This window comes from Peromyscus maniculatus, chromosome 5, assembly GCF_049852395.1.
Source record: "Peromyscus maniculatus bairdii isolate BWxNUB_F1_BW_parent chromosome 5, HU_Pman_BW_mat_3.1, whole genome shotgun sequence".
Lineage (NCBI taxonomy): Eukaryota > Metazoa > Chordata > Mammalia > Rodentia > Cricetidae > Peromyscus > Peromyscus maniculatus.
Window position 1 is genome coordinate 54,495,825 of NC_134856.1, and position 141,150 is coordinate 54,636,974.

Consider the following 141,150-nt stretch of genomic DNA (forward strand, 5'->3'; position numbering starts at 1 on the left):
TCCCAAATGCTGGGATTATAGGCAGGCTACCACACCTACCCAGCTTTTACATGTAGGATTTGATCCAAACTCCAATCCTCAGGCCTGCTTGCCAAGTGTTTACCTGCTGAGCCATTTCCCTGGTTTCAGCTTGCATCTCTCAGCATGAGATGAGGTTTACTGTCTGCATCTTTGACTGTAGGATGCCTTTGGCAGGGGGAACCCACCATGGCCAGCTTTTGCACACCCCTGGGCTATCTTACAGCTCTTCTTCCCAAGAGTTTTTGCTCTACAGCAGAGACTTGGCTCTGGTGGCTGGGATGAGGATAGAGAGCATACAATTTCAAGGCATGGTTCCTCAGAGGTAAATGGAAATGACTGCTGGGGTGTGAGCCTGTGTTTATCTAATGCCAGAATCCATACTGAACCCAGAGTGCCCCCCACCAACCCTCCTACACTGTAGGCACCAGATGTTTGGTGTGGGGTAACCACATCTGCTTGCTGAGCTGAGTATTCCAGTTGTCAGTCTCTTAAGAGACCCATTACACCTCACACTCCCGACAGGGAAAGCCAACCTCACGGGAGCCAGGTCTTGTTTATCCTGGGACACAGATCAGTCTAGAAAAGACTACATCCAGGTGGTAACAGGCCTGCTGAGCCATGGTGTCCATGGTCATATCATACACCCTTCCCCCACTGAGTGGGGACTTTGAGTGACAGTATTAAAGGGTCTCCCGCTATGAGTGTAGGCTTTGAATGACAGTATTAAAGGGTCAGTCTGACACGTGATCAAAACAAGCCAGGCACAGAGGGAGCGGCGCAGAGCTGGCCAGAGCTGCACATGGTTTCCTAACGTGGCCTGAGCAGCGAGGACGGGATTTCACAGACCTGCTTTACGGCTCCCCTAAGTAACATTATCTTGTTAAAGACATTAACCTCAGGCCTTGGCTGTTACATATTTAGTTTTATTGTTTTTTCATCCTGGGGAGAGACCTGTAGGAGACACTCCTCGGTGAGAAAAGGGTCGAGGGTCAAGAAAACATTGAATGTCAAGGTGGCCAAACGGCTGCTTGGGGAACGCTGGCCAATTACAAAGAACAGACAGTGCTGCTCTTCACGGTCTGTTTTATGATCTAAAAAAAAATCTATGAAATACCACACGTTAATAACCCTTTCATAGTTTGGCCCAACGTGACACAGCTGGGAGAGAACGCTCCTGAGCTCGAGCGTGGACAAGGCAGGGAACGGCTGTCATCCCGCTCCACGGGGCTGAGGCCACCCCGGCTGGGCCAGGTCTTCGGAGCGAGGCAACCCATCTGCCTTGGCACCCCACAATGCCCACGAAACAGCCGCAGGCCCCGCCGCCGCCGCTCCAACCAGCCAGGAAATGACTTTCATTCTGACTGGGTCTATGGGGGTGGGGACGGGGACACCTCTGCTGACAGAGCCTGCAGGGGCGTACGGTCTCAGCTTGTCTGAGATTTGGGATTTCCTCATCTGGAGAGAGAACTCCGGGTAACTGAGCCAAGCAGTTGGATTCCCTGGAGCTGGAGTTACAGATGTCTCTGAATCACCCGACATGGGTGCTGGGATCCGAACCCTGGCTCTTGAGCTCCTAGCTCCTGACCATCTCTCCAGTCCCCGAATCTCATTCTTTCTGAGCTCATCCATTCCTTGCTTGATAAGAATCATCACCAAGTAGGACGTAGGAACACCCACCCATGCTTCCTGTGCCCACTTCCCTCTGCCCAATGGCATGGGTGTCAGGATCGACACAAGGAAACTGGGCTGGCCAGGAACCCTGGATGTCAGTACTATACCAGACCCATGTTCTTTCCACAGACCACACTGCTTTGCCGCAGACTCTGGGACCAGAAGTGAGTGACAGAAGGGAGGTGTGGTTAACAGTGGACCCAGGACTCAAGATGTCTGAGGTTCCTGACTGGATGATCCTGTGCCTGCCTTGCTCTGGCTAAGCAGGAATGTTTTTTGAGTTCATGGCCAGTCACCTGACTATCCTGCATAACGTCATCTTTTGAACTTGGCATAGGTCTTGTGGTGCCCTTGGATGTTAGAACATCAACTAGCCTGCTTCCTTCCTACCCCATGCACAAGTAATTTGGAAGCCCAAACATGTAGCAAGATGATCCTGGGGAAGAGGCTTTTCTGAGAGGTCTGCACAAAATTCCACTTCTCCATCTTTTCCCCTCCTCCGCCTTCCTTCCTTTACAGGCACAGTGGACCACTGGCTCAGCTTCCCAGAGTAACCAGAATATTCCAGCTTGGAATATCATCTGAGTTTTAGTGGCCAAAAAGCCTCTGAAATACTGGAGTTTTAATTCAGAAAGTCTTTTCAAAACCCCGTCTACCCTGAACCCTGTTCTTCAAAGTATAGATTTGCTCAAAGAGCTTTTCTGGAAGTCTACGTAGTAATATCTACCAAGTTTGAATAAACAGCAACTTGGCTTCCCCGAGGTTCGGGATTACAGAGAGGAAATAATTAAGGATGTGTGTGGACTTGACGATGAGATGTTCACTGTGGTGATGTTTATCTAGATGTCGGTCCGTAAGCGATGCCAGCAGCTCTGAGGAAGGGCCCTAAACTGCAGGGGGATTCCATTCAGAGAATGAAAATGCAGCCAGATCATGTGCATCTGGGAAAGGGTGGGGGCTTGGAGTGGAGCTCAGCAGCAAGGCTTTGGTTCAGTTCAATCCCAGTGTCACAGTAGGGGAGGGAGGGAGAGAGGGAGGGAGGAGAGGAGGGAGGGAGAAGAGGAGGGAGGGAGGGAGGAGAGGAGGGAGGGGAAGAAGGAAGGGAGGGAGGAAAGGAGGAGGGAGAGAGGGAGGAGAAGGGGGAAGGAGGGAGGGAGGAGAGGAGGGAGGGAGAAGAAGAGGGAGGGAGGGAGAAGAGGGAGGGAGGGAGGGAGGGAGGGAGGGAGGAGAGGAGGGAGGGGAAGAAAGGGAGGGAGGGAGGAGAGGAGGGAGGGGAAGAAGGAAGGGAGGGAGGAAAGGAGGAGGGAGAGAGGGAGGAGAAGGAGGAAGGAGGGAGGGAGAGGAAGGAGGGAAGGAGGAAAGGAAGAAGAAAAGGAGGGAGGGAAGGGAAGGAGGAAGGAGGGAGAACTGAAAGGAGGAAGGATGAAGGGAGGGAGGGAAGGCACACAGACACTAAATAAACAAACAAACAAATAAATAAATAATGTTTAAAAGAATGGGCTGATGAGGTGTGTTAGTGGCTCCTGCCACACACCCCTGGCCACCTGAGTCTGATCCCCAGAACCCATGTAACGGTGGAAGGCGAGAACAAACTCCGCAAAACTGTCTTCTGACCTCCACACATGTGTTACAGGGCATACACTCACACACACACACACACACACACACACACACAATGACAAACATTTTACATGTGTATGGCACAACCAAGGTTGTCTTTGCCCCCACCACCACCACCACATACCTACTTACTCCTGTATAACACACACACACACACACACACACACACACACACACACACACACACACAAAGCAGCGAGATATGAATGTTGGTCCTCAACTTTCCTCTTTTTTTAATTCAGTCTGGGACCTCAGCTCAGGGACTGTGCTTCTCATATCTGAGAGGGGTCTTCCCGCTTTGCTTAGCCTCACAGGCACACCCAGAGGTTTTGTGTCTTCTAGGTGATTTTAAATTGAGTTGACAACTGAGATTAGCCAGCTCAAGTCCACCCACTGCCAACGTGACACCTAGATCCAACGATTTTAAATCATAACATTCCATACCTCCAAACCTGATCCTCAGAGGCTCATGGCCATCTCATAATGCAAGATACAGTCAGTCCAGCTTCCAAAGTCCCCACAGTCCTAACAGTTTCAACACTGTTTAAGAGTCCAATGTCTCTTCTACTATTCACAGTAATCTCTCAGCAGTGAGGCCCTATGAAATGAAAAACAATTTCCAATAAATAGTGGCACAGAGAGCAATCACTCCCATCCCGTGAGGAATGGGGGCAGAGCAGAGAAAGACCAGACCAAAGCACCATCAGAGCCCAGGAAGGCAAACACCAAACCCTGCTGTTCCATGTCCGGTACCTAAGTCATATGAGCTCCAACCGCTTAAGTAGCTCCACCCATCCAGTCTGCCACCTGCAGCCCAGGCCAGCTCCAGTTGGTGACTGAAGCTTTGCTTGATGGATGTCCATGGTCCTGGCATCTCCAGCATCCTCCTCGGGGTACCTCTTCTACTGTCCAACTGAAGAGCGGGAGGCTTCCCTTCCTGGGCACTAATCTCTTTAACAATTACTGCTGCTCTCTCCACAACCACCTTGTCTGAGGCTTGAAGCTTGCTCACCCTTTTCCTAGACAAATTGCCTTTGTTGTTTACTTGTTTTCTTTGTTTGTTGTTGGCTTTGTTGTTTATCTTTCTGCTCTGTCTCTCGCTGTGCTGTCAACTAAGAGCGGTGAGCACTAACCATGCCACACCCTGGATGCCCCCACCCCCAGCACTAAAGAAATTAGCTCATTGCTTCTAAAATGCAGGCTTGGCCAGGCGGTGGTGGCGCACGCCTTCAATCCCAGCACTCGGGAGGCAGAGGCAGGCGGATCTTTGTGAGTTCGAGGCCAGCCTGGTCTACAGAGCCAGATCCAGGAAAGTCGCAAAAACTACACAGAGAAACCCTGTCTGGAAAAAAACATAAATAAATAAATAAATAAATAAATAAATAAATAAATAAATAAATAAATAAACGCAGGCTTGATCAAATGTTGAAGACACAGGCAGAATGTAGCCAGGCTCTATGCCAAAATGTGACCTACATGACCTCTAGCTCAGTTCCCAGGAAAGTCCTTGTTTTGCTCAGAAACCTTACCAGGCAGGTCTCTACTGCCCACATTACTGTCTTCCAAGATCCCACCAGAACGGTCCAAGAGGCTCTGCTGGGTTCCTTTAACACTCCAGACCCTGCAACACTCCCCCAGCATGCCCTCTGCAGACCCTGCAACACTCCCCCAGCATGTTCTCTGCAGACCCTGCGACACTCCCCCAGCATGCCCTCTGCAGACCCTGCAACACTCCCCCAGCATGCCCTCTACAGACCCTGCAACACTCCCCCAGCATGTTCTCTGCAGACCCTGCAACACTCCCCCAGCATGCTCTCTCCAGACCCTGCAACACTCCTCCAGCATGCCCTCTGCAGACCCTGCAACACTCCTCCAGCATGCTCTCTCCAGACCCTGCAACACTCCCCCAGCATGCCCTCTACAGACCCTGCAACACTCCCCCAGCATGCCCTCTGCAGACCCTGCAACACTCCCCCAGCATGCCCTCTACAGACCCTGCAACACTCCCCCAGCATGTTCTCTGCAGACCCTGCAACACTCCCCCAGCATGCTCTCTCCAGACCCTGCAACACTCCTCCAGCATGCCCTCTGCAGACCCTGCAACACTCCTCCAGCATGCTCTCTCCAGACCCTGCAACACTCCCCCAGCATGCCCTCTCCAGACCCTGCAACACTCCCCCAGCATGCTCTCTCCAGACCCTGCAACACTCCCCCAGCATGCCCTCTCCAGACCCTGCAACACTCCCCCAGCATGCCCTCTGCAGACCCTGCAACACTCCCCCAGCATGCCCTCTGCAGACCCTGCAACACTCCCCCAGCATGCCCTCTCCAGACCCTGCAACACTCCCCCAGCATGTTCTCTGCAGACCCTGCAACACTCCCCCAGCATGTTCTCTGCAGACCCTGCAACACTCCCCCAGCATGCTCTCTCCAGACCCTGCAACACTCCCCCAGCATGTTCTCTGCAGACCCTGCAACACTCCCCCAGCATGCCCTCTGCAGACCCTGCAACACTCCCCCAGCATGCCCTCTGCAGACCCTGCAACACTCCCCCAGCATGTTCTCTGCAGACCCTGCGACACTCCCCCAGCATGTTCTCTCCAGACCCTGCGACACTCCCCCAGCATGCTCTCTCCAGACCCTGCAACACTCCCCCAGCATGTTCTCTGCAGACCCTGCAACACTCCCCCAGCATGTTCTCTGCAGACCCTGCAACACTCCCCCAGCATGCCCTCTCCAGACCCTGCAACACTCCCCCAGCATGTTCTCTGCAGACCCTGCAACACTCCCCCAGCATGCCCTCTGCAGACCCTGCAACACTCCCCCAGCATGCCCTCTGCAGACCCTGCAACACTCCCCCAGCATGCTCTCTCCAGACCCTGCAACACTCCCCCAGCATGCCCTCTGCAGACCCTGCAACACTCCCCCAGCATGCCCTCTCCAGACCCTGCAACACTCCTCCAGCATGCCCTCTGCAGACCCTGCAACACTCCCCCAGCATGCCCTCTGCAGACCCTGCAACACTCCCCCAGCATGCCCTCTGCAGACCCTGCAACACTCCCCCAGCATGCCCTCTCCAGACCCTGCAACACTCCCCCAGCATGCCCTCTCCAGACCCTGCAACACTCCTCCAGCATGCCCTCTCCAAAGGCCTAAGAACCCAGACTCAGGTTATAGTGGCGACAGCCCACACCTCGGTGCCAGTTAGTTTTCTAGTTGCTTTGACAAATGCCATGTAAGGAAAGGGGACTTCTATCTTGACTCACTGTTGAGAGTGGGATCCATCCTGTGGCAGGTATGGTGGCCGGGGCACGAGGCAGCTGCTTACATCGTCTGCGGTCAGGAAGCAGAGGGGTCACTGATCGATGCTCAGCTCACTTTCTTCTTATTTTTTAACCAAGTCTGGGCACCAGCCCGTAAGATTGTGCCACTCACTCAGGGTGGGTCCCTCTTCCCCAGGTAAGCTTCTGTGGCAATACCTCAGCTGACAGTGAAGACGATCCTCACATATACATTTCCTTACACACACATGTATTTCCTTACCGTATTCTAGACAGTGCCGAGTCCTAACAGTGGTCACCAACAGGACAATACACAGGGGCTGAATCAAGGGAAATGGCGTGAGTGGATAGATGGATGGTTTTGTGGGTTCTTTATTCGTATTTTTATTTTCTTAGGAGCAGGCAAAGCTCCTATGAGGGATTCAAGGTGGGTGGGGTCCCCGACCACGTCTTCACATGGATTATGTGTGTTTCCCTGCAGTCACTCTGGCTTGTCAGAAAGCACCAGGTTTCTGCACTGCGTGACTTCCAGCACCACCGTCCTCTGCGGTCCCTGGTCCTCATCTAGACAGGTAGCCACCTCTGCCCTCGGCAGGGAAGGAGACAGAGCATGAACTGCAGACGGGCGGGGTCGGGAGGGTTCTGACTCCAGATACAGCAGAGGAGTCAGCCACAGGCAAATTCTATCACCACCACCCGCTCCCTGCCTTGGACTCGGGACCCAGAACACACAGGGACTCCTGTGGGAGTTGTAGCTCCAAGTGGCCTTCTGAACAGGCAGGTGGAGATGGCACAGGCTTCCATGTCCTGGGCTTCAGCTGGCCAGCAAAGGCCTGCAGTTCAGAGCTATATCAGGGCATTTGAACTTGCAGAGATGGCAGAGGGGTCAGGACCAGTGACAGAAGCACTCAGAGGTAAGAGGTACAAGGGTTCAAGCCTCTAGGCCACCTGTCAACCTTCCTTCCCCCGGAGGGTAGGTGTGCACTCACAGCTGAGGGGTTCCCGACGGCGGGACTTGACTCTAGAAAGTTCCACAGATGTGTTTCTCTTTTTCCAGTTGACTGGGAAAGCTGACTCAGCAGCCCGACCAGTTCCCTGGCTTCCTGCACGCAACCCTCCTCCACCACAGGCAGCTGATGTCAGGGTTGATTTTTCTGTACACAGCTGTGAGAGAAGATGCTCTCTCGCACAGGTGAGAGCCTCCGTGGGCACCTGGGGACCAGGCTCCCTGAGTGAGACACAGCAGGAGCAGGGTGGGTAAGTCAGGAAGATTCCAGAGAGGACCATCTGAGCCAATCCATGATGGAGCCAGGGGTCAGCCAGGTACCTCAGAGGGACATGAAAACTCACAGTATCAGGCCAATAAGAGAGACTGTGAGCACTTAACCCATCAGGTTAACACTGGCTCTGGTTTGGCTAGACAGGTTGTTCCAGCCTCTTACCCATCCCATGCTGCTGAGGTTCCCTGGTGCTAGCTCCTGGCAGTGACTCACCACCACTACCACCCACTCCACGTCTGCTGTACCAGTTCTAGAGTAGAGGGATGAGGCGGTTTCCTAAACGGACAGAGGCATTGTTAGCCAGGCCAGCAAGGTCGGCGTAAGGACTAGAGTAGGGAGGGTGATAGTATTAACGCCAAAGCCACCATGACAGGGTGACTCAGGTCAGGCCTGGCTTCCGGCTGAGCAGCCCTGGGCAAGGTCCTAAGGTCCCAAGCCTCTGAGGACCCCAGCAGATGAAGGACACCCAGCACAACACTATGAATAAGGAGCAGTGCGGGGTGACAGAAAGTCCCCAAGAAACAGTGGCTTCAATGATCTAGAACCTTCTCCCTGTGTCATAACTGGAGATGGGCATCTGGGGCCAGTTGCTCTGCTCCACAAAGCCCCTGGGGACCTGGACTCCTTCCTGCCTTGCACTCTGTGCTCTACCATGGGCTTCTCTTTTCCCCACAGTGATAACTTAGTCACCATCCCATACACACAGTTGAAGCAGGAGGAAGGCAGAGACTGTGACAGAGAAATGCATGAGGGGATGTGTCCGGAACCTGGCATTAGACCCCACTCACGGGAGGACTGTGGAGATGGTCTAGAGAGGAGAAGGAGCACCAGATATGACTGCAGCTGGGGCGTCCGCTATCCTCAGGCATCTGTGGAGTGGGGCTGTCTCCGGGTCATCCTGAATTGAGCCCAGTGGGTGCCTGTGTCACATGGTTCTACCTAGACTCAGTGTAGGCAGGCCTCCAGTTCAGGGCACTCTCCTAAAAGGATCCTAGGTGACCAATCCATCACCCATCAGCTGCCCTGGAACTCAGTCACCCATCCTGGATGACGGTCCTGAAAGTCTTCTCAGGACACTCACAAAGCCGTACCTCACTGGCAGAGAAGCTGGACCATTGTCAGCTTTATTCTTGTGTGTCATAGAACCTAGGGAGTGGGAAAGGGGTCCCGCTGCAAAGAAAGGTGTAGAGAACAGACAGCCGGGGCCACCAGCAGTCTGCCCATGGCAATCGGTGTGAGCAGGCATGGCCAACACTGAGGCACAGTCATACAGCTCAATTCTGCTGTCAACAGAAGGAATAAAGAACTCTCAGGGCCCAGGGCCCCAAAGAGACACAGGCCAGGTAGAGAGGAGACCAATGACACCTGGTGGGCCCTTGGGCAATTAAAATCAGAGCTGGTCACACACAGGACACCATCTGGAGTCCTCTCCCATCCTACAGCTCTGGGAGAAGTTACCCACCCTCAGCACCAAGAGGTGCATAGAAAACCTGTTGACCTGTGGCCTGCATAATGGGCCTCATTGGATCAGTGGTTTTTGTGAAGCCTGAGGATGCCGCAGAATTGGGAGGTCAGTGGCAGGCTGAGCAGTCCCAGGGTTTTTCTCAGGGTGATGGTTCCTCTTCCCTGTACACTTGACTGGATTTAGAATTATCTGGGGGATGCATCGTGTCTTCAAGGGTGCTTCCAGGGAGATTTAAGTGATAAAGGAAGACCCATCCGAAACGTGGGTGGCTCCATCCCCGACTAAATACAAAGCAATTTAAGGAGGGATTTGCTCTGGCTCACAGTTCGAGGCTACTGTCCAGCATGGTGGGGAAGGTGTGGTGGGAGGAGTCGGGGGGGGGGGGGGGGGAGCTGGCCACATGGCATCCACAGTCAGGAAGCTCAGATCGTTTTCCTTTTTACTCAGTCAAGCACCTACCTCTCTTTAGAATGGTTCCTCTCGTCTAATTAACATAATCAAGATAATCCCTCCCAGGCCTGGCCAGAGGCTAAGCTAATCTAAATAATCCCTTACAGATGTGCCTGAAGGCCTGCCTCCTGGGCGATTCCAGATCTGGTCATGTTGACAATCTATGCTGCCCATCACCATAACCCTGAAGTCACTGTTCTGTGGCTGGTTACAGACCCAGCTCCTCCACTCCCTAGTCACATGCCTTGAGACAAAATGGACTAGGGTTTTGGAGCCCTGGCTTCCACCCTGTGTAAGACAGAGGACAGCAGTGCCTGCCCTAGGGGGGTGTGAGGTGTTGAGGAGACCCTGCAGGCCAAGCTCCGGTCACCATGATAGGTAGGACAGTGCTCCCTGATTGACAGCTCCTTTCATATGAAGTGGTTACATGGAGTGTAACAAGCCTCCCCCAGCTCGGTGGGTACCACATCAACCATTTAAATACACATAAAAATACAGTATTAATGCCTGAGAGGGACTCTATCTAAATTGGGTATTGGTTTAAATATTAAGGCAACTCCACGTAGTTAAAAGGGAGGTTTATTTTGTGGGGTAACTTACAAGTGAAGGGATAGGTTACAGGGTCTGGGAAAGGTGTAGCGCAGTCTGGCGTTGTTCTCTGGAGAACTCTGCTTGGTCTACCTCCAGCGTCCAGGATCCAGGAACCAAGAGAGCCAGCCCATCTGGATCTTGGGTCTTCAGGGGTCCTCTCTTGGCTCTACCTTGCAGGCGTGATAGTTACTGAAGCCTCAAAGGGGGTGGTACTTCCAGGTCAAAGCTGGAACGGCTACCCACTACAATTGGGGGAGGGGGTGCTTGAAGGTGTCCTCCCTTCTTTCTGGCCTGGTGTTGTCTAGGCCAGCATTCCCGATCACTGTCAGCTGGGCTCCTGTGGGTGAATGGTGGAGACAGAACCACATGCCCACCTCTACCAAGTGGAGCTAAGCCACACACCAATTCATTTGTGGGTTCGGCTTGCCGATCCAACAGACCATCTGGACACATAGTGTTGTGATTTAGCGTATCCCCCAAACTCACATTTGGCCACGTGACAGTATGAAGAGGTGGGGCCCTCTTCATATGAGGCTTCATAGGCCCCTCTTCATAGGAGACTAGGTCATAAGAGAGGTGTCCTTGTGGGTGGGACTAGGGCTTGAGAGGGAGTCCAGTCTATTCCTGTCATTCCTCCTGCCCCCCGAGGACGTAGCACGTAAGGTGCCATTTTGGAATCAAAGACCAGGTCCCCACTAGACAGAACCAGCTAGGAACTTCCCAGAATCCAGAACAATGAGAGAAAGAGAAACAATCTTTATTGTTTATAGATTACTCAGCTCGTGATGTCATGTGGTAGCAACTCAGGAGACTCACATGGGGTGCTCACCTTGGGGCACCACAGTGACTTATCTTATAAGGCAGTCGCGGCAAACCCCGAGACAGAAGACCAGTCTGCAAGGAAACGCCCCCGGAGGCCAACGTGTCCGCCAGAGTCGCCAGGGCTTGTGAAAAGCTCTAGGAAGCTCAGAAGGGCTGGCTGTCTCCACCCTGTGTTCTGACTGAACCTCTTCCTTTCCTGGCCACTGTGTTCAGAAACATGATGTCCCGTTTGCTCTGGGCAAGGCAAACACAAGCTTGTAACGAGTCATCTTGGGTAAATTTTGAAAGATAAGCTAGCTACAGGAGGTTGGGAGAGGGCTCTGTCTGTACAAACACGAGGACCTGAATTTTATACCCAGCGCCCACATGAACAGCTCAACATGGGGCACCCACGTTAACAGCCCAGCATGGCAGCATGCATCTGTAATCCCAACACTGGGAGAGCAGCGACAGGCAGGCGGATCTGTCCGGATCTCACTGTCCTGTCAGTCTAGCTGAATGGGTCAGCTTCGGGCTTAGTGAGAAACTGTCTCAAAAGTAAGAAGAGTGACTGAAGGAGAGAGTGGATGTGGACCTCTGGCCTCCGTGTAGGGCCATATGCGTGCGCACATGCACGTACGCACGCTGCTGACAGACATTCATCTGAGGCATCCAAGGCTGAGTTCTGATTTTGTCCTGTGTAGGGCTCAGGACAGGGTGCGGTGGGTCCCGGCCGCTTCACAGCAGCCCCATCTAAGCCCCAGGAAGAGTCACTGCCCTTCCCAGCCACTTCCTGGCTGAAGAGCAGCTTCACCATCATGAACTTGATCATGAGTCAACGAGGGGGCACCGTCTCTCCTGGGCCCCCTCCGTTGGGCCCCTTGGAGCAGGTGTTCCCCGGGCGAGGTCTCAATGCTTACATAACCCTGGTTCCATTTGGAAGGATGAAAAATCACCCTGCGGTTCACTGTAAACAGGCTTAGGCTCACCCAAACACACCGAGGAAAGGTCAGCAGATTATTCATGAGCCCCTCTTGCCCCTTTGTCCCTCCACCTCCCCCCACCCCCAGCTGCAGACATCCTGGTACCCACCCTCTCCACCTGGCCATCCAGGGGCTGGCGATGGGGGTCTCCTCAGCAGCACTGAGGACCCTGTCTTGGCAACCATTCCCCTAAGAAGAGGCCAGCGGGAGGGGGTACAGGAAGTTACTAGAGAGGCTGCTGTGAGTGGAAGCTTGCTCAAGGGAAGGCCATCTTTCACCATGACAGAAATGGAGCTAGGAACCGCGAGGGAGGGGCCAGAGAGGTTTGTTCAGAGGAACAAGGTCTTGACTGTACACCAGCTAACGGAGCCCCATAAAACCTCTGCACCGCACTTGGAGTATCTACAGGTATCTCACTCAGGGTTGAGACAGTGTCTCAGGCCTGTTTTACAGATGGGAAACTGAGCTAGGAGGCGTGTGCTCTCTGGGTTCTGTGTGGGTGCATGGTGCAGCTGGATCCCCATCCAAGAAGGCACAAGAAAGATGGCTTCAGCTATAACCAACCAGGTGAAACCTGAGACTCACTGAAGGTCTCAAGAAGGACATTCGAGTGTCCCATTTGGAAATGTAAATGTGGGGTTTGTTGTAATGACTACAGGCCCACGGTTAGGAATACTTTCTGCTAACACACAGAAGTGCCCTGTTGACAGGATCCCAGATAAGACAGTAGCAGGGTCATCTGGGGACTTGATGGAATTCATTTGGGTGTCACCCAGCCCTCCTGAAATGCCAGGGAAGGTGCACAGGGCAGACTCTGTCCGTGTTCTTGTGTTTGCTGGTTTGTTTTTGTTTTGCTTTGTGTGGTGTGTGTGCCAGGTGGGTGCACATTTGTGTGCCAGTGCATGTATACATGGGTTCACATGTGTGAGACAACCAGAGACAGAACTTGGGTGTTACTTTTTCAGCTTTTCACCTCGTTTTTTTTTTTTAGAAAGGGTCTCTTATGGGCCTGGAGCTTGGTGCGTAGGCTAGGCTTACTGGCCAGCAAGCTGCAGGGGTGCCCTGTCTCTGTCTCTTAGATTTGGGGTTATAGGTGTGAGAATCTATATTTAGATTCTTGGGAACGGAACTCAGGTCCTAATGCTTTCGTGACAAGCACATACTGACTGAGCCATCCATGTTCCTTAATGCTATCTAGTGCTGCTGATATTCCATCAACTCTGCCATCTGATGCTTTTACCAGGGTCTACGGGGCCTGACCCAAGGTATAAGATTGACAGACTATGTATGAGGAGGTCGGGCCAGTTTTTCATGCACCAGTTGTATCAACTCCAGTAAGAAACAGAGGGAGGGCTAGACAAAGGACTCCCCTGCACACTGTGAACCTTGCCCAGAGAGTCATCGGGCCATGTGCTGAGGCTTCCCGTGGATGCTGGCTGAAGCAGGGGGCAGGTGAGTGGGGCTCAGGATGGCATGTGAGTGCCCAGAGAGCACAGGGCTGGCTGCGAGCTCATGCTTGGACAGCAGGTTTTTATGGGAATGTGTACTCTGGGGAGAACCAAACACGGAGGGTGGTTTGTGGGAGGCGGGGTGTGCTCGGAGGTCTGGATCATGAAGAGAACTTGGGGAGCATAAGTAGGGCAGAGGCCGCTTGGGGTGAGTAAAGCATCCTGAGTCAAAGAGTCCCAAGCACAGAACAGGTGGAGTAGCATGTGGGTCCAAGAGTGTGATGGATCCCACGTGCCCAGAGTGTCTATAGTCACATCTGTCCTTATTGCTTCACCTTTGGTGGTAAGACACTCTGACATTTCATTGGCTTTGGAAAACAACAGCAAAAAGTGCAACCCACCTGGAATGGGTTAGCAGTGGTCCAGGTTGTTACCATGGAGATGGGTCCAGGGGGAGCCTGGTGTGATGGAGGCTGTGATGAAGGTAGGGACAGGAGGCACAGCTGTGTCAGGGCACCCTCTGTGTGCGCACCTTTATGCTCATCTTCATTGTATATGCTACAGAGCTGATGGCCACACGTCTCAGACTTGCCCAGATGAGGCTGGACACCACCAACTGGGGGACTTGTTTAGGGGCCCAAAGTTCACTGGCACCAGCTTTAGCTTGCACAGTCCACTGAAGGCAGAAGAGAAGAATGCTGGTCATGGACGGGTCCCCGCTGAAGAAAGCACAGGGAGGTGGCTTAGGGCAGTGTCTTAGCTCTTCCTCTCTGGGAAGAAGGAAAGGGGAGCAAGAAGCCATCCACATGGACGAGCAAGCCTTTGCCACCTACTCAAACATGGCTGTCCAGACTATACCCTCCTCAGCCTTAGTTAGCAAGCCCTAGAATAGGAACACAGCTGACATGTTTAAATTCAGATGTGTAGGATTTGTTTACATCCCGTTTTACACCCTAGTTTACGTCCTGACTTGGCTCTTCAACATCTGTGTGACTGAGGGAAAGCTATTCATTTCTGTAAGTCTTTTTTCCTGTCCATACAGTGGGCATGGTAGGACATGGCTTCAGAGAGATTGGAATCATGGCCTCCAAAAGTTACACCAACAATAGCATCTGCTATTGTTTCCAATGATGGTGGTGATGGTGGTGTTAGTAATGGTGATGATAGTGGTGGTGGTGATGGTGGTGTGGTGATGGTGGAAGTGTTAGTGATGGTGATGATGGTGAAGGTGGTAGTGATGGTGGTGTTGGAGATGGTGGTGTTGGTGATGGTAGTGATGGTGATGATGGAAGTGTTGGTGATGATGGTGAAGGTAGTAGTGATGGTGATGATGGTGAAGGTGGTAGTGATGGTTATGATGGTAGTGATAGTGATGATGGTAGTGATGGTGGTGTGGTGATGATAATGGTGAACTCTAGCCTTGCACTTAATCCTACTGCAGGATCACCTCTTGGAAGAGGAGGAGGAGAAAAAAAGAGAAGAAGAGGAGTGGGAAGAAGAGGAGGGGCATCATGGCTCTTTCCCTACTTCTCATCTGACTTAGACACAATGGATCCAAGGATGTCTCCTACCTGGTTCCCACACCAACTTTACTGGATGCGTTTCAATGCCATTCCTGATTTACTTCCTGAGCAGCTGGATCCTTGCAATGTACCCTGGGTCATGGATGACCTGGGTCTTTTCTCATCCTACACAATGCTTCAGTAAATACAGGAAATGTGGATTTGTTTCCAGACATGATGGTACAAAACGCTGATGGATAGTGAATACTCCTTTTTTGTTTTGTTTTGTTTTTTTGTTTTTGTTTTTCAAGACAGGGTTTTTCTCTGTGTAGCAGTCCTAGCTGTTCTGGAAGTCACTCTGTAGTCCAGGCTGGCCTCATACTCACAGAGATCCATCTGTCTCTGCCTCCTGAGTGCTGGGATTAGAGGCGTGCATGTACCACCACCACCTGGCTGCATACTCCTTTTTTAACCACCCCAATCCAGTCTCAAAACTGACCTTTCCAAATTCTACACACAGATGCACTCCCTAGGCAATTCCAAATCCAAACTCCAGCTCTTTGAGAAGAAAAATTCCAGGCTGGCTGGGTAGGTCTGTAAAACACCTTGAATCAAATGGTGGTGTCACCCACCTCACCCCTAAGCAATTGTTGGTCCAAGGGGATAGCCCCAGGCACTGGCATAGAAAGGTCTGCAAGCCTGAGATCAGGTCCTAGCACTGATGGTTGGAGCTACATGGCTTTGAATAAGTCACTGTGCCTCAGTTTTCCAACATGTCCAAAGCAGTAGTAGTACTTGCCTGAGAGGGATGTAGGGACTAAATGAGAAGTTTCTGGTGTCTGCTAACAATGACACACTGAGAGAATGTTTTGTTGCAGATGAATGTGTACACAGAGAAGTGGATGGTGAATGATGGATGAATAAAGGTATGATTGGATGGGTGGATGGTAGACAGAATGGGTGAGTGGAGTAATGGTGGAGGATGAATAGAAGATGGGTGAATGGATGGTAGATGATAGGTGGATAGATGGATACATGGGTGAGTGAATGGGTAGGTTGATAGATGGATGGATGAGTGGATGGGTAAGCTGGTGAGTGACTGGGTGAATGAATGAATGGGTCAATGGGTGGGTACATGATGGATTGATGATGGATAAAGAGATGGTGGGGGAATCATCCTCTGTCCACCACATGCTCATGTGCAGCTCCCTCTTTCTTTATCCAGCTGAAAATTGCTAGATAGGCTCTGGGTCCTCACCATGCCACCAAGGGACACTTGCATTTCTGTGTGCCTTTTTTGTGCTGCAAACATGTTATTAAAACCTGAAGCAGAGACATTAAGTAAATTAGGCTTCAGAAGTGAATCAGAAAGCCTTTTAAATCAACAATGTTATGACCCAATCACAAAGAAAGCATGGACCTGAACAGAGAGTTTTCAGGAGAAGTACAAATGCCTGATGGATATTTTTTATGCTCAATATCCACAGCCACCACGTAAATGAAAACAAAAATTCCACCTAGTCATAATGGCTATTGTTAGTGACAATGAATGATGGCAAGGATGCGTGGAAGGGGACCCCCGTTGCAGAAGATTTAACTATGCAAAGATGTGTTGCATTTATTTAACTATATAAAGATGTAGTGTTGTTTCACCTTGCCTGCCTATGGTATCTGCTTGGTCTAATAAAAAAGCTGAATGTCCAATAGCTAGGCAGGAGAGGGACAGGCAGGGCTAGCGGGCAGAAAGAATGAGGAGGAGGAGGAGGAGGAATCTAGGCTCAGGGAAGGAGAAAGGAGAGAATGAGGGAGGAAGAAAGGGAGATGCCCAGGCCAGCCAGGCCAGCCAGCCAGGCAGCCGCCAGCCAGACACAAAGTAGAAAATACAGAATGAAATAAAGGTAAAAGGCCCCAAGGCAAAATGTAGACAGAGAAAAACAGGTTAATTCAAGTTATGAGAGCTAGTGGGACAAACAAAAGCTAAGGCTGAGCATTCATAACTAATAATAAGTCTCTGTGTCATGATTTGGGAGCTGGCTGATGGCCCAAAGAAAGCCTGCTACACACCCCTCCTAATAGTGCCACTCCCTATGAGCCTATGGGGGTCATTTTCATTCATACCACCTCAGTGTTTCATCACAGCAATAGAAACCTTAACTATGACAAGTTGGTGCCAGGATAGTGGGGTATTGCTGTGACAGATCGAACCATGTTGTTTTGGGAGGATTATTGAAGGACTTTGGAACTTCGGGTTAGAAAAGTCAATGAATGTTGAGACCTCAATGGGATGTTCTGTAGGAGCTTGGAAGATAAGAGTTCTGAAAGCCATGAAGATGTGAAGGCCTGGCTTGTGAAGTTTCAGAGGGAAGCAAAGACTCTTCCAGGCCATTTGTGCAAAGAATCTGTGATGTCTGGTCAGCTGGAGCTGAAGAGTCAGCCGTAATTAACAAGAGACCAGAACCACTAAAGAAAAACCTTCTCTTTGCTGGGACAATGGATGCTGGTCAGCTGGGGCTAGAGAATCAGCTGTGATTAAGAAGAGGCCAGCATCACTGAGGTGATGTCTTCTGGGAGGTGTTTCCTCAGGGTCAGCACAGAGAAGCTGTGTTCCAGAGGTGGTCAAGGTTGTGCCTCTTGCTGGCAGCCAAACTTGGTAGTATAAGAGTCAGCCAGATGTTACTGGTTTTACAGGTGTGAAGGGGTCATGGAGAGCAGCTGAGGCTGACACTGTGTGGCGGGGCTGCAGTCCCCGATGAGAGCCCAGGAGAAGCACTCAGTAGTAACAGTGCATCCTTTTTGCAGCAAAAGACCCCGGCATTTTGGAGCTGCCAGTACCATGGGATGACCACCAAGAACAGCAGCAGCGGTGGAGTGGAGCCAGCTTGAGCCTAGAGCTGTGTGTGCTGCAGAGGGCGGAGTTGGAGAACTGACCTAAGCCCTTTGGAGGAGCCCAGAAGATCATGAGTGGATCCCAGACACTGGACATTGAATTACTTACAATGTTGGAGTATGGTTTTGTTTTGTTTTTTAGATTGTGACTGTGCTCTGGTTCATTGCTCTTGAAGTAAGAAAGTATTTAACTTATTTTTTTATTTTACAGGAACCCACAGTTGAGAGACTGAATTTTTAAAGAGATTTTAGGGTGGTTTGTTTGTTTTGTTTTTCCCACAGGGTTTCTCTGTGTGCCCCTGGCTATTCTGGAACTCACTCTGTAGACCAGGCTGGCCTCTGACTTAGAGATCCACCTGCCTCTGCCTCCCAAGTGCTGGGATTAAAGGTGTGTGCCACCACTGCCTGGAGGGATTTTAGGTTTTAAAAGAGACTTTGGACTGAACTTTTAAAATGTTTGAATTGGTCAAGACTGTGGAACTTTTAAGTTTGTAATATGTTTTACATTTGTTATATTTACTAATCTTAGATCTTGGGGATGAACAAAAAAAATGGAAAAGTTATGGCTTAATGGTGACGTGTGTGTGTGTCAAGTTGACAAGGAGTCAATTGTGCTGGCTAGTTTTATGTCAACTTGACACAGGCTAGAGTCATCTGAGAGGAGGGAACCTCAACTGAGAAAATGCCTCATTAAGATCTTGCTGCAGAGCATTTTCTTAATTAATGATTGATGGGGGAGGGCCCAGCCCATTGTGGGTGGTGCCATCCCTAAGCTAGTGGTCCTGGGTTCTGTAAAAAAGCAGGCTGAGCAAGCCATGATGAACAATCCAGTAAGCAGCACCCCTCCATGGCCACTGGATCAGCTCCTGCCTCCAGGGTCTTGCTCTATTTGATTTACTGTCCTGACTTTCTTCAATGATATATTACAATGTGGAAGCGTAAGCCAAATAAGCCCTTTCCTCCCCAACTTGATTTTGGTCCTGGTGTTTAATCACAGCAGTAGAAACCCCAACTAAGACAAACTGGAACACATTAGACTATGAGATAATCCAGGCCCAGAGACACAAACACCATGTGTCTTCACTCTGTGGATCTTAACTTTGAGTTTTTAGATTTGTGTGTTTAACTGAGGGTTTCTGTAAAGGTAAGAAAGTCGGAAAGAGCCTGTGAGTGTGGCAGGAGATAGTAAAACATGATAATAAACTAAGTGGGGGACAGTAGGAGTTAAAGTGTTAATCCTAGATGGGTGCTGGCAGATGGGAGAGGAGGGGCAGTGTGGATAAGTTAACCAAAACCTAAGGGTGTATGGAAGGCCTTATGGAAAAACCACTGCTTGTAAAAAATATCATTTAAAAGGGGAGCCTGGAGATGGAGGCATCCTATATGGATGAACAATGCCACTCCCAGAAGACATGGGTTATTAAATGGAAATCTCAGTCTTAGGATGTGGGATACTTCTCTATGAGTTGCTGGTCAAGAACAACAGACTATTGCTATTGCTTAGTTGCCTACTATACTAGCTGGTGAGACCTTATTGCAGAAGGCACTTTGTTTACAAGATATGGAGAAATCAATCTGGAACTGACCAGGATATTCCCTCCTGCTAGGTGGCTTTTGTAGTTCCAGAAGGTGCTATGCAGTCAGTCTGCTGGGGGAGAAAAGAGATCAATGGTCTTACCCAGTGGTGGGGCCTGCATGCTACAACACCTAGATCAAGCAAGTTGTGTCTACTAATGCAATAGTGGCATGATAGTTATGGGGGTAACCAACTGCTTTGTTCTTGGATCTGAGGCCTGTTTAATGGGAGAGAATTGATGCCTAATGCTATAAATCTGGTCAACTATCCATTACTCAGGAGATCATAGGTACTAGGGCAGAAACCTACTATAGTTGTTTTGTTTAGTAGACACGTTGCCAAAATGCCTTGTAAATATTTCCATTTCTACCCATAGATTAGTGCTGCTCTCAACCTTGGTCAGAGGAACTTCTCTTTGCAAGGGGCAATAAATAGTTAATGCAAAGACTCAAAGAACTAAGAAAATGTAATATCAAGTGCTCAGCCATATACAGGACATCTGTATCAACCCTTTCCCTGCCTAAGGGGACATCATGGAAAAGGACATGGGAAGGAGGAAAGAGCCAGAGGATGGGAAGCAGTACTGTGAAATGCTGTCCTCTGAACACGATATGGCCATTGCACTCATGAGATGCACAAGATCAAGTCAGACAAAATCCCAGGATGGATATGGAGGTGCTCATGAAACTCCACCCCAGATGAGGAATTTTGACAGTTGATAGCTGCAGAGGGGAGGAGACTCACTTTTCTTTGGGGTGTGGGCACTGGTAGGTTGCCCATGGTCTGGTGGATGGCCCTACACCCATGCACATTTGGGCAGCACTAATAAAGGAGAGAAGGACATAAAATTGGGAAAGGGACATCTGGAGGAGGCAGTGGGAGACAGATATGATCAAAATACATTGTATAATGCCAGTGGCCATGTCAGAGGAGCAGCAGATGCCCGTTGATTTTGGGGTATCAGCTCACTAGGAGGCAAATCCTTGATGGGCGAGTCCCGGATAGGCAAGGCCCCGAGACCACAAGCTCCAGAATGTCTTTTGCTTCTGCTGTGCCTTCACTTGTTTGCTGCTGCTGTCTTTCTCTGGTATCTGGTATGGTATGAATGCATGTAGGGAGATCCCCACTGCCTGTAACGTAGTGTGTTTATCTCATGAAAATATCCTGTTCTACTGGACATTTTTACCTGTGGATTATTATGAAGATAATTTCTTCCTAAGCTGTGCTGTCTAAGTGATAATGATGATGATGATGATGATGATGATGATGATGTTAGTTTAAATAGAGTTTTGATGATTGAAAATTAAACAAGGAAATGTCACACAGCTAGAACACATGAGTTTCTATTGAGGAGCCACATAGACTGTGGCTTAGCTTAATGATTAAGAAAAACAATTGAGTCCCAGTAGGCCAGCTAGCTTAAATTCTTTTAACCTTAATGTTGAGAGATGTGTTCACAGGTTTCAGAATGCATCATAGCTGAAACAAAGAATAAGTCTGTTGTTGTTTGCTTTTTACTCTTTTGGGGGGGGGCTGCCACCCAGCTCCCAAATAACTCACACATGGAGGCTTATTATTACTTATGAATGCCTGGCCTTAGCTTGGCTTTGTTTCTAGTCAGCTTTCCTTATCTTAAATTATTCCATTTATCTTTTGCCTCTGGGCTTTTCCTATTCTCTAACTTCTTTAAATCTTGCTCTTACTCTGTGGCTTGCTATCTGGCTGGCCCCTGGAGTCCTCTTTCTGCTTTGGTTCCTAGATCTTAGCTCTCCTCCCAGATTTCTTCCTCTATATATTCTCTATGCCTGCCAGCCCTGTGTGGTGATATTGTGTTCCCCAAAATATAGTGCAACCTAATAAACTTATCTGGGGTCAGAGAACAGAACAGCCACTAGATATAGAGGCCAGAAAATGGTAGCACACATGCCTTTAATCCTAGCATTCCAGAGGCAGAGATCTGCTTGGATCTCTGTGAGTTCAAGGCCACACTGGAAACAGCCAGGCATGGTAACAAGAGCCTTTAATTTCAGGAAGTGATGGCAGGAAGCAGAAAAGTATTTAAGGCATGAGGACGAGGAACTAGAGGCTGGTTAAGCTTTTAGGCTTTTGAGCAGCAGTTCAGCTGAGATCCATTCAGATGAGGACTCAGAGGCTTCCAGTCTAAGAAAACGGGATCAGCTGAGGAATTGGTGAGGTGAAGAAGCTGTGGCTTGTTCTGCTTCTCTGATCATTCAGTGTTCACCTCAATACCTGGCTACAGGTTGTTTTTTTTTTTGTTTTGTTTTGTTTTTTTGGTTTTTCGAGACAGGGTTTCTCTGTGTAGCTTTGCGCCTTTCCTGGGACTCACTTGGTAGTCCAGGCTGGCCTCGAACTCACAGAAATCCACCTGGCTCTGCCTCCCGAGTGCTGGGATTAAAGGCGTGCGCCACCACTGCCCGGCAGGTTTGTTTTTATAAATAAGAACTTTTAAGGCCGGGCGGTGGTGGCGCACGCCTTTAATCCCAGCACTTGGGAGGCAGAGCCAGGCGGATCTCTGTGAGTTCGAGGCCAGCCTGGGCTACCAAGTGAGCTCCAGGAAAGGCGCAAAGATACACAGAGAAACCCTGTCTCGAAAAACCAAAAAAAAAAAAAAAAAAAAGAACTTTTAAGATTCATGCTACAGCCCTGCCTATCCTTTCTCCTGCCTTGCTATTGGCCATTCAGTTCTTTATTAGACCATCGGGTATTTTACACAGGCACAGTAACACAGCTTCACAGAGTTAAACAAATAATACATAAACAAAAGTAACACGTTAAAATAATATTCTACTACGTAAGTCAAGATTATATAATAAGTTGTGGGGACTACATAAAGGGCACACAGTAACTTTTAATGATGTCACATTGAGTCAATGTGTAAAATAAAACACAGATTGAAAAAAAATAAACATGGCCTGGGAGATGGGCAGAGGGAGGGAGAAAGCGGAACCCAGCATCTTTGGTGCTTTCAGTGAGTGTCTTGGCAGGATGTCTCTGCCAAGACTGAATTCAGCTCATACTTTAAAGACTCACAGAACCCTGAGGTGGTCTTCCCACTTCACAGATGGGGAAACTGAGGCTCACCAAGAGTGTTGGGTATTTTCACAGTATTTCCTCCAAGGTCATTACAGGACCTGGGAAGTCTTGTCCCACATTCAATGGCCTGGATTTTCTCAGTGTATGAAGTGACTCAGTTTCCCTCCTTCTCCACCTACCACTGAGCCAAGCCCACACTCTGAACCAAATCCTATGCAGGTTCAACAGCCCCCTTTAATATGCCACTGACCTCAAATTTCCCACAAACTTGGGGCCAAGACTCCGGATGACAATGATTGGCATGGCCTCCACCATGCCCGAGAGAGAGCTCTGGCCGTTCCAGGAGGCTCTGCCGTAACTCAGATGTCTGAGGTTTCATTCCATGGTGTCAAGGGGAAGCTCTGGGAGGAAGGGCCATGAGTCACCACAACTCCTCCTCACCATAGTAGTAATGCCAGGCTCCACCACGCCAACCCCAGGGATGGGTAAAACCCAGGGCTGTGAGTTCAGTTTATGGGTCTCTTGGGCTGCCTTCAGGTCTGTGTCGTCAGCAGGCAGCAGGTCAAATCTATTATGACTGGGCCTTTTCCAGCCCTCAGTGGTCGGAGGCAAAACCAGCCTTACAGAGCCTCTCGTCCCATGTCCCCAGCTACAGCTTTCCTGGATGACACTCCGACCTCACCGCTTTCTGATGTCCATCTGCCCAGTGCGGGTGCGCCATGGCCCCCGATTCTCCCCTTCCTCTTCTCCTAATGGGATGGGTATGGACCGCTGCTGAGGGAGATGACAGGTCTTTCTGCACCCCATCCTCACATTTGGGGGCATTGGGAGTCAGTACTGCCCAAGTATGCCCCAGGAATTTAGGCCATGGGAGGACCCAGGAGCTTAAGAACCAGCGCCTCCCAGCCATTAGTGAGAGAGCTGTTGCTGTGGTTCTGACCATGGTCGTCCGAGCCACACGAGAGGGGTCAAAAATGAACTCTTCACTGTCAGCACACTTCCGGTTCAGTAAATATGGGATGTGGCCAGGAATTGATATCATTGTTTATAGTTGTTTTTAATCAGCATGCCAAGTAATGGGTTCCAGGGGACAGAGTTTGGTGCTAGAGAGCTTGCTGAGTGTGTGTGAAAGCCTGCGTGTGATACCCACTCCTGCAAAAAAGCAGTGGGCTTCCCTGTGGCATTTCCATACTAACTTTGTCTTGGTGGTTCTCTTCCCAACTCACAAAGCTCTCAGAAGCAGCTTCTCTAAGCCAGGGGCTGCAGGCCTGGCGACCCAGCTACTCGGGGGGGGGGGGGGGGGGGGGGGGGGGGGGGCTTAGGTGGGAGGACACTTAAGTTCAAGGCCAGCCTGAGCAATCAAGGGAATTCAAACCAACCCAGGCAACTCGAGCCCGGACTGGATTGTGGTTGCTGCCCACCATGTCAGGGACACCCTCCTCACCCTGCAGGGTCAGCCTAGGTCATTCTCAAGGCCACTTCAGGTTTCCTAGGACCCACTCAAGCCACACAGGCTCCCAGGTCAGAGCTGGAGGGGGGGAAATGTTTGGGGTCCCCTAAAGCCAGCTGCTGAGTGACAGTCCATCGGGTTCTCTGCCTATGCCTGGGAGGGAGCCAAGAGCTGCCTCCAGCAGTTTTTAACTCTAAAATACTCCCAGCTGCCAACAATCTTCGTAACTGTCCGCAGCCATGAATGTGGCTGGTGCCCAGACGATGCTCATGCCCAGATGCTTGAGCACAGATACCTGAGTGCAGCTGGTCTCTGGGGTGGCATCTGGGTTCTCTCCTCGAGCGGTGCATGATGGGACTTCCTACCCCTTTCTTGCCTGACACCTAGAGACCCTGGCCAGGAGGTGCCAACCCTGCATCTGTCCCATGGAACTGCACTTTCTACCACCAAAGGGAGAGAAGCTTCCAAGGCCAGCTGGGCCCATCAGTGAGGCGAGGGGAGACGGCAGATGTATGGGTGTTTTAGGATTACAGGAAGCTCTTGGTGGCCTCCAAGTACCAGGCCAGGGTTCTTACAGGAACAGTGACAGAGTTGGAGACCTGGAAGTCCCTGGAGGGGGAAATAAGAAAGCATCAAACCTTTCCTCCAGCCAGGGCAGAGACTGAAGTAATCTGGTGGGGTGCATTTGATTTAAATAATGAGATTTAGATGAAAAAGTCACAACCCTCACCTCTCAGGAGTATTTAAAAAAAAAAAAAAAAAGCAGTTGTTTATTAAAATCAAAATTGTAAGGATGGAGAATGTAGCTCAGTGGGTCTAAGGCTTGCCCAGAATACATGAAACCCTTGGATTCTATTCCCAGCACCACAAACAATACTGGGTACAGTTGCACATGCCTATTAATCCCAATGCTTGGGAGGAGGAAGAAGAAGGATCAGAAATTCAAGGTCATCCTGGGTCACATAGTGCACTCATAGCCAACCTGTGCTACATAAGATCCTGGCTCATGGCCAGCCTGTGCTACATGAGATACTGGCTCATGGCCAGCCTGTGCCACATGAAATCCTGCCTCAAAAAAAGGTAACTCAAAACTGTAAAACTCCATATAACAAGCAAAATATCAAATTTTTTAAAAGGACAAAATATGATCCTGACTTTATAAAACCCTTCCTGACTGGCCCATCCCTGATTCTGGCCCCAGGCCTAATAAAACTTTATTTATATTAAAAAAAAAAAAAGGCTTGCCAATCACAGCAGATAATGGTTTAGCACTTTAATTTTGCTCCTAGGCTAAAATATCATTTGTCTTGATCACCCAGATTTCGGGTATACTTTTGTCTGTTTTGTTTAAGTTGCTGGAGACAGAACTCAGGGACTCAGCCATGCTCGGTGAGCACTCTGCCACCAGGCTGCACCCTTGACCCTCCGTAGCATTCTGCGGGTGGCCCTACCCTGTGCCCCACTTCCTGAATCTGCCTGGCTTGACACGTGCCACATTTGAGGCTCATGAGCATCGGGGCTTGGATTTGGGGGTGCAGCCATGGTTTTCTGGGTTCTGCCCCGCTTAGTGAGCCTGCATATTTGCAGAGAACGTTCTGGGGTCCATTCTGCTGACAGGGCACAGCCCTTGCCAGGGGTCCTGGCATCAAAGTCTTTTCAACTTTAACGATGTATGACATTTTGGAGACAAAATACGGTTGGGCTAATCATATTTTAATAGCCCTACCTTTCTGCGCAGCCCTCCTGCCCTGCGCACAGTGATGTTTTAATTTCCCAGCTCTGATGAGCCTCATTCCAACTAGGCATTCAGTTTCCCCACTTATAAATTTCTCTCCCAGATGTCGGATGCCAGGGAACTCTCCAGAACAACTCCACAAATATAATATTTAATATTGGATGTCAGTTTGGGTGTTCCACTCAATTTCCTGGAAAGAGCTTGAACCGCCTCTCCTTTGGGTGGGACGTCCAATCAGCTCCACACTCCCAGGCCAGCGGAGTGCCGTGTGATACCACGGAACCGAGTGCTCTCATTTCTGAAACACAAATTTGGAGCAGATGTGAGGAAAGAGTGTCATGTATTTCCAAATGCAGCCGTTATCAGGCAAGCAGGCAGGAGAGACAGTTACCGGGGGCCAAGCTTGTGGGCCCCTTCCCTCCACAGCCCAGCAGGCTTTCTGGGCAGCCCACCTACCCCCAATGGAAAGGCAGGCAGAGGTGACTGGCATGGCATCCCACTCTCTGCTCTTGAGGAATGAAAGTAAGATGCAGAGGCCTGGAGCAGGCTTTCTACTGGACTTGGGATTTTATTTTATTAAGAAAAAGGTCTCGCCGGGCGGTGGTGGCGCACGCCTTTAATCCCAGCACTCGGGAGGCAGAGCCAGGCGGATCTCTGTGAGTTCGAGGCCAGCCTGGGCTACAGAGTGAGCTCCAGGAAAGGTGCAAAGCTACACAGAGAAACCCTGTCTCGAAAAACCAAAAAAAAAAAAAAAAAAAGAAAGAAAGAAAAAGGTCTCACATAGCCCAGGCTGGCCCCAAGTTCACTCATTATGTAGCCCAGGACAGCCTTAAACTTATGCGCCTCCTGCCTCTACCTCCCCAGAGTTGGGATCACTGGCATGCACCATCACGCCCGGGTTATGCCATCCTGAGAATGGAACGCAGGGCTTCTTGCATGCTCGGCAGGAACTCTATCAAATGAGCCACACCCCAGCCTCTGACTTGGGAGTTTTAGAGCTATATTATTGGGGTGCAGACACAGGGAAAAACTCAGTAGTCTCCAGACAGCCACCCCAGCTGGATCCCAGGCTCACAAATGTCCTCTGTCCAGCTGTCTCTTCATTTCTTGAGGTCACCCAGTTCTTTGAGCCTCAAAGTTTCTGTTCCTGGCAGAGGTAAATTTCTGCTGCAGTAAGCTGGACTTACTGGAGAGAGAGCCCCGGGGCACTGACATGGGTGGAAACAGCCTCAGACACCTAGGGCCAGAGAGGCTCAGGACCAGAGTGGACAGGGTGTCGAGGGCAGGAGGCAAGATACCAACAGGCACTCAGCTGCCCCATCCCATGAGGAAAGGATGGGTCCCTGAATGGGCTCCTCCTCTGTCACAGAGTGACAGAATTAACAGAGCTGGGAACGAGTACCTCACCGCAGGACAGTGAGCTCCTGACCCCTGCAATGCTTGTTCTGGGCACACACATAATTGAGCCTTCCTAGGAGTCTAATGTGGACCTAAGTGTCATGGAGTCAGAAGGCTGGTGTCTAGTCCTAGTTCTCCTGGGCCTCTGGGGAACTCACTTTACCATCTGGGCCTCAGTTTCCCAGTGTCAAAACCAGAAGTGGGACAGAGGAGCTTCAAGGCCCTTCCTAGAGCTCAGATCTCACCCCCTCGCTGAGGACAGAGGGTGAAAATGAGGCCCTTCGTCACCTTCTTGCCAGGCTAGAAGACAACCTGAGTCCTTTGCGTGTGGAGGCCCCAAGTGGGACTTAAGGAGCCACAGCTGCGGTGCCATCTGGGGGAAGTGTGTGGGCGGTTCCTGGCCACCTTCTTGCTGCTTGGCCTGGCTGAGTGTTCAGGAGTTGTGTCTGCCTCCCACAAGGTTATGGAGCCCCCTTCCTCATCCCCCATAACAAGTGACCGGGCCTCCCATCTGCTGAGTTTGGGGGGTGTCTATTGCTAATTGAATTGCAGAAGATGACTCCACCTCACAGCTGTCCGCAAAGCAAACAGGACCCCAGGGACTGGATCAGTGAAATAGAGACCAGGGGGCAGGGTTACCTGGGACATTCTCTGCAAGGCCTAGCCTGGTGTTGGAGGGGGTGGTGGGATCCTGTAGTGACCTAGGCAAAGCTGGAGCAGAGGCGGAGAGCCCTTGGCTGCTGGAAAGGGCATGCCTTCTCTGAAGACCACACGTGCTCACCCTCGCCACGGTGGAATATCTACGACCGAGCCATCTCACTACACCCTGACCCACCGCACACCGTGGGACTGAGCAGTGAGCCCTGATTGGCCCTGTATCAGTCCCTCTGCTACACCATACACGAATCTGTCCACTCACGGAAACCCCCCGCAGTCCTGGCTCTCACATGAACACCAGGGACACACAGGAACACAGAAACAGCCCCCGTAGCCAGGTATCTGGACACCCAGAATTAAAGCCACACTTCCCGGCCTCCCTTGCTGGCAGCTGATGTTATCTGACCACATTATAGCTAATAAGATTAAGGTAAGAATGTGGTCACTTTATCCCTAAAACATTAAACAAACCCCTACAGCTGACTGGAGCCCTGCTCTTCCTTCTAGGCAGTCCTCTTTCCTGCTGGCTGGAATAGAGAGGTGATCCACGGAGCTGAAGCAGCCCTCTTGTGTGCGGGGGCACAGGGTCCATACTGCAGGGATCCTGCAGGAGAGGTGCCACAGCCCCGTGGCCTTGGTGTGAGGGGGGGGGGGTCCCCGTGCATGCTTGTTTGCCCTTTTGGTATTTTCACCTGGAGGCCACTGAAATCCACCAGAGGCCACAGTGGGAGCAAGAGGCCCTGCCTACGGACACTGCCCTGTGGGGAAGCGCTGGACTACTAGGGACCTGAGAAGTCCTGCTCTGCCTGATAAAACAGGCATGGGGCACTTGTCCTGTGTCAGAGAGAAAGGCTGTGAGCCTCTGATAGAATGCCATCCTGCACAGGATAGAGGAACCCCCCCCAAGTGTGAAGACTGGTTAAAGTCCTGACCACAGCTCCAAACCAGGGGTGTACAGTATCTGTGGTGTAGTACTCATTGCACAGTGCCCACAGTGTGGTGCTCATGGCACAGTGCTCCTTGCACAGTGCTCAGTGTGGTGCTCATTGCACAGTGTCCATAGTGTGGTACTCACAGCACAGTGCCCATAGTGGGGTGCTCACTGCACAGTGCCCATAGTGTGGTGCTCACTGCATAGTGCCCATAGTGTGGTGCTCACTGCACAGTGCCCATAGTGTGGTGCTCACTGTACAGTGCCCATAGTGTGGTGCTCACTGCCCAGTGCCCATAGTGTGGTGCTCACTGCACAGTGCCCATAGTGTGGTGCTCACTGCACAGTGCCCATAGTGTGGTGCTCACTGCACAGTGCCCATAGTGTGGTGCTCATCACACAGTGCTCATCATACCCTCACTCAGAGGTTCTCAGCTCAACCCAGACCATGGGCTAGCCCCTGAATCCTGGACTCTGGGTTCATATGCTCCTTGACCTATAGTCCAGCCTCCTCTCTCCTCAGGTCCCCACTGTTCTCCGGATCACCTAGGGAAACTATCTCAAAATCAAAAATTACAGGGCTGGGCAGGGCTGCTCGGTGGTGAGAACCAACTCCGAAAGTTGTCCTCTGACCTTGACACATGCTGCACACACAGAGTAATAAAACTCAAACTTTTATTTCTTTGTCTTATGTGCATGGTTGTTTTACCTGAATGCATGAATGTGCACCACATGCCTGCCTGGTGCCTATGGAGGCCAGAAGAGGGCATTATACACCCCAAGAACTGGAGTTAGAGATGGTTGTGAGCTGCCCTGTGAGTGTTGGGAATCCAACCCCGGCCTCTACAAGAGCATCATGCTGTTAACCTCTGAGCCATCTCCACCGCCCCCGCCCCAAATTTTTAAATGTTTAAAATAAACAAAGGGGAAAAGGCAGGAATGCACATCCTGGCACTCTATGGAAAGCTTGGGAGTTTTGGGGTGCTACGGGGTACACTGACTTGGATTTTGGCTGGGTTTTTTTTTTTTTTTTACTTAATAGTCAGGACCACGTGTCTGATCTCAGTGTGGATGATCCCAGCAGGCACTGGAGGTTGACAAGCATCGCAGTTACTTCAGCATCCGCAAAGGCTGCTGTGGGGAGACCCTCCCCTGTAGACTTTGAAAAAGGCAGCTTCGCATAGCATTCCCGAACTGTGAAGAACGAACTGTTTTCTTGTTTGGGGGGAAAAGTGTCCTTTTATGGGAAACAGGCTCAGGCCTGTGTATGTTCGTCACATGAAAGCCACTCTGCCCTCATTTGTGGCCTCCTGACCACAAGACAAGATCTTTAATTAAAATCGGTTTGGTTGTGTGTGTGTCTTTCAAAGAAAACCATGGAAATAGTGTTTGTGAGTCAAGACCTAACAGACGCTACCCTAGTAGCCTTCTTTTTAGCCGGTCCTCCATGAGACACTGAATGGTTGGGAGGTGATGCCATTGTGGCCCTGTGGGTCTGGGTCTGGTGAACCCGAGTATATGCGCTCTAGTCTTCACCAAGGGCAAGAGGAGGGTGCCTAGTGTATCCAAAGGGCAGGCCTAGGCCAGGGCTGGGGAATGCCTGGCTCTGAATGGCTAGAACGCCAGGGCCAGACCAGGCAGATTTGCTCATTATCCACACATGGCCAGGGGGAATGTGGAATCACATGGCTTTTGGGAACTGTTTCTAGCCCAGGAATGAGCCTGCGGAGACCCGAGTGCCATCTAACATGTTAGCGAAATTAATGCTTAGCCGTGTTTTTGGGAATCCTGTGGTTGGGCGTTCCATGTTTTTTCCTCTGCCAACAGCTCTCTGCAAAGAAAAGCCAGGGCTGCACATGACAGAGCCTCACTCAAGCAAGATCTAGACGCTCCAGGCTCCAGGCCGGGCTCCCAGGCTCACCCACTCTCTCAATGCTCCCAGAGGTGGCTCCTCCTCGCCACAGACCTTTTAAAGTCTGTGGCATGGACTTGGACGCTGGCACTCAGACATGTGTGTGGCATTTTCCAGCTCTCACTTATCCTCAGCTGCGCTGGACTAGCTGCATAATCCCAGGTGGACGTCCACGCCGCTGCTACAAAGGAGCAAGGAAACTGCTTTCCAGTGGCGGGGGAGGAGCTCTGCGATCTAGGGGTAAGGGCAGAGTCAGCCATGTAACACATGCACAGTGCACTGACTTGGGAGGGGAGGTAGTCATATACAGTCAAGGACAGAATAGGCATTTCATCTTATGAACCAAAGAAACTCTAAAATAATAAAACTGGGTTTCCAGAAAAGTGGCTGAAAAGGATGCTGAGAATGAGACAGGTGGGATGCGGGTGGGAGTGTGCACACCCTGCACACCTTGAACACCCTGAACATCCTGCACACTGCGCACAGGCACACGTCTACAGTGTATTGGTTATTGTCTCTTTGCTATGACAGAACTCTTGACAAAAGCAACTTCAAGAAGGAAGGATTTATTGTGGCTCACAGTTCGAGGGCGCCGAGTCCATCATGGCAGGGAAAGGCACAGTGACAGGAGCATCAGGCAGCCGGTCATGGCACATCCGCAGTCAGAAAGCAGAGAAAGATGAACGCTGGTGTTCAGCTCACTTCCTCCTTTACTCAGCCCAGGACCCAAGACCAGGAGATGGTGCTGCCAACATTCAGGGTGGATCTTCCCACTTTGGTGACCACAACCTAGAAACTTCCTGGCAGGCATACTCAGAGACTTTGTTTCCACGGTGATTGTGAATCCCATCGTGTTGACCCTCAATAGAGACCTTCCCAGGGATAGACACACATTACATGACTGGAGCTGTTTAAATCCCACCCTCAGCTGATGGAATAAATGAGCGAGATAAACCAGTCAAATCATGAGGCTGACACGATCCTGCCCATTGTCCTGACCTCAGGGAATTCACAGAGGAACCACCCAGCAGTTGTAGATGCCTCGTTCTTTCTGAGTGCCTAAGAAGCCTACATCAAGACAGAGCACCTTCTGGATGGTAGGACATTGTCATGTGTCACAGGGAGCTGAATGTACAGGTGGTTCTCTGGCTGCGAGGGGACTGTCTAGAGAATTTCAGGATAGCTGCAAGTGAAGGAACAAAGGCAAAGTAAGACCTACCGCTGGTGTGATAGTGGCAGGGCAGCCATGGGGTAAACCAACTGTTTCCCGGTGGGATCTGAGGTCTGCTTCATAGGAAGGGATCCAAGTCAAGTACACCTGATCAAAAGCTGGAGGTCACGAGGTCACAGGTCATGCTGTTGTTTTGTTAAATGGACATGTTATCAAACTGCTTTCGAAATATTTCTGTTTGTATCCACAAACGAGCTCTGCTCTCAACATTGGTCAGAGAAGCTTCTCTTTGCAGTGTAGTGGTTAGCGCAGAGAGAGACACGTGACTTGTTAGAGTGCTGAGGATAAGTGACTGCTGAGTTCTCACCCTCAATGGGACATCTACATCCATCCTTTCCCTGCAGGACTCAGGGAACATCGTGGAAAAGGAATCAGGAAGAATGAAAGAGTTGTGGGCTGGGGGAGGGCTGTGACATGCTGTCTTCTGGACACAACACGGCCATTGCACTCATCAACTCACAGCAGCTGTGGTGACCTCCACAGGACCAAGTCATTCAGCATCCCAGCATGGATGGGAGAGGGGCTCATTAAAGCCCGTCCCTAGGTGAGAACCCATTGACAACTGATGGCTGCTAGAAAAGGAGGGCCAATTTTCCTCAAAGGTGTGGCTGCTGGTAGGGTGCCCATGCCCCTTGGATGGCTCAATACCCACGTGCATTTTAAAGAAGACTCTGCTATTTTAAAGAAGAGTGGGAGAAGAAGGAAGAAGAGGAGGAGGAAGAGGAGGGAGAGGAAGTACTGAGAACACCTGGGGGAGTGAGAGGGGTGTTGACATGGATATGATCAACATACTTTGTGTACACATATGGAACTGTCAAAGAATAAAAAAAAATATTCTTTAGAAAGAAGGCAAAAGTCTTCACAGCTCACAGAAGCAAGCACAGGAGAGAGGTCATCCCAAGACCCCTGGCAGCAGAGAAGAGCAAATTCTAATTTGCTGTGTGACTAACATGATCCTTGGAGAGAGAGGGCTCTGGTTGACATGCATGTCAGCTACGAACGACTTTCAAGTGAGTGATGTTCTCAGCATCTGTGTTATGGAAGAGAAGAGGGAAGCAAGGTCAACACAAGGTCAAAGGAAGGGAGAGCACAGGAGAGAAAATAGCGAAGGGCCAGCAAGGTGGGGCAGCAGGAAAGGGGGCTTGGCACGAAGACTGATGACCTGGGTTCAATCCCTGACCTATATGGTGAGAAAACTGACTCCACAAAGCTGCCCTCTCATCTCCACATGCATGTGCTAGCATGTAAACAAACAGACACACATAATAAAGAAGACATTAAAAAATAAGAAAATCAAGGGAAGAGAGAGGAAAAGAGAAAAAGAACAAAAGCCCAGGGAAGCATCTTTGAAGGAGTTGATACAGGTGATATATCTCTAAATTGAATGACCAAAAAAGAAAAAACAAAACAAAACAAAAAAAAAAAACCACAAGTCATGCACAGTGGGGACAAAGAATGAGACATCACTACAGATCTTATGGGTAGCTTTTTTTTTTTCAATGACCTGCAAAACATGGGAGCAGGTTTGCATTAATAAATTCAATGAGAGATTAAACTGTAGAAACTCTTCACACATACACTTGTATAAAGCAACAAGAGACAGACTCTCTCAACAGCTCTGAGTCCACTGAGATTAGACACAGCCTCCACCCTTCCTTGGCTCTCAGGCCTTGGGCAAGCCTGGGTCCCAACACTCACACCTACCGGGTGACAGCTGTAGCTGACGCACACTGGGCTCTCGGCAGACACCCCCGGGACATACCCTCTTTCCATCCTTACCTCATCCTCATGGAGCCAAGGAGACAACAGAGGCCTGAGAGGGAAGAAGACTCTCCCAAAGCCACACATCTGTTATCAGGGCAGCCTGTCAAGCTTGGCGAGTCCCAGGGCAGCATATGCTCTAACCACCAAATTCTATAGTCTCTTTCCTTCTTCTACATAGGATTCTAGCTAGCTGGCCAGACCTACAGCATAAATCAGTCCTACAGAAGTCCGGTTGGTCAGCAAAAGACACATGTCAGATAGACTAAGTGACTCACTCCCCACAACACAGGCAGGATCTACATCCTAGTCGTGGAGACTGTCCTTTTTGTAACTGTCTATCAAGTTATCCATGACAGTCAAGCACCTGGCCCTGTACTGAGGATCACTGCCTTCATGGTGGGTTGGTACTGGCCCTGGCATCATGATTCCTTGAGAGATGAAAATAAAATAAATTGTCCCAGATGGACAAAGGCAGCATCTGCTGCCCTGGCTCTACCACCCAGTCCCCAGCAAGTCTCACGTCACCTACACGAGCTGCCCAAAGGTGCCAAGTACCATTCTGTTACTGCTGCCCCTCAAAAGCAGCTCAGAGAATGTAATTAACTTGCCTGAGGCACACAGCCACAATGGAACAATTTTATAAAAGTACTTTAGGAAGCTCTGAAATGTGTGTCAAACCTCACCAGTCTTGTGAAGGAGCAGAATCCAGCCCACACTCCTTTCACATTCTTTCCAGTCCCTCCTGGAGTGGGTCTTATATCTTCTGTGGTGGTGTGAAAGAAAATGGCCCCCAAAGGGAGTGGCAGTATTAGGAGGCGTGGCTTTGTTGGAGTAGGTGTGGCCTTGTTGGAGGAAGTGTGTCACTGTGGAGGTGGGCTTTGAGGTCTCCTATGCTCAAGCTATGCCCAGGGAGACAGTTCACTTCCTGTTGCCTGCAGATCAATATGTCAGACTCTCAGCTCCTTCTCCAGCACCATGTCTGCCTGCATGCTGCCATGTCCTGCCATGATGATAATGGACTAAACCTCTGAACTGTAAGCCACCCAGTTAAATGTTTTCCTTTGTAAGAGTTGCCATGGTCATGGTGTCTCCTCACAGCAATATGAATCCTAATAAGACATCTCCTATGTGGCTTCCTGGGTAGAACCATGAAGCGACTTCATGCTGGGCCACTCCCCAGGCAGCCTATGCTCCAAAGGGAATATTCCACCTCCACCCTACTACTTTAATAGTTTGGATATTTGGAGTAATTTCTGTTCATCTTCGAGGGGCCAAAGTGAGCCAGGCAGCAGGAATATGCGCTACGGAATGCTGCCTCTGGCCAGAGCATTTTTCTGGGGTGGTGAAACACAGTTCAGTCACCACACTTTGAAAACATCCTCTTCTCTCCCACCCTCCATCTTTCTTTCCTTCCCAGAAACCACCAGTCCGAGCAAGCATCTTGCCAAGGCAGCGGGAAGGCTGCCCTTCCTCCTGGTCTGGGAGCCATTTTCTATGGGAAGCAGAAGCAGCGCTTTTGTTCAAGGGACAAGACGGAGTCAACACCAAGGGCTCAAAATCACTTCTGTGCTGGGAGCCTCCAGCACCCAGGTAACTACGCATCGGGCCATGCTCTGCAGAAAGCAATTACACAGTGGAGCTTCCCCCAGAGCATGCTCCAGCACACAGAGAACCCAAACTCGGGGGGTTCCAAGCCTCCTCTCATCCTAGGTGCCTGTCCTCCCTCCACCAGGAGCGTGTGGCTGGCTCTTTTCAGGGTGAAGGAGTATTTTGATGGACGACTTGTCACATGGCTGACTGGTCTAGAGTCCACAGGCCAGGGGGCCACATTTCTTGCCCCTAATTTGTCCATCTCCACAAATGAACTGGGAGCTCAGAGGCTGGCAGCCTTACTTGTACCTTTCAGGAATCGAGTCATACCATCTACCCATCCTACCAGGTCCTACAAGGAAATAGCTTTCTGACAGAGAAATCTGTTGGTGCTCTGTTTTATTCCAGTTTACAAGGAATACACAAACCCGCAGCTCCTTGTCCCCAGCATACATGTGTGCATGCAAACACACATACATACACATGTGCATGCATGTACTCATGTGCACACATTCATACACATGGACACATACATGTGTGCACACATGCACAAACACACACTCATACACATGCACACACGAATGCACATGTACACACACATACACATGAACAGACATACACATGCACACACTCGTGCACATACACGCACACACATGCAGCTCCCAGTGCACACAGAAGATAGGGCATGTTCCCAGGAGCCCAGGCCGCTGGGGTCCTGCCCACCCCATCAGCTTCTCTGAAAGGCCCCTCTGTGACAGGAGGGCTTTGACCCTACACAATGCTCTCTTGTCCACTGGCCTCCAGAGAAGGAAGGGAGTAATTTCGCAGCGGTTTCCCCAGCGCTGAATTCTGCTGGAGACTCACGTTTCCCAGACTGATCTGCAACGCAGACTCTGTCCCCAAGGAGACCCAGCCTGAGCCTGGAGAAGGCCAGCAGGGTGGAACACAGGCGCTCATGCCGCCGTCCTCCCTGGGATGCTGAAAAGCCCACACTCTGGCAGGACACTGGAAGCAAGGTACCCAGGGGGAACGCCCAGCCAGCAGGCCAGGCGGCACACCTTTCTTCCTGTGCTCTGAAAGAGGAGCTTTGCATGTTTGAGATTAAACACTGGATGCTCTGTGGTGGGAGTGGACTTCTCATCTCTGCAGCGTCAATCACAGAAACTGCATCCGGGTTCCCGCCTGCAGGTGCACTTGGGGACAGGCTGCACCCTCACTGTGGGGCTAGACATGGTTCACTGCTTTAGAACTCCTACCTCAGCCCAGCATTCCCCCCAGATGCCACTGGCCTGTGGTACCCAGAGCTATGGTACGAGCCCCGAAAACCCAACTGAGAGATGATTTGTGCTGGATCTGGCAGGAAGAAAGTCTGGGGTTTTACACTGTCTTTGGGAAAGCCGGAAGCCAACCTATAGCTGATTGAAGTAAACAAAACTGGCATTTAGGAAATTCTTCCCATGCTTCTCCAGAAGAGCAGCAAGGGTGACTTCTCAGAAAGTTCCAGAGAGGGAAGCCTGGGACCAAACTCTCCACTGGGTAAGATCTGCCCTCCTGATTGTACCAAAAAGTTTGCGAACCCTTCCTGGCTGTCAGCACAGTGTGACACAGAGAAGTGACATTCCAAGATGGCATAGAGACTCACCTGCCTGACTGTGGGCTTCTCCGCATAATGGCCGTGTGACTTTGAGCAACGTGTGTAACAACTGCCCCTGGGTAAACATAAGGGAGTTAATACTTACAGTGGCTGAAGGCTGTTGGTGCATAATAAATGCTCAGCATGTCACTGTGGCTGTCTCCATTCTCTGCCCATGCCATGGCCCCACTATCATCCCATATGCGGGACTCAGCTCTACCAGAGGGGCACAAGGGCCAGTGGTGGAGGCTGGGATTCTGTCCCTATGGCAAGCTCTGTCCTGGAGAACGTCAACACAAACTCTAATCAACAACACATATAAGTACACGGGCTGAGGAGCCAGGGGCCAGGCCTGATGGCTGACACAGGCCTGCCCAGTGGCACAAGACTGGGCCTATAGGGCAGAGGGACAGCAACCACGGCAGGTCCAGTGCTGACACCTGCCTCAGAGTCCACCTCTGGTGGGACAGCTGAGTTCATCGGGTTCCCTCATGTGCCTCCCGAACCCCCAACCTCAACCCCTCTCCACCATCTGCAGAAACAGGACACAAGCAAGTCAAGCAAGTCTGCATTTTGTCCTTGGACTTTGATGCCTGGACAGGTAAGAAGTGAGTCTTTCTGCGTGAAGTGATGGGAGCCAAAGCATCCTCCCCCCACCCATAGGGACCACCACCCCATTCCTGCAAACATTGGCTCCATGCTTCTGCAGATCCAGGAAGGTCTAGCCAGAAATCATCAGTCACCACCATCTTCCAGCACCTTTCCCCCAATATTGGCCCCTCACGTGATATCTGGTCTGATTCTGGTCACTCTGGATCCTGTTCACCTGTTGGTCTGTCTTGCCATTTTCCTTCCTGTGTGCGATGTCTGGTATGCCGGATAGAGAAGCTGCTGGGCATGGGCGTGAATGAAAGGGTTGTACCCTGTGAGCAGGTCTCCAGACTCCCAGAAGCCTGTGCCTGGACTATGTGTGTCCCATATGCTTCTTGATCCTGTTTCTGTCCCTGACTTCTGCCCTTAGGTGGACAGGAAGGCTGAGGCCCTGGAGTTGATACTTCCCTTCCTCCAGGCTCACGTGATGGAGGCTCAGTCCTCTATGTGACAGAACTGGGATACGGCAGAGCCTTTAATAGACGGGTCCTAGGGAAAGGTGACTGGGTCACTGAGAGCATGGCATTCAGAGAAGAGCCACAAGAAAGCACGTTACAACCAAGCGAGATGGCCCCTCTTGGCCCTCATCTGCTGTCTAGCCTTGCCACACCTCCCTCCCCCCCACTGCCACCTCGATGCCATTAGTCAAATCACGGCACAGCCAGGGCTTTAACCGCACCACACTCCATGCTGGTTGGTTTTCTTTTGTCAACCTAATCCAGGCTGGAGTCATCTGAGGAGAGGGAGCCTCCACTGAGGGTTTACCTCTGCCACACTGTCTACTGACAAGTCTGTGCAGCATTTTCTTGGTTGATGATTGATGAGGAGGGCCCAGCTCACTATGGGCGGGGCCACCCCTGGGCTAATGATCCTGAGTTATCTAAGAAAGCAGGATGAGCAAGCCAGTAAGCAGCACCCCTCCATGGTCTCTGCATCAGCTCCTGCCTCCAGGTTCCTGCCTCGAGCTCTGCCCTGATTTCTCTCGATGATAGACTTTCACCTGGGATGTATAAGCCAAATAATGCCTTTTTCTTCCCAAACCGCTTTTGGTGATAGTGTTTATCACAGAAACAGGGAGCAAACTAGGACACAGACACGGACACCGACACACACACACTGCCATCAACCTCTTCTCTTTATAAAGCGCCAAGCCTCTGGTGTTTTATCATATCAACAGCAGACACACGAGTGCCCATTGCAGGTGGAAAATCTGTCCCTAAACTCACAAGCAGACTCTAGGGGAGCAACATTTGCATGAACTTGCTGGGCTAGCCATATCAGCCAGGGCAGGAACAACATGGTGGCTATGGCACAGTACCATAGGGCTCATTTCTCGGAAAGGCTCCACGCCCATGCCTCAAAGGAACAAAACCCCAAACCCCACAGACCTGCCCCCAGGAAGCTCTGCCTCCTGCTCTCTCCACAGTGCTTGGAAGCTCATCACTGAAGTGGGTTGAACCCCTTCTGTTGGTTTGAAGAAAAATAACTTCTCTTGTTTGTTATAGCCACATTTGTTATTTAAAGGGATGAAATAATTAAAACAAGTGGCCCCATGCAGTCGGGTTTTATCTCCACCATCACATTTGACGTAATAATCGTACAGTAACCAGGGTCCATGAACTCTATCTGTCACCCTTGACTTACAATACTGATCTTTTATTTAACAATATATGGAAATCAGGTTCTTCACTATAGCCAGCTTCCTGGGACCAGCTTCTCCATTTCTAAGAGTCTTAGACAACACAGACTATTTTCTCTCTGCTCTCAAGGCCAGGACCTGGAAGGTGAGGGCACACCTGGTCCTTTCGCCGACTCTGAGACTGTTCTACCTCACACCAGCATCCTGTGTCCCCAGCCACCCTAGGCATTCCTCACTGAGATGACCCCTCCAATGTCCACTTCTCTAAAAAGGGGGGGCTGGATAAATGGCTCAGCAGTTAAATGTGCTTGATACCAAGCGTTTGACCCCTGGACCCTATATGGTAGAAAGAGAGAACCAGCTGGGCATGGTAGCACGTGTCTCTAATCCCAGCACTTGGGAGGCAGGGGCAGGTTGAGGCCAGCCTGGTCTATATAGTGAGTTCTGGGATAACCAGAGCTACATAGTAAGACCCTGTCTCAAAAAGAAAGAAGTTTAAATTTTTGTTTTATTTTTATTTTAAAGAACACCATGTGAAATCTTTATTTTTACACTTTTCTTTAAGTCAGAGTTTCATTCTGTAGCCCAGACTGGCCTCAAACTTACAGTGATCCTCCTGTATCTGCCTCCTTCCCTTCTTCCCCATATGTAGCATGAATCTTTAAAGTTCTTATCAATAAAATCAAACCTGAGGCCAGTTATTGGGGTGAATGCTGGAAGATCAGAGAGACAGAACAAGCCACAGCTAACGTGACCTGGCCAACTTCTCAGCTGATCCTGTTTCCTCAGACTGGAGGCCTCTGAGTTGTTATCCAAATGGATCTCAGCTGAAACTGCTGCTCGAGAGCCTGAAGCTTAACCAGCCAAATGCTTCTAGTTTCTGGTCCTCACGCCTTATATATCTTTCTGCTTTCTGCCATCACTCCCTGGGATTAAAGACTCTCTTTCTGGGATTAAAGGCGTGAGTCACTATGCCTGGCTGTTTCCAATGTGGCCTTGAACTCACAGAGATCCAGAGGGATTTCTGCCTCTGGAATGCTGGGATTAAAGGCGTGTGCTACCCCTGCCTAACCTCTATGTTTAATATTGTGGCTGTTCTGTCTCTGACCCCAGATAAGTTTATTAGGGTGCACAATATTTTGGGGAACACAATACCACCACACCCACAAACAGTTACCCCCTCCTGTTTTCTGGCCTCATACATTCGAGAATGCAGAGAGCATGAAAAGCTGCCCAAGATCCCAGGCAGTGGATGGACTCTTGGCTCCAGGTCTCCGAGGTGGCCCCTCTGCCCTGGCTCCATGTAGGGGCACGTCTACATCTCAGTCACTCCTGCCTGCTGCACTGTGCCCTCCTCTGCCTCCATTCCCTGAGCTGAGGGGGCGTGTGACCCTGGCCAGGTACCCAGGGGTGTGCGGTCCTGCACTGGTGGCAGGGCATTCCCAGAAGAGTGGCTCAGTGAGGCCCTGTGCTGCCTCAGGGACTCCAGCCCAAGCCAGCCTCTAGAGGTGACATTACATGGCACAGAGGGATGCTCTGCCCCATCAGTCCAGAGAACCCGATTTGTGGAAGTGGTCTGTGAAACCCAACTCCATCCACACAGAAATGTGCAGACAGGCACCCAAGGCTCTCCTGTCCCACGGGGTACTACATGAGATGAAATGAAGGAACTCCACCTCTGTGTAGAGGCCTGGGGGATTCTTACTCCCAATACAGGGTGTCCGGCATCAGCACACTCGTCTGTCAGCTTCTACGTACACACGACAGCAGGCCTGTCTCTGGGTCTTCACGTCTAGAGGGGTCACCTGTGGGTGACAGGGTTTGCAGGGGCCTTTGGCAGTTAGAAGGTGTTGACTTTGAGAAAATCGTCCAGCTCAACTGTGGACACTTCTGTAGCATTTCCGTTTCAATGCAACAACCAATGCTTTCTCTCAAGTGTGTCTTGGTCCTATGCTAGACAAGGGGACAGCTGACATACGAGGTGGGACAGCCAGAGCCACCCCTCCAGCTGGCACAGGCTTCTGGGAGCATGTGTGTGTGTGGGGGGGGGGTCTTTTCTAGTCCCAGAAGAAGGGATCTGTATCTGCTGTGATTGGGGGCTCCAGTACTTTTGCAGATGTAGGTCTAGAATCAAAATAGAATATAGACAAACTACATTTCCCAGAATCCTTTGCAACAGGTGCACCGCTGGAGAGGGTTAAGGTCAGTGGTCGCCCCTGGATGTTTTATGTAAAGAGTTCCGACCTCCAGCTGGGTGGTGTGTTGGTGTGGTCTTGAAGTCAACAGTCCCCACGGCCATGTCCTGGTTCTCTTCAGAATTCTTTTTGGAGCCAGCTACAGAGTTCATGCCTCCGGTCCTTCAGGTAACCCTGTATTAAATCCCATCTGGGCAATCCATATGTCAGGAAAGATGAAGAGGAAGTGGTGTGTGCACCTACCTGGAGGCTTTGAGTGACCCAAGTATTTGGCTGGACACCCCAGGCTCTGCACCAGCTCCGGAAACATCCAGACACTTCCATGTGAGGCCCGATTGGTCCAGCAGTCCACCCAGGGTGCTGTGAGTGGTGTATCCCTCCGAATGGCCACATGAGCCAGACGTCTGTGTTCCCTAACCCAGGCGTCCACAAAGAAACCTTCAACCTCCAGTGATGGCATCGGATGGGGGGGCCTCTAGAAGGAGCCCTGTGGTGGCCCAAGGGCCCCCACGAAAAGGACAGGAAGCAACTTTGTCCCCTTTCTGCCTCGCGGGGAGGTGACCGAGCAACGGGGCCCCTGGAAAGGGGCCTACCATGCACCTGGGCCTGAACCTCCCACCCTCCAAGAACTACAGATAATGTGTCTGTTTTCAAGTCACTGGCCACTGCCAATGGCACTGTGCTCAGGCAGTGTTGACTGTGAGCAGGGTTAACACGGTCCTCTTCTGGGAGGCCAGATTTCAAAATAACAACAACAATAACAACAACAACAATAGAAAACTGGGCATCCGCATCAGTTGACCAGCTACAGGATCAGAAAAGCTCCCAGCCTTTCTGGTCTCCCCTTCTGGCCCACTTACCACACACACACACACACACACACACACACACACACACACAAGTGCACAAGCAGTATTTGGTTTTGTTCCAATGCGGGTGCCGGCATCTTCCTCAGCCGCTCTCCACCTTCTTCTTCAGACAGGGTCTCTCCCTGAACCTGGGGACGATCAGCTAGGCTGCCCGGCCAGCAGCTCAGACCCTCTGGTTTCCACCTCCCTCCTCAGTGCCCAGTACCGGGACTGTAGGCAGGCACCACATCTGGTTTTTATGTGGGTGCTGGGGATCAGCACACCAGGACTCACGGGGTCCCCATGTTTATACAGCAGGCACTTCACTCACTGAGGCTTCCTGAAGCTCTATGTGCCTGGGATTTCTTCATGTGGAGGGTGGCTTTTTTTTTTTTAAAGCATCCTTTTGATCAATGTACTCTGTAGTTCCCGGTTTTCTTCTGCGGTGGTCTGAATGAGAATGGCCCCCGCAGCCTCATGTATGTGAGTGTTTTGTCTCCGGCTAGTGGAACTGTTTAGGATTAGAAGGTGTGGCCTTGTTGGAGGGGGTGTGTCACGGTGGGGAGGGGTGAGATTGGAGGTCTCAAAAGACCATGCCATTCCCAGTGTGCTCTCTGCTTCCTCCTTAGGGATCCAGATGTGAGCTCCCAGCTGTTCCCGATGCTGTGCCTTTGCTCGGGCATTGTGGGCTGAAACCGTAAACTCAATCAAATGCTTTCTTTCGTGATGCCTTGGTCATGGTGTTTTGCCACACAGTAGAAAAGAAACTAAAGTCACACGTGGTGACACACGCCTTTAATCCCAGCACTCGGGAGGCAGAGCCAAGCAGATCTCTGTGAGTTCGAGGCCAGCCTGGTCTACAGTGAGTTCCAGATATCCAGGGCTTCACAGAAAAACCCTGTCTCAAAAAACCAAGAAACAAAAGAAAAGAAACTAAGTCACCTCCCCAGTTCGCCCTGCGTGGGACCAGCTCACAAAGACAATTTTAGGCTGTGCATGGTGGTGCACGCCTTTAATTCCAGCACTTGGGAGGCAGAAGCAGACAGGCCTTTGTAAGACCAGCCTGTAGCAAGTCCAGATGAGCTGGAGCTACATAATGAGACTCTGTTTCAAAAAAGTAAAAGAAAGAAAAAGATAACTGTATCCCTTTTTAATCACAGAAAAGTAAATCATAACAACATGATCACGGTATTCAACCTCCATACCCTGAGCCCAGCATCAGCTGCACCACCCCAGGCCTGTCTTGCTCCTTTTTGCCTTGCCTACATTCTCAGCCCTCCCATTAGGCTGGGGTTCACCCTGTATCAGCGGATGGGACTGGCTTCCCTGGCAATGCAACTGCTGGTCAAATGTGGGTCACATTCTGACATATCCTGTTTGGAAAAGTGTCCTTTATGAGAGACAGAGGCCTTAATTTCTCAGAAAAAAAAAAAAATCACAGGTAGGAACACACACATTCACTGTGCATACACATGTGTGCATACACATCTACACAGGCATGCAGAAAAGGCATGCAGACACACGCCACATACACTCATGTTTGTGCACACACAGGCATACAAACATACACACAGGTGTGCGGAATGGGCATGCATGCACATGCACACTGTGACTCTAGGTGCTAGGAAGCCCTCGGTCCCCGGGTGCACGGATTAAGGACTCACTTTAGCACCCACACACCCTGGGCCCATTTCCTCCAGAGCCTTCCTGTGAGAAGTCAACTCCAAGGCTCAAGCTCAACCCCTGAAGATCACGTAATTAAAAACACCAGAGACACTGAGCCTCCAGCTCAGCCCCTGGTCTGGATCCAGGTTCCACCACTCCCTGGTAGAGACCCTGGGGAACCCTCTACCTCCTCCATGTTCTTATCCAATTCTTCTCTCATCAACTAGCCTCAGCCAGCCTGTCTGATGCTCGGAGATGACCCCTAGACATGAAGTCACAGTAGCCAAACTGGCCAGATGCCCTCCTCCTCAGCCCCCGCTGGGGGTCAGCTGAGATGATCCTGGAAAGCCAGGAGAATGGGCCAAATCCAATCCCAGAAGGGTACAGTCTGCCTGGGGAAGCCTAATCCTGAGTCTTCTGAGTGTTCGTGGGCCAGTCTCCCAGAAAGCCCCACTCTCAGAGGGAAGGAAACATGGGAAACAAAAACTCCTTTGGAACAGAAAGCCCAGGCTCCGTCCTGAGGCCTTGATGCTGCATTGGGCACAACACTGCCTTCCTGATGGAACAGCCGGAGGCAAAACAGCTCTGCAAAAGTCACGGTGAACAAATCTGTCATCTCAGACCTAAAGAGAGAGAGAGACCTTCACTGCCACCCCACAGCCCAAGTGGTAGTGAGGATGCGGAGGTGCTGGCTTCTGATACAAGGAGCGGGTGGCCCAAGGCCAGTGCCTGGACTCAGAGCCTGGTAACAAGGTATGGAATTCTTCAGCAGAGCTGTCATCCACAGCCTGGCCACGTCTTCAGTTCCTGCCTCACCCCCTTGGAGGTCCTGAGCAATTCAGGACCAGCCTGGTAATCTGGACCACTTCCTGCTCATGACTTCACAGCAATAATCCACATATCCACACCAGCCACTGCAAGATGCATCTGATAACATGACTTAGCACAAACTCTGACACAGATGATCGTGTAGAGAGACGATTAAAGCCACCAGAGACTTTGCACCTGGTTCTCCTGAGAACAAACGCTCCGTTCTGATCCCTGACCACCAACCAGCAGGAGCCACACAGGCTGCGGAGGTGACAGGCCTTCTCTCCGAGCAGAAAGCCGCGTGCCCTCCAGCTTACCTCTTAAGTTCTTTCATCCTCAGTTGTACCATCTGAGGAACAGAGAGAATACAGACACCTGCCTCCAAGGCTGTGGGGACTGACCACCTGTGAGGAACCTAGCACTCACTTCCCAGGCTCCCACAGTATCGCTACCTCAGAGCTGACAGTGACCCACCCTGGAAATGGATGAGGTGCGTGCGTGCTTGCGTGCGTGCGTGCGTGCGTGCGTGTGCGTGTGCGTGTGCGTGTGTGTGTGTGTGTGTGTGTGTGTGTGTGTGTGTGTGTGTATAAGGTGGCAAATCTGCCTCCCCTCACCAAGGCTGGGGTTCAGGCACAGCCCCATCTCTGGTTTTGAATGGGTGCTAAGGAAGGGAATGCATGAGCTTTCTGGAGGCCAAGAGGCTGTGTGCATGTGTCCACAAGTGTACGAGATACGTGTATGTGGTGTGTGTGTGTGCTCCAGCAGGCAGGACCTAGAAGGCCTGCCCTCTAGCCAACACAGTCCACACCACTGAGGCATTCAGAATTCCCAGGAAGGATGGTGGGGTGTTAGCAGAAGATCTGGGATCGTGCATGGCCTGGAAGCTGAAAGCTGAACCATGGCTAGCGGGGGCCAGGGGACGACCTGGCCCACGTTCCTCTGGATCCCAGCTGCTGTGTTGGGGGAGGGGGCTCAGCCTCATGACTAATCTGCCCTCCAAGACCTCAGGCAAACATTTAGACTGGGGACTCCCTCCTCTCCTCTGATATGTCCAAATATTTGTAGCCTGTGGGTCACCCAAGCCACTTCCTGAGAGGCAGGATTTAGGATGCTCCTGCCCACACAATCTTCAGTATGTCTGGAAGGTTCTGGTTCCACTGGGGCCACCTGTGCCCAGGATGGTGAGGAAGGGGGTGGTAGGTTGAGGAGGAAGCTGGGAGGAGGTGACTTAGGGCGTCTTTTGCTGAGTCCAGGCTTGAGCTGACAGATGGACACCTGGGGCGTGGACTGGGAGCTGAAGTCCAGCCCTCCACCCTGAACCCCAGTTCTCCTCCTTCCTCTCACTCCTCCCAGCAGCCCAGAGTTACCCTCTACTCCCTCCCCCTACCTCCTCTCATCTTCCCCTCCTCCACTCCCCCCCCTCTCTCCTTGGTGATGGGATCCAGCCTAGGGCGTCAGGCTTTCCCACTGAGCTGCACCCCCCAATATGACTGACCTCCCTGCCTGCTTCTGGAACTCTCTCCCTGGCCTGCAGCCTTCACTGGGTTCTCTGCCTTAATTCCCCTCAGGGGTCCTGGGAAGAGACTGGCTTCTCCCTCATTTCACAGATGAGGCTGGGTAACCCACCCAAGACAGCCCGGCTGCAGGGGCCTGCAGACCTGGCCCACTCTTACACTGTTGCTGATGTCCCTGTGTACAGCCCTCTGGAGGCTCCCCACGGCAGGCCCAGGGGGGCATTTGTCAGACCACCAGCTCCTGCTCCATAGTGGTACAGCAACTCAGAGGCAGTGCCAGGCCTGTGGTGGGTACAGGCAATGCCAGAAAGAGCCTGGAAGCCGGCTGCTCCTGCCTGGGTCTCCTGGAAAGCCCAGCCTGTACTTAGCTCTCGCGGTAAATAACAGTCCTGGTTTCTGCTAAAAGGATTCATTCCCAGAATGCAGTCATTTCCATCCCCTGCTTGCTACAACCCCTATTTTATGGCTAAATATATGCCATAATGAGGCTCTGGCCTGATAGCGTTGTTAAGGAGATATTTGACCTTGGGTTTAATTGCAGGATGGAAGAAATGGCTGGGGCGCACACAAGGGACCATGCCAGCGCATTCAGGACTCGGCATCTGGTGTCTCTGGCCCAGGAGAAAGTGGAGGGACTGTGCCTGAGGCCAGTGATGCTCAGCCAGGACCCACCCTGGAGTCCCCAGATCGGCCACATGAGGGCCACCCTAATCCTGAGGGGCTCAATCTCTTAGTCCTTCTTTATGCCTGACCCTGGCCTCTCTGAAGCTACCAGGTGGGGGAAACAATGCCACTGCACTCCAGGAGCCAAGGAAAAGGTTGGCCACTGTTGGGATAGTCTGTACCAGCGTTCAGCATCGTTTGAAGGGGCACAGAAAGTGGCATGCACCTGCTACAGGTCAGGCAGAGATGGACGCAGAACCTGACAATTGAGTTAAGAGGAAAGCCTGGCTGGAAGGTGGGGGCGGAGCCTGGGGGCGGGGTCAAGGCCTGCAGCTGCAGAGGGGCTCCCCCCAGCCTCAGAGGGGCTCCCCCCTTCCTAACCCCTTGCTCTGCACCTCTGCACACTCAGCTGCTTCTCTAGGCTGCTCAGTGTCAATGCGGGGGGGGGGGGGGGGGGTTGCAGTGAAGGCACGACCTTAAAGAATGTCTTTGAGAGATGGCTGGCTGCTGCTAACTGTGACTTATGCCCACTTTGTTCTGTTCTGGTGGATTAGGAACCATAAGTATCTGGGGAAGGCCAGGGTGCTGCTGTTCCCCCAATACAACCACACACCTACCTTGCTACCCAAGATCTTTTAATGACCAATTAAGAAAAAAAACCAACAAGCTGGGCATGGTGTCATAGACCTCTGAGTTCCAGGCCACCTTGGTCTATAGAGCAAGTTCCAGTCCAGCTATGGGCCACACAGAGAAACCCTGCCTAAAAAAGCAAAACAAAACCCAAACAAACAGACAAAAAGAAAAGCCCAACAGTGTCACTGGCTCCATTACAGAAGGTAAGGACACTGAGGGGCCAGCCAGTCCCCAGGAGCTCAGCACTCAGCCCTGAGGTGGCTGAGCAGAGCAGTGGGGCCAAGTCCTCAAGTGCTTTCCTGAGTGTGTGAGCATGCTGGATGCCTAACCCTAGACTGGTAATTCCTTCTGGCCTGTAGTCCGAGCCTTCAGAAAATAAGGCAGGAGAATCCCAGTGGGTTTAAAGCCAGTGCTCAGTTAGGCTATAGAGCGAGACCCTGTCTCAAAAGTAAATACATCCTTTTCCCCGAGACAGGGTTTCTCTGTGTAACAGCTCTGGCTCTCCTGGGACCCACTTTGTAGACCAGCCAGACTAGCCTCGAACTCACAGTAATCCACCTGCTGCTGTTGGGATTAAAGGCATGTGCCGCCACCACCCGTCTCTGCATATATATATACATATATGTATGTGTGTGTGTGTATACATATGTGTGTGTGTGTGTGTGTGTGTGTGTGTGTGTGTGTGTGTATTGGTTTTTTGAGACAGGGTTTCTCTGTAGCTTTGGAGCCTGTCCTGGACCAGCTCTGTAGACCAGGCTGGCCTCGAATTCACAGAGATCCACCTGCCTCTGCCTCCCGAGTGCTGGGATTACTGGCGTGTGCCACCACCACCACCCAGCCTCATAAATATATTTTTAAACCCAAACCTCTCCTCTTGAGCCCTCCACCAGGACAAGGTCATGACAGAACTTCTTATAGCGCCCCCTCTCCCCTTTGGGAAGGTTGTCTGCTGAGCTCTGTTGGACTCCTCTCTTTCGGGCTAAGCTGGCTGGGTCCCCAAGGCCTGCTGAAGTTATTGTGTAGGTGTGTTTTACAAGTGAGAAGACTCAACGGCCCCCAAATGATGAGGAGATTGTGGCACCCCAAAATTGACCTGAGACCCAGCTCTCTATGTGGGAAGCCAACCGGGCACCTCCGCCCTGCAGGCATGGGAAGCAGAGCTGAACGGAGGCCATGCCCATCTGGTCTGCACAAGCAGCCGTATAAAGATTGAGGAAGTATGTCAGATAACCACCACCCAGTCCAGCCCAGTCCACTGTGTGCCAGGAAAGATTAGACAAGGCTCAGAGCTGAGCAGCTGGGTGGACAGTCCCTGAGTGGGTCTGGCTTCATGGTGTGGCCAAAGTGCTTATCTGGAAAGGGGCTGGGGACACCTTTCCAAAAGCTGTTCCTTCAGCCCTCTGTCCTGGTTCAGGCAGCCACCCCTTGCCTACCCTAGCTAAACCACCACCCACCACCCAGAGGAACCCTGAGGATCCTGGTTTTTTATTATTATTATTATTATTATTATTATTATTATTATTATTATTTTGGTTTTTCGAGACAGGGTTTCTCTGTGTAGCTTTGCGCCTTTCCTGGAACTCACTTGGTAGACCAGGCTGGCCTCGAACTCACAGAGATCCGCCTGGCTCTGCCTCCTGAGTGCTGGGATTAAAGGCGTGTGCCACCACCACCCGGCTATTTTTTTTTTTTTAAATCCTGGGTTCTCCTTGACAGAAGAAAATGAGGGGTCAGAAGCCTGCTCCACCGCCACCCATTGGGCTTTTTCATAGGCAGAGCAGAGGCGGAGAGGGGTGCAGCTGTTGGAGAAAAGATGGGGGAAGGCAGACCAACCGGGTACGTGTTTGGAAAGACCAAGTGCTCTTGGGAAGGGAGGAATCTGGGCGGGGGAACAGGAGTCAACCCCCTTGCAAATTCTATTACAAAAAGAAAGGGAAAGTCAGTCGGGCAGGGAAGGGTGATCGGCCCTCCCAGGGTCCTTCTAGAAAGAGTCCTTTTTCTTCTGCAAACCCAATTGTATTGCCGCTTCGGACACCATGGTTTTCCAGGTGGGAGGGTCGGAGAGTGGACTGGAGGGTGCACACGTTGGAGTGGGGGTTCCTGCAGCAGCACCCCAGGCTGGGGCGGAGTTCCTGCTAAGTCTCCCAAGGCGAAGCAAGAGCCCTTTCGGCACAGAGTCCCCAGCGGCCCCTAACTCGGATCGTGTGCTGTTTGTAACCCCATCCTTTTTCCATTAACGTAAACACCACTTGAACAAAAATACACAGGGCCACCTACTTCGCTGGGAAGATGGTCCAGCGCCCACCGACCCGGCTTCTGTCCAGGAGGCGCTCAGGGACGCCAGGTCCCTCTCCCCACCCCAACCCCCAGGCCACCGCACCTCAAGCGGCTTTGAAGCCTGGAACTCCAACCTCTAGAGTCTCACCCCCACGGGCTGGTGGAGTCCCGGTGGCTGGCGGTGGGGAAGAGTCAGCTCAAATTCCTGATTAAACCACTTGCTGATAACACTGGGTAAGCCGGCTCCTCTCTACTGGCCCGCCAGGACACTCCGTGCCCTGCCGCTCCCTGGTGCCCACGGGCACCTTGCAAGGAGTTGTGTGAGTTAGAGCCGGCCAGGCCTTCCTTCAGCTGGAGGACGAGGGGGAAGGGGGTGGGGATAAGGCCGGGCCTGGGACCTCAGCTAGGCATTGGCCACTGGACCTTTTGGTGGAGACAGATCAAATGTATGCAGAGGTGAAGGGTGTCTGCAGTCCCGGGTAACTGAAGGCTGTGGCCATTTAGGGGCTCCCTGGCTTCCACTTGGGCCCTGTGATTGCTGAAAACTGAAAATTGAAAGGTCCTGGAAAATCAGCCAGACCCCACCAACTTCCAAGGCAGGTCTACAGAGGCCCAAGCAGGTGGAGTCTGAAGCTGGCTTTGCCACCACCTTAGGGGCTAAGCTTCGATTGACAACACAACGCTTCTTAACCTAACTTCTAAGAATATTTTCATCACTGGCATCGCTGTCTCCCAGTTTAATAACGTCTCTTAGTTAGTTTTTCATGGGCAAAATCAGACAGAAGCACACCCAATTCACAGACATAGTCACCTCAGAGGCAGCCTGGGTTGCAGAGTCCAGCAGGGAAGCCTTCACCCCTGGCTCATTTTGCACCTCCTGGCCTCAGAGTGGAGGTGGCCTGTACCCAGGGTTGGGCAGACACTCAGACCATGGCCAAAGGGGCAGAAGGTGCTGAACTGGGTCCCCCCTTCCTCAAAAAGTGGCTGATGTGTGCCCCTGTGTCCCGGCTCCTTGGTCCCCCTATTCCAAGGACTTGAGGCAAGAAAGGCTGAAACCTACCCTAAGCCAGACAGGCGATGCCCTGCTGGTATGTGTGGAGAGGGGATGCATTAGGAGAGTGCCTAAGCCAGTTTCCCAGCAGAACGGTGGGATTTGGGGCCCGAGGGTCCTTCCCGGGATTGCACTCCTCCCCCGGCTGGTGGAGCGAAAATAAACACCAAGTTCACAAAATCAGGACCCGTCATTAGCCCAACCGCAGTAAAAGAACTCTCTTCACAGAGCAACAGAAACCAGCCCGGACTGCCAGGGACCCTCCTGCTGCCTTGCCCCCAGGGGACTGGATCCCGATGCAGCTTGGGCCACCAGGCCAGAATTGAGCGAGCGGACTCAGTAGGCTACTAACGGCATGGCACTTTCTCTGCCTCCTCCAGCATCCAGATCACCGACATAACCGCCTCGGCCGAAGGCCAGCCGGAGTTTTTTGTTTTGTTTTGTTTTTCCTGGGAGACTACGATGGGAAAAAAAAAATGTTCCAGACAGACTCACAGAATCGAGGGAGTCTCCACTGCAAAAAAAGGAGAGAGAGAACTTAGGAGCAGGTAGGAGGCGGCCAAGGGCAGCACGGCTCTCACCTCGCCGCCGCCGGAAGGGACTTCGCAAGCTAGCAGAAACCGGGCTAAGCTGGGAGGGAGGGAGGAGAGAGTGCTCGTTCAAGCCCACGAAAGAGCCAATTCGATTCCTAATTAGGTTGGTTTTCATGGTGAATTAAATAGGTCTCGGCCCAATTTGCAGGAAAAATAATGACCCCCTCTGAGGGCATCAGTAGGAGACGGTCTTCAGTTCTTCATAGAGCGAAGGGAGGCAAAAGGGAAGATGACAAATGGAGCTGACCCAGGGATATACCGAAGTATTTGAAATATGTTTGGGTTTCTATTTTCCCAAAACAGCTAATTGTGAACATCGCCCTATGCCAGGGACAGAATTTTCGCAGGCAATTAATTGAGAACTACTAGAAACACGGGTGTGGGAGCTCCCTCGTGCTGGGATAGGGAGTGAAGTACTTTGCGAGCAAGCCGGGGAAATTCCTCTTAAAACGAACAGGCATTAGGGGCTGGAAGTGATCGAACTGTAAAGGACTGGGGTACTTCTGAGCTTTGAGAAAACACATTCAAAAATAAAAGGATGAGAAGGCTGGACCATTCTGTCCTGCTTCGGACTCCTTTTGTTTCTTTTGTCAATTTGCAGGGTAGAAAGCGGCTGGCTGGGCTGGGGGTGTGGTGGTGGTAAATACTGCTGTCTGGGAACAGGGTGAAAGCTGAGTGGGTACCAAATAATAATAGTAAAAATAATAATTATTATAATGATAGCCGTAAACAAAGAAAGAGAGGAGGCAGGAGAGAGAGAGAGAGAGAGAGAGAGAGAGAGAGAGAGAGAGAGAGAGAGAGAGAGAGAGAGAATCTTAAATTGCAAGGGACTAAGGGGCTATCTGTGTGTACTATAGGTTTCTGCAAAGGCGCCAGAAGGAGAGCCCGGTTCATAAGCAACCCCTCCTGGGTCTGTTTATGAGGAGAGAGGGAGCTCTGGCCTCAAAGAAGCTAAGCCCGGGTTCCTTCAAGTGCCTCTGCTCAAAGTCCTTCTCTTCCAAGCCCATACCTCGACAGCAGCCTCCTTGTTAGGGACTCCCTTAACTCCCCAGAGAGGGAGGTCAGAGGACGAGTCCCCTACTCAGCAAGACCACCAGAGCAACTCTGGGACCGCTGCTGCTCCCCCGAGGTGTCCAGCCAGCCCCACTCCACCCCGCCCGGGGAACTTCTCAGGAGAGAGTGGTGCCGGGAAACCGTTGCTCACCCTGCCTGCCGGCTCTGCTCCCTTGCCAAGTGAGGAGGCGGGGAAACCAGTGGGGCTGGGGGGGGGACGACTGGAGGTGTGATTTGGTTAAGAAATGTAGTGGAAAGCTAGAACAACCAGCACCAAGCTTGCCTTACACCCCGGCAGAGTCCGGGACACAGCACCTCCCAGGTCTTCCTCACTGCTGCTGAAGGGATCCGCACGGCTGCCGGTTCCATCCAGAAGGGAAGTCCCTTCCAACAGCTCTCGGGGTACTGAGACTCTTGTGTTCACCCCTGGGTGACCTGTGCTATCCTGCCCTGAAACGGGGCTCAGAGCTGGCAGGTGCTCAGAGCTTCTCCAGGGTCAAGGCTGTCCTCCAGAAGTCTTCAGAGCCCTAAGGGGAAGCCAAGCCGGCTGCGGTGATTCCGCCTATCAGCCACCTGGAAATCCCAGCCTCTGAACGGAGAAGAAGCCTGCTCCAAGAGAAAACCCTGACACACACACACACACACCAAGTGCGGAACTCATCCAGTCTGAGGCCAGGACTAGCTCTGTAGAAGGGGGTACCTGAGATGGCCCCAGCTCTCTTCCCTCAGGAACCAGGCAGGGATACTTGTCCCTGAGAACCCCTCACCTGTCTTCCCACCTCCAATTCTCCTTCCTACTAGCCCATAAGCCCAGGCTAAGACTCCACAGACTTTGGGAAGCTACCTCAAAGCAGCAAGGCTCCAGGGATCTCTGCACCTTGGGAAGAACAACCCCACCCAACAATTACTAGCGTATCTGCTCCTCCAAACCACTCAGAAGAGAGGTGGTATCCTTATTCTTGTTTGCACAGAGAGGCAAGGCCACTGGCTCTGGGCCACAGAGCAGTGGAACCAAATTGTAACCATAAATCGTTACTACGGGACCCAAGTGGTTATGTTTGTTTGTTCGTTTAACGATTTGACATGGTTTGAGTTTACAGTGTCTTTCCTCCCCGACCCACCAGGCTCCTCGAACACTAGTTCTGATGTTTCTCTTCTTATCCATAGGTCAGCTCAGGGATGAGCACGGGCAGTATTCTGTTGGCAAGATGAAGAAACTGAGGCACCAGGAGGAAGAAGGGAGCGCCTTGACGGGCCTGAAATGTTTGCCTCTGTGTGCCAACAGTAGATACTCAAAGCAAAGTTTTTCACCAACAGGCGCGCGCGCGCGCGCGCACACACACACACACACACACACACACACACTTCTCCCTCAGGACCCCATCCAGCAGAGGTACAGAATCTCCCTGTGGGTTCTCAGTCAGCCTAGGTTTCAAGCCTCTCTATGGACACTTTACTCTTTGCTACTGCTCTAGATGAGCCTTAGTCCTCAGGAGAACCTCATCCCCTGTCCCTGTCTGGAGCAAGCACCCCCATTCTCTCCACTGACTTTTCTTCATCACACTCCTGAGGATCCTTCTGCCTCAGCCTTCTGAAATTGCAGGTGCCAGCCATCACCCCCCCTACAACCTCATTTCTTCTCTTGCCACCCTCCCCCAGGCTACTAGTTCATTCTTCAAGGACATTTTTCCCCCTGGATCTCGCTCTGTAGACCAGGCTGGCCTCGAACTCACAGAGATCCGCCTGGCTCTGCCAGGGATTAATCTGCTGGGATTAAAGGCGTGCACCACCACCACCACCACCACCACCACCACCACCACCACCACCACCGCCCGGCTCATTCTTTTATCTGAATGCACAAAACAGGTCTGACCACAAATCCAAATATAAATCCTTCTAACCCGGCTGGGACAAAATAAAAGAGGAGGAGGGGGGGGGGAAGAAGAAGAGGAGGAGGAGGAGGAGGAGGAGGAGGAGAAGAAGAATCCACACTGTAGCTGGCAGGAGGGATGGGAAGAGGGTGTAACCCCCACCCTCTCAGCCAAGCCTGGGTGGGCCTCTGCTGGGAGCTGGCAGGTGAGCCCCCTCCTCCCTTGATGGCCTACTAGGCTGGGTGGAGTCTGCTTCTCTCTGCAAAGGCAGTTTCCACCCTTTCCAGTGCCCTCTAATGAGGCACACTGGTGAATGTGCCCAGGCTGAGGGAACCTTGGGAGTGAGTCCGCACAGGAGCAGGTTCCTGGCAGCAAATTGTTGGATTTCAAAAAAAAAAAAATCTGAGCCTGTTCCCTTGTTCCAACTATTTCAGCAAGAGGGCCGTGGCCTCTCTTGCTGAACCCTCTCCTTTGGGGTGTTCATGCAGACTGTGTGTGCATGGGCTCTGTTGTTAATGCAGACTGTTATGTGTGGGTTCTGTCTTACTATATACCTCTTAAACCTGAAAAACATAAAAATAAAAATATCTGATCCTTGACATTTAATGTGTGTTTTCATGTTGGCTTGTTTGGGAAGCTCATTCTCATCTTTCTCCCCCTTTGCCCTCCGACTCAGTCCTACTTTCTCTAGAAAACCTCAAGCCACATCTCCATCCTCACCTCTGTGATCAGTGCTCCTCTGCTCAGATCCGTCCTCAGAAACCCGCTCTAGTGGTCTCAGTCTCTCTCTGTCTGTCTCTGTCTCTCTGTCACACACACACACACACACACACACACACACACACGGCAGCAACATTCTAACTTTCTAAGTACAAATGCTCGGGCTGCCAGAATAAAAAACATTTGGAGATATGTGGGGTGCCTCTGTGGGAGGAAAGAGCTGCCTAGGAACCAGGTGTCAGAAGTCAGCCTGCAGGAGACTGAGTATCCCTGGAACCTTCTTTCTTGGAGTAATGCATCTGATCCATTCAGGAAAGCTCCATTTCTCAGGGAAGAGCTGTGAATTCTGGAGCTGCAATGCCATCAAGTATTTCACTGAGGGAATCGAGCTCAGGCTTTGGCACGGAGTGCTAACCTTATTTACTTGTTTAGACAGAGTTTTCTGTAGCCCAGGCTACCCTTAAATTCATTGTGTAGCTCAGAATGACCTTGAACTTCTGGTCCTCCTATCTCTACCTCTGAAGTGATGGGATTACAGGCTTGTATCAAGCCTGATTGATTTATCTGGTTCTGAGTGCCACACCCTGGGTAAGGCAAGTGGGTGTTTTGTTTTCATTTTCCTAATTGAGCTATATACGCAGCCTTTTTTTTTTTAAAAAAAAAAAAGGGAAATTATTAACCCATTCTCAAGGTAAAGGGCATTATTGGAGATATAGGTTCTAGAAGCTGGTGATGGCACTTGGCAGGCCACAGACACCGTGAGCCCGCTGTTCCCCTCCTTCCCCAAGTAAGTCCCCTAATGTTTGGCTAGACAGAACACCCAGCAGATTCCTGTCCTTACTGCGAGGCGCATCCCAACACCAGTGGCAGCAGCACGCTTCTCTCAAAGGCACCATACACGTCTGACAGAACCGGCACGCAGCACTCTGTATACCCGAGAACCCTTTTTTCTGTGACCTGCAGAGTTACAATATTCTGCCTCCTGGGCACATGTTTAGAACACACTCCAGAACATTCCACCTGTAACCTGCAGTCCTGACCACATCTCACCACCGAGTATAAAGCAGTTACATTTTGCAGGCTCTTTATAGCCCTCATCTCACGTTCCAGCATTCTGCGCACACACAACCGTTTGTAATGTCCATATTGTTATTTATTTAGGGGGATGGAGTCTTGGATATCCCAGGCTGGTCCCCAACTTGCTAAATTCAAGGATGACCTTGAACTTCTGATTCTCTTGCCTCCACAACCTGAGTGCTGGAATTACAGACCACTGCTGCCCTGGTTTACCAGTGCCAAGGATGGAATTGAGTGTTTCTGTACACACTTTAGTTGGTCACTCTACTAACTAAGCCTGTTGATGGATTAAAAAGGAGCCCTGCCCAGTTAGAATCTTCAAATACTGATGGCATGTGAAGCCACACCAGACCCAGGTCCTCCAGTCGTGGGCAGGGATGAATAGATGGTATTTGTTTGTTTGCCTTTTGCCCCACTACATCCACCTTCTACTCTCCAGTTTCCAGGGTCGTCCTTGGTGCCTGCCCCACGCGCTCACTTTGTCCACAGGTCAGCCTCCGCAGGCAGGCTGTCGTCTGGATCCCGGTGCCCAAAGGCTGATTTTCTACCCACGTCCCCTCCCGTTGCCACCCCCGAACTTCGGCCCGCGTGCCCCGTGCTCCCTCCAGATGCCCCGGGATGCGCAATCTCTCGTGGGGTCCTGGCCGTGCTAATGCGCAGCAGGGCGGCCGGCCTCGCTGTGGGTGGTCGGCGGCGCCCGCGGCCCCACGGCCGAAGCAGGATCTGGTTCCGCGCTCGGGTTTCGCCGGGCGCGCTCTTGGCCGGCGGCTTCACTTAAGCAATTAGCCAATGCAGATACCTGGGGCCCCGAGAGTGGGGGGGGGCGTCCTCCCCGAAACGGGGGCATTCCTGGGGCCAGTGCTGAGTGTAGGGGTTTGATTTGAGATGGGGAAGGCGTCTTGTGAATGTTCAGCTGAGTGCAAGTATCTTCCTACGGACCCGGACCCTGCCTCCCTGGGGACTTTGATATCGTCCTTTCCGGTAGTCCCGACAGTTGGAGCCCGTATAAAGGAAGAAACTTGGTACAAAATGGCCTAGTGAGCATCCAAAGTTGTGAGTTCAAGTCCTACACTGGGAATATTGGGGAGAGCGGCTCCCGGAGTCTCTCAGGAAGCTTTCCGAGTCTGCTCCCTGCAGTCAGACTGGATCCCAGTTACACGAAATGACCAAGGGCCTGGCATGGCCTCCCCAGTCCATCTGAAAAGGAACCGGTGGTGCAATTGGCACTTCTTAAAAAGCTCGGTTGGCGGTAGTTTATGGGTCCAGCAAGGGGAACCATTGATAGACCCTACCACTGAACCTCCGTTTCCCCTCTTCAAAAGCGTGAGATTTAAGAGTGTCTGAGAGCTAACTTTTAACTCATAGGCAAGGCCCCCATTGCTATAAGCGTAGTTTAACTGCACAGAGGGTCCTCCAAGCTACAGGACCCGGGCTTCCTAACCCTCCTGGTCCCCCACTTTCACCTCCCTCCTTAGTAGAAATAGGTATTGGGGTGAGCCTCAGGCTGGTGGGCCCCCTTTCTTTCCTGCCACGGGAACTGGCGACTGCTATCGGCCCCACCCTCACAGGCAGCTTTAGGGCCTAGGCCTGGGGACTGAAGGGTAAGTGGAGTCCCGACTTCAGTTTCCTCCCCAAGAAAGGAAACTGCCTCACCCCAAACCTTAGGAGTCTCCAAGAGAGGGGATCTGTGAAGGACAGTGGTCCCTGGCCTTTCAGGAAAGGAGGGAACAGAGCTGGAGGTCACCTATGGGCAGAGTTTGTGCCTCTGTCTTTGGAGGTCCCCTTGGCCTGCAGACGGAGGCATGGCTGCTACCACCTTCCTGGACCATCCCCCACCCCCAGTGCAAAACGCAGCCTGTGCGGGCTCCGAAGTTGGCCACCTCCCTCAGCTCACCTCTAGCTAAAGGCCAGATATGCAGCACCCTTCTGGAAACTTCCCTCCCTGTTATACAGTCCAAGTCCGTGGGACTGGGGTTGTCAGTGGAGATCAAAATGGAAAGAAAATGAAAAGAGAGGAAAGAAAAGGGGGGAAAGGGAGAGAGAGAGAGAAAGAAAGAAAAAACCGGGAGTATGGGAGTGAGTGGCTTGGGGTGGGGGCGTGCCCTGGCGTATAGGGCCCATTCTTGTGATAGTGTGGTTATGTGTGGGCGAAGGCACAGTCCAGTAACGTGCAAGCTACATGCAGTGTGTCCTCCCCAGGGTGGCGCCCCTGAATTGTACAGAAGTCCCCTGAGAAGGTTCAGGCAGTCTGTGAATGGAGCCGAGGGATGCTGGCTAGGCCAGCTGTGTGAAGCAGAAGCCGTTCTCACAGGGCGTCTATGTGTGCGAACACATAACCACATATAAGCGCTCACATCCCCTTCCGCCCCTTTTCCCTGGTTGGGCCACAGAGTTCTCAAGCCCGTCCTGGAAAAAAGTTCCGGAAAGGCGACTCCAGTCTGCGAACTCGGCCCTACCAAAGGAGGCAGCGACAGAGCGGGAACCTAAGTCAGCAAGCCCCCAGCCTCTTGCACAGATGTGCCAGGCGCCTAGAAGGCGACAAGGCGCCTTCCACCAAAGCTGAAGGCGTGGGGGTGGGGAGAAGATGGGGAACCAGGAATCCAAAGAAACTTGAGGCCGGCGGGCTTTGAAGGAGACCCGCACACACCTCTCCCTGCAGCTCGCGCCAGGGCGCAGCTGCCTGGCTCCTCCGTGCCTCGCACTGACTCGCTAAAACGTCCATCATCACCCTCCCTGCCAACAAGGACCCGTGCGCGCGTCTGCGCTGCGCGAGGCCCGCACTCACCTGGTTTCGGGCGCGCAGAATCCAGCCCGGTCTCGCGCGCGCTGCTGCGCCCCGCACCAGCTTTCCACGGCCGCGACCCTGCAGCCAGGGCCGCTCCCTGCCGCGCTCCCCGCCAGCGCCGCCCGCTTTCCGGAACCGGCCTGGCGTGCAGTGTCGGAGGCCCCGCGGCGGCGGCAGGCCGAGCCCATAGGGGCATCAGGCCAACTCCCCCCGCGCCCGCAGGCTTCTCTACTCTTATTATTAAAGGATCCCCCGGAACGTGTTTACGTTGAGCCTTGTAAACTTCCTGCCCCGGACTTTGCCATCTCTCAGGAAATCAGAACCTGCGCTTGTAAAAGGGGACTCGGGGCCGCGGGGCCAACTAAGCGGATTTCAGAGTTGAGCAGGGGGGGAGGGGGCTCCGAGGAGACTTCGCTGTTTGAGTTCAGATCTGAGAGTGGCGTGTGTGTGATTGAGGGCGATCGCAATGGCAGCTCCTGTGGGACCATGGGGTACGTGAGTGGGGTGCGCACTGGGTGCAAGTTTGTATGTCTGAGTTGGTGATTTGGGAATTCGCTTGGGGCATCACTGCGTGTGCGCTCCGAGCGCGCGTTAAAGCACGCGTGTGTGTTTGTGCGCCCTCATGAATGAGTGAGCCGGCCGTCCTGCTGGGGAACCTGCGCGGTTCGAGGCGCTGCAAGAACTGAAGCCACTCGCCGGGTCCCGCTTGCAGCGCTGGAGACAAAAGCGCCCGCGAAGCGGCCTGCGGTTTCGTTTTCCGCCGGCGATCGGCCGGGGCAGTGGCTGCAGCGCGGCTGGGCGAGTCGGAGGACCGCCGAGCGCCGGCGCAGCGCTTCCCGGGGCGGGGAGTGAGGGGAGGCGGTCCCTCTCGGGAACTTACGCCGTCCTGCCTCGAGGGCCGGGAACCCAGTCGCTTGCTCTGCCCACGCTGGTCACGACCCAAGGCCTTCGCCACCGCCGCAGCCCAGTGTGCTGGAAAGACCGGGGCCCCGGGCGCGTGTCCAGCCCAGTCGTCCGGGCCTAGGAGGCGGGAGCCGGCGCACCGGGTCCAGGTCGGCAGAGGCGGGGCGGGCTGTGCAGATCGGGCAGGGCGGGGGCCGAGGGGGCGCGCGGGGAGGGACCTGGGGGGCCTCGCGCTGGCTGAGTAACGGCGGGGGGGATCGGACGCTGAAGGCTGCGGGGGCGCAAAGGCGTGCAGCCCCCCGGGGGGGGCGGTGCCGGGCCCCCTAACGCGCGTGGCCTCCCGCAAGGAGGAGGAGGAGAATCGCGAGCCAGGGGAGGGCGGGCACGCGGGGGAGGCGCGCTCGGGAGCCGCAGTGACGGCAGAGGTGCAGCCGCCCCGCGCAGCCCCCTCCCCTCCCTCCCCTCCTGCTCCTCCTCCTCCCGGCTCGGCGGCGCAGAGCAGCGGCGGCAGCGGCGGCGGCAGCAGCCACCCGATGTCCGCGCCCGACAAGCAGCAGCCGCCGCACGGCGGGGGCACAGGAGGAGGCGGCGGCGCGGGCGGCCAGGCCATGGACCCCGCGGCGACGGGCCCCACCAAGGCCAAGAAGACCAACGCCGGCGTGCGGCGGCCGGAGAAGCCGCCCTACTCGTACATCGCACTCATCGTCATGGCCATCCAGAGCTCGCCCAGCAAGCGCCTGACGCTCAGCGAGATCTACCAGTTCCTGCAGGCGCGCTTCCCCTTCTTCCGAGGCGCCTACCAGGGCTGGAAGAACTCGGTGCGCCACAACCTGTCACTGAACGAGTGCTTCATCAAGCTGCCCAAGGGCCTCGGGCGGCCCGGCAAGGGCCACTACTGGACCATCGACCCAGCCAGCGAGTTCATGTTCGAGGAGGGCTCGTTCCGCCGGCGGCCGCGCGGCTTCCGAAGGAAATGCCAGGCGCTCAAGCCTGTGTACAGTATGGTGAACGGGCTGGGCTTCAACCACCTCCCCGATACCTACGGCTTCCAGGGCTCCGGAGGCCTCTCCTGTGCTCCCAACAGCCTGGCGCTGGAGGGCGGCTTGGGCATGATGAATGGCCACTTGGCGGGCAACGTGGACGGCATGGCTTTGCCCAGCCACTCGGTGCCACACCTGCCCTCCAACGGCGGCCACTCGTACATGGGCGGCTGCGGTGGCTCTGCGGCCGGAGAATACCCGCACCACGACAGCTCGGTGCCCGCTTCCCCGCTGCTGCCGGCCGGCGCCGGCGGGGTCATGGAGCCGCACGCTGTCTACTCGAGTTCCGCGGCAGCCTGGCCGCCCTCGGCCTCCGCCGCTCTCAACAGCGGGACCTCCTACATCAAGCAACAGCCTCTATCCCCTTGTAACCCAGCGGCCAACCCCCTGTCGGGCAGCCTCTCCACGCACTCCCTGGACCAGCCGTACCTGCACCAAAACAGTCACAACGGGCCGGCGGAACTGCAAGGTGAGTGAGTGCAAGGGTCCCCAACCCCAGACCCCTGACAGCCTGTGAACCAGTCCAGCTCCCAGAGCGAGCGCTAGCCCCAACTCTGAGGGGGGAGACAGCAATCCACTAGGATGCCTTTGGGTACCGCTGCTCTCTCTGACGAGTGGGTGTAGTTTGATACCCTCTCGGTTTAGGCTGGTTTAGTTTCTATTCTGGCTTCTCTTTGCTGGCTGCCCTAAGCCTGTCCAGGTAGGCCCCATTCTCACCCCCCAAAAGAGTCAGAGGCCAGTACTCGTAAGCCCATTAGGGCATGTGGGTTCCTTCACATCTAGCAAAAGGTGCCCCCTGTGTGTAATCAGAGGCCTAACCCTGGCCAGTAGGCCCACCTTTCTGATGGAAGTCCCCATGGAAGGAGTCTGTGTTGGGCAAGAGCTGAAGAGTTAGGCCCAAAGTAAGAGCTAGGCCCAAAGCGGCCTGGGCCCAACACGAAGAGGCTCAGCCCAGGCTCTTCAGGAAACTTGGCCTGGTGAGTTCAGGGGCATTTTGTGCTGACAGAAGCTGGCCCATGTGGTGACCGGGTCTGGAGCTGAGGATCTGAGTTACAGGCCCCAGGGCTCTTTGTCTTTCTGGATCTAGGTTTCAAGGTCCCTCAGTGCCCACCCCAGACTCACCTCACTGAGACAGAAGATAGCCAGCACGTTCTACTCTTAGCCCTTTATGGGTAGCTTTCTCCTTCCGGGCCTAGTTCTGGAAGGAGAAATGGGTAGAGGGGTGGCCAGAAATAAGCTGTCACGAGCCCCTGGGAGGCAGAACACTAGGCAGGACATGGTGGGCCACCTCTCTTCAGGTCAATCTCCAACTTATACCAAGTTAAAATCCCATTTCCACACATCCTGGGCACTGACTGTCTGTCCTTCAGGAGAGGGACCGTTCTGGGTTGAAGGTAATCGAACCCAGCCCATGGCTCTGAAGCTTGCTGACCCACGTTGGGCCTCTCCCTTCACCAGGGTGGAAGTGACAGCTGTAGAAACCTCAGTCTCCCAGGCTCTGGGGCACCAGAAGCCATAAGTGCTTCCTTTGCTGTCCTCTTCGGCTTCGAAGAAGCCCTCGGACAGGCACAGTGTCCAGGCTGGAGAGGCCTGGGGCAGTTGGAGCTTCCCCAAGCAAGACTTGTAGCCAAGTGTTCTAGTATGGGTCCTGGGATGCACAGGGAGGGGCCGTTTCTCTTCCCCGGTTCTGTCCCCACTGAGGGCTGGAAAATGCTGGGGCCAGGCAGAGGCGGCGGTGTGCCTGGTCAGCACAGGGCTTCTTCGCTCCGGACTCCCGCCTTAGAAGCTAATATCTTGCTCCCCGCTCTTGCTACCACCTCGCCCTCCAGGCATCCCTCGGTATCACTCACAGTCGCCCAGCATGTGTGACCGGAAGGAGTTCGTCTTCTCCTTCAATGCCATGGCGTCGTCTTCGATGCACTCCACCGGTGGGGGCTCCTACTACCACCAGCAGGTCACCTACCAAGACATCAAGCCGTGTGTGATGTGAAGCTGAGGCCGTGGGCCCTGCAGCCCAGCCTGGCCGGCCCAGGGACCAGGAGCCCACAGCCACAAACTGCTTTACTCCGGAGGTATAACCGTCAGCAAGAGACAAGGGCCCGTCCCCTTCCCTAACGGATTATTTGGAAAGAAAACCCCAACACAGACCTGGCCCTGTGGTCGGCGACTCCACCCCCCACTCCCTCACTAATTTCTAAAAACACAGTGGCCAGTGGGGCCAGATCGGACTGCAGCTGTCAATAAATAAATACTTATTTTCAGCCCCATTGAAAGCAGCCACGAAGGTGCTGTGTCGGGGATCGCCAGCTACATGGAAAGAATTCTGCCGAGGTCTCTCCACCCCTCCCACACCAAGGGACAGTTTTTAGAAGCACGAACATGTGAGACCAATCATTATCAAATACTTTTATTTTTGATTGAGTATTTATCTTTTAATTTTTAATTTTTTTTGAAAGAATGTCTTGAAATGCACAGTTCTCCCCTCAGCCATCTTTTTTTCTCCCCTCCTTGGGAGGAGGAAAGGACCAGGCGTGGCATCCCCCTCTCCCAACCTGGGGTCTCCTCCAAGCAGTCACAGGTGGATCTTCATGGGAATGACGCGGATACCCGGAGCCACTGTTTGTCTTTTAAAAAAGAAAACCGGCTGAGAAGCTGCCCCAGCCTCCTTCCGTCCCTTCCATTTTCTTCTTCCTCCAGCGTCTTTCACTTGGTTTGGAGCTGCGTTTTGACCTCTTCGGTGGGTGTCTTTCTGTTTCCCAGTCTCTACTGTAACTCTGAAAGGAAACGAACACAAACGGAGGAGGTTTGCTCGATCAGGTGGTGTAGTTCAGGCTCTCTGACACCGTAGACAGGCTCAGCCTGTTATTTATTCTGCTTTCTTTTCCTAATCAAAACACCACGTAGCTCTGCCCTCTCAGTATTAATGGTGTGACTTGGTTGGCAATATTTGCCGTGTAGAGTTTTTTTTTTTATTTGATGCCCATTGTAAATTTGAAACAAAGACCAATCCGTGTAAAAACAAATTTCCATATGTTTTATATAAATATATATAAAATGAAGGACTGTCCCCCTTTTTAGTATTTCGGCCGCAGAGGTGCGGCGTCTGTGACACATATTTTAAACCTTCTGCACTGTATAAAAGGACAATCCGAGAGTATGCTTTTTGTGTATTTTTTTCCTACAAAAAGAACAAAAATAAAAATGTGTAACATTTGTACATGGCCTCTTAAACTCTTGTTGCTAGAAATAAACTCGAGTGGCTACTTTGGTGGAGGTAACAGACCAACGCATTGCAGATCCTGGGAGCTTCAGCTCCCTGGACAAGACAAAAACAAAACAAAACTTGAAGTCTAGGTGAATCTCAACCCCCACCCACCCCCGTTAGTCCTCTGTTTCACTCTTCATTTCACACTGGAGTCAAACCTGGGTAGGGCTAACTTTTTTTCCTTCCGCTTCTAGTTTTTGAAGATGAGCCCTCGGTTGTCCTAAATGTTGTTTCTTGGTTTGAAGAAATAATCAAACATTTAAAGAAAAACTGTAGTCTTCCATTCTTGGGGAAAAGTGTCTGTGTGTGTGTGTGTGTGTGTGTGTGTGTGTGTGTGTGTGTGTGTGTGTGTACAGAGGCTTTAACATATATTTACGCATAACTTTTTTTTTTTTTTCAAGACAGGGTTTCTCTGTGTAGCAACTCAATCTGTAGCCCCAGGCTGACCTTGAACTCGCGGAGATCCGCCAGCCTCTGCCTCACGAGTGCTGAGATTAAGGGCGTGCACCACCACCGCCCAGGCTACAAACTTTCTCTGCTACCTTGAGCCCAGTTTACTCCAGGCATGAGCCTTGACCTGTCTTGCATTCTGTTGTAGATAATGAAGGTACTTCAAAGGTTTGTTGGTTATATTTTGTCTATTTTTTTAAATTGCCTGATGCTCTTCTCCGATGGACTCCTGTAAAACCCAGCCAGGAAGAGACCTTCCATCCGTGGGTGCCCACGGCTACATCCATGTTCCCGCCCCTAGCATTATTTGCCTTCCAAATCGTATTTTAACCCCCTCTTCTGGAGACAACGAACAGCTAAGCTCTGGGCTCCATCACCAACCGCCGCCCACCTAGGAAAACAAACACAATAAGCCGCATTGTTGGTGCCGCGGTCCTGACCCACCGCAGTGTCTGTGCACTGTGGGGTCGCGCCTCAGAAGCTGCTTCTTCTCAGACTTGACATTCTGGACGGGAGGGTAATTTCTCCGGTGCTCTGTTACATCAAAATTATCAATAAACTCGTCCGGGCAATTAATGTCCCAAACTAACAGCTGTCTATAAAACCCAGATAAAGAGGACAGGAAAAGGCCGGAGCTGGGGCATCTGCAGCATCGCGCGGGGGCTGCGGCCTCGCTGCTCTCACGGTCCTGCGGCCTGGAGCAGGTTCGAAGCCAGGGGGAGGCTCTGTCCTCCACAGTCCGAGACCTCCACTCGGGCCGGAAAGCAGGTCCAGGGAAAAGCCTCTGGGCCCTAGAGCCGGGAACCTCCCTCCCCAGGGCTGATTGCGCCCCAGTGAGGACAGTGGAAACAAGGAGGCGGCCCCGTGCAGTGGCTTCTGCGCCCCGGATGCCCCGGCGGCGGCGGCGGACCCCGAACCCCAGCTTCTGGCTCATCACTAGGCTCCTGTGCGGGTTTCGCGGGATTTCCCAGCTCCCCCACATCAAGGCCGGCTGAGTGGAAGGGACCCAGAGTGGCTCCTGCAGAACTGGCCAGGGCCCGGGGGATGGCGCCCGGACTCTCCCTTTGGCCTGAACGGACTGACGCTGGAGGGTGGGAGGGAAAGTCCGGCCTTCCCAGGAGGAGGGCTGGGCTCCAGGCAAGCTGTGAGGGCCGGATTCGGCCCGGCAAGATCGCCTAACCCGCTTTGGTTTCCCGCCGCCGCTTTGATGGCGCCAGGGTTTCCCCCGGGCTCATTCTGGCTTAGGTTCGTACAAGCTGGGAAGGGCCCGCCGCTGTGCCCACGAAAGCACTCGGGCACATGCAAGTCACAGGCTTAAATTGGAACAAGAGCCTCTGAGTGGCACGGAATTGTGCTTACTTATTGTTAGCGCAGACTGAGCTGTGTTATCTCCAAGCACCCTTGCAGAACGGTCCAGAGGCCCCGTGTGTGTTTATGGCCTAAGGCAGAAGGCCCGGGGATGGACAAGCCGCCGTGAGGCACAGAGCTCAGCCCCGTGGGTGAATCACACAGTCTCCTCCACAACCTCCTCTTGCGGACCTGGGTGCACAGCCTCCTAGGTCCCGGACTCTAGGTCCCACAGACCTAGTCGGGAGGAACTGCCGTAGCCAGACCACAGGGACCAAACCCAGGCCCAGCCTGACCTCAGCTCCTAGGATCTAGGGACGGACGACAGGGTGTGAGCTGTGGTGTGCAGGTGCGATCTATTGTCCTTTCTCTTTGGGACTGAAGGGTCTAAGGCAGGGAAGGGGTGGTGCTGCACCCAAACCTGGCCCCCTGTCTGTCAGATGCGCATCAGTGACTATTCCTAGGAGGGACTGGAAATACCCTGAGTCCTTGCCCTGGGGCCTGGTATTGTGCAAACCAAGTCACCGCTCTCTGCTTTCCTCATCTGACAGTGTCCCAGTGAGATGGGACAGTGATGTGCTCAGGTGGAAGGGGACACAATGCCCTGGCACCCAGAAGGGAGAGGGGCAGCCTTCAGACCCCTGGTGTTTCTCACTGTGGGGAAGGGGGGCAGGTCGACAACATGCACGGGCCAGCCAGTCCACACTGTCCGGGAGCTGCCTCTCGGGTGCTTCCTATGAGCACCCAGGTTGGAGATGGCTAAACAGGAGGTCTGGGCCTGAGACTCCCACACAGACCAGAATATTCTGACACCTGAGGGCCGCGGGTGGGGAGAAGAAAGGATTTCATTCCTGCTGGTGGCTCTCAGTGACCCGCCACATCAGGGTTCTTTTATAGCATGTTGTTCTCTAGAAGAGGGACAGGGGGTCTCCACAACATGACAGGGGTCCTCCCCTCAGCTTGACAGGGATCCTGGTAAGGAATGAAGTGTGAGCTCCTCCTCAGAGTCCTTCCAACCCCAGGCGACCCTGCCGAGGTGACTTGGTCTGCCCTCTGCTGCCCTCTCCTGCCCGCCCTGGCTCCCGTGGTAGTTAGGGAAAGCTGGGTGCCCCGGGGAAATAGGCGGCATTCAGGAGACTCTCGCATCCTGGCGGCCCTCTCCAGAGGGGGCACCTCAGCCCACCCTCACAACATCTCTTAGGTGGCTCCCACCGCCCCTCCCCGCAGGCATGGAAGTCAAACTCAGAGAGGACGCAAAGGCGCTGGTGTAGACTAGGAGGGTGTGGGACTGGGGGCTCAGACTCTGGACTTTGTGCCCTGTTTTCCTGGATAACCCATCATCGGTGGAGAGGAGAATGGTGAAGAGGTGTTTCTGACCCAGCCCGGGCTGGCCTCCATGCTACACAAGGGCCGCCAGACCCTGCCCAGCTTTCCCGCTGGGCCCAGGAAGGCTGCAGGCGCTCAGGGTAAACGGTCAGACTGGGGACTCCGACTCCCCCCCTGGAGTTACAGAAACTGCCATTTCAATTTTCACCATGGCTCCCTGCCTGCTCCCCTTTCTTCCTGCAACCCCTTGGTACAGTGGAAATAAACATGAAGCAAAAGTTGACACAAGACCAGAGAAGCTGTGGGCGGCAGTCGGGTGCGGCTGCCTGATTCTGTTTCTCCGGGTAAGGGGAGGAAGGGGCCTTCTTTCCTGCAAGGCCAGGTGGGGCCGCTGCCAGCCTCTGGCCTGTTGTAGAGATGAACAGATGGATCGTGGACCTTTAACAGTGAGCTTTTTTCCTGCCTGCATTTCTTCACTCCCTCTCCCTTTCTCCATTACTCCTTCTCTCCTCCTTTTCGGTACTGAGCTTCATCCCCAGGGTCTCACTCTTAGGATGCTGTCTACCATGGAGCTCTACTCCCACCCTTATAACAATTTCTGGTGTGCTTTGACAGCCCAGAGAGGAATACAACCCTCGAGAAACAACAGGATGGGTAAAGAGAGACCACAGCTGTTCAACCCACCCACACTGAGTACCTAAAGGTCCACACTGAGCAGCCTCGGATGCCTGGCAATAGACCTGTTCACAGTAGTCAGGTCGGCATAGCCCTGCCAGTGCCAGGGTGCCCGTGGTCACGGACTGGCCATAGGAAAGAAAGAAGCCCGCTCCGCAGAGAGCATGGTAGGAAGATGGGGTTACCCAGGCGGGGCTGCACACCTGTTCTGTTCAGAGCAGGTGCTGGGTCCTGCGGCTGTTTCTCCCACCAGGGAAGCTCATGTGACTCCCCCGAAGGGATGTCACTGGGCCTGGGCCACCCAAGGGACGGTTGGGTGGGGTAGTGTGAACAGAGCTGAAAGCTAGCCCTACTGAGCCCAGCCACAGTGCCTGCACAGCCCTCTCCGTGGGCCGTTTGCCTGGGTAAGTAATATGGACCCAGTCCATATTACTCTGTCATAGTTCTGGTGTTCCGTGCCCTCGTGGTGACACAGCATGGTCTGGGGGAGGACCGTGTGCTGAGCCTCTCTCAGCATCTTATTAAAACTAGTGACATTACGCCAGGGAGACGGGGTGTGTGTGTGGGGGGGGGGCTTGTTCCCTGACTGTCTGGGTCACGGCCATGTGGAAGAATGCCAGGTTCTTAGATGTCCCTGAAAAAGGACAAGTCGTCTGTCTTTGGGAATGTATCCCGAAAGCAAGTTCTAGATAGGCACACGGTGTCTCTGGGTTTCTGTGGGACAGGGGCTTGGCAGGACTGAGTTCTCACTGGACCCCCAGCATCGGCTCCAGTCGTCAGGCTGGGTCAAGAGAGCTAGGCCTGTGTGAAGGGAGGTAGCAACAGGGGGGCCAGAGGGGTAAACCCTGGGAGGGGAGGGCAGCAGATGGGCAGGGGGCGGCAGGCTGCACTCTATTGTGGAGTCAGTACAGGAAGAGAGAGCTCAAACTGCCCTGGGATTTTGCCCCTGGCTATGTCTAACGAGGAGACAGCGCCACCTGCTGTCCATTTCTCACGGTTCCTGCTAGAACTACAGAAAATGGATTTCACCAGCCCGCAGGCAGGCATGTATGTTCAGAGGAGTGGACTCTGTTTCAGACCCTTAGACCTCAGTTTGGGGGAGGTGGGTTATTTTCGTTTGGAGCTGAACTAACTATCTTCTCCTAGTTACATAAGCGATAGGCCTTTAGGAAAATGGACTTCAGAAAAGTGGAGTGTAAAGTCACTTCCGGGCCCATCCCAGGCAGCGTTCCGGTCCCTGAACACATGCCCTGGATACCGAGACCGTGTGGCCCCTGGAGAAGCAGATAATGGACATGCTGATTCGGGGCTCCTAGCCACAAGGTGTGGTTCCAGGCCTGACTCTGCCTCTTCTTCACTTTGCTTCCCTCCTGTGGTGGGTGGGTAGGGTGGGTGAGAAGTATGCTGCCAGTCTTAAAAGGGTTAACTCTGAAGAACTCGGGCACAGAGAGGGTGAGCCCTGCCTGAGGTCACACAGCTAGAGCACACTCCCGCCCCCCCCCAGGCTGTGTGTGACTTTGACTCCAAATTCTTCAACCACTCAATGTTCTCTGTGTTCTGACAAGTTGCTGTGGCTTCCAGTTGGCCTGGAGGCCCTGCTTGTGGTCAGGAGATGAGCAGGTCAGTGTTCCCCTGGGAACAGCCTTTTTGCATTCCACCGGGCCAGGATCCAGGGATCCAGCCAGTGCTGGCCTAAGACCCTTATCGGGAAAGCTGCTACCGGTGGGTTTGTCTGAACCGCAGGTGGGAGCGATGTTGGATTTACCCACAGCTCAGCACCTCAAGACCGATGCTGACCGCTTCCAACCACCAAAGTATGGAGCATCCACACCACACGGGCATGTGTCAGCTCCCATTTCAACCACCGTGATTTATGGCTCTGGAAAATAAAGGGCTCCATTCACAGGAGGCAGCCCTGCCTCTTCGAAGGAAAGAGTGCGGCTCCTCACCTAAGTCTGCTTGTCTGGACATCTGCAGCAGTTCCCAGTAAAAACCTTGGGTGACCCGGGCTCTCTGGGGCTTGGCAGCACGGAGGGATCAGAAGAGCTCCAGGGTCTTTGGGACCCGCGGTGTTGTCCACAGGAGCACCCGAGAGGCAGGGGCCACAACCTAGAGGGGAGAGGGTGGAAGGATGCAGGATGGACCCTGCACAGTGGGTGACCCTGACAGCCACGCCACAGACCCAAGTCCATGTGTCCTCTGCTGCGGGAAGACCGAAGTCACCTCACCGGGGAGGGATGATTTTCTCTCCTGTCAAATGGCCCTGACTTGAGCCTGACACTGGGGGTAAAGGGCAACTTGGCTGAGCTCCTGGGACCTCAGCTGCCCGAGGAACCTGCATCTGCAAAAATGATGGTTATGGTAAACCCTCCATCTACTCCTGTGAATTACCATTCTTTAGAGGAAATGTAGATCTATACTTTAATATATGATTTATGTGTGCTTATCATTATCTGTGATGATAAGTGAAACTGCATGCCTAGTTACCAAGGAAGCATACACTTGCCCTAGGTTTACTGGCTTATAACAATAAGTCATCTCATGAGGTTACAGGGCTGCTTCTCTGGGACCAGTGAGGGCTCCACGCCCCCTTGGCCCAGGATCCCTTCCAAAACAGCACACCATCCTGGCAGTGCTGGATGCCTGGTCCTCTCCATAGGGCAGCCCAGCATCACCACTGCATGGAGCTGGTCCCCAGGTGACAAGCCAAACATGGTGTGACTTTAGCCAGCCGGTGGAGAGAGCTGAAGTGCTCCCTTGGCACTGGGAGTCTTTGGGAGAATAGAAGAGAGCTCCCCTCGCCCCACTAGCTGCAAGGAAAGGGAGTTCAGAGTGTAAGAAAGACGACAGCAGTACCCACTACAGAGTGCTGAGGACCACAGGCTGGGTGTCACCTACATGTCAGCCCTTATACAGGGGTCCTATGAAAGATCTACTTTGCAGAAAGACTCTGGTATTTTGAACTTTGAAGCTGGGCGTGGTGAGAGACAGAGGTGGGCAGATCTCTGTGAGTTTGAGGTCAGCCTGGTCTATGTAGCTAGTTCTAAGCCAGCCAGTGCTATACAGAGAGACCCTGTCTCAAAACACCAAAACAGAGCCAGGAGTAGTGGCACACGCCTTTAATCCCAGCACTCTGGAAGCAGAGGCAGAGGCAGGCAGGTCTCTGAGTTTGAGGCCAGCATGGTAAGTTCCAGGACAGCCAGAGCCACATGGAGAAACCCGGTCTTAAGAAACAAAACATAAATTTTATTTGTATTGAAATGTGATTCTATTTGTATACTAATAAATAAAGTTGCCTGGGGGTCAGAGCTAATAGCAAGCCATAGCAGAAGTCTGGCAGTGGTAGCACACACCCTTAATCCCGATCACATGACAGGCACATCTCTGTGTTCAAGGACATCACCAGCATGGAGACACACGCCTTTCTTTTTCCATAAAAATTTTTTTTTATTAAACATACTAGGTAGGATGTTTAATATCATATATAAAATGAACAAATTAATGGTGCTTGAATTTTGTTTATTTTTTAACAAGAAATTCAATTTTTATAGTTTTTTTAAATACATAAAGGCTTTGGAGTATTATTTTTTTCTTAAGCACCAAATAAAAATATGAAAAGGGACTTAAGAGATTGTTCAGCAGTTAAGAATACTCTTCCAGAACATCCAGATGGGGTGACTACCTGTAATCCAGCTCTGGGGAATCCAGTGCCCTCTTCTGGCCTCTTCAGGCTTCTTCAGCCACTGCTGTACATTACACACACACACACACACACACACACACACACACACACACACACACAAAATTAAAAAGACAAAGAAGATATCTGGGTTTAAAAATGTAGCATTATCTGACCTGTTGAGGGCTGGACTGTGTGACTTTGTTAAGGGCTGGACTGTGAGGCCCTGTTGAGGGCTGGACTGTGTGAGACCCTGTTGAGGGCTGGACTGTGAGACCCTGTTGAGGGCTGGACTGTGAGGCCCTGTTGAGGGCTGGACTGTGAGACCCTGTTGAGGGCTGGACTGTGTGACCCTGTTGAGGGCTGGACTGTGAGACCCTGTTGAGGGCTGGACTGTGTGAGACCCTACTGAGGGCTAGACTGGAGACACACGCCTTTAATCTCAATACCAACCATAGAAGACCTGGAGGTCTGTATAGATGGGCAGTGATGAGGTCATGTGGTTGGGTTTACAACCAATGAGAAGGCAGAACAGAAAGTCTATAAAAGGACAGATGCACAGGAAGTAGTGCTCTTGCTGAGAGGAAGGACAGCAGCGGCAGCGAAGGGTAAGCTCAGCTCTCAGCTACTGCTCTGACCTCTTGGGCTTTTAACTCTGCAATTGGCTCTGTGTTTCTTATTTAATAAGACTGTTCATCTACAATAAATAAATAAATAAATAAATAAATAAATAAATAAATAAATAAATAAATAAATAAATAAATAAAACTGATGTTCTCTTTATGTTCTACTTGGGATGCTAGTCATGGAGCCCAGATAAAGGTACACAAGCACAGACGCCTCCTTCATCGATTTTGCCAGAAGCTGGGGCTATGAGAACAGGAACCTCAGAGGCAGCATCACACACAGGCCAGGTGTCCAGGATCAGGGAAGTCTGCATCAGGCCCAGGTGTCCGTGTGTGTCCATGTCTCTGTGTGTGTGTCCGTGTGTGTGTCCGTGTGTCCGTGTGTGTGTTGGGGGGAATCAAGCCCAGGTGATGGGACCCAGAGGGCAGTATCAGACCAGGACTGGGAGGTGAGCCTGAGTGTTGGCTCCTACAAAGACAGAAAACTTCATCTCAGGCCACAGAAGACCAGCAGCCCTGTGCCTTTAAATGTGTTTCCATGGGCCTGACCATCCAGAGTGCTAGGACAGACTGTGAGTGTTTGTTGTGCGTGCCTGATGGACAAACGTGCTTCACCTAGTGTGACAACTAGTTTTACATCACCTGGATACAAACTGGAGTCATTTTGGAAGGGGGAACCTCAACTAAGGAAATATCCCCACTAGAATGGCCTGTGGGCAAGTTTTTAGTGCATTTTGATTGATGACTGATGGGGTGGAGCTCACTGTAGGCAGTGCCAGCCCTAGGTTGGCAGTCCTGGGTTAAGACACCTAAAGTGACCCCTAGGCTCAGCAACCTCTTCTCTGGCATTCTATCCTTCAAGTCACCATCCGACTCCTCAAAATGATGACTGCTGCTGCTCTGGCCTCTCCCCCCCCCCCCCCCGCCCCGGGGCATCCTGGTTTTTGTATTAAGTGTGGCTCACCATGACTGCAGGACAGGGGGGATGCCGACAGCACCACCTGGAACTTTGACCCTTGTAACCCCAAACCTCATCTCCAATCCAGGGACTAGAATCACCTAGAAGCCAGCATTGGGAGGGTTGATGCCTTGTGGCGCCTCTGCCAGCCCACTTCATTCTGTTCCCATGTTCATATGTGTGTGTGTGTGTGTGTGTGTGTGTGTGTGTGTGTATACAGAGGAGACCAGAGGTCACCTTCTGCTGTCCTCTGCTCTTGCTGGTGACAGTTCCCAAGTATCTGCCTGCTGCTTAGTTCCCTGAGGAGCTTCTGCTAGGACCTTGCTGGACATGCTGGAACTGAAGCATCTCTCTGCAACCACTTCCTGTAAAACTCATCTCACCTACAGGAGCCTGAGCTGCTTATCAGCCACAGCCCCAACGACTTATGAATTTTACCACTGTTACTGTGTGTGTGCCTGTGAGTGTATGCTGTGTGTTCAGTACCCATGGAGGTCAGATGAGGCTGTCAGATATCAATAGCTGAAGCTATGGGTGCTTGTGAGCTTGGTGACATGGGTGGTGGGGGCTGAACTCGTCTTCCGGAAGAGCAGAAAGGGCTCCTAACAACTGAGCATCTCTCTAGCCCCTGCTGCATCTCTCTAGCCCCTGCTGCTACGTTTCTAAAAGCCTCGATATAACGGATGTTGGGAAAGCCATTGGTTTGCATCTTCCTGCATTAGCTACTTTCTCATCACTATGAAGATGCCCAGAGGGGTTTGGCTCAACTTCAGGTATCAGTCCAAGTCATGGCAGGAGGCTGAGGCTCTGTTCTCATCAGAACAGCCAGGATACAGGGCAGGCAAGCACACACAGGAAGAGGCCAGTGTGCTGGCTAGTTTTATGTTAACCTGACATAGGCCAGAGTCATCTGAGAGGAGGGAACCTCAATTGAGAAAATGCCTCCAGAAGACTGGGTGGCAGACAAGCCTGTAGAACATTTTCTTAGTGACTAATGTGATAGGACCCAGACCATGGTGGGTGGTGCTACCCCTGGGCTAGTGGTCCTGGGTTTTCTATGTAAGCAGGCTGAGTAAGCCATGTGGAACAAGCCACTTAACAGCACCCCTCCACGGCCTCCACATCAGTTCCTGCCTCCAGGTTCCTGCCCTGCTTGAATTCCTACCCTCACTGCTTTTGATGATCAACTGTTGTATCGAACTCTGAGCAAAATAAATCCTTTCCTTACTAAGCTGATTTTGATCATGGTGTTTCATCACAGCAATAGTAATCCTAAGACGGTCAGGGTGAGATCCAGTCCAAAGGACCAATTTCTTCTCAACAGCCCAAACCATTGGTGAAGCCAAGTACCATGTGGGTGGGTACCATGGAGGGGCCCAGAATCATGCAACAACACTTACAGCGTCTTTGCCACCTCATACCTGACGAGAGTTCTTTCTGTCCATTTTTTATTATGTACTATACAATCACAGCAACAAAGGATGCAATGACTTTGTCACCAGCCACCTGGGGAACAAGACTTGACGGCATCCTGAGACAGGGTACGCCCTGCAGCATCCACCAGGGCTGAGACCAGCACTGGCTTTAGTGCTGATGCCACTTTACACTAATACACAAGTGGCTCAGATTGTGTGTCATCACATCTGGATTATTCTGGCCCCAAGTCCATACCATTTGGGTGACCTGAGTGATCATTTGACTGGAGTCAGGCTTGGCTGATTTTTGGGTAAGGGTCATCTCCCCACTTCCCAGCTCTGATGGACAGCTCACATAACACAGGATTTCCTGAGTTGCTCATGCCCTGCTGGTCTGCAGCAAGAGTAAAGCTCCATGCTGCTAACCTGCAGCCGCAGTCCCACGGGGAGCATCAATGCTAAAAGGGACACAAAGGGCAGGCGAGGACCCAAATGCAGGCAGAACAAGGAAAAGGATGGGATGGCCAGTGACTGTGCTGGGGGGGGGGGGCAGGCCAGCAGGTGCAGGGCCAGAGGCCAGCACAGCTCGAGGCCTGCTTCCCATGTCCACTCCTCACAGCACCTGTGACAACCTGGAAGGGGTTACTGAACTAGCACAGTGTGCGCGCTCGCTCTCGCTCTCTCTCACCCCCACCTTCGTTTTTCCAAGATAGGGTTTCTCTATAGCTTTGGAGCCTGTCCTGGAACTCGCTCTGTAGACCAGGCTGGCCTTGAACTCATAGAAATCCACCTGTCTCTGCCTCCTGAGTGCTGGGATTAAAGGTGTGCACCACCACTGCCTGGCTCTAGCACAGTTTTTTTTTGTTTTTTTTTTTTTCCCAGAGCTGAGGACCAAACCCAGGGCCTTGCACGTGCTAGGCAAGTGCTCTACCGCTGAGCTAAATCCCCACCCCACCCCCCTTTTTAAAGATTTATTTATTTATTATGTGTACAATGTTCTGCCTGCATGTATGCCTGCAGGCCAGAAGAGGGCACCAGATCTCATTATAGATGGTCGTGAACCACCATGTGGTTGCTGGGAATTGAACTCAGGACCTCTGGAAGAGCAGACAGTGCTCTTAACCCCTGAGCCATCTCTCCAGCCCCTCTAGCACAGTTTTCTAAGGCTGGGTCCCTGCAAGGAGACGTGTGTCATAGATTTTTTTTTTAGTACGTGAATAAGGCTGGGTTGTAATGGCTTATGCCTTTAATCCCAACACTCTAGAGGAAGAGACAGGCAGATCTCTGTGAGTTCAAGGCCATCCTGGGCTACAGAGCGAGATCCAGGACAGCCAGAGCTACACAGAGAAACCCTGTCTTAAAAAAACAAATAAATAAACGAACAAACAAAAAATATGGGAACAAGGCTTGCCCTTCTGGGGCAAAGGACAATGTTAATGGACACTGTGGAAGACCCATTGGTAAAAATAAGAAACTTCTCAGGCATGCACATTTGAATGAATCAAACTCTCTATGTAAATGCTTATTTTGACTTCTGCGTAGGGTCCACAGCACAAGTGCTCCCCCCCTCCTCCCCATCCTCACCTAGGGACAGTGCTGTGCAGCCTGGGTAGACATGATCACACACGTGCACACTGTGGTGTTTCTGTGCCCCCTCTCCTGTTCTGCTGGACTGGGGGTCTGCAATGATCACAAGGACAGCCTTCTGGCTCTGCTGCCTGCCCTCGATCCCTGCCCTGGCCTCTTCTCTGCGGGCCTCTGTTACTTTCTCTCCTATCCTAAATCAGGTCTCCATTCTCTACCCCTTGCCCCTGCTGCTCAGTCCCTAACCCTTCTGCACCCAGAGAGCATCACAAGGACTTCACAACCGGAACTGGAATGGGTCAGAATGAGTAAGAGCTCGCAGAATTCTGAGAGTTGTGACGTGTTGCTTGCTACACATCCCCACCCATCAGGAAAGTTTGGCTCTTCCCAGGAAGACGGCATAGGCCTCACAGAGCAGCAGGCTACCATCAATGGCAAACTGTCACATGCCAGGGACATCCCACAACAGAGAGGGCATGGCTCTTCTGCTGAGGGCTGCTCACCAGGTCACGTATCCCTCTGCTGCCCCAGTGCCACCCTCAAGGTGTTGGCACCTAGATGTAGGCCCTGGAGGCGGGAGGCAGCCTGCCGGGCAGCAGCTGAGTCTGCATAGTGTAGAATGGCCCTATGCTGTGGCCCCTGCCAGGTGAGCCTCAGGGGCACTGCCCCCAGCTCCTGGAGTGCTCTCTTCAGCTCACGTACACGAGCACTGGAGGGCAGGTTTTCCACACGCACAGTGGCAGCCAGTTGGGTGTCCACCCCCTGCAGGGGGCTATGGGACCTTCCTAGGGCACCTGCTCGTGACTGTGGTATATCCTGGGGTCTCCTGATAGTGCCTGGAGCTGGGCACTGGCTGTCAGGCTCAGCTTGAAGAGCGACATCCTTCCCGGCCCGCTTCTCTCGCTCACGGAGGCTCCTGAGTACTGGGATTTTCGTAAGCATCTCACAACTGACCTGAAAAAGACAGTGACCTCAGTTGGTCTTGGGGTGTCCAGGGAGTAGTCACACCAAGGCCACACCCACACACTCAGGAGGAATTCTGGCAATGTAGGACACCATGTGGATGAAAGGATGCTGGTGGGCCAGGGCAGTCTTTGGGGAGGTAAGAGTCCACTGCATGTTTCATTTATTTATTTCTGTGATGCTGGGGGTGAAGCACAGGGCCTCTCATAGGCTAGACAAGCATTCTACCTCTGTGCCACAGCCCAGCCATTTCTCTTTATTTTGAGACAAGCCTTCATCATATTATCTAGGCTTGTCTGGATGTCAAGCTTGCCATCCTCCTGCCTCAGCATCCAGAGTGCCTGGATGACAAGTCTGCAATACCAGCCCAGGCCTAGATTCCATTCCTTAACAGAAAGTCACCAGCCTGTAGCTCTGACCCCACAGCAGCCTAAATGAAATCCTGACATCCTGAAGCTGCCCAGGTTGTCCCTCCATGTGCCACAGTGAGGATGGACTGGCCTCTATCTTCCTGGAGGAAAATGCTGGGGTTCCTCTGTGGGCCATTCACTCAGAAGAGACTCCTGCAGTCAATGGTATTAACACGGGCCACAGAGGGCAATCCCTGCCTACCTCCAGGAGAGTGAGGCCTCCTATGGTACCTGAAGCTGGGATGGTGTCCTTTACATGCCCAGGAGCATCTCTTGGGTCAAACTGAGGCCTTGGCATACACACAGTCAGGCAGGTACGACACTGAGTATGACTCATGCAGCACTCTCTGGCAGTGGGCCACCAAGTTGCTAAATGAACAGCTTGTTGAGTTCAGTGTCAGCCTGGGGCTTTTGCACAGGCCACCTGTGGTCCTGCCGAGTTGGTATAGTTGGTCACCAACATCCCAACCACCTGCAGAGGCAATGGAAAGCAGATCAGCATGTGGGCACAGTGTGCCTTGCAGGATGAGCCGGGGGCCTGATCCGTCCGTGTGCACAGACGCTGCTGGGAGCATGTGGACCTTCGGCAGCCAGTTTGCCAGTGGGCTGCCTGGCCTGAGCTGGCAGATGAGCCTGACAGCAGAGCTGCAGTGGGTCAGGAAGCAGACTTGTTCGGTCCTTTCTGACACGTCTCATCCATCAGAGACAATCTCTTCTTTAACTTTGGGGGCACAATTGGTAAACAAGCAGTTACTGAACTGAGGGAACAGCTGCGGCTCCATGGCAGGATTTCTTTTCTTTTCTTTTTTTTTTTTTTGTCTTTTTTTGTTTGTTTGCTTGTTTTGTTTGTTTTTGTAATTGTTGCTGCTGTTTTTGTTTGGGGGGCGGTGATTCTCACTATATAGCTCTGGCTATCCAGGAACTCACTCTGTAGCCCAGGCTGGCCTCGAACTCACAGAGATCCACGTGCTTCTGTCTCCCGAATGCTGGGATTTAAGGCTTGCACCACCACGCGCAGCTCAAGGCAGGTCTTTACAGTGCACACACCACATCAGCACTCAGGTCTGGGGTTGCTTTCCTATGAAGCCGAGCAGCACAGGAGCCGTGATGATGGCAAATCCTGATGCACAGGCTACCATGGAGCCAGGCGTCACTCCTTTCTGGAACAGCCTGTTCTGAGTAGGGAGTGATGACACCCAGCATGGGGTGGGTCACGTCTCCACAAGTCCCAAGCACACTGGCACTGCCATTGTCTAGCTGCATACATTTGGGCTAGCAGAACGGGGTTGGCGCCACTGCCCAGGCTGACAGGGCATTCTGTTTTTCCTAGCTGGCAATTAGAAGCGGTCATTATGCTTTGTCAATGTGCCGCATGAAATGGAAAATTCTACTTGTTAATTAAACAGAAAACAACATTTTTATGTTCTAAAACTAACCATTCCAGCCTCCAAAAATTATAACTCAGATTTGATTTTCATGTCAATCACCTAGAAGTCTGCAATCCCTTGTGGGGGCTGGCAGTGCAGGCTTGTACTCTTTGCTACTTGAGAGGCCTAGGCAGTGAACCCTATCTCCAAAATAATAATCACCAAAGGACTGGGAGGTAGCTCAGGAGCAGGGTGCTTACCCAGCAGCACAAGGCTGTAAGTCCAACCCCACAGAACTGCAAAACCAAGAAAAAAAAAAAATCTCCAGGGCATGGTGGCACACACCCTGAGGAATGATATCCAAGGCTGACCTCTGGCCTCCACACATGCACACATGAACACAAATGCACACACATACATACACATATACACATAAACACACACACACACACACACACACACACACACACACACACACACACACACACACACACACTGAAAAACACTACCACGAGAGCCACAGTAGGCCATGCCAGCCACAGTAATGACCCACCTTGGACCAGATGATCCCTGTTGGCTTTGGGCGTGCACAGCCTGTAGCAATGACCCTGGTGGGAGTGATGATGTAGTCGACGGTGAGATCGTGGTCCTCCAGAAGAGCCTCAGGGATGTCAACGACCTGCACAGGGTAAGGAGGTGACCAGTCAGGTTACAGCAGGGCCCTGAAGGAACTAAGCATCTGGAGAGAGGATCTTCAGCGCCTCATCAATCAATACTTCTCACAGCATGATGCAAGAATAGGTATTGTGGAATATTACTTTAACTATGTAAATATGTGTTACATTTGTATATGTCGTGGCATAACACTTTAACTAGGCAAAGATGTGCTACATTTGTTTAACAATGTAAAGATGTGTTGCTGTTTCACCTTGCCTGCCTAAGGGGCCTGATTAGTCTAATAAAAAGGTGGATGGCCAACAGCTAGGTAGAGGGACAGGTGGGGCAGAGAGAACAAGTATGGGGGAGGGATCCAGACTCAAGAGGGGAGAGAAGAGAGAACAATGGAGAAAGAGAGGGAGATGCCTGGGGCCAGCCAGCCAGCCAGACACGGAAGAAGCAGGAAACGCAGGACATAGAGAATGAAAGAAAGGCTAAAATAAGTTATAAGAGCTAGTGGGACAAGCGTAAGCTAAGGCTGAGCACTCATGATTCAGGGGCTGGCAGTCTGAGAAAGCCTACTACAAATAGGCGTCTACCCCCCTCCTCCCCTGGAGCGGCTGAGAGGGGTGCCAGTGACATCTGCAGGACATACCTGGCAGTCATGGACAATGGTGACGACCGGGGTCCCTTCGTGGACAGCTCCCATCGACACCATCATGGCATATTCAAGATCGGCATAGCCTTCTCCCTTCCCAATTCGCCAGCCTACAGACAAGGTGGGGCACAGCAGAAGTGGGTTCCTGTCAGGCCTCTGCGGAAAGGACGGGATCTAGTGTTCCTGTTGTCCGCAGCAACCCACAAGCAGCCCTGGAACATGAACCCACGGGCACCAAACAATCAAAGTGCACAGTGAGTAGGGGAGTCTCCGAGGCCACAGCGGGGGTCAAGCTGGCACTTGTGTGCCCGTCTTGTCAGCAAGACCCAGTGAAGCGGCAGGTGCTGCGGCACAGCTGCAATCAGCACTGGGAGGCTAAGGTGGAAGGACGGAGAGCTAAAGTCAAGTTCTGAGACCAAAAACCAAGCCACGAAAGGTCAGCGAGTGAAGACACAGAAGAGAGGTCCACTCCAAAGGGCAGGGTGGGACTGCCTGCCTTAGGAAGAGAAGCCAGATGCAAAGAGGAGGCCAGCTCAGTGGGGCTGCGTGGTCACAGGCCTATGCAGGCAGAAGGACAAAGGACCACAGCAGTCAGCAAGCAGTAACAGTCTCTGGCTCCCAGTGCCCCTGGGTTCTCCTCGCCTGGAGTCTGGGTACCATCACAGCATCACCCCAGGAGGAAGCACACCACCAAGATGCCTCTCTAAGATAGGCCTGCCAGCGCTCCTCTGACGGAAATGCGCATGCGAAGGAACAAGACAAAGACAATGGGACAGAAGGGCAGCAGGAGGTATGTGCAACCTACACAGCGGGGGGGCGGGGGGGCGGGGGGGGGGGAGCTGAGAGGAGTCAAAAGGCGGGCAGGAGGCCCTACTGTCCGTGTCAACTGTCAACTTGAGGATTATCCAGACTGCATTAGCTGAGGTGCAAGACTCACTCATGAGATTCTGGACCGACTAGAACAGGACTACACAGTGACCTGTGCAGGAGCTGGGATCAGGCATGCAGAGCCGAATGACTGTCAAGGGAGAGTGCACAGGGCAGGTTTCAGGAACACCGACCGACCGACCGACCGGAACAGCCTGTCTCTAGCTTACCTTTCTCGGACACAGCAACAGATCCCACCACAATTAAATCCACGAGGACACTGGAATCCAAGCTCACAGGGACACTGAAGTTCCGCACACCCTATAAAGGGAATGGGAGGCTGAGCTCATGGTCTCAGAGCAGTCAGAGTGGATGTGACTCCCACACTACCCTACAGGGGGCAGTATCCTAGAACAGCCAGTTCCAGGAACAATTTGAGGGTGTGTCTTCTACAACTCCTATCCCAGGAAGATGGCCAGAACACTAATGCCAAAAGAGTACCACAGGTAGAATCAGGTGGGAGCCACACACAACCAGGCCAGACCCTGCTGCATCACAGGGGCTTCATGGCACAGGCACACCAGGATGAAGGTTAGAATCAAGGATGCAGGAGGTTATGCACTTAAGCTAGACACGGTCAGTACCCCTGTGTGGCCACAGCTTCATGCACGGCACTCTTGCTCCTACATATGTTCCCCAAGTACCCCCACCACCCTGATGACCAGAGGCCTGCATACAAAGTGTGAAGGGACTGCCCCTGTGTAGGTCAGAGAGATGGCAACTCTCTTCTGGGATCAGTGCACAGCCAGGGTGGGTCTCCCTGGAGCACATCACAGTGCATGCCCGACGCATCCACCCTGTTGAAGCCTTGTGCCTCTCAGTGGCCACGAAAATAGGTTTTTCTCCTCAGACCTCTGACCTGGCCAGTGTGAGTGGGGACTAGACTTTTTAACTTACCCTCCCTCAACAGAAGATGATGGCCGGCTCCAGCGTGTGCTGCCGGCCAAGCCAGTGAGCCTGCAAGGAGGTGGCAGTCCCAGGAGGAAGTGAGATGAAACACACCCACCCCCCTCTGAGTACTGCATAAGATGAGTACAGTATACATATTGTTAAGTGACCTGCCTCCCCCCCTTCAAATCCAACATGCCCAAAGGCCTCAGGACCGACCTCCTTCTGCTCTGCAGACCCAGCGAGGTTCTGCTTGCAGTTCATCCCATTTCCAGGATCCCTGGCTTACCCCAAGGCCTTGTCCTATCAGTTTTCCAGCCTTTTTTTTTTTTTTTTTTTTTTTTTTAAGAACTCAAAATAAAAGACTTCAAATGTAAAAAGAAAAAGGAAATAGGTCTCTCACTGCCTGAGTTGGGGCTGAGGACTGACCACTGCCCTGTCTCTGAGAATCCTGAGCTGTGGGCTTGGGATTGACCAGAACTATGGTTTTATCTTACTTTTCATCTTTTTTCTTTTTCTATTTCCTTCAGTGCTTGGATGGAATCTGGGGCCTCACACATGCTGGGGAAGGGCTCTAGTGAGCTGAATTCCACCTCATCCCAATATATTTTAATCTGTATTTTGAAATGCAGTCCTGCTATATGCAAGGCAGGTATGAATCAGCAGCCCACCTACCCCAGCTTCCCAAGAGGCTGATTCCAAATGTGCACCACCAAATCCAGCCCTCCCTAACTTGATCCTCTACACACACATATTTTACCTTTATAGCATAACTGTATTTTTGTAAGCCATAGCCAATTCTATTTTTTTCAATAAGAAAAGTTATCAAAAAATAAAAAGTCATTCAACTTCAAGGTAAAATCCCTTTACAGGGGATAAGTAAAATGACATGTGATTTATGGTTCTTAAAAAACAAAACAAACAAAAGAAAAACTATCAAATGTTATTTATCGTAAAATGCAAAACCTCGTCCTCTAACATATCAATGAATTTACAGACGCCAGTTTAGCTGGACTGTGAAGTGTCTGATGACCTGCAATCATGCTCCTGTCAACAGTTACCACTGACAGGCACTTTCCAGCCTGCCCGGCAAAGAGGGCCCATCCTGCCCTCCACTGCATCATCTAAACAGGTGGGAGCAAGCACAAGTGCACAGCACCAAATCTACCACAAGAGGGCACCAGAGTGCCTGATGCTGGGTCTCACCAGCTCTTGAACAAGCACTTCTAACTAGCCGAACCAACTATTCAAATATCTACTGCATGGGCAGAACTGCTGAATACTTTAACACTGCTCTCGTGGCTTTGTGTAAACTCCACAGTGTTCTATTTTACAGTAAGCTGACTCATGAGGACGGTCCCCCAGGGAGGGGGCTTCTAGCACTCACCTGGGAGGTGGCACATTTCCTCAGTATGTCTTTAGTGGCTCCAGGAGGTGGTGTGATTTTATTAAACAGCCCTGTCCTCAGCCGTGGTGTTGGGACCAGCAGGGTCTTTTTGCTCTTTGAGGGAAAAGACAATCAGTTACACAGCAAATGCATGTTTTCCCCAGGAAGAAGGGGAATCTCAACTAAGGAACCTGAGCACACCTGGGCCACTGGGGGACTGCTGGTGACAGTACAGTGTCCATCCCCAGTGTCCCCTTCCATCAGCAATGGCTCCCGATGCTCCTGCTGTCCTCACTGCTGTTGTGGGGTGTCACTCAAGTTCAAACACCATCTCACTGCCTGGGAAGTGAGGCTGACACTTCTGTGCCTCCAGGAAGCCTCCTTGAATCTCACGGGCCAGATCCTGCTCAGCTTAGAGCACCAGAGTAGGAGTTCCACACCACTGTTCCTCTCAACACAAAGGCCTCATGACCTTCCTTAGCGCACAGTGTGGAAGGCGTCCTATAGCTGAGGCTTCTGCCACGTAATGTGACAGCAATGGGGGACTAGCAAGTCACTCCACGGCATCTGGCAGTCCCAGGCTGGTTCCCAAAGCCCCTGTGCCTGACATTCAGTGCCAAAAGCAGCAGCAGACTTGGTTCAGCAAAGCTATGCCAGTCATCACATTACATTAACTGTGTCGTTCAGAGAAACCTTTGTGGCTCTGCCTGTATTCACTTTATCTGCTTTCGTTATCATAATTGATTAAGAGCTATCAGCATTAAAATGCACACCAAGGGGCTGGAGAGATGGCTCAGAGGTTAAGAGCACTGACCGCTCCTTCAGAGGTCCTGAGTTCAATTCCCAGCAACCACATGGTGGCTCACAACCATCTGTAATGAGATCTGGTGCCCTCTTCTGGCCTGCAGACATACATGCAGGCAGAACACTGTATATATAATAAATAAATAAATCTTTAAAAAAAATTTAAAAAAAATGTTTAAAAAAAAAAAAAAGAAAGAAAAAAATGCACATCAAGCTCTCTTCTCATACTAAATGAGATGACATAAAGTAGTTTGAATCAATGCTGGGGGTGCTCTCTTTTCTTCGAGAAGTGGTCTATACATTTGTTTGTTTGTTTGGGTTTTCAAGACAGGGTTTCTCTGTGTTGCGTTGTTTGTCCTGGAACTCACTTTGTAGACCAGGCTGCCTCCCAAGTGCTGGGATTAAAGGTGTGTGCCACTACCACCTAACTACTACCAAAGCAGTATTATATTTATAACTGAGTTTTTTGTTTCAAGGAATTAGAACATTACAAATTAAAATTGCAGTCACAGCATTTTACCTAGATACACTGCACGCACTCAGCAGTCACCTGGAGTGAGCCCTCATGACTGAGGGCAGCTTGGGAACCTGGAGTTACCTGCAGTGCCAGCAACCGGACGCCTTCCAGGGGCTTATCAGGGTCCACTTTCACTTCCTGTGTCCCAGCAAAGACTTCCAGATCTTTGATGCTTTGGCAAGCCAGGTAAGAACCCTAGTTAGGTGAAGACAGTGCTGTACTCACCTCCAGCACGAGGAAGCGGGCATTTCTCTGAGGAGCATCAGGATTGACTTTAATGGTTCTCGCCACACTGAAAGCATGCAGGTGTGGGAAATGTTCTGCAGCATGAGAAGCACCCTGTGTGAACGTGACTACATGTCACCGTGAGGACACGGGCCAGCTACAGCTTAGGGATCACAGCCCAGCATCTACCCAGATACAGAAGCCTACATTCCCTCAAGGAGACACTTCAGAAAGAGCACAGGATGGAAAGGGACTAACCCAGAACTCAGCTTTTTGTTTGTTTTTTATTTTTTAAAGATTTGTTTATTTTATGTGTATGTGTGCTTTATCGACTTTATGCCAGAAGAGGGCATCAGATCCCACTATGAATGATTGTGAGCCACCATGTGGTTGATAGGAACTGAATTCAGGACCTCTAGAAGAGCAGCCAGTGCTCTTAACCACTGAGCCATCTCTCTAGCCCCAGGACTCAGTTTTTAAGGGAAGAAAACTCTAAAAAGCACAGATCCCAAGAACAGAGTCTGAGGGATTGCCACAGAATGGAGCTCATGTAAGCACCACCCAGTCAAGGAGTAGGATGCCCAGGGACCTCCTCCGCCAGCTTCATTCACTCCAGAGACCATGAGCTCATCCTGAGCTTCCTGTGCCCTCTTCTCTGCACTCCATGTCCATCTGTCTCCCACAAAGCATAGAAACAACTAACACCACAGGGAGGGATGGTCTCCAGGGGCCCTGCAGTCTGAAGCCAGTTCATCCAGAACCAGAGCTAGGCCAGCATAGGGAGAAGGTCCAGGCAACATGGGGTGCTAGTGGGTACCAGGTCCTAGGTCTATCTTCACAAAGCACTTCAGTTCTCTTCAAAAAGATAAAGCAAAGACCACAAGCCATTTATGCTGCTCCCCCCCTTCCCCCCCCCCTCCTGCCCAGCTCCAATCTGTCTGTCTGACTCTCTGAGACAGGGTCTCATGTAGCCCAGTCAGACTTCCAACTCACAATGTAGCTGTGAATGACCTTAAACTCCTGATCCTCCTCCTCTGTCTTCCCAGTGCTGGGATAGCCAGCCTGAGCCAGCACCTGGCTTACATTGCCTCTTTCAGGGAAATTATTTTCCATGCATACTATCAGCAATAGTCATCTTAGGTTGACTTATATTTTGAACAGTTAAGAAACTGAGGCCCGGTTTGGGGATTTTAGCTCAGTGATAGAGCGCTTGCCTAGCAAGCACAAGGCCCTGGGTTTGGTCCTCAGCTGGGGGGGGAGGGGGGAGAAACTGAGGCCCAGGGCTTCAGGTCATATGATGTTTCTCTGGGCCATAAAGGCTGGGCTTCCTTCTGGGGGTTCCATAAGCCCCTCCTTAAGTGGCTGAGGGAGGCCAGCTCTGTGAAAAGCACTGGTAGCACCTACAATCTAACCCCTCCACTTCCACAGAGAGGCTGTGGCCCACTGGGTGATGGAGGGAATGTGTCAAAACACAAAGAGCCCTCCAAGCCCTCTTCTGCCTCTGCTCACTGTGCCTCTAAAATCAATCCTAGCAGAAAGCCGAGGGGCTGTGTCACTGACTTTACTCTCCCAGGGAAAGCCTGACCCCCTTCTAACAACACCAGGAACACTTCTGTACCTTAAAGTTGGGAATCCTGTGATGAACAGGTCTGGGAAAGTCAGCTAAATCATGTGATTCCATATAGTCCCAAATTTGTTCACGGATGCCTTGCTTGGAGACACCTATGACAAAAAAGGTCTGTGACTTACTGATAAAAAGCAATCCCACAGTGCACGCGGCCACTTGTATACCTGTCCTTGTGACAACACCCGCGCAGGCATTTGTGTCCACACCAGACCAGCTTACGGAGCCAAGTCTCTCTTCAGGACAATGGAAATATTAGGTTTCCCTCAAGCTCCCTCACCAGTTGAGAGAAGAGCTCCTACTCAGCCTCCATTTCTGCCAGGAAACGGGAGCATGCTGTAAAGCACAGCTGTGAAGTCATTTGTATTTTCTCTGCAGTACTAGGGGCTCCAGCATAAAGCACCCTACTGATGAGCTAGACCTTTTTGAAGAAGGGTGTCACTCAGTTGCACAGATGGGCCTTGAGCCTGAAATGCTCTTGCTTCAGCCTCCCAAGTAGCAAGAGGTACGAGTGTGTACCACCAGGTTTGGCTAGAATGTAGCCTTTTTCATTATTTAGTGGTCCAGTGGGTCAAATTCAGGGCTTTAAGTGCATTAAGCCAGCCACTAGCCACACCCCCAACCAATCCTTTTAAATTGTTAAATCTCACAAGACTGGTGTGTAGAAAGCATATTTGTCTTTTTTTTTTTTTTTTTTTTTTTTTTTGAGACAGGGTTTCTCTGTGTAGCTTTGGTTCCTGTCCTGGATCTCACTCTGTAGACCAGGCTGGCCTTGAACTCACAGAGATCCACCTGGCTCTGCCTCCCGAGTGCTGGGATTAAAGGCGTGCACCACCACCGCCCGTTCTTTCTATTTAAAAAGATTTATTATCTATGCGTGTCGGCTTACGTGTTTATGTGCATAATCGGCAACTGCAGGGGGTGGGGGCACGCAGGTGCCAACGGAGGCCAGGGGCCAGAGGTCACGGGGTCCCCTCATTGTGAGCTATCTCATATGCTTGCTGGGACTGAACTCCAGTCCTCTGTAAGAGCAGCAAGCGCTCATAACCACAGAGCTCTCTCTCCAGCCCCAACTATTGTCCTTTGTAAACTCCGTGGCGTCACAGCGTTTGCGAGGGCAGATTCCACATTGGCAAGCGGATGCATTCCAAACTTTCGCTGCTCGGTGCATATGCTTCCTCGTTTAAAATGTTTTGTAGCGCGGGGCAGTAGATACGCTGCGCGGGTACCCGACGCTGAATGATCCCACCTGCCATCCTCACCCCCGCTCTGGCTAGTTTAAACCTGTCTAACCCCACAGGGTGAGCGTCGGACTGGTTCTCCCTCGCGGCTGTCAGCCTGGGCATCACAGCCCTAACAGGCCGAGTCGCCACGTCCGGACCACGGGGACTCTTGTGCCGTCCCAGCCTCGGTTTCCCCCACGGCCCTCTGCGTTCCTCACCCGTCAGTGCCTCCATGGCCAACAAACGTCACAGCGCGACGCCTCTCGCCGCTCAAGCTGGCGCTTTCAGTGACGTCAATCGCCTGCGCTTCGAACCGCGCCTGCGCAGACGGGCTGGGGGGGACCGGACGGACGGACGCATGCGCAGTCGACGCAGCGGGCGGGGTTCCCGTTCTCAGGTCGCGTTCTTCTCTAACTTTCCACTTGCCAAACTCTGCAGATGCGCTCCACGCCTCAGTGGATTCGAGGTCGCCACTAAACAAGGATGCCCGGGACTTCCCGAGGACACATAAGCACACAGCACGCATGCATTCGTATTGTGTGGAACATATATAACACATACAGGGCTGGCAAAATGGCTCAGCTGGTAAAGGCGCTTGCTGCCAAGCCGAACATCTCAAGTTCCATCCCCTGGGCCCACTGTAAGAGACTGGTATTGACCCAGGACCCCCAAGACCAAGTTCGCAGCACAAAGGAGATTTATTTGCCCCAGGGGGATGGAGGCAGGGAATAAGAGACAAGCACAGGAGATTGAGGACGAGAGAGAAGGACTTGGAAGGGACCAAAGGAGAAGGGGCAGTATTTGCGGAGGGGCGGGGCATACAAAGGACTGAGAAAGCAGTAGCATATAGGAAAATGGTGGTTTTGTAAAGGCACAAGGGGGAACCGTGTTAGGAGGGGGTGTTTAATTTTAATTGGACATGTTAATTAGGTGAGCCAAAGGGGGCTTTTGATTGCTGGACTTCAATACTTTGATAGCTGGACCCTGGTAGTCAGCCTCAGGAGGAGGAAGTGGCCAAATAAGGGAACAGACCTTGGTGGCTAGCTTTAGGGATGCAATCTAGCGGTTTTTAGAATGGCAGGAGGATGGGGGAGAAGGGCAAGGCCTGACAGAGCCATTTCTGCGATGCCCCAGCTGGCCAGAGTCCCTTCACCCACATAGTGGAAGGAGAAAAAACTGACTCCCTAAAGTTGTCCTCTGATCTCCACAAACGGTGCTGTATTACGAATCCATACACACATATCATGCGCATACACAAAGAATACATGGAACATATATATCTTGTGTGTACATCTGTAGAGACGTCGCTTAAAATTCAAAGTTAGCAAGGAAACATGTATATAGGAATGGATCTGAGACGGGAACGCCCGCTACGATTTCCAGCTTCCTGTGTCTCAGAACAAAGAATAGTCCTAGGGACACGTGGTTAGATGTAGAAATAGAGTGTTTATTAAGGAAAGGAAAGACACTCTTGACATGGAGAGGGCGGTAAACTGGGGACAGATAGAAGCTCAAAAGTGCTGGGCCTGAAGGTTTCTGACTCCTTATGGGTCATTTATATACACCCACTCCAGCCTTTATTCATTTCAGGCTTTTTGGGTCACAATGTGTTTCATGCTTGTGACCAGGTAGAGAAGGATTTCCAGGCTTTTGTATCAGCTGGTCTCTTTCATATGGTGTGCATGCGTGCATGCGTGCGTGCGTGCGTGCGTGCGTGCGTGCGTGCGTGTGTGTGTGTGTGTGTGTGTGTGTGTCCCTGAACATGTGTGTGCAGGTAGAGGTCATGTCCCTGAGCATGTGTGTGCAGGTAGAGGTCAGGGGCAGCCTCGGGCTTTTTCACTCTTCCTTCTTAAGCCACTATAGCCGTACCTGCTGGCTTCTGCTGCGTGTTTAAAGGTGACAATAAAGAAATAGGCTGGTTCCCAATGCAAGGAGGCGTGGAGGTGCCTTAGAGGGTAACCAAAGCTGCTCTGTGTTTGCATGTAGTCAGCACACTGTGCATCTGGAGCATCTGAGTGGCTAGGGATGTCAGTTCAAGTCTGTGGTGGCTGCCCAGCTCTCACCCACCCCAGCCTCTGCTGGAGGATTCTGTTGTTTGCTTTGCAGGTTACCTTTGCGCCTTGAAGAAATAAGGCTCCCCTGAACTGTTCCCTCCTTGTGAAATGTGGCCTCATGGCTGCCATCTCCACCGATTCCCTAGTTGGTCAGAGTTTGTTAGCACTCTGCCCTTCCTGCCTACTGATCACCCGAATGATTGGTGCATTTTTTTTTTTTTTTGAGACAGGATTTCTCTGTGTAGTTTTGGAGCCTGTCCTGGAACTCACTCTGTAGCCCAGGCTAGCCTCGAACTCACAGAGATCTGCCTGCCTCTGCCTCCCGAGTGCTGGGATTAAAGGCATGTGCCACCACCGCCTGGCCATTTTTTTGAGACTGGATCACACTATGCAGCCCTTACTGGCCTGCAACTCCGTCATGTAAACCACGCTGGCCTTGAAATCACAGATCCACTTGTCTCAGCCTCCTGAGTGAAAGACCCTAGCCCTTCAGGTTTACACCCCCAAGCCTCAGGAAAAGAGAAACTTCAAGCACCAGGAAATGAGAAACTAAAAATCTAGTTCCAAGAGCAACCTGACTCAGCCATTGTTCAATCTCCCTGCAACCATATAACAATGTAAAAAGATTTCTGTTAAGAGATGTGCTCAACTGTGACTGGGATAGTTTCTGGTGTTCCAGGAAGGACCACTGTGACCTGTGTGTAAACTCCACTCCCACCTTGATACCCACCCCCCTTGAGGTTTCAGGAAGAATGTACCTGTTGACGTAACTGTACCCCCTCTGTGATCACTCTGTGATCAGACCATGATCTTGTGAAATGAAATTGTATGGGAATTGTAATCTTATGGCTTTTGTGGGGTTTTCCTTTAAAAACCCCCATGTGGCTGGAGTAAGATGCGGCTCTTGCTCTTAGGAGCAGAGTTTGCCCTTCTATATAGAAGCTTAATAAATCCTCCTGCTATTGCATCAACTGGACTGGAGTCTGGGTTCTTGGGGTGCCCACTTGAGACCCTAAATTTTGGGGTCCAACACTGAGTACTGAGATCAAAGGTGTGCACAGGATTTAAATGCAGGATTTAATTTTTACTGGTTATCATTTTTATCACATCTAGGGTTTTAATTAATTAATTAATTTATTTATTTATTTTTATGTGCATTGGTGTTTTGCCATGGGTGTCGGGTCCCCTGGAACTGAAATTACGGACAGTTGTGAGTTGCCATGTGGGTGCTGGGAATTGAACCTGGGTCCTCTGGAAGAGCAGTCAGTGCTCTTAACCACTGAGCCATCTCTCCAGGCCCCGGTTATCTTTTTTTTTTTTTGAAGTTTTAGGTTCACAGCAAAAGCCACAGGGAGTCCTCTATGCTCCTTCCCCACTGTCACACCTCTGCCAGAGTGGGAAAGCTGCACAGGAGCAGCCCACACAGTCAACTCACGGTCACCCTGGTACACAGCACTCTTGGTGGGGTAATCTAGTTTCCTGTGAAAGATGGGAGTGGGGGAGGGGACAGTGTTTCAGGGATGGGAAATGGGGACAAAATGAGAAAGGAAGAGAGTAAACTTGAATTTGGATCCAGCAGAGACGTGTTGTGGCTGAGAGCTGAGGGTGTGTCTGGACATTGGGATGAATCAGGTTCACGGCTGCTCATGGAAGATCACCAACAGGAAGCTGCTAAGTCATAGCTAGAAGGTCTATACAGGGGTGTGCAGGCAGGTGGAGGGGCAGGGAAACAAAGTCAGGAGAGAGGAGAAGGAGAGTGGTGGCGTTAGGAGGCTGATAGACTAAGGGGTGTCACTACTCGGGCTGGCTGATGGCAGCAAGAATGTCTAGGAATCTTCGTGATGCCTCAGGATTCCTGGTCTTGCCAAAATGTGCAGTCTCCCATGGCAGGCCGGGCACTGATGGCTGCTTCCCCGAGCCCAGGAGAAGGACATCATGAAGAACAGAATGGGGGACCGGGGGCGGGGAGGGGAGGAGTGCCCAAGAGGAACATCCTAGTCTCAGGAACTGGGCTTGCTGTTAGAATTCCCCAAGACTTAGTGTTTTCCCTTCTCCTTCTCCTCCCTCCTCCTCCTGCTCTTTCTCTTCCTCCTCCTGCTCCTCCTCTTGTTCCTTCTCCTGTTCCTCCTCCTTTTTCTTCTTCTTCCTCCTCATCTTCCTTTTCTGTTTTTCTTTCTTTTTTAAAAAAATTTATTTATTTATTATGTATAGTATACAATATTCTGTCTGCATGTATGTCTGCAGGCCAGAAGAGGGCACCAGCTCTCATTACAGATGGTTGTGAGCCACCATGTGGTTGCTGGGAATTGAACTCATGACCTCTGCAAGAGCAGTCAGTGCTCTTAACCTCTGAGCCATCTCTCCATCTCTCCATCTCTCTTTATTGAGACAAGATATCTCTACATAGTCCTGGATATTCTGGAACTCACTAAGTAGACCAGGCTTGACTTGAGCTCAGAGATCCATTGTACCAGGCTTTCTTTTGGGCCACCAACCAGTTCAATACATGGAGATGTATTAGTTATGAATGCTAGGCCTTAGCTTAGGCTCGTTTCTCGCTGGCTCTTATAACTTAACCTGTTTCTATTCATCTGTCTGCCTTGGGGATGTTTACCTTCCTTTCCTTCTGCATATCTTACTTTCACCACTTCTACATGTCTGGCTGGTGGCTGCCTGGCTTCGGGCTCCAGGTGTGTCCTCCTCTTTCTCCCTCATTCTATTCTCCTCTCCTCTCCTCTCCTCTTCTCTATTGAGCCTAGATTCCTCCTCCTATTTATTCTCTCTGCCCAACAGCCATGCCTGTCCCTCTCTTGCCTAGCTATTGGCTGTTCAGCTTTTTATTAGACCAATCAGGTGCCTTAGGCAGGCAAGGTGAAACAAATACAACACATCTTTACATGATTAAACAAATGCAGCACAAACAAATGTAACAGTTCTTACATTATGAAACAATGCAGCAGAAACAAATGTAATACACCTTTACATAGTTAAAGTAATATTCCACAGCGTAAACACATGTAACAGATCTCTACATAGTTAAGTATTCCACAACAATCCATCTGATTCTCTCTCTCAAGCGCTGGAATTAAAAGTTGTCTGCCATGTCTGCCATCATGCCTGGCTAATGGTTTCTTTTCTGCCCCTCCCTATTCTGGCCTTCCTCTTTCTCCTCCTCTTCCTCCCCCCTTTCCTCCTTTTCTTCTGCCTTTTCCTGCTCCTTAAGGTGTTTCGAGACAGGGTCTTACTCTGTCCTGGCCTGAATTCACAATCTTCCTGCCTCAGCCTCCCAACCTCCCAAGTGCTGGCATTACAGGCCTATACACCACACCTCAGTTTGCATTTTCTTTCCCCTTTCGTGTGTGTGTGTGTGTGTGTGTGTGTGTGTGTGTGTGTGTGTGTGTGTGGTGGTATTTCCTTTGTATGCACGTGAGGAAGCCATTGCCATCCTCATGAGCCATCCAACCTGTTTTTTGATTGTCCCGAGGAATCTGCCTGTATCCACCTCCTGCTGGATTTCCAAGAGCACACTACCACACCCAGATATTTATTTTTATTTTTTAACATGGTTGCTGCTTACAAGGCAAGAATTTTACCAACTGAGCCAATTTATTATTCCAGATACCTTCTAACTGGAACATGTGTCATGAAGGAGGGAATGACTGTGTCCTGTCTAGTGTCCTCTGGTTTCTAGGATTGTCATTACTATGGGCGACATGTGAGACTATCCCCTGAGAAAAGACTGGAACCTGGGCTGTTGACTAGCACCCCTCTGTACAGACATCTGGTTACCTGGCCTTCCAGGACTGGCTCACTCTCCTGAAACACTCTTAAATGAAACACATTTCCCTGGAAGTGGGGGAGGACACCTCTCCAGCAGATTTTAGCAGCCATTCATTTATTTATTCTGGATTGTGAGGCAGGACCTCAGAGCCCAGGACCTACACGGTAGAAGCACAGAACTGACTTCTGATGCCTGAAAGTTGCCCTTCGACCTTCACACAGTCACAGGGCCCACATTCCCCTGCCCCACATACATAAATGCAACACATTTTTAATTACAAAAGGAAGAGATCCTAAGATGGGGGATCTAGGTTGCCCTGCCCCCACTTCCTTCTGCTGTGTGTGTGGCCTGTCAATGAATGCAAGCAGATCCTACCAGCTTGACTGGTGTGGCTGAGAAATGGAACAGGGTCAGAGGTGTGTGTGTGTGTGTGTGTGTGTGTGTGTGTATGTGTGTGTGTGTGTGTGTGTGTAGGGGGAAGTAGGCAAGTGGTCCTCACTGGAGGCTTCGGAGGAGGAAGCTGGGGAGCAGGCACCTGAATCTGAGGGACAGCCAAAGGCTCAGCAGGTGCTGTGGGCCTAAAGAGGGTCCTGGAGGAAGCAGGGTGAGGGCAACCCTAGCTTTGTCACCCCTAAAGGTAAGGGGGAATCCCATGGTACAGGACAAGGGTCCACTCTGCCCCTGCCCTACTCAGCCCACGAGCATCCCGTTGTTCCTGTGAGGTCTTAATGGCCACTTTGAGTCACTGGTCCAAACTGGGGCATCTGAGTCCGGCTCAAGCTCAGAGCTAGGAATGTCAATCTGGTAGGCTGCAAAGCCCATAGAGACCGAATGTCCACCTCCTTACCCTTTTCTCTCCCTGCCCCTGGAGATGGTCAAGTTCCTTTCTGACCTCCCAGTGTAGGCTCCCACGGGGGTCCACAACATCACAGCCATTCATGGCTGGAGTTTTAGAAAACCCCAAAACAGTGGCAGAGGAGAAACTTGGTGATTCTTTTTTTTTTATTGCAAAATTGCCTTTATTACAAATTTCTGTGAATTAGAATATACAAAGATCTATTCCAATTATTACCTTCTAAACCAAACCATCCACAAATTCTACTGACAAAACTTGGTGATTCTTGATAAACAGTCTCCATTCACTGCTGTGGAAAGATCTTTGCTTTCTGTCATTTTTTTTTCTGTTTTCAGAGTTATAATGATGTTTTGATCCGCCCCCCAGCTGAGGACCAAACCCAGGGCCTTGAGCTTGCTAGGCAATCACTCTACCACTGAGCTAAATCTCCAACCCTGATGTTTTGATTTTGAAAATTTCCAAGAAAAATTTCCAGAATGCTACAATGGAGGGCCTAAGTTTAAAAACTGCCATTTTGTTACATATGTAGGACTCTTTCCAATTCCTGTCACCTGTGTTAGTGTTGATTGTCAATTTGACAGAATCTATGCTCACTTGGGAGTATATCTTTTCTTTCTTTCTTTCTTTCTTTCTTTCTTTCTTTCTTTCTTTCTTTCTTTCTTTCTTTCTTTTTCTTTTTTTTCTTTTTTTGGTTTTTTGAGACAGGGTTTCTCTGTGTTGTTTTGGTGCCTGTTCTGGTTCTCCCTCTGTAGACTAGACTGGCCTTGAACTCACAGATCAAATCAGAGATCCGCCTGGCTCTGCCTCCCAAGTACAGGGATTAAAGGCGTGTGCCATCATCTCCGGGCTGTGGGGAGATGATCTTGATGGCCTTAACTGAGGTGGGAGGATCCAACACTGTAGACAGCTGCATTCCCTGACTGGAGTTCTAGACTGTATGAAACATAATGGAGCTGAACACTGGCACTGTGGCCACCTCAAGTCCCTGCATGGTGACACGCTCTCCCTCCCCCTGCAAGACGAGGAACTGTGAGCTGAAATAAACTCTTTCCCCCTTAAATTACCTTTGTCAGAGTATTTTATCCTGGGCACAGAAACCAGGCTAAGGTGCCATCATCAGGGAGTATTTACTTCCCCCTCCCTTCACTCCTCCTCCCTCATCTCCCCTTCCCTGCCCGCCCTTCCTCCTCTCCCTCCCTCCCTCCATCTGTCCTCTCTCCCTCTGCAATGCTGGGATGGAACTCAAGGCCTTGTATGCCAGGCAATCACTCCTCTTTGCAGCACACCCCCTTTCAAATCTTTCCAGAGTTGCAGAGCCTAGACCTCAGCCCTAAATATGGCATGTGCCAGCTGCAGGCAGGACGCGTCCTTACCTGAGCACAGCCCTACCTCACTCAGGGATCTTAACCTGGGGAAGATGGCTGCACTACACACACTCTGGATTCCGATTCCCTCAGACCTGTCCTTTATTTGTTTTAAACTTTCTACCACCTAGCATCAACACATTGCATATAGCTGTTGAGTTTCCTTAATGCCCTCTGACCAGAGAGAACGGAGCAGATGCCATAAGAAGCTGCTCAGTCTTCTCTTAGAGACCAGGCCTCATTGTCAGTTTCCTGAGACTGAGTAAGCAGTTTCTGAGGGAGTCATGAACAAAGGACAATCAATCTCCAACATCTCCGGCAGCAAGGATGAGGAGGCCTGGTACATGCAATACCAGGCCAGGCCAGGCCAGGCCTGAGCCCTAGTCAGCAGATAAGCAAATAAGGACAGAGCTTGGGACTTGTCCAGGCCTGCCCCCAAATGGAAAAACTGTAGCCTTAACCAACCCCTACTAGCCCTGACCAATTAGAACGTACTAATATGACTGCCACTTGCTTAAGCCAACTGTGGATAAAATGACCCCACTGCTCTAGGAACTCCCCTTGGTTATACTTAAAAAGAGCCTGCCAGCTCCTCTGGGGTCATGGCCATTTTGCCTTTGTGTGGGATGGCCGGCTCCAGCATGCTGGGATGAAAAGCACCTCTTGCTGATTGCTTACGTGGATCTTTTGTGGGACTTCTCCAGGACCCTAACAGACCCTCCCACCTTCACCCCTGCCCCCTTTCTTCGCCATCTCAACTCCTGAAAAAGTCATTCTCAGTAAAATGAGTTTGAATCCACCAAGGGCTGAAACTTCTGTCCTGAAAAGGGTAATTTCTAGAAGCCAACTCACAGGGCTGTTTAAAAAGTAGCTCTGAGGAGCCGGGCGGTGGTGGCGCACGCCTTTAATCCCAGCACTCGGGAGGCAGATCCAGGCGGATCTCTGTGAGTTCGAGGCCAGCCTGGGCTACCAAGTGAGTTCCAGGAAAGGCGCAAAGCTACACAGAGAAACCCTGTCTCGAAAAACCAAAGAAAAAAAAAAAAAAAAAAAAAAAAAAAAGTAGCTCTGAGGCTGGGCAGTGGTGTTCTACACCTTTAATCCCAGCACTCTGGAGGCAGAGGCAGGTGAATCTCTGAGTTTGACGCCAACCTGGTCTACAGAGTGAGTTCCATGATGGCCAGGGCTACACAGAGAAAGCCTGCCCGGAAAAAAAAAAACAAAATAAATGAAAAGATAAATAAATAAATAGCAGCTCTGCTGGGCCACGATGTACACCTTTAATGCCAGCACTCAGGTCAGGCAACAGAAACAGGTATATCTCTGTGAATTTCAGGCCAGCCTGGTCTATATAGTGAGACCCTGTCTTGAAAAGGGAGGATGGCTCTCCATCTTTTATTTTTTAAATGAAGTACAGATGACTAATGCAATGGAATGTACTTTTTAAAATCACTTCATATATACATACATATACACACACATATATATTGTGCGTGCACCTGTGCGTGCGGTTTTGGATACACGTGGAGCAGAGAACAACTTGTAGGAGTTGGTTCTTCCCTTCCATGTGGGCTCCAAGAATAAAATATGGAGAGCTACAGAGGAAAACACCAAATGTTGACTGTGCTGGCTAGTTTCACATCAACTTGATGCAATCTAGAGTCTTTACAGAAAGGTTCCTCAGTTGAAATGCCTCCATGAGATCCAGCTGTAAGGCATTTTCTCATTTAGAGATCAATGAGGGAGGGCCCAGTCCATGGTGGGTGGTGCCATCCCTGAGCTGGTGATCCTAGGTTCTATAGGAAGATGGACTGAGCAAGCCATGGAGAGCAAGCTAGTAAGCAGCACCCATCCATGGCCTCTGCATCAGCTCCTGCCTCCGGGTTCCTGCCTGCTGTGGGATGTTCTGTATGTTAAATTGCTCTGATTGGTCAATAAATAAAACACTGATTGGCCAGTGGCCAGGCAGGAAGTATAGGCGGGACTAACAGAGAGGAGAATTGAGGGAATAGGAAGGCAGAGAGAGACACTGCCAGCTGCCACTATGACAAGCAGCATGTGAAGAAGCCGGTAAGCCACGAGCCACGTGGCAAGGTATAGATTTATGGAAATGGATTAATTTAAGCTATAAGTACAGTTAGCAAGAAGCCTGCCACGGTCATACAGTTTGCAAGCAATATAAGTCTCTGTGTTTACTTGGTTGGGTCTGAGCGGCTGTGGGACTGGCGGGTGATAAGAGATTTGTCCTGACTGTGGGCAAGGCAGGAAAACTCTAGCTACACCTGCCCTGAATGAGTTCCTGTCCTGACTTCCTTCAGTGATGAACAGCAAGGCTGAAGTGTAAGCTGAATAAACCCTCCCACACACACACACAAAGAAGAAAAGAAAAGGGAGGATTGGCTCTCTGCTCATGTCTAACCCACAGGTCAGTTTCCAAGTAGCCTAGGAACCTGGGACTCTTCTGCTATCTCGTTCCTAAAACTGAAGGCATCTCCTGAGCCCAAAAGATGCTAAGCAAAGAACTGAGAACAAAATCAGCTTCCAGCTTTTCTGCATTGGTTCATGCTGGGCCTGGAAGGCAGAAGTCTCTGGACCCTCCAGACCCTGCCTGTCATCACACATCCCAATAGTCAGCTCTCTGCTCAACTTCCCAGCCCTCCTACAACACATCTCCAAGGACAGGCAATTTGTTCAACAGCCCTGTGGGATGAATCCAGCCTTCTAGCCAGCTAGAATGTGCAGAGCCTCCTTGCTTCCCTGGAAACTTCCAGAAGTCTCAAAAGATGTTTTGGTCGTTCAGCAGCCTTGACACATGGCAAAGCTATGGAAAATGACTTTTCGTAAGCTAAGTGCCAGGCACAGTTGACTTAATCTGAGTTTTGCTGGTTTTATTCTCGCAGTGCAGGGCGTCCTGGCGTCCACGAGATGTCAGCACTTTCATTAGAACTAAACCTGTCTGGCTTTCCTCGCTTCTTTTTTTTTTTTTTTTTTTTTTTCTCCCCCCGTTGTAGTTCCCCAGTTGGCCTCAGGATGGCACCATCACCCATAGAGTGCGTGTCTCCAGGTGATGGAGCCCTGGCGCCTGCAGAGGAAGAAGGGCCTTTGGGAGGAGGAGGAGGAGAGGCACCTCTCCGCCCTTTTCATCGCTTATTATTTGACTAACACACGAGGCCCCCATGGGGTCTGTTTTGCTTTCCTCTCGCTGACAAGACATGGAAGAGAAGGGAAGAGAAGGAACAGGCAATAAGCAAGAATGTAGCAACTCTTAGAGGGCTGCCTCGAGGCCTCTGCAGGCTGCCGGAGCCGCTGAAGTGGTTTTTGCCAAGTCCAGGTGTGTGCACTGTTGCTTTAAGATTCCCCAGTTGGCCTCACGATGGCACCATCACCCACAGAGTGCGTGTCTCCAGGTGAAGGAGCCCTGGCGCCTGCAGAGGAAGAAGGGCCTTTGGGAGGAGGAGGAGAGGCACCTCTCCGCCCTTTCTCATCGCTTATTATTCGACTAACACACGAGGCCCCCTGGGGTCTGATTTACTTTCCACTCGCTGACAAGACAAGGAAGAGAAGGAACAGACAATAAGCAAGAATGTAGCAACTCTTAGAGGGCTGCCTCCAGGCCTCTGCAGGCTGCCGGAGCCCCGTGACGTGATGTGGTTGCTGCCAAGTCCAGGTGTGTGCAGTGTTGTTTTAGAAACCGGAACAAACAGATCTCTCATTGCTCCATGTAAGTTGGAGAAGCTCAGGTCGAGTGGAGGAACGCCACTACCACCTCTGAGCCTCCTGAGGAGCCCCCAACCCCTTCTTTGGGAGAAGGGATGGGAGTCAGTCTGCGATTGCTAAACCAAAGTGCTTTCCATTCGACACTGATTTAAACCTGGGCATACTCAAGGCAGAAAGTGGCCTTTGGGAATTTAGATTTCATAGTCGGAGGCGTTTGGTTTCTGCCCTGTACTTTGATAAAACTATTTAACACGGACACACACACACACCCTCACAAAAGCAGAGTATAAATATTGTCCCTGCAGAAAGCCCACAGCTGGGGTGTGTGTGGCTGATTTTCTTGATCAATGAGTGGAATTTCCAGCAAAATCGTGAGAAAAATTCAACACTGCCTGCCACGGGCTTCAGAGGTGAAAAGGCACTTTCTGTCATAGTCATTAAAAAAAACATCCCCCCCCCTCAAAAAACACATGACTGCAAATACACTAGGGGCACTGGAACAATAAGGTCTTAGTGTGAGCCTGAGAAGAGAGGAGAAGCTTTAAACCCCTACCAGGACAGGCACCCGACCTGCACCCGCCCGGAAGCCTTATTTTGCTGCTTAAAGGGGGTGAAGGGGAAACATGTCAAAGAATCCAGAACAGCCACCCAAAAAAATGCGTTTCCCTAGATGCTTCAGGTAAGGGGGCCTTGTACCTCCCTTCCCTTTAAATTCTGAAGTTATCTAGTCAAAGATAATACACACAAATACTTATTTGGTTGTTTCGATAATTCATGTGATACCACTAACGTCACTGCTCAAGGGTCAAAGCTGAAAAAGAGGGTTCTAATGTCTCAGCCTTTTGCTGACAATCTAATGAGGGGGGCACGAAAAGCTGAAACAAATGTATTATCAGTCGCCTTCTTCCCTACCCAACCGGACCAACAACTTCCAGAAGGTTCTGCGGGGCGTACAGCCTTTCCGAAGGGATGTCCCAGTGCTTCTGGGGAAGCGGGCGAGCAGGGATCCGATGACGGCCGGAGGTGTTGAAGGAATAAATAACCACTTCACAAATAAACAAACCGTCCTTGGGATTTCTAGAGGGAAGGAGAAAGCTAGAAGGTCGGAGCCCTCTGTGTCGCTGCGCATCAAGACTGGCAACGATAAAAATCCTCCAGTTACCAGGCCCTCTGAGGAGCCGCTGGACCCCAACTCACCTTATCAAAACTCAGCAAAACAAACAGACTGAAATATAGTCAGTTTACAGGATCCCAAAGACGCTGGCCTCCGAGTGGGATCCCGCGTGGGCCAGGGAAGCAGGTCCGAGGCCACGCACTGCCGCACTCCCGTAAATCTCCGGCGGTGAAGCCCCGGGTGGAAAGCAGGCCTGGAGCTCCCCACGCGGGGAGGGGACCCCGGCCGGTCTGCACTGGGGACACCTTCGGGCAAAGCGGGAGTCGGCTTCCCAAGGCAATAGCAAAGCTAGAGAGAAGGGAGAACGGGTCGGTGGATGACACCGGAGGCTAGCCCGCGTCTACGCGGGAGAGGAGAGGGAGAAAACAAGCGCTGGGTTCATGCGCTTCCTGAGCCCCACGAAATGGGCTGGAGGACTGTGGCTCAGTCACCCAAGCCATGGCGAAGACTGAGAATCAATTGCTCCCGAGGTGTTACCTCCCCGTTTAGCTTTCCCGCCGCCGAGCCTTCCTTCCCAGCCCGACCCCCAGGCGTGGGAGCGGGAGGAACCCAGTTCTACAACCGGGCCTCCTTTGTGGGCTCTTCCTCAACACTCGAAGCGCCCTGTGGATTATTCACATTGCATTCAGGAGGCCCCGCCGGCTCAATCCGTTTGCTCTGAACCCATTACAACTAGGCCCCGATAATTAAGAAATCTAATTATTCGCCTCCTCACTCATCAATAAGAAAAATCTTTAGGATCTTTGCTACTTACAAGGTCTTGGTCGGGGCAGACCTTTGCTCAACTACATCAATTCGATTTTAAATTCCAAACTAAATCTCTCTCTCTCTTTTTTTTTTTTTTTTACTTTGCAAAGGAACGGGTTTTTATTTTTTGCTGTGGACACGTGGTCTCGTTAAACAAAATGTGATAATAAAATAAAATTTAATAAGATGTAACTTATTTTTAAAAGTCCTCAAGTTAACTTGAGCTACAGGGGGTGGAGGGGGGGGAGAAAAATCTGGCTAAGAGCCGCTGGGTCTTAGAGCCGACGGATTCCAGCGCTTCTCTCCCTGATTGGTTCCATCCTTCTCACAGCTGCCAGATGATTGGTTCAAACTTCCTGGAGGGGGCGCGGCCTGAGGAAAGTAAAAACTCGCTTTGAGCCTGAAGACTTTTGAAACTTTTCCCAATCCCTAAAAGGGACTTTGCTTCTTTTTCCGGGCTCGGCCGGGCAGCCTCTCCGGACCCCAGCTCGCTGAGGCTCCAGGCTGCCGTTCTGCTGGCGGGGCTTCGAGAGCTGCGGTCTCCTTTCCTAGCATTCAGAAGGGTCGGTCTCACTCCACGATCGCGCGTGGCGTCTCTGCCGCCAGTTCAGGGCTGCCACCCACCGGGCCCAGAGCGCGCGGCCAGCGGGGCCGCCCCGGGCGCGCCCTCCAGGATGCTGACCCGCCCGGTCGGCTGAACCCGAGAGCTCCGGTCGGCCCGAGCGCCCGCGCCTTCCGCGCGTGGCCCGCGAGGCTGCCCCGAGCAGGGGCTGCCCGCGCCACTCCATCCCCTCCTGCTCTCCTGCTCCGGGCCTCGCTCGCCGCGGGCCGCAGTCAGTGCGCACAGGCGGCGGCCGAGCGTCTGGGACGCAGCATGCAGGCGCGCTACTCGGTGTCGGACCCCAACGCCTTGGGAGTGGTGCCCTACTTAAGCGAGCAAAACTACTACCGGGCAGCGGGCAGTTACAGCGGCATGGCCAGCCCCATGGGCGTCTACTCCAGCCACCCGGAGCAGTACGGCGCCGGCATGGGCCGCTCCTACGCGCCCTACCACCACCAGCCCGCGGCGCCCAAGGACCTGGTGAAGCCACCTTACAGCTACATCGCGCTCATCACCATGGCGATCCAGAACGCCCCCGAGAAGAAGATCACCCTGAACGGTATCTACCAGTTCATCATGGACCGCTTCCCTTTCTACCGCGAGAACAAGCAGGGCTGGCAGAACAGCATCCGCCACAACCTGTCGCTCAATGAGTGCTTCGTGAAGGTGCCGCGCGATGATAAGAAACCGGGCAAGGGCAGCTACTGGACGCTCGACCCGGACTCCTACAATATGTTCGAGAATGGCAGCTTTCTACGGCGACGCCGGCGCTTCAAGAAGAAGGACGTGCCCAAGGACAAGGAGGAGCGGGCCCACCTCAAGGAGCCGCCCCCGACCGCGGCCAAGGGCGCCCCGACGGGGACCCCGGTAGCGGACGCACCCAAGGAGGCCGAGAAGAAAGTGGTGGTCAAGAGCGAGGCGGCATCACCCGCGCTGCCGGTCATCACTAAGGTGGAGACGCTGAGCCCCGAGGGCGCGCTGCAGGCCAGTCCCCGCAGCGCAGCCTCCACTCCGGCTGGCTCCCCGGACGGCTCGCTGCCTGAGCACCACGCCGCGGCGCCCAACGGGCTGCCAGGCTTCAGCGTGGAGACCATCATGACGCTGCGCACGTCGCCTCCGGGCGGCGATCTGAGCCCGGCCGCGGCGCGCGCCGGCTTGGTGGTGCCTCCGCTGGCTCTGCCTTACGCCGCCGCGCCACCCGCGGCTTACGCGCAGCCTTGCGCGCAGGGCCTGGAGGCGGCAGGTTCTGCGGGCTACCAGTGCAGCATGCGGGCCATGAGCCTGTACACCGGGGCCGAGCGACCCGCGCACGTGTGCGTCCCGCCCGCGCTGGACGAGGCTCTGTCGGACCACCCGAGCGGCCCTGGCTCCCCACTCGGAGCCCTCAACCTCGCGGCGGGCCAGGAGGGCGCGCTAGGGGCCGCGGGCCACCACCACCAGCATCACAGCCACCTCCATCCGCAGGCGCCGCCGCCTGCCCCGCAGCCCCCGCCCGCGCCGCAGCCCGCCACCCAGGCCACCTCCTGGTATCTGAACCACAGCGGGGACCTGAGCCACCTCCCGGGTCACACGTTTGCCACCCAACAGCAAACTTTCCCCAATGTCCGGGAGATGTTCAACTCGCACCGGCTGGGACTGGAAAACTCGACCCTCGGGGAGTCCCAGGTGAGCAATGCGAGCTGTCAGCTGCCCTACCGAGCCACACCATCCCTCTACCGCCATGCGGCCCCATACTCCTACGACTGTACCAAATACTGACACTCCCAGCCCGCCCTTGCCCCAGGCCCACACCGGCTTCGCCTTCCCATGGGACCCTCTTCGACGGAGCCGCAGAAAGCGACGGAACGCGCCCCTCTCTCAGACCCGGGAGCAGAGAGCTCCGCGCAACTCGCAGGTAACTTATCCGCAACTCGGTTTCTGAGATCCCAGCGAGTCCCTCTAACGGGGACGCAGCCCACCGAAACGAAATACCGATTTTTAAAAATTTCCTTTCCCTGCCGGGATACTGCGCCTGCCTCCTTTGGGGCTTCACAGATTAGTTTATGGACCAAACCCCACAGGGACCCCTAATGACTTTGTGGAGACGCCCCACGGGCGCATGAGGTCTCTCCGGATAAGGTGCCTTCTGTGAACGAGTGCGGATTTGTAACCAGGCTGTTTTGTTATTGCCCAGAGCCTTTAATATAATATTTAAAGTTGTGTCCACTGGATGAGGCTTCATCTTGCCCAACCGTTTCTGCCAAATTAAATTCAAGAAACCTATGTGGGGTTTTCTCCCCCACAGTACCATAATAAAATAGAATTCTTTCCCCAGCTGTAGTTCTTTTACAAAACAAGAAAATAATTTATTTTTTTTTGTTGGTGGTGGATAACAAAGTCAAATATCTGATACTTTTAATTTAGAAAGTAGGATGGCTTTGTAGAGTAGACGCCATCTGAAGTATTCCTAAAAGACACAAAAAGACTTAAAATTTTAACTTCATCTGTGTTTGTCTTATGCGGTCTCAATGTTGTATTCACCTTAAAATAAACCCATGTTGTTTTTCTGCCCAAAGTTCCTACAGTGTCTTTGTGTTCTTGAATTAAAAAAAAAAAAAGGTTGTAGTAAACCCACTTGTGATTATTTTTATGGTGCAGGTGGCCTGGTACGTGGATGCATGTACGTGTCATGGGACAATGGAGCTCTCCTTTAGTAATAGAGAGGGCTCTTGATTTGTTGAAGTATCCCACCCTGGGATTTTTCTCTCAAGGCAGGCTGAGGGACTGTTCTCCCCACATACACACATGGACAGGGGTGCCTGAGGGCAACTGGCTGGCCTCTGAACAAAATGCTTTTCGGACGCAGAAAACTCTTGCCAATTGTCAAAACAAAATGGTGTCACTCCATCTCAGTGTCCAGCTGTCCCCTGTTTAAGGGAGAAACAGAAAACGGACAAACGGTCACAGCTTGCCTACCTCAACAGAGCCTGGGTGAGTCCTGTGTTCCCTCATTTCCTTAAATGCGGACTTGTTGCCCGGTTAGTGGTTAGCGTTTGAGCCACACCGGTAAGAGCAAAAGAGGATTGATGTCTTGTATTTAACAGCTGTCTTTGGGGATCAGATTAGAGGTGGCTTTCGGTCTGATTTAAGTTCTCAATTTGGGCTTCAAATATCTACCCCCCTGTGGTGAAAGGGGGAGCCATGATGCTCCTTATAAACTCGATGTTTCAGCACTGAAATGGATCTGATTTTCAGTACGCTAAAGAACAGATTATTTTTCTGATTTTCATTTCTAAAAAAATTTTTTTTTGATAGGGACAAACCTTGGATATACCTGGTGGGGGAGTCAGTGTCTTTCTTGCCATTCTGCTGGCTGAAAAGCTCCGCTTCATTGCAGGCCTGTGTGTTGGACCTTAGGCGCTCAGCATCATGGATTCCCGCCCCAGCTGGTAACCTGTACTGTGCCCATGGAAGTTCTTCCTGCACAGAACACGTTGGCCAAGGGGGACTTTGCAGAAGGTCATCTGTTTCCGCTCAGTGGTGGCCACTGTATCGTGTTATTGTTAAAACTGCAAGTTTTATATTTGCTATTTTGAAATAGATTTAGGGGAAGTTTGAATCCTGATCGTTCTCCCCATATGTGTGAGACAGTCTTTCAACCTGCAACACCAGAAGGTGGCCCATACTTCGTCACCTTTCATAAAGTGGGGACACTGAGGACTTGATGGGGGAGGGAGGGAGGGAGGGGGAGCAGGTATGCATGCCTTGGTTCCTAAGCCAGAGCAGATAGCTCAGGAGGAGCTCTGAAGATCTCCGGTCCCTCCCAAGACTGGTTTCATTTTGCACAGCTCTCTTCAAACCACTTGCCCCAGGAGAAGCAAACGGCTTCCTATCCAGCTGGCTCTCTCCTTTCCCAGATGTTTTAGGGGCCTCCCTGAAAGCTTGCCCTCATCTTAAGATTTGGAACTCCTGGTGCCTTGTGACTGACCCAGGAAAAGAAAGGAGGTGGTCGGGGGTTGGCGGGGGTGGGGTTCTTAAAGAGAACTCTTCTGGAGTAGGTAGCTGGAGAAAAGCTCCCAGACTGGCACTATGCAAGATCTTTCCTTTTCTTGGAACATAGACAGCCAGCTTGTGTTGCGGGCTCTTTCTAGGCCTCCTGGAGCAGCAGTGTGGAAAATAGAGCCCTGGGAAATATTGGTCTGGGGTGTCGCTTCCTCAGGGCGACAGAGGAGGACAGGCCATAGACATTTGGGTTCTTAATTCTTAGGCTCCTTGGCCCAGCCTTCAGCAGCCACAGCCGGCTCCTTAGAACTCGGGGTTTATCACCACTCTTCAGATAAACCAGGAAGCGCCTCCACGCCAATGTAGCCAGCAGCAAGGAGGCAAGGTCGGGCCACAATATTGGGGTCTTGACAGCCACACTGAGCTGGATAGGATACTCCTTGCACTAAAACTTCTATGAGGACGCAGATTGTCTTCGATTCACCACCCCTACACTGGTCTTCCTTACCACTCTGTCCCTGGCAAGTCCAGGACATTCCAGGAAAAGGGGGCAGAGAGTTCCGAGGAGGAAGGCCCAGCATGCCTATCCCAGGTAGTTCAACTCTCTGCCGGGGTGGGGATGATTCTGCTCTCCACCCAAACACAGCCTTGTCTGATAACCACGACTCAAGAAGATAATGCCTCAAGAAGACAAGCGGCTGAGCAGATCTCAGACATAGGGCAGATAAAGAGCGAAGCAGGCCTGTAATACCGGCAGAGGTGTTCCTGTGGGTTTACCCCAAGTACCAGCTGGCCTTCACCAGGTGCACCGATGAACCACCGATGAACCGATGAACCGGCTGCTCGGTTTTGACAGATTCAGGTCTACCCGAGAGTCCTCCATGCCTCACACTCCCAACTCAGACACTGGCTGGAGGGAGGTTGTACTACCATTGCCTTCTTAGGCTGAAGTTATGCTACCACACCCGCCGTTTTCAGGAAGTGCCTGCCAGCCTCGCCCCTGCTCACACCTCTCCCTAAACCAGCTTGGATCTGCAGCTATAGTCCTCACCACCTGGCTCGGGTGGCCTGCCACAGCAGATGAAAAATTGAAAATGCCTTTGGTCCAGAATGTGTCCACTTGGAACTTGGACTCCTACATCTCAAGGCATGAACCACTGCCGCTTGGGCATCACGGGGGAGATAGACCAGTTTATCACTCTTACTTCGTTCTTTCCGAACTAAATGGAGATCAAATGTTAGAAGGAGGAGAAAATGAAAGATCCAGGGAATACTGGTGGCTTGCCTCATACCCTTCAGGGTCCTCTCCCTTACAGCGCCACGTCTCAGCTCTGTGAATGACTGGTAAACTTCACATGGTAGAAAAAGTTTTCAGCATTCTGCCCAAAGAGGTCTGTTGAGCGAGCGAGTCTTGTCCCCACTCCCAAATCCCAAGGTAGGGGCAGGTATCTCCGACTTTGTTGCAACCCCAGACAGGTAAGTGTGATGAATAAAGACATGGGGAAGTTGTCTCATGGCTCATCCAGCCCCCAGGGCTCTCCCAAAGCTGCTGCATCCCCGCAGGGGCCGCTGTACATTCCTGTCTGATAGCTGTGCCTTGAAGATGGGTCAATGGGTAGCTCAGCCAGGAATGGAGACATCTAAAGTCCGATTTTTTATTCAGGTGGAGCCACGGGCTGGGTCAGAGCCACAGAGTGCCATCTCCCTCCCACCCCCCAGAGCCATCCAGTTCAGAATATTTGGAATGCTTTCCCAAACTTTGAGAAGCATTCCTTGCCCGCCTTTCTTGCTTGCCCTCCATGGCGTTTGAAATGTTTGCTTTTTTGACACAGGCATGCAAGGAAGGGGGTAGCATGCTTCCAGGGTATTTAGGAGGCTGGCAGCCACCAGCGACATTGGGGACAGTGCCTGGGAAGGTGCCATGCACCTTTAACTTGCGTCAGCCTTCTTATTTTTCAACAGCAGATGTGCTGGGCGATGGAGCCTGTCCCTTTGGGTGCTGTTGGCTTTGTAAGTGTTGGAACGTGGGAGTTCGTCCTGGGGCCCTGAGTACGTGCAGAGCTGGGGGGAGGGCAGTGACAAAGGTGCAAGCGTCCTAGGTGACAGAGAGAGAGAGAGAGAGAGAGAGAGAGAGAGAGAGAGAGAGAGAGAGAGAGAGAGAGAGAGAGAGAGAGAGAGAGAAGCAGGAGGCTTCAACCTGCCCCATTCTGTTCTGCCATGGAGTATGGCCTTGTGTTTTTGGATCTCAGTCTCTGGCCACTGGGGTGAGAAGCCTGGTTGGCCATTAGACAGCGGTGGCCTTCCAGCCGGGACTCCGCTATTCCCCAGGCACCCTGCCTCCCAGGGAGTCTGTCTACAGTTGAAGCCCCAGCACCATTCCAGGCCCCATAAACAGTCGAACTTCACCCCATTCCCTTAAGCTTTGAGGCCGGTTTCTTAGGTGGTATTTCTTAGGATTGTGAAATAGAGTTTTAACGAGCGGGGTTCAGTTCCAGCTCTATAACGTCACTGTGATAGGGAGAGTTCTCACCGAAGGGATTCTGCTGTCTGTCTTGCCCATCCGGATGGCTTTGAGTGGGGTAGTGGACGTGCCCTCAGGGCCTCTTTGGGAGCCTTCCCATCCTTTCTGGGAACAAGGTGCTCTATAAATAAGTATGTCATTTGGAAAACCCTGCTCTGCTCTCTGGGCCCCACTTAGCATCAGCTGACCAGGCCCAGCCTCCATCTACACCCCCTAGGGGAAGCAGGGGCAGACTCTTCTGCTCTTTTCAAGGGGGAGGGCAGAAGAAATGAAGCCTTCTGGGTTTGTAAGTGAGGATTCAGGGGAACCCTGAGGTGCCCAACACTGGGGCAGCACACTTCTCTCTCCTGAGGACACCTGAGCAGTCAGGCCCCACTGTACCCACCTTTGAGGACAACCGGTGGCTGTTACCCAAGTGGCAGTAGCTGGGGAGTGCTCTGTGACTCAGCCTCAGTTTCATGCTCTGCAGAATGGGTGGCTTCTTCAGGTTTGTCTTTCACTGCTGATGCAAGGGCTTGAGAAGGAAGTTCTTTCCACAGGGGTCCTGAGTGCTGCATACAGGGTGGCCGTTGTCATATGATTATGTCCCCATCTTTGGACAGCTCTCCATGGGAGAACTGAGACACGCTAACTTACTGGGCCCCAGCTTCTTGGTGTGAAAATGGAAATAACAAATGTTACTTCTGTTAATGTGTGTACGCGCGCGTGCATTACTGGGAATTGAATCCTGGATTTCACGCATGCTGGGCAAATGTCACATCACTGTCCCACAAAAACCTTAACTTAAAAATATTTTATGATTTAATTATTCTGCCCCTGGAGCTGGAGTTACAAGGTGGTTGTCAGCTTCCCTATGTAGATGCTGAGAACTAAACATGGGTCCTCCAGAAGAACTACTAACCTACCTCTCTTTTTTTCAGACAGGATCTCATGTAGCCCAGGCTGACCTCAAACTCACTATATAGCTGAGGATGACTCTGAACTTGTGATCCTTCTGCTTCTACACCTTAGGTGCTGGGATTACTGGCCTAGGCCACCATGCCTAATTTATGTGGGTTTCTTGAAGGCTAGGGCAAGCGTTCTACCGAGTGATCCCTCATCCCTAATTTACATTTTTTTGTATTTCATATTTTTTATATTTTGAGACGGGGGGGGGGGGTGTCTCACTGGGTTACTCCACTTGCTTTGAACCCACTGCACATCCCAGACAGACCATGAACTTGCAATCCTCCTCCCTCAGCTTCCTGAGTAGCTGTGATAAGATGCCTGAGGCTGCTTAGAGTTGATGTGCAGGTGAGATGATTTAATGCAAACACTTCACACGGCACACAGTGGTGCTCAATTCACTTTAGGAACGATGCCTTGTCCATAGTGGTTTTTTTGAGACAGGGTTTCTCTGTGCAGCCCTGGCTGCCCTGGAACTTGCTCTGTAGCCCAGGCTGGCCTCGAACTTCTGCCTGCCTCTGCCTTTAGAGTGCTAGGATTAAAGGTGGGCCCTACCACCACTCTGCGTCCACAGTGTTTTTAAACTGTCATTAAGATGACCAGTCTGAGTCCTCACCCAAACATGCTATATACTAGGTGAGGTCAGAGGCCCAGTGATACTTAATATTGTCATCCGAATAGGAAAAGAACTGCGGACGGACGCTGGGAGAACACCAAAGCCTACTTTGTTCTGGTTGTGCCTGGGAGTGGTGGGAGAGAATCCTAACTCATTCTTCCCGGTGCTGGCTTTTTGGGAGGCCTGTCTCCTCCCCATAACCTCCCGGAGGAGCGCACATCCGCTTTGTCCCAGCACTGGGAATGTGGCTGTCAGTTCTCATCCCACGCAGAAACCACTGCCCGTTCTGCTTCCAGGCATCTGGAGGAGCATGGGGCTCTCCTGGGAGGGAGATGGCTGTCTCCAACTGACTGCCCAGGACATAATGAGGTGGTCTTTTTTTTTTTTTTCCCCGGGATTTGAACACTTAAGGAACCTGGTTGGAACCCCTCTTCTCTATAACACCCACTCCTCCCAGGCTCCCCCACCGGGCCAGGTCCGTCTTCAGAGGACTGAGCTTCCGCACGAGGGCGCATCCGCTCCTAGGCTCGCAGATTCCTGGCCTTTGCGCGGCAGTCCCCGGAAAGGCGGGAATGCGCCCCTGAGCGAGGATCCTCCCACAGCAGCCTCCCTGCCCCCCCCCCCCCCCACACACACACACGTGCTAAGGCTGCGAGTGTTATCTGGGAGCCCAGGCTGCAGACTGCGCCCGTGCCGGACCGGGTGCAGCGGCTCCAGCCTCCTGAAGACACTGACAACCGCCCGCCCTGAGCTCCCAAACTGCTGGTTCCATTCTGCTGGAGGTTTCTAAACTTTTCCCCTTTTCCTAGCCGTGCCCCGCCCACCTGCCGGGCGTGTCTCCTCCTCCGGCGGCTAGCCCACGCCTAAAGTGGGCGGTGTTTATTATTGTTGGAATTCAAGCTCAGATTTGCCTTAGGGTTCAGAAGACTCGTCGGGACAGCACGGCGGGGCGCGCCTATCGGGAGGGTCGAGGGTGCGTGCTGGACTTGGGGTCCTGGAGAGCTTTGGGATTGACGCGGGCTGCGGAGGTGAGGGAGGGTATTGCACGTGACACTGGTTTATTTCTGGGTCTGAGTCTGTTAAGGGAGTTCAGAATCGAGGGACCGGGGTGTCAAAGCTGAGGTTGCTCACTCACCTTTCACCCCAGAATTAAAAAGGGTATTCTGGTGAAAGCTAGGCTTCTGAGAGAAACACATTCCGACACCCCCCACACCCCACCCCCGCAATTAGGCGGGTAGCCAGGGTTGCTTGCAGGAGATGGAATGGGCAAGGACTAGCTGGACACTCCCTCAGGCCCACCTTTCGCCAAAATCTTTTTGTTGTTTTCCAACCAGGAGTAAAACTTCTATTTTCTATTTCCTTACTCACTTCTCTGTGGTGGTGGGATGCTAGGACATCATAAACCCGAAGGGTATATTCTGGATTCCTCGCTTCCGAGTGGGACGATTATCACCCCACTTTCTCCACGTTCAGAGACCATCTGAGTACCAGTCACTGGTCCAAATCTGGTACCCTCATTGTCGCCCAGTGCGTTTCCCCCTCCAATGGGTAGCAGAAAGCTATTTCTTTACCCACTTGCACCCCCAAACACTCCCCTCTTCTGCAGATTACTCAGGGGGCAGCTACTAACCCAGTTCTTCACACTGTTTCCACTTCCTTTCAAAGAACACTGGCAGGCAGACATCGTGAATGGAGACTGGTAACACCAGGCTAACCTGCGTCTCTACCCCACTGGAGAAAAGCCAATTGGGGAGATGCCCCCTTTGGAAGGAACATCATTCAGGAGTTTGGATTCAAAGTTTGACGTGGCTAAATGTAAAATGAGCCGGGGTGGGGGATGCTTACACCCCTGGGTGGGTGGGTGAGTGGGGGGGCCAGCACACAGGCTTCACAAATGCTTAATGTAATCACCAGCCAGCTGTGCACACTTGTAAAGCTGTTGTAACCCCCCTCCTTGTTATAAACAGGAAGGCACAGAGTATGGAGCTAAAGACCCACATTCACGAACACCAGCTCCCCGCCAGCTGCCACCCCCTCCCATGACGTGCCTTGTTAGCAACCTTAGCCAGACCAGAAAGACCTTTTCCCTCCCCCCCCCAACTCTCCAAAGGGGGTTGTTTTGCAATCTTTAAAGGAACTAGGAACCAGGTACCCTGTTCACCTACAGCTTTCCAGAACTATTTGCTTTCCCCCTGGCAAAAAGGCTGGCTCTTGAGGTCCACTCCTTTCCCCTGAGGCTCCGGGTGCCCTGTTAGGTAGGGCCTCCGGGACAGTAGTACCCCCTGAAGAGTGCTCACCTCCATGAAACATGTCTAGTGTCTTCCCAGCTCCCCCAAACACAGAGAACGGTGCTATCTTTACATTGCCTATTAAGCTTAGAGGAAATAAAAGATCTTTTGTGGGAGGGTCCCCCAGACTAGCCTTAAAATGTACCCCTTGGCTTCCCCACCCCCATCTCCATCCCTCCTTCCTGGCCTAGCAGACCCAGTTCGGGGAGAGCCACCCGGCTCTCCACATCCTGCCTTGCTGACTGTGTGCTTACAGCGTCAAGGGGTGGACGTGGTATTTCAAACATCAGATCAGTGCGTTTATATATTGGGTGCCCGGAAATTTTTCCAAATAAACACAGCTTGATTCAACTTGGGTGGGCGGACTTATCAACAGACTAATTCTATAAACAAATGAGGAATAGCCCTGAAACCGATTGGCTGGTATCAAAAAGACACGTGGAGGGAAGAGCTGGGAGATTTTCAGCAATGAAATTTTAATTAATGTGGGTGGGCTGAGAACACAAGGACTGTTTATCATAGACAATTTATTTTCCAGCGCTAAGTCAACACATAATAGCAAACTTACAACAATTATTTAACATTTTTAAAGCCATGAAGAAGGGACAGAGCGCGCAGCGGCTGGAGAGAGCGGCAGATCGCAGGGCAGACGCACGGAGGGTTCCCCAGGAGGGCCCTGGCGCGGGGCGAAGTCCCTAGGCTGCCCGGGTGGCGGAGCGCAGAGGCTGCTGTCGCCATGAGCCACCTCTTCAGTCCCCCGCTGGCTGCTCTGGCCGCCTCGCCGCTGCTGTACGTGTACAGCCCCGAGAGGCCCGGACTGCCCCTGGCCTTCACCCCTGCCGCTGCGCTGGCCGGCCCTGGCCGGGCGGAGCCCCCGCAGAAGCCGCCCTACAGCTACATCGCGCTCATCGCCATGGCGATCCAGGATGCGCCCGAGCAGAGGGTCACACTGAATGGCATCTACCAGTTCATCATGGACCGTTTCCCCTTCTACCACGACAACCGCCAGGGTTGGCAGAACAGCATCCGCCACAACCTGTCGCTCAACGAGTGCTTCGTAAAAGTGCCGCGTGAGAAGGGGCGGCCGGGCAAGGGTAGCTACTGGACGCTGGACCCTCGCTGCCTGGACATGTTCGAGAACGGCAACTACCGGCGCAGGAAAAGAAAGCCCAAGCCCGCCGCGGGTTCCCCGGAGGCCAAGCGCACCCGGGCGGAGCCGCCAGAGCCCGAGGTGGGCTGCAATGCAGGATGCCCCGGCCTGGCCACTGCATGCCCGCCGCGCGCGCCGGATCGTGGTCAGTCCCCGACGGGAGGCACCGCGCAGCCAGCGCTCTTTCCCTGGTCCAGCCCTGAGCCCTGGAACCCCGACGCGGACCGCAGAGTTCAGGGCTCGGGGGCAGTGGTGGGTGGCCAGCGCGATAGCACAGTGCACCGCCCGGGGTCCCCTCTGCGCCCCGACCCCAGCGGCTCCCCCAAGGGTTCCAAGTCTAAGAGCTTCAGCATCGACAGCATCTTGGCTGGGAGGCCAAAGCAAGCTTCAGGGGCGGAGGCCTCGGGAGTCCCAAAGCCTGTGCCGGGCTTGCTGGGCGCCTCGCTGCTGGCCGCCTCCTCCGGCCTACCACCTCCTTTCAACGCTTCGCTGGTGTTCGACCCACATGTCCAGGGTGGCTTTTCCCAGCTGGGAATCCCCTTCCTTTCCTATTTCCCGCTGCAGGTCCCGGAGGCCGCGGTGCTTCGCTTCCAATAAGGCGGATCAACAGCTGTTTCCCCGCCCCGCGAGCCCCCACCTCCAGCGAGCAAAGGCCAGCTGCTTGCCTGCGCCTGCGGGTGAAGAAGTCACCTTGGACTCTGCCCTGGCAACTGTGAGTTTGAAACAGCGTAACCACATCGGCCAAACCCGGTGCACTGGGGGTTATGTTGGTCTACCTTCTCCGAAGATGACTTAACCAGCCGCGGGAACTTTGCAGACTTAAAAGACCTGTCCAGGAGAGGACGTGATCACCGCACACCCAAGCGCTCACAACCCATCACCAGCAGAACCCCGTTGGGTGGGCCGTTGCCCTTGTAGAATGACCTCGCTAGAGTCTTCTGCTGACCCTGAGGGCAGGACTTACAGACATGGCGAACATTTCTACACGGAAATTCAACTGGACCGTGGAAGGCTCAGCGGGACTCCCTGTGGCTGTGACCTCTTTGGATGATGAGAGCTTGCATCCAGGGCCCTGGGGATGATCCGTGGTCCCCAGGGTCTGGGAAGAGATGTAAGCCTGGTTATCATTTACAACTAAGTTTAAGGGAAACCAGGCAGAGCAGCAACACTCAATATGAATAGATACATCTCCTTTACAGTAAAAGGACATTTATTCTTGGCTTATAAACCAGGCTCCTCTTACTTGGCATGCACCTACGGCCTAGGGTGGTGCATTAGTGCATTCTGCAGCTGTGTAGCCCTCTGTTAGCTTCTGCTTTTCTTTTTAAGGGACCAAAAGAGTTCAGGGGACACAGGAGGGTGTGTGTGGAGTGAATACGTCTCAAGGTCAGAATTTTTATTTCTCTTCTTTTCTTTTTTTCAAGATCTAAGTTTCTTTCCCTCTCCCCATTTTCCAGAATCATATAGTAAAGGACACCATGTAATCAGAAAGGCTGGAGGAGCAAGCACACTCCTGTCTGGTGTGGGACAAAAGCTTCTAGGCTTGATAGGGACTCTCTAGACTCAACTGGTGGTACCCTAAGTCAGTGTTCCTTCCAGGAGGATCTGGATCCTGACATTAAATAAACACGTAGGGGTGACCAGAGAGTCGGGGGGTGAGGGTGGGGGATGAACAATGATCAGACTAAGACAACTGAGTTGGTTACAGTTCAGTCCAGCTTTCAGCTTGCGGGGAAACAGAAAGACCTTCACCTTGCCTGTGTTTTAGTTTTCTGATGGGTTCTGAAAATTGACTTCCTGAGGAACTAAAGAACTGGCTTTTATCTGGGGTAAGAAACGTATAAAAATGAAGACTTCTTGGGCATCAGCCCAGAGTGAAGTCTTACAATGCCACGTCATATCTGTAATTTCAGTATTTTCGAGGCTGAGGCAGGAGGATTGCTGTGAGTTTAAGGCTAGTCTGTGCCACAGAGTTAGATCTGTCTCAAACTGACTAAGGGAAATCAAACAAACCACTTCCCAGCACTTGTGCAAAAATGCTTAAGAACTCTCAAGTCCCCTGCTGGTCAGTGGTGGGAAAAGCATTTTAGGCAGATGGGATACTATCTGGTTGCCAGTGAGAGCTCTGCAATTCAGTCTTCCAGCCCCATCCAGGTCCCACCAGGTCTGTGGGGAGATGGGTGTGTGTGTACAGCAGCTCTATTTGAAGGACTTTGAGGAGACCCCATCGTGAATCCAGGTGGCTGTGACTGACTAGAATGCAGCAGGCAGGCTGCCATTGGATGTTTCCCATGTGCTCAGCCTCTGAATAAAGGTTGTTTTTTCATTAACCTCTCACTGACTGGTTCAGCGGATTATGGGGACATAAACAAACAGTGTAGTAGGAATGAGAGAGCGGGATTATATCCGAGAACCCGGTCAGCATCTTTGGCAGCCTGGGTGAAGACAAGCTGCTGCGGGGGAGGGACCAGAAACCCCACTGAGCCCTGGAGGGGATTGAGTGGCAGAAAGAGGGGGCCGTTCTGCGGTGCTGGGTGCTTTTAGTTTTCCTTTTCATTCTTGGGTTTGACATGCTGTCTTGGGTGTGTTTGTTGATTTGTGACAACCGACTTTTGGAGAAACAACTGATTTAATACTGCTGTTCTTAGAAGGTGGTATTTTGGGGTTGTAATTCAAAAAGCATTTGTAAGAGCATTGTTTTTGAGGGACAGATGGATGCAAGAGTGTGTGTGTGTGTGTTTATGCAGAAAGATTCCATGCAGTTTCAGCTTTCATCAGGCGCAAAATCGCTGGAGAATTGGACTGTGAAGATGTTTTCTATCCAGTCTGTGTCAGCCTCTGTGGGTTTCTTTCCTATTGAGGAAAAGGAAGGGCACTGGATTCTCACTAACCAAACCACTATTCTAATTTCCCATATGCATAACTGGCTCAGTAGTAAAGATGATTATCATTACTACTACTACTACTACTACTACTACTACTACTATTATTATAGATCAGCTAGACTAAGAAATGATTTCAGGCCAGGCATGGTAAAGCACACTAGTAATCCTAGCACTCAGGAAGCAGAAGCAGTCAGGTTGATCTCTGAGATCAAGGCCAGCCTGGTGTACTGATCTACAGAGGAGATTCAGGCCACCTCGGGTTACACAGTGAGATCCTGCCTCAAAAAAAAAAAAAAAAGTACATCTCTGCTAGTAATTAAGATAGTTATGTTTAGTGGGAAGCAGAAGCAAGACTATGGTTCCACTCTCACGCAACCAGAAGGTTGTGTCTCTCCACAGAACAAGGGGGTGGAGGCAGCCCTGCTTCTCCTCTCATGGCGGTGTACCTCTCTCTTTCTTACTGTCTCTTTGTCTCTGTCTGTCTGCCTGCCACCTGTCTGTCTCTCTTTCACACACGCAGATGAGTTCGCTGAACGTGATGACAGGTATGTTAATGGTGAATGTGTATACTTATGCAAACACACGTGCCCTTGTGTACATGTAAATATCTATATCTATGTATCTGTGCAGTGTACATGGACACTCAAGAGACTTTTGCATGTAGGTGGGACTTGGATTGAGTGCTGAATTCTGAGGCTTTATACACAACTTCCTTTTTTTAAAAAAAACTTGTGTGTGTGTGTGTGTGTGTGTGTGTGTGTGTGTATGATCATCTGTGTGAGTGTGGTTATATGTATGCTATGGCACACATGTGGAGGTCAAAGGACAAGCTTTGGTGTTAGTCTTCATGTTCCGTCTTGTTCAAAGTAGGGTGTCTACAATTTATTTTGCATGCATAGATGGGGCTGGCTGATCCACCAGCTTCTGGAGTCTCCTGTTCCCACCTCCCATCTTCCTGCAGAAGCCCTGAGATCATAGTTGCCTGCCCTGTTGCATCTGGCTTTTTATGGGCTCTGGGGATCCGAACTCAAGTCTTCAAGTTTGCACAACAAGCATTTACCCACTGAGCCACTGCCCCACCCAGCTCAGTTTCATTTTCTATGTAGTTCTGACCAGGACAAATTATCCATGTTTCTGCATTACCGTGATGAGACTAAGCCAGGCTCTGCGTCTCAGAAGACACCCTGACTCTGAGGCCTTTGCTAAGTAGAGAGTTTTGTAGACCAGATGCTTTGGATAATAGGGGCCTGACACATATTTTCGAGAACATGAGCTAGACCTGTCCAGGGCATTGAGGGTGTGGCCACTAACTCAGGCCATTCTCACATGAACCTTGGGGCCATGTGTCCTCCTCACCATTTCAAGGAGTGGTCAGTGACTGTTCATGTGTGAGTTAAAGAAGAGACCACAGATGGTGACTATTATGGTTAGAGCCAGGGCTGTCTGCCCCTGTCTCGGCAGACTAAAGTTTCCACCACAGAAACCCATGCGTGAGAAATCAATGGAGAGCAGAGGCTTTGTGTGCGGCCCTGCCTCGTAGTGTTGGAAATGATGATTGCTTCATAGAATGTATCAATGATAAAAATTACCTGTAACATGAATTCCTGTTATTAAAAAGGAAGAACAGGGACTTGTGGGAAAAGTAGAATTAATTCACTGCATTCAAAGTCATTTAAAAATAACCCAGTGACAAGTGGTCTGCCATGCTGCTCCTGCCTCAAGGTCCCAGGGTCAGGTTCTGCAGGCCCAGGCAGATGCCAGAGTGTTTACAGTGACTTGGGAGGGGCCACATAAAGGGCTTGAAAGGGGAATTCCTGTCTCTTCAAATGGCATCCAGATGCCAGTGGCCCTGGGCAAGATGGATATGTGGCTCATAGGCCAGATTTGGGGGTGAGCTGGCTACATGTACCATGAGGACTGGGGTGTCCTTGTTTATACTGGTACTGGGTGAGGAGGAGGAAGGGGAAGCTGTGGGGTAAAGGCTGGTCTTAAGCATCTTTTTCTACCAAGTTTGAGAATCAGGATCCCACAGGAAATTGAAACTCACTCTGGTCAATGACAAGGATCATTTTGTCATTTTGTGGGGACTGAGGATTGGGCGAGGAATCTAGAGGGCTCAGTAGGGTGAGGACATGGTCCACCTTCTCCCCCTTTCCAGTCTCCAGCACCACCCCAGCCAATCCGCCCCTCCCCCGTCCCCCTTGGCCTGCCTGACTTCTGCCACCGACACCTCCGATTGGCAGTGACCTGCCATAGTTGAAACCACGAGGAAGACCAGGCAACATGGGTTATAGAAGATAAGCTGTCTACTTGCTGCATACTTGGGACAGAGTGGACCTGAGCAAGGACATGGGTGTGGGAGGGCCAGTGACGCATGAATGACAGACTGTAAGGTTCTTCTTCTTGGACCAGTCAGTGACCACTGTCCTGACCACAGCTGTGCCATTCAAGAGTGAGACTGGGACGCCTCAGATGATGCCTCACTGAACCCTGACTTCCTGGAGACTGGGCCCCTTCCTGGCAAGCTTCCAAGAGGACACAGCAGCTCTAGACACTATTCCAGAGCCCCTTAGATAGGCAAGATCTGGAGTTGGACATGGTTCCCAGGGGGGTCACACCTTGGGCCCTTCGGTCTCCACCCTTACACCTTAGAGTCCAGGAGGCGGCTGCTGAGTCGGGAAGGTTATATCTGACTGTACTTGACTTGTCTTAGTTTGTCATGGTGCACAAGGTCACCCCTTGCCAGTGACTCTCTGGATGTGACAGACTCAGACTCACTTCCAGAATGTGTGTCCACAGATAGTGATGTCATCTACCAGTATAGGGGAGGGAGGGCACGATGGTGTCTTGGTTGTGGGGCAGTGTCTCCCATAAGTCCTCTTGGAGGGGACAAGACCACACCCTGTTGTTCATGGGTCAGGTGGACATTGACAGGGCTGACTTTCAATGGTGACTTACATTCTCATGATGTACAATGAGAAATGCTGTAAGCCTCGGGCAGCTGTAGGCACCTGGCCCCCATATCCTTGCTCTGTAGCTGGTCACCATCCACCACCCACTACCCCATTCTTTGGGCATGTTCCCACCTCTGAACCCTCCTGCCACCAGCTTCCTACCAATTTGTCACCCATTGGGACTTGGTTTTGGGGCAGGGTAGGAAGGAGCCATTGACAGGGTCTAGAAAAGTCAGTGACCCAGCTCCACCTTGACTTGACTTTGGCAAAGCCACCAAACCCCCTAACTCTTGGCTTTTGTCACATACCCAATGGAGGAAACATTCGCCACTGCCTCTGCCCCACAGATGTCACAGCAGTGACCCCGCAGATGGGCATACGTCCCCTGTGCCTGGGTAATCTGCTCTGGCTTAGAGTTAAGTTGAGTGGCATGTGTGAGAGACTAGTCCAACCTCTGCTGGAGACATCTGAGTCTCAGGACAGTCCCTGGACCAGCCAGCTCTGTCAGGGAGCTGCAGCTCTGTAGGCTGCCCACTCAATCCCCAACCTGCGCAGGCCCAGGCTAGCCTCCTGGAATCTCTTGCATTTAGTTTATCTCTTGGGATGGCTGGAGCCTGTGAACTCAACATGCAAAGCAAAAGAAATTGCTGGCTCAGTGGGGAAGGACAGCAGGGGATATCAGAGCACTGGGACAGAGTGGGTGGTTCCCAGGGACAGCAGAACGAACGCCTTGTGCACTTCCTTGCTGTGTCTGGGCAGCGTGAGGGCTCCAAGGACACTTCCTGGGACCTGAGGTCTAGCCTTATGAGTTCACAGATTAAACAAAAGTCCTTTGTTTCTGCCCCAGCACTGAAGCTTTCCATGGGGCAAGGGAGAGCCCAGACCCCTCTCCTATGGTAAAGGGGACCTGAAGAGGACTTTTTGCTAAACCCTCCCATCCCGTGGCCCGCCTTATAAAGAACATGGCTTTTCAATGCTGCGGCTAAATATAGCAAGGGCTTGATCAGCGAGAACGCTTTTAGAAAGCACATTACAAATCAGGAATGTTTGGGAGAAATAAACTTTCCCACATTTTTGGACTTGGCGTTGGCACTGTGTGCTCCGTCTTCAGCACAGGATGGAGGCAGTGATGATTACCCATGTGGGCACTACCCAGGGCCCATGCTGGTGCCTGAGGACACAGACACTTTGCAAGGATCCAGGTGGTAGGGTGAGACACTCTCTGGGGGAGGGCAGCACCAAGTCTCTGTAAGGGTCACTTAGTTAGCAAGGAAGTCAGATGCAAGAAACAAACCTAATCCTGGAGTTCTGTTTCTCGTCTCTGCTAGTTTTCTCTGAGGCGCTCATTGAGATGAGATCACAGCCACAAGCCATGGGCCGCCCACTCTGACCAGTGATGGCTTCCTGGTGCCTCTGCCCTGTCCCTAGAGGTCAGAGTAATCTGGCGGTGAGACCAGGTGACTGAGTTTTTGTTTTTTAATTTTTTTAAAGATGTATTTTTATTTAATGTGTATAGGTGTTCTGACTGCATGAATGTCTCTGCATCATGTCTATGGATTGCCCACAGAGGCCAGAAGAGGTCCTATGATCCTCCAGAACTGGATTGACAGAGGTTGTGAGACACCAAATAGGTGCTGGGAACTGAACCCAGGTCCTCTAAAGAGCAGTCAGGGCTCTTCAGTGCTGAGCCTTAAGCCCTGATAGGGAGTTTTCAAAAGCTTCCAGATGACCCTGCAGATTCTGCAGCCAGCACTGAGAGCCACTGCAGTGACAGGCAGATGACAAGGCTGGATTTTAGGGACAAAGAGTGAGAGAGTTGCCAACCACAGATCACTCCTTATTTTCCCATGCTGTCACTTGCCAGTCTCTTACATCTGACCTACTATTTGTATATAATTGACATTTGGCCCCAGTAGTTTCTGAGGGTCTGTGAACTTAACTTTTCTTGTCTTTGCTCTCTGGTAATGAATGTGACCTTCAAAAGGCAATGAAGAGAGAAAACTCCTACTCTGTGTCACCTGGATGGTTCAGGAGTATGTTTAGTGCTCCCAATGTACCTTGCTATTTTTTCATATGTAGCTATGTGTGTATAGTGGTTTGTTTTTCTTTCCTTTTTTGTGGTACAAGAAATGGGTCCCAGGACTTTGCACATGGTAGGTGAGTATTCTACCATGGAGCTACACTCCCAGAATGTATACAGATGTTTATGTCATCAATGGTACACCATTGTCACCATCTTTGTTATCATCATTACTGCCACCACTATTATTACTACTATTGCCATCATCAGTACCATCACCATCATTACCACCAGCAGTGGTACCATCACCATCCTCATCATTACCAGCAGCAGTGGTACCATCACCATCCTCATCATTACCAGCAGCAGTGGTACCATCACCATCCTCATCATTACCAGCAGCAGCGGTACCATTGTCAGTATAAGAAAAATGCATTTACCATATCCTGTGAAGTGCAGAACATCTCCGGATGTAACAACCCTTTACTGAGGGCAGCCTGGTGATGGAGCGAAGTGTGAACAAAAAGAGATGAGTTTACTCAGTATTTTTTTATTTTGATGAGGATGGTATGAGGAATTGTACAGGGAGATGAGAGAATTATTTTGCTCAATATTTTTTTTGACAGGGTTTCTCTGTGTATCAGCTCTGGCTGTCCTTGAACTCACTTTGTAGACCAGACTGGCTTTGAGATCCTCCTGCTTCTGCTTCCTGAGTGCTGGGATTAAAGGCGTGCACCATCACCACCTGGCTTTTTTTTTTAATTTAAAAAATTAGATCACAGGGCTGTAGAGATGGCTCAGCAGTTAAGAGGAAATTGGTGCTCATGCAGAGGACCTGGGTTCAGTTCCCAGCACTGATGTTGGGTAACTCATAACCACCTATAACTCCATTTCCACAGGGTCTGAAGCCGTTTTCTGGACTCTGCTGGCACGAAGTACTCACATGGTGCACAAATATACCTGTAAGCAACCATTTAAACACATACAGTTTTTATATATCTTCAAAAATTAAATCACAGGACATGGTTCATGTTTTCTCTCTCTGGTGTGTGTGTGTGTGTGTGTGTGTGTGTGTGTGTGTGATGTGTGTGTGAGCACATATGTGCTACAGTACACACATGACAACCCTTTCCTGTGGAGTTGTTCCTGCCCGTCCACGTTTCTATGGGTTCCAGGTCCAGAACTTGGGTTGTCAGACTTGTACAGCAAGCATCTTAACCCACTGCGCCATGTTATTGGCCCCTTGTTCAAGAACTCTCATCTCCATTTTTTTTTTCATTTTACATTCATTTTTAACCATCCTTACATGAGATTTCATATACATGCACCCCTTCTCTCTGGTGGTCAGGTGGCATGTCCAACACATGTAGTTTTTAAACTCCCATGAAGGGTCAGGGAGACGGGTCCGTGGGTAAAATGCTTACGATCCAAGCCTGGTAATCAGAGTTCAGATGCCCGAGACCCACATTAAAAGATGGTGATGCACACCTGTAATCCAAACACTCCTGTGGCAAGATAATATACAGAGATGGAGAACTGTCCAGAGGCTTAAGAACCAGCAGCCTGGAGTACAGCCAGGAGCCTGAGGACCAGCTAGCCTGGCTTGAGTACATGGCCCAGTAGCAGAAACAAGAGAGACCTTGCTGCAGCAAGGCAGAAGGCAAGATCAAGACCTTGAAAATTGTTTTCTCTCTCTCTCTCTCTCTCTCTCTCTCTCTCTCTCTCTCTCTCTCTCTCTCTCTCTCTCTCACACACACACACACACACACACACACACAGATTCGCCATCAAATGACCTTTTGACTGTACAAGTTGTGTGTGAAATATAATTAAATTAGGATTAATTTAACGTTCACACTTGAGGCTTATCCTCAAGACAGCTACATGCAAACATGTCAAGATCCTGACAAAGTCCCAAACGAGAACCCCTCCCTCCAGTACTGAGTTCTATGATAAGGGTCTTTTCCCTGTAGTACTGAGGGTATCCCCTGTGTGAGCTCTCAGCATTGAAGGGGACGAAGCCCATGGAACAAGCTACTCTTCTATCATCTTGTCTCCCTGTGACAGGTTCACAGAGTTCTAGAATTCTCTTTCTCTTTCCATTTTTTTTTGTGGTGTCGGGTGTGTGTGTGTGTGGGGGGCGTGTGGGGTGGAGGGAGGCAGGGCTTGAAAGGCACCGTCATGTGCTTGGGGGCTTATTTCACCTAGTCACTATGCCCCTCTCACTGCAGGCTGCTCAAGAGAGTGGCCCCTCTGAATTGCTGTCCATTTTCCTTCTAGACCAGTGGGCCAAATGAGAGCAATTCAACAGTGGGCAGCGGCCACATTTAAAAGGTAAAAATAAGCAGGAAAAACTAATCATAGTAATGTATTTGATTTAACCTCAAATATTCAACCTCACATATCAAAATATTATCATTTCATTGGGTAGTTTGGTATGAAGAATTACTGAGATATTTTACAATGTTTTGTGTGTGTGTGTGTGTGTGTGTGTGTGTGTGTGTGAGAGAGAGAGAGAGAGAGAGAGAGAGAGAGAGAGAGAGAGAGAGAGAGAGAGAGAGAGAGAGAGAGCGTTTAGAGAAACCGTGCTTGCCACACTTGGGCAGCGGAGGCTCACACCTGGAGGCTGCTGGGGTGGGCGGCACAACCTCATCAGTCTCGTATTAACCAATCAAGATGCTTTTGTAGCATTTGGAAGTTCTCTGTAGTACTTACGCTTTATGGTAATTTGGATGAGAAATGTCCCCCACAGGCTCAGATACTTGAACAATTGGTCCCCAGTTGGTGGTGCTGTCTTGCCACACAGGTTACGGGGAAGGACCGCCTTGCTGGAGAGAGTGCGGCACCAGGGGTGGGTTTTGAGAGCTTAAAGCCTCATCCCACTTCTGTCCCACTGTCTCTGTTGTGCTGCTTGTGAGCAGGCTCACATTCCTGCTTCTGCTGCCCTGTCTGCCGCTTTCTGTCATGCTTCCCCGAAGACAATGGAATCTTATCCTTCTTGAATCAATAGCCTGCATAGGATCTTTCTTTATAAGCTGCTTGACTTGGTACTTTATCATAGCAACAGAAAAGTAGCTAGGACATGCACCACCATCATCCTCACCATCATTACCACCATGCACATCATCATGAAAACCACCACCACCATCATCACCATCATCACTAACACCATCAGCATCACCTTCACCACAAGAATCCCCATCACTAAGATCAGCACCACCAACACCATCGTCATCACCACCGATGTCATCACTACCACCATCATTAATTATCATCACCATCACCACCATCAACATCATCATGAAAACCACCACCATCATCACCATCATCATCAACAACACCAGCATCACCTTCATTACAACAATACCATCACCAACATCACCACAATACCATCATCATCACCATCACCAAATTAGGAAACTGCTTAGGGAGCTTGGTGGTAGTGTGCTTGCCTAGCGTGTCTGAGGTTCCAGATTAAATCTTCAGCACCAAGAATAAGAAAGAAAGAAATGGCTCTGTCTTAAGTTTACACCTTTTCCCTCAGCTGTTCCATGAACAGCCCACTGGGATGATGGTCTATCATTCTTGCTGCCTTCCTGTTTGCCAGTGTGGTGCCAGATAAGTTCATCACAAGATTAAACTTCTCACCTGGATGCCTGGTTCTCCCATCTGAGGGGATGCACATACAGATGATGCTTGTAGGATTAGTGTTTCACTTCATAAGGTGTCTTCGCACATCCACCCGGCACAATGACTAAGTGGGGAGTGTATCTTCACTTGGCCTCAGAGAAGCCAGTCTCCAGATGAACTTTCATAGTCGGTGTTTGGTACCCTTGTGCCTTCTTGGGTCCCTGCTGAGCTGATGGTCTCATTACTGAGCCAGGAGGAGATGTGAACTCTTCCCCTAAGCATGATGTCATAGCACTAAGATTGGAGAGATTTGAGCTCCAGTGTGTGGACAGGATAGTGCCAACCCAGTGAAAATCAGACAGTACTTATCTACCCTGGCTTTGACTGGAGTGAGACCCTCCCTGAAGAGTCAAAGAAGAGACCTCGCTGGCAACACCCCTTCCCGGAGGGACAAGGAATCTGGATGTTGCTCCCACTGGGTTTACAGGCTCTCCAGTGGGCTCTATTGCCTGCTCTTGGCCAGAAGGACACTCTCCGAAGGCTAGTGTTGTAGCACTGGGGGAGGAAGGTGGCAGCTGGGAGTGTGAGAAATTACACAAGTCCTTCACATTCCAGCAGGAGTGACCGGCCATCTTTCCTCGCAGCTGGAATTGTCTGTGGGCCCCATAAGTCACCCTGTTGAGCCTAGCTTGGCTAGCCCCGAGAAGAGCTGCTGCCTGAATGGTCGTGGGGGGCAGTGATTTTGGGAGTGTGTGTATGTAGAAGTGGAGAGGCTGAAGATGACTTTGGCTGAGGGTGGGGGACAGGTGGTGATGAAGACTCTCCTCCCTTGCTCTTCCTTGCTTTCTGATTGGTGGGGACAGTCCCTCCTACTTGTGACGATCCCCTGAGCTCTGTCATTGTCCCAGGGCTCCCCAAGCCTTTGTTTTTGTTAGCAGAGCAATATGTGATCATAGTTGTTAAAATAATTGTATTTCTGTTTTAACATCTGTAAAGATTAAGTTAAACAGTGTGAAGCCCATTAAACCATTTCATGGCACGTTGCCATAAATCGCCCTTCATTCCCAGCTTCTTTGACGGCAGAGTCAACTTGGAGATGGGTGCCTGCCACTGAGGGTTATTTATAGTAGCTCATTCATCAATTAAAAACTTCAAAAGGAATCTGTTGCTTTTCTGTTGGGAAGAAGAAAAAAAAAAAGGAAAGAAAAACCTCGCAGAAACGACCCCATTAAGAAACAAAGTGGGGACCACCACAAGCCTCGGGTTCACTAAGACTCAGATTTCTAACAAATACCCCATCCGGGGAGAGATGGCCTGAGAACTCAAGTCCATTTAAGCAGCTCGGTTCCCAATTGGATCGCTAAAATAAGCTGTTAAACAGTTGTATTTACCTTGGCTTCAAAGGGTTCAGGCCCCTTGCTGGGCTTTAAAAATGTAATAGATTTGTGATTTTGACGTGGTGAAGCAATTCTTTCATCTCAAGCCGGGTGTGTGTGTCCATGTGTCTGTGTGTGTGTGTCCGTGTATGTGTGTGTGTTTGTGTGTCCATGTGTGTGTTTGCTCACTGCTTGCAGCTCAGACCACAGCATTCCTAGCTTTTCCTAGGACAGTTGGTAATCAGAAGAGGCTGGTGACAGGAATGTCTTTATCTGTCACTCACTAGGTTATTACACTACCCTGAAGAAACAAACGTGAATGGTTCCACTTAACAGATGGAAAAACTGATGGTGAGGGAGTTATCTGTGCCCATCAGGCTGGGCAGCAGCCATGCCCCTGTCTTTGGTGACATTGAGAATTACAGTTTTTATGTCAGGTCTCCCAGCAAGCAGAACCAGCTGATCGACGTGGATATTCACAGACCTATTAACCCGACCAACACCTGGCCGTCTGTGAGGCATGTTGAGAAGATGCATGGAGAGGCACAGCTGGCAGATTGCCCTGGGTTTCTGTGTCTCAGTACCGGTTCTGGTCTGTGGAAAACTGGCTCTCAGGACATGCTACATGACTCTTCCTTCTGCATTTTGTTTTGCCCAGTCCTGTGGCACAAGGGCCATTAGTCTTACGCTATGGTGAAGCTTTGAGATTACCCACCCAGGAGGTTGGCAGTGCTGGGATTAGAGCTTCCCCAGAACAGGCCTCGTAAGAGAGACCCCTCCCCCTATCCCAGCTCACAGGGGCGGGGAACTCAGCATCCAGAAAGTGTCCCAGCATTATGCTTGTTAGTGTGCCAGAGCACCTTCAGAGAGACAGCTGATGGGTAGCCAGCCTGGCTCCTGCTTGCCAACCTTGCAGCACCAAGCAGAGGCGCCTCCTAGGCTCGAGATGGTCCTGGAGCCGGGCCTATCAGACTGGGCATCTGGCTTTGCTGGTGGTTAGCAAGTCACTCAGCCTCCAGGAGCCTCGGATGTCTCATCCCACAAATGGGGCTAATAACGCCAAGGCAGTAAGGAGGATTAAGTGGGATGAGGTCATTTATGTGTGGTGATTGGCACATCCGAAAGAGCAGCGGGCACTGCCTAAGCACCACAGCCTCAGCATGTGTGGACTCATGCAAGCCTGCTGCCCACCCTCTGAGGCTGGATGCTCAATGGCGGACAGGCTGGAGTGCTGCCAATATCACATAGCTCTCCAGTGTGGGGATGGGAGGCAGACCCAGGCAGCTGGGCATCAGGATTATTCTCCTCCTACTATTTACATCTGGGGCTCTGGATGCATACGGATAGACAGAATAGAGGCTGAGTTTTCAGAGCATGGACAGTTCAGGAGCAGTCTTGGAAAGTCTGGAAACTTCTGGGAGCTTTTTGTTCCCGTTCCTGGGAAACATAGCTACACAGATTTGCAGTCATGTTCTAAATTCTAGATATCTAGAACGTTGCCTTGGGCTGTGTTCGATGATCTTGTGCTACAGCCTGGGTATGTCCTGGGAACTGAGAAACCCAGGTTCTGTCTGTAGGCCTGAAGCTGCTCATTTCCATGGGTGTCACTGAAGGACTGGCCGTCATCTGCTCCAGTGAGTTGAGGGTTTCAAAGTTTTGCACATGCCAACTAGAAGCACCTCTTGCTGTCTTGACTGGGATTGTGAATGGACACCCAGAGCTCTGCATCATTGTGAGCCTAGGATGGGGCCCAGCTCAGCTCATCAGAGCCCGACTATGTGATTCTCTGATGGGAGCCATGTTAGTTTTTTGTTTGTTTGTTTTGTTTTGCTTTTTTTTTTTTTTTTTTTTTTTTTTTGTTTTTTTTTTGTTTTTGATGGCTGAGGAGAGGACTTGGATATATTTCTCATTGTGAGTGGTGACCAGAACAACCTACGGTCTTTGCCAGTCACCATCTCCTTGAACTTCTTTCCTGTCCTTTCATCCTTCAAGAAGGACAGGGGTAGCTATGAAGACTGGGAACACAATGGCTCCGAGAACTGCAATGTTCAGGGCCTGGCTTTTTGGCTTGTGGACGGAGGCCCGGAAACCAATGGACACAGGGTGGTGTGCTCTCCTATGCGTGGAGGCACTTTCCCCCCGAGCCCAGCACTTTGGACTTTCTGACCATGTCACACTGTTGGAAAAATCTGTGGGGCTTGATAACTCCGAGAAGTTTGCCAGTGCCTCCCCCTTCGTGTTTTAAATCCTTGTGGATTTGAAGGGAATTCACTCCATATGTGTCTAGTCTATTTGCTCTCAACTCATCAAAACCTTGTTTTAGAAAAGCTATTTGATGTCCAAGGAGCTTTTGTAGTTGGGTTTTAAATCTTTTAAAGTCTCCGTTTCCCAGCTTTGAGATGAGATGTCACGTTTTGCCAAGTGCAAATGTGCTCCCCCACGAGTAAAGGTTCGTGTTTGGTTCATAATTAGAGAATTGGGAACTCTCAGTGGGCCACACAGCCCACAAAACCTGGAGTCCTTTGAAGACCTGTCAGAGCACGCTCCCCCAAGTCCCGAACGAGGGCCCCCAGCCTTGCAGAGAAGGGCCTTCCCACTGGCTGGGGCTAACAGGAAACGAGATCCATACACACAGAATGAAACCCATTCTTCCTGGAGAAGGGCCACTGTGGGACATTTTGAGAAGGGCTTGACCCACATTTTAGGGGAATATTGCTAAGGAGACTTCTAATGTTTTCATAGAATCTGAGTTATGTTAAACTTTTATGATTACAGACTAGGTAGGGGCTAGGGGGTGGCTCAGGGGTTAAGAGGACTGCTCTTGCAGAGAACTCAAGTTCAGTTCCTAGAATTCAAGTCAGACAGCTTACAACTGCCTGCAACTCCAGTTCTAGAGGATCAGACGCCCTCTTCTGGACTCCAAGGGCACCTGCATGTGCGCGCGCGCGCGCGCGCGCATGCGCGCACGCGCACGCACACACACACACACACACACACACACCAACCCAAAACTTAAAGTTTAAAACACAAGAGCTGAGAGTACTTGTAGAGGCCAGCCCACGTGCCTCCCACTACACCTGCATTTTGTAGAGGATGAAGAGGTGATGGGGCTCCACCCAGGGGAGGGGCAGGATCAGCTCCCCTGCACTCATGACATGGGTCTAGCTCTGTCTCTCCCTTTTTTTTTTTTTTTTTTTTTTTTTTTTTTTTTTTTTTTTTTTTTTTGGCTTTTGAGACAGGGTTTCTCTGTGCAGCTTTGGTGCCTGTCCTGGAACTTGCTCTGTAGACCATGCTGGCTTTGAATTCACAGAGATCTACCTGCCTCTGCCTCCTGAGTGCTGGGATTAAAGGCGTGTGCCACCACTACCTGCTCTTCCATGCCCTCATGACCAGGGCCAGCTCTCCCATGGTGCAGCATTCGTTGAGTGGTGGGCCATGACTACATGACTGTTGGAGCCACCATGCAGTGGCTGGTGGGGGCACAGCCAGCTCATTGAGACCCTCAAACATCAACTTGGCTTCAGGCTGCAGGACAGGTCACAGACATCCACATAGCCTTCGGTGGTCACATGGGCCATGCACATCAACACAGATCCTGGCTGCAGCAGGACCAGGGACCCAGACGTGGCCCTCCGTGGCAGCATGGGCCCAGATGTCACCATGGCCTCAGGGGGCAGTGCAGGCATCTCCCATCAGGTTGTCCCTAGCCACAGCATCTCCAGTTCTGCCTGTCTTCAGAGTGCACAAACCGATCCGGTTCTTTCTCTCCCCTCTCTCCACCACAGCTTTGCTCGCTTCTGGGTTCGACCAGCTGGTAAGGGCCGAGCATGGCCCCATGTCTTGGCCCTCCCACTACTTATTTTATTCTTAAAATTTCATGTATGTGAAGGCGTGTGTAGGTGCCTGAGGAGGCTCAAGAGGACATCAGATCCAGTCGTGAGCTACCGAAAAACTGAACTTGGATTCTCTGCAGGAGCATTGAGCCCTTTAAACCTCGGAACCATCTCTCCAGAAAAAAATAAATAAATCAAATAAAAAATGTCAAGGCAGGGTTTCTCTGTGTAACAGCTCTGGTTGTCTTGGAACTCGTTCTGTAGACCAGGCTGGCCTCAAACTCACAGAGATCTGCCTGCCTCTGTCTCCTGAGTGCTGGGATTAAAAGTGTGTGCTACCACTTGGTAAAAAACATTAAAAAAAAAAAATTAAAACACGGCCGGGCGGTGGTGGCGCATGCCTTTAATCCCAGCACTCGGGAGGCAGAGGCAGGCAGATCTCTGTGAGTTCGAGGCCAGCCTGGGCTACCAAGTGAGTTCCAGGAAAGGCGCAAAGCTACACAGAGAAACCCTGTCTCGAAAAACAAAAAACAAAAAACAAACAAACAAAAAAATCAAAACACAAAAGTCAAGGTACCCACAAAGTCCAGGAAAACAGAAGTTAAACAAGAAGGGAAACAGAATAACACCACCCGGCGTGACTCGGAATAGCCCGCGTGTTTGTGGTCTTAAGAGGAAACACTGCCAATAGGCGATGGTCTGACTTTTGACTCTTGGACTAGACTGAGAAATGGCAGGATTAGTGAAGCCCACTTCTGGGCATGTCTGTAAAGATGTTTCTAGAGATGATTGGCTCGTGGGAAAGCAACCCAGGGGGAAGTGCCATTCCTGAATGTGGCTGGCGCTGCCCAAAGCAGTGGCAGAAGCCTAACAGTCTCCCTCCCCTCCCCCACCCATATGAGGCGAACGCCTTCACTGTTCCCCAGGCCTGTCGTCACGAGGTTCATCCTGACTCAGACCCAAAGGGATGGAGCCATTCGCAGACCCAAGCCCCCAAAACCGTGAGCCCAAACCAGCCTTCCTTTAAATGACCTGTCTGGTATTTGTTACAACAGCAAAAAATGAATCTTTCCCAGCACCTGGGAAGGCAGAGGCAGGCAGATCTTCGTGAGTTTGGGGCCAGCCTGGTCTACATAGCGAGTTCCAGGATAGCCTGGACTATGTAGAGTAAAACAATAAAACAAACCAAAAAGCCAAATACCGGAATACAGACTTCAAGGCCCCTCTCTGTTTCTCCCCCATTTTCTTCTCTGTGTTACCCACTCTCCGCCCTCCATTACTTCCTGGGAGAATTTTCTCAACTTGATCTTCCAACACGTGCACAGAACGCTTACTTCATGATGCTGCGTGCTCCCTGCCCTCAATTCCGGGTGGATTTTAGACGTGGCGTGTTGTGTCTGATGCTCTTGCCTGACGCGCTGGGTGCTTCTGCAAGTGCCAGCTGCCCTGTTTACGAGCTGGTCTGCCCCTTTATGGACCTACTTCACTCTACCATTGTGACGTCCAAGTGGCGGTGTGATCGTAGGTAAGCCAGCGGCTGTAGCTACTCTTCAGACTGCATCACCGTGAAATAGACATTCATGATTTTTCTGTGACACAATAATCCTAAAACATCCCCAGCCCCCTGCCCTACAACCATTTAAAAATGCAGGAACAAGGAGGGAGAGACAGCTCAGGTCGGAAAGCATTTGCTTTACAAACAAACTGAATCTGATCTCCAGGACTCACGAGAAAAAAAGCTGGGCGTGGTGGAGCACCACTATAATCCCAGAGCTGGAGAGGGAGAGCCAGGCTGTCCCTGGGGCCCACTGGCAGTCAGCTGACTCAGTGAGCCCTAGGTTCAGTGAGATGGTCTCAGAAAACAAGGTGGATGGCAACTGACCTCTGACCTGCGTACATAGGCTCTTAGCTCACAGGCCAGGCTGGTTTTAGCTCAGGGGTGTAGGGTGTGTGTGTGTGGCGGGGGTGTGGTGTGGTGGGGAGGCACCATTTATTTGACATTTCCTCTAAGGCTAGTATTGAATTTCTCTCTAGCTGTCAGGACTGTCTCCATGGAACCCAGTGCCCTGTGCAGGCTAAGCACGTGACCGATCACCTAACTCTATCCTGGTTCATGTTGAGGGGTGTGTGTGTATGAGTGTGTGAACGCATCACAATGTGTGTGTGGAGGTCACAGGACAACTTGCAGGAGTCGGGTCTCTCTACCATGTGGATTCTGGGGACTGAACTTCTGTCGTAAGTCTCGACAAGCACTTTTACCTGCTGAACTATCCTATGGGTCCCTAGAATCTTTACGTACTTAATAAGGAGGGGAACTCAAACTCCTGGAAACGGGGCATGTTGATGAACCAAGCATGCTTTGTGTATTTAATTCTTCCATGGCGCTCGGATATGTTTGCTTCACCACGAGGTGGGGAAAAAAAACGCTTCTCATTTCGCTCACTTCCACACTGCCTGATTACATCAGGGAGACTCGGCTCTGTGGCTAACTGCCTCCAACACCTGCCAATCTTGGCATTTAACAGACAGCTCAAGCCCCAGGCAAGGCACCCCCGGCAGGGAACAATGTCTACCTAGACATTAGTCATACTGCGTTGTTTCTCTGTGTCCACTCAGTTACGTCCCACTTATCAGGACAACTGATTGCCACTGCACAGCTCTTCAGTGCCTTCTTTTTAAGGCGAAGTAAAATAAAAAACTGAGTCAACCTGAAGGAAATGTTTACCAGGTGGAGGACAGCAGCCAGCTGCTGCAAGGCCCTCCTCCTGGCCCGAGGTCTAAGGAGGAGGTTGGGAGGCTGTGGCTCAGCCTCTCTCAGGATCTGACAAGTGCATGCCCTTGGGCAGCCACCCCACTTCTCGCAGATCTTCCTGTGTCATCTGTAGAGAGGGCTGAGCGCCCTGCCTGGGCCCCACCACCTCCCAGGGCTGCGGTTGGGAGCAGCGTTGATGAACGTGAAAGTACCTTGTAAACTTTAATTACCGTGCGTCCCTAATGGGCTCCTCTGCGCTGGCTAGCTGCCGGTTGCCTCAGCCACCTCCTCCCCTTTTTCCTCCTCCTCCTCCTCCTGCTGCACCTCCTCCCTTCCTCCTCCTTCTCCTCCCCTTCCCCTTCTCCCTTCTCCTCTTTTCCACCTCCTCTTCCCTTTCCACTTCCTCTGCTTCCTCCTCTTCCTCCCCTCCCTCTCCATAGATTCTGCACTCTCTCCCCCTTGAGGCCCACACCTCCCACTGTCCCCCCCCCCCCACTTCTCAGTATTGTGTTGAAACTATAGCAGAAGGAAGAGATGGCCACTGGGAAGAGCCCACAGGAAAACAGACTTTTCTAGAAGGTACTGTTTCTGGTCAGACTCTACCCCTGGCTATGGTGACTGGCCGATCTTCATACACGTGACTCTCACTGAGCCAAGGAGAGTTGGCTCAGGGCTTTTGCTATTGACTTCTCTGGGATGGCTGTGGCCTCCTGGGTGGGTGGAGAGGCTGAGAGCCCCTGTCCACTCTCCTGATTCCATGAACTGAACCGCGGGGTCTCAATGTGGGGCTTTTGTGTTCACTCCAAAGGAAAAACTGGGGGAGAGAGGGGAGGGAAAAGAGAATGAATGGGTACAAGAGAGAGTACATGTCTGACTCCCTGACCTCTCTGCCCCTGAAATTTGATTGAAGGAGCTGGCAAATTCTGAAGCCAACCCGGGTTTCTGTCACTGTCCCTTTTCCAGAGTGCACGTTTGGCTGTGTGTGGCATCTTGGACACAGACATCTGTAGTAGACTTTGGATGAGCCGGTGGCTCTGCTGGGTCCTCCTCACAGCCCATCACCCTGCTGGCTTCCTATGGCAGCCCTTCCAGAGCCTTCTGTCCACTCCCCCAGGAACACTCATGCATGTCACATGGCTTTTTGTGTGACATCTCTTTGGTAGGTTTGGAATGATTGTCAAGACCAGCCATGATGAGGCCAGCGCTGTGGTGTAGCAGAGGCACCAGTTTCTGTGCCTGTGTGGCTGACACTGAAGAACCAGACAGCCGAAGAACTCACCCGGGCTTTTCATGAGACCAGGAAGTGCCGCACCTGTCACCTTTTTCCTCTCTCCTCAGTTTCTGGAAGACTGCCCTGGAATCCTCCCTCCGTCAACCTCTTTTCACAGAGTTGTGCTGAGGTGGATGGGCCCCTCAGAGCCTCCCAGTTGCTGTGTTGCTCCTAAGAGATGCTCATGTCTGCAGCCATCCTTTCAGTACCCTGTATCTGGGTAAATCAGGAGGCATTTGAGCAGCCTGGTGTGTCCTGCCTGGTCTCTGGCCGGCTTCTGTCCTTCCATCACCAAAAATGGTCCTTGTAGACCTTTGAGTCTGAAGCCACTGGACTAGGGGTGGTATCATATGCTTTGTAGTAGTAGTAGTAGTAGTAGTAGTAGTTGTGTGTGTGTGTGTGTGTGTGTGTGTGTGTGTGTGTGTGTGTGTGTGCAAGCACATGACTATCAAGGCCAGAGGCCAGCCTTGGGCGTTGTTCCTCAGGAGCCACCCACCTGGTTTTAGGAGGCAGACCGCCCCCCCTAACTGGCCACAGATGAGGCTAGGCTGGCTTACCAGTGAGCCTCAGAGCGCTGGCTCCCCAGTGCGGGGATTACAAACTGGTGTCACCTCGCTTGGCTTTTTATGGAGCTTTTGGGGATTAAACTCTGGTTCCCACGCTTATGCAGCAAGCACTTTACTGAGTGAGATCCCTCCCCGGGCCCCGCTTGGCAGTTTTGATGTCTTCGGGATCCTGTCTTACTCTATAAAAATCACCCTTCCAGGCATCACCCAGGTAGGATGTAGCCTCCTCCATGACTCCACAGAGAGGAATCTGTGTCACCTGGGCAGGGGGGCGGGGCACGCTCTCGTCTTCTGTCACCAGGTCTGTTTCCTCTGCCCTTGGCTGCCAAACCAGGAACTGCACACGGACGGGGTGGACTCTTTCTTGTCTGTTGTCTTTGCCTCCATACTGTGGCTGTGAGCCTCCTCCATGTCAGGAAGACTCATCCCCTGCTCAGTGCAGAACAGTGCTCCCGGGTCGGCCTGGACCACAGCTTACTTCTCTAGCCTACAGTTAGATGTGTGTGTTCTGGCAGTTCTGGGTTCTTGTAAGTACGGTTGCTGTGAGCAACACTGAAGACGCCTTCTCAGAGGAGAGGATTAACTTTCTTTTCTTTGTACTTATTTGAAGACTGGGCTACCCCGGAACTCAGGATGTAGCCAAGGCTGACCTCAAAATGCAGCAATCTCTTGCCTCAGCATCCCAAGTTCTGGGATTACAGATGTGCACCACCACATCCAGCTTTCTTTCTTTTCCTCCTTTCCTTTTCTTTGTTTAAAACAGGGTCTCACTCTGAAGCCCAGGCTGGCCTGTGCTCTCTATGAGCCCTAGGCTATTTTCAGACAGCAATTCTCCTGCTTCAGCCTTCAGAGTGCTGGGGCCCAATCCCTCTTCCCGGCTCACAGTCACCATGATTCCCACCAGGAACCTTTTATCATCACAGATGACAGTGGTGGACAGTCATATCTGTCATGGCACCACAGGCAGATATCAGCATACCCAGTTCACAGATAGGAAGCCAAAGCCGGCACAGACATCCACCCCCCCCACCCCCCCACCCCCCCACCCCCGTCCACACATTTGTAGGTGATGGAGTTGGGATACAAGCCTGCCTGGGATCCGGGTTATCCACCCCAGCCTCATCTACTCCCAAGGCCCTGAAGTTCTCCACAGTGTCCTTGGTAATTCCTGATGCCCATTCCCCAAACAGCTCCTGCACTTTGTCTGTCCCACAGCATAAGAACATTTCTTCTGCTTCCCCGAACTCTCCAGGGGCTCTGTCTGTTTATAAAAAGGCCCTGGGCCTTCTCCCTCACTGGCCTCTATTGACAAATAAGTGACTGACTCACTTGGGTAAAAATACACTTCTGGATCTGAGCCGAGCAGAGTTATTAAAAGTTTGTTGTGTCTACTTAGATGGGACAGCCCTGCCTGAGTTGAGGCAGTGACGCCATCACAGGCTGAATACAGCCCTGCATCTCCTCCCCTGACTCAGTAGCTTCCATGTGTTCCAGCCACTGTGACAGGCTCACAAGGTTCCTGGTGACTGCCCCCCCCCCCCAGCTCTCCAGGCAGATTGTAATGTTATATCTGGAGCTGGGAGGACACTGGGTGTTCTCAGCTGTGTGGCCCAGAATGAGTCACCTGCCTGCCAGGAGCCCTTCTCCCTCATCTATAAAAAGAGAAGCATGAATCGACCTCCCAGGGTGTGGGATGCAGTATCAGCAAAATGTAGATGAATGCCTTCTGGTTAGATGGCTGCTGGGGATGATGATCGTCGGGTGGGAAGAGGGATTTGTGTTCCAGCACAGAGGAGGCTGAGGCAGGAGGATTGCGGCAAGTTTACAAGTAGAGTTGTCTTGAAACGACCCTGGAGGGCTAGGGGCGTGATGGGTTGGGAATGTTAAATTCCTGGCCAAGATATGCTACTTGCCCCTCCTGTGACCTTGCAGACATTGTTAGTGGATCACCGAGTTTCTCCTGCTGGGTCTGGAAATGGAATCAAGACTTCTTAGGATATGGCTCTCAGTAATCACATCCCTTAGTCAGAATGGGTGGGGTTGAAACCTGTTTGCCATGCTTGCTGAAGCTCAATCTCCCCTAAATTTGCAGCCCCATCAAGTAATCCCAAGATGACTGAGGCAGGGGAATCCCACCTGAGGCTGAGGGCATTTGAGTTAGAAATTCAGGAATTAATTTCTTTTTGATTTCATGATACAGAACTTCTCAGTGACCACTGAGTGTATTTACATAGGATAAGGAGCCCTGTCTTCACATTAAACAGAGCTTTGCGCCTTTAATCCCAGCACTCAAAAGGCAGAGCCAGGTGGATCTCTGTGAGTCCCAGGCCATCCTGGTTCTACAGAGCGAGATCCAGGACAGGCACCAAAACTACACAGAGAAACCCTGTCTCGAAAAACCAAAACAACAACAACAACAACAATGAAAAAAACAAAACAAAACAAAACAACCAACCAACCAACCAACAAACCAGAGCTTTCTACAAACATTGTCCATTAGATTCTTAGAAGTGTGTGGTGTGTGTGTGAGTCTGCATCCAGGGCTACACTCATTTATCAGCTGTTCTCACAGCTGCCTGCTGGCTCCCAAGGGCTGCACTGTACCAGGCACACAGAGATGCCGTGCAAACCGAGTTAAGTGAGCCACTGCAGACAGAGCAGTGTTGGTGTCTGAGTGTGCAGCTGGAGTGATGACCCGGGAAGTCAGGGGACAGTGTGCCAGCACTAGCCATGTTGGTATTTTGAAGGTTTTGAAGGCTGTGAGTGGGGTGGGGATGTTTAAAATGTTGGATGGTGCTGTGGGTGGAGAGGTAGTGGGGGGCTTGAGTGGGTTGCTTTGGGGTGAAGACAGGGAAGAGTGTGGGGTGCCACCCAGGATGGGTGCCTGGGTGACACATTACCAGGTGGTCTCACTAGCTAAGGAAACAATGATGTGATGATGGCCTCCAGGGCTCTGCCATTTCCAGACCTCAGGTTGTGCAGTGTTTACATTTCTTTTAGATTTATGTGGTTTGTTTTATACATATGGGCATTTTGCCTGCATGTATATTAACCTGTGAAAGTCAAAAGAGGGTGTCAGATACCCTGGAACTAAAATTACAGACAGTTGTGAGCCACCATGGGGGTGCTGGGAACCAAATTCATGTCCTCTGAAAAAGCAACATCTCTCCAGCACCCCTTTTTGTTGAGACAGACATCATGTAGGCCACGATGGCTTTGACCCCTCTGTGTAGCTGAGGATGACCTTGGGGTACTGATCCTGCTCCCTCTACTTCCTGAGTGCTGGAATTACAGATGTGCACCACCACACCTGGTTTACATGATGCTGAGAGTCAAACCTCTGGCTCTGTGCATGTTAAGGAAGCACTATACAGAATGAGCTACCTCTCCAGCCCAGAATTTTTATTTTTAATTGCGGTAAAATTCACCTAATGTAAACTTTATCCCAACCATCTTTAATGAGCAGCTCTGTGATTTTGACCATGTTTGTGTGTTCATTATCAGAGACCCTCACTGCAGGTCCATTTCCAGCATCCCGCACTCAACATTGGTCCCATTAAACACTAACCTCCACTCCTTCCTGCCCATCCCTGGCTCCACTATTAAGGCTCTATCTTCCACAGTTATGTTCCACACTCTATCACTCAGGCTCCACATTCCACCGCCCACTCTCCACCACCCAGACTCCATGATCCACTGCCCACTCTCCACACTCCACCACACAGGCCACATTTCACTGTCCACTGTCCATACTCCACCACCCAGATTCTATGTTCCACTGTCCATAGACACTGTCCACTGTCCATGCTCCACCACTAAGGCTCCCGATTCTACTATCCATGTTCCACACTCCACCACCCAGCCTCTACATTCCACTGTTCACAACCCACACTCCACCACCCTGATTCCACATTCCACACTCCATGCTCCACCACTAAGGCTCCAGCTCCAGATTCTACTATCCATGTTCCACCATCCAGGCTCCACATTCCACTGTTCACAATCCACACTCTACCACCCAGATTCCACTGTTCACAATCCACACTCCACCACCCAGATTCCACCGTTCGCAATCCACACTCTACCACCCAGACTCCACATTCCACTGTTCACAATCCACACTCCACCACCCAGACTCCACATTCCACTGTTCTCACTCTATGCTCCACCATGTCCACACTCTGACTTTGTGGATATTACTGTCTCTGGTGGTCGGTTACACAGCCCTTGTCCTTCCGTGACTGGGCTTTCCTCATGTGCCAGAATGTTTCCAGTTTCTTCCATGCTGGAGAAAGTTCCTGGACTGCCTTCCACAGTGTGCAGAGAACCCATTTGGTTAACCACTTCATCTCACACTCACTTTTCATCTCTTGTGAACCGTGCACCTTTGAATTTACATGTGATGTCTGCTGGAGCCCTGACCACAAATCCTTGGGTACCCTTACTGGGTCCTATAACTGGCACTCAGTTCTTTGTCCCACAATATCAGCCTCCAATGACGGACAGAATTCAGGGAGAAGTGGTTAGCTGGACCAGCAGACCTCACAGGAGAGAAAGGCTTTTGAGACAACCCTTCAGCTTCCAGCTGTACATTAATGCTTGACTCCTCCAGGAGCAGAACCCGAGATAAAGATTTGGGCAAGAAGGCTTTGCTTCGGAGTTGGTCCTGGAAAGCTGCCACAGAAGAGTGGGGATGTGAGGTAGAGATGGTGTGGGGATACAAGAGGTACACTGATGAGATGTGACAGCAGAGGGCACCTAGGCTCAGCCTTCTGGGGTCTCCAAAGAGGCAGCAGGGGCCTTGTTGTCTCAGGCAAGGAGGAAAGATGTTGTGGCTCTGATGTACTGGTGCTGGCTGGTCCTAGCTGAGCTTACTTTCTGGCATCCATGAGGGCTGAGCATCTCCGGCTGGGGATGTCCACAGGTAGGTAGGAGACCCTTGTCACAGACAGGTGACAGAGCATGAGGGAAGGGCTCTAGCGGTTTCTATACTAGGAAAGGTGCAGCAGAGCCGTGCTTAGAGGCTTGAGGATGGGCTGTGTTCAGTTTGCAGCTCCCTGGATGTCAGGACCTGTCTGCTCTCTGCTCTTCTCCATGGATGAGCGGTGCACTCAGGACAAGTGGTATGCATCCGGAAGGGCTTCCCTGACAGAGTAAAAGATGGGTCAGCTTCCCTGTGCCAGGAATGGGATCAGCTACAGCAATGCCTTCTGATCCTGGCCCTCTGCTCATGTCCCTGCCTCCAATAACATGACTGGGCTCTCTTTCAAGGGTCTCAGTGCCCCAAGGTCACAGTGCCCTAGGTGAGCAATCCCCAGCCTCCCTCATCCCACAGTGGGATCTGAAGCTGGTCCTGGGTGCTTGTCTGCCTCCTTCTAGCAAAGCTGCCTGTGAACAGCCCTCTTATCTCCAGCAGGGGCCTTTTCCAGGGGACCTGAGATAGCCTTGCGGCCCCATTCTTACCTCAAGCCCACTCCCTGATGGTTTAGCCCATTCAGTCGCCTCTTCCAGGAGACCCAAAGCTAGGGTGGCCCCACAGGCTGAGGGTGAGGATTTTGCAACTGCAGTGTGATGGTATTTAACATTAAGGTAATAGCCACCTAAAAAGGCTAAAGTCACTTTAGCCTCTGGAGCAATACCCTGCTTCTGACAGTCACGTGGGGCGGGGGGGATTCTGATGTTGAAGGTACATACAGTGCTGTGTGTCCTTGCTCAGCTTGACGGGTTTGCATCTGATATTCAGGGATCTCAGGCATCCTGTCAACCACGGTCCACCACTTCCTCCAGGACAGTGGAGGGAACTTCAGGGTGCACATGGAGAGCGCAGGGGGCACACGGAGGGTGCATGGCTTCTCCAAGAGGCAATCACTCCTGCCTCAGAGAAAACACTTCCGAACAGATGCATGGTTCCTGACAGTAAGGGCCCATCACCAGGAAAGGACCTTGTCCCCCAGATGCCAGCTCACAGATGACAGGTGTGTCTTCTTGCCTCAGGGTGCATACATAACCTTTAGGGACTCATCACAGCAGAAACCTTGAGGCTCTTCACAATCTTGAATCTCAAGCAGGCAGGGGTGTGGCTCAGAGTAAAGTGTTTGTCCAGCATGCTGGAGGCCTTGGGTTCTAACTCCAGCACAGAAGAGTACAGGATAAAACACGGGTCTGTGTTATTGTCCAGA

General features: G+C 51.6%; 5 protein-coding genes across 23 annotated transcripts; 3 read left to right on the plus strand and 2 right to left on the minus strand.

Moving 5' to 3' along the window:
- Positions 1 to 23,946: 23,946 nt before the first annotated feature.
- On the minus strand, positions 23,947 to 59,968 carry LOC143273329 (uncharacterized). 17 transcript variants are annotated; one of them, XR_013051343.1, is made up of 5 exons: positions 58,976 to 59,968; positions 31,932 to 32,041; positions 31,293 to 31,584; positions 30,767 to 30,946; positions 24,196 to 26,112 (listed from the first exon to the last, which is right to left on the minus strand). XR_013051343.1 is itself a non-coding variant. In XM_076572220.1 (3 exons), exons 1-3 carry the CDS (start codon positions 59,161 to 59,163, stop codon positions 26,107 to 26,109), a joined length of 261 nt encoding a protein of 86 aa, XP_076428335.1. In that variant the 5' UTR covers positions 59,164 to 59,968; the 3' UTR covers positions 24,194 to 26,106. The 17 variants fall into 17 exon arrangements, 2 of the variants coding, with proteins under 2 accessions (XP_076428335.1, XP_076428334.1); XR_013051346.1 differs by adding an exon at positions 36,940 to 37,006 and having other exon boundaries at positions 24,197 to 26,112; positions 30,767 to 31,584; XR_013051341.1 differs by having other exon boundaries at positions 24,197 to 26,112; positions 30,767 to 31,584.
- Positions 59,969 to 60,262: 294 nt separating this feature from the next.
- Foxf1 (forkhead box F1) lies at positions 60,263 to 64,135 on the plus strand. The gene is made up of 2 exons (XM_006990148.4): positions 60,263 to 61,387; positions 62,748 to 64,135. The coding sequence occupies exons 1-2, from the start codon at positions 60,412 to 60,414 to the stop codon at positions 62,906 to 62,908; spliced, it is 1,137 nt and encodes a 378-aa protein (XP_006990210.1). The 5' UTR covers positions 60,263 to 60,411; the 3' UTR covers positions 62,909 to 64,135.
- A 10,540-nt stretch (positions 64,136 to 74,675) lies between these two features.
- On the minus strand, positions 74,676 to 88,212 carry Mthfsd (methenyltetrahydrofolate synthetase domain containing). Of its 3 annotated transcripts, none has more exons than XM_006990146.4 (8): positions 88,112 to 88,212; positions 86,665 to 86,768; positions 84,903 to 85,016; positions 83,501 to 83,614; positions 81,396 to 81,486; positions 80,296 to 80,408; positions 79,537 to 79,662; positions 74,676 to 77,197 (listed from the first exon to the last, which is right to left on the minus strand). In XM_006990146.4, exons 1-8 carry the CDS (start codon positions 88,125 to 88,127, stop codon positions 76,751 to 76,753), a joined length of 1,125 nt encoding a protein of 374 aa, XP_006990208.1. In that variant the 5' UTR covers positions 88,128 to 88,212; the 3' UTR covers positions 74,676 to 76,750. The 3 variants fall into 3 exon arrangements, with proteins under 3 accessions (XP_006990208.1, XP_006990209.1, XP_015863959.1); XM_006990147.4 differs by lacking the exon at positions 84,903 to 85,016 and adding an exon at positions 85,047 to 85,160; XM_016008473.3 differs by lacking the exon at positions 84,903 to 85,016.
- A 13,782-nt stretch (positions 88,213 to 101,994) lies between these two features.
- On the plus strand, positions 101,995 to 105,865 carry Foxc2 (forkhead box C2). Its single transcript, XM_006990145.3, has one exon. It carries the CDS (start codon positions 102,458 to 102,460, stop codon positions 103,940 to 103,942), a length of 1,485 nt encoding a protein of 494 aa, XP_006990207.1. The 5' UTR covers positions 101,995 to 102,457; the 3' UTR covers positions 103,943 to 105,865.
- A 6,273-nt stretch (positions 105,866 to 112,138) lies between these two features.
- Foxl1 (forkhead box L1) lies at positions 112,139 to 116,346 on the plus strand. Its single transcript, XM_006990144.4, has one exon. It carries the CDS (start codon positions 113,272 to 113,274, stop codon positions 114,280 to 114,282), a length of 1,011 nt encoding a protein of 336 aa, XP_006990206.1. The 5' UTR covers positions 112,139 to 113,271; the 3' UTR covers positions 114,283 to 116,346.
- The last annotated feature ends 24,804 nt before the right edge of the window (positions 116,347 to 141,150 follow it).

What these genes read in the sequence shown, in the direction of transcription:
- LOC143273329 (XM_076572219.1), bottom strand. Translation starts at nt 59,163, where the DNA reads ATGGGCTCGGCCTGCCGCCGCCGCGGGGCCTCCGACACTGCACGCCAG. An exon ending in TTCTGCGCGCCCGAAACCAG is followed by an intron (nt 57,388 to 58,975) that starts GTGAGTGCGGGC and finishes GTTCCTTTTCAG; the next exon opens with ATGGACTGGGGAGGCCATGC.
- Foxf1 (XM_006990148.4), top strand. Translation starts at nt 60,412, where the DNA reads ATGTCCGCGCCCGACAAGCAGCAGCCGCCGCACGGCGGGGGCACAGGA. An exon ending in CGGGCCGGCGGAACTGCAAG is followed by an intron (nt 61,388 to 62,747) that starts GTGAGTGAGTGC and finishes CTCGCCCTCCAG; the next exon opens with GCATCCCTCGGTATCACTCA.
- Mthfsd (XM_006990146.4), bottom strand. An exon ending in TCCGGTTGCTGGCACTGCAG is followed by an intron (nt 83,615 to 84,902) that starts GTAACTCCAGGT and finishes TTTCCCTCAAAG; the next exon opens with AGCAAAAAGACCCTGCTGGT. An exon ending in TGTTGCTGTGTCCGAGAAAG is followed by an intron (nt 80,409 to 81,395) that starts GTAAGCTAGAGA and finishes CCTTGTCTGTAG; the next exon opens with GCTGGCGAATTGGGAAGGGA.
- Foxc2 (XM_006990145.3), top strand. Translation starts at nt 102,458, where the DNA reads ATGCAGGCGCGCTACTCGGTGTCGGACCCCAACGCCTTGGGAGTGGTG.
- Foxl1 (XM_006990144.4), top strand. Translation starts at nt 113,272, where the DNA reads ATGAGCCACCTCTTCAGTCCCCCGCTGGCTGCTCTGGCCGCCTCGCCG.